Source organism: Cherax quadricarinatus, chromosome 36 (assembly GCF_038502225.1).
Source record: "Cherax quadricarinatus isolate ZL_2023a chromosome 36, ASM3850222v1, whole genome shotgun sequence".
NCBI lineage: Eukaryota > Metazoa > Arthropoda > Malacostraca > Decapoda > Parastacidae > Cherax > Cherax quadricarinatus.
In genome coordinates, this window is record NC_091327.1 from 8409518 (window position 1) to 8553696 (window position 144179).

Sequence of the window (144179 nt, forward strand, 5' to 3'; positions counted from 1 at the left end):
AAAGATGATAAATACACCCCACAATAGAATGAACATAAATATGAGATGTGGTAGCAGACGACTTGCACAAGTGACGCCATATTAGAAATGATAATAATAATAATAATCATCGAGTCTCATTAAATGTTGTATATTACGTTAATATACACATTTTCATTAATCCATTCATGATATTTTTTTCAAAATTATATAATAAACACGATACATAACATAAAAAGATGATAAATACACCCCACAATAGAATAAATAAACATAAATATGAGATGTGGTAGCCAGATAACTTGAACAAGTGATGCCAAGAATAACATTTTCTCTAATCTAACATAAGAGAAAATGTGTTACTGGGGGTAACTGTAGAAAATTATTCCTTTCGTATGTATGTAAGTAAGTTTATTCAGGTATACACAAATACAGTTACATAAATTATCATACATAACAACATATGTATAGAGAACCTAGGATAACCCAAAAAAGTCAGAGTGACTTATTTCCATTGCCTTCACTCAGAGCATCATTTCTTCTCAAAATGATGTTACATGAGAATGGGAGTGTTCTTCTTTATTTATTCTACCGTATCAATGTAGAGACAACCTGTACACAATGTAACTTGTACACAAACCAGACGTGTACACTTTGTTTACAAAACTTACCTTCGCCTGGTTTGTTTACATAACTCTGCGCCTGTACTCTCTCATGCACTCATTCTTTCTCTCTCTCATTTATTCGTTTTATCTCATTTACTTACTCCTGACCCTACATTAAGATTACAAATATTTTAAGGTAAGTAATGAGTGAACTGTATATACATTTTATCGCTCTGGGATGCTTAAATGTAATAGAATATTATGTGTAGGTGGGTTGGCCTGGTATGGTAGCCTGGCTGACTACCATACATACCACACTTGATTTTTTACAATAAATACTACTCATCTCACCCTATATTTTAAGGTAAGTAATGAGTGAACTGTATATACATTTTATCACTCTGGGATGCTTAAATATCATAGAATTGTATGTGTGGGTGGGGTGGCCTGGTATGGTAGCCTGGCTGACTACCATACATACCACACTTGATTTCTTACAATAAATACTACTTGTCTCACCCTAGACTAAGACTATAAATATTTTAAGGTAAGTAATGAGTGCACTATGTGTGTATTGTACTTTTTTATTGTTTTTTGATGCCTGGTTCTATTGCTAACTTAATATATGTTAGTGTAAACTTGTTATCTAGTGTTTGTATGCATTTGTATGTGGAAAAAAAGGGTGTTCCACTTTACGGCCGTAGCCTGGAACCTAACCATCCATATAATTGGGGCCCCTCTGTATATATATATAAATATATATATATTTATATATGTATATATATATATATATTTATATATATATATAAATATATAGTATATATATATATATATATATATATATATATATATATATATATATATATATATGTATATACATATACAGTAGGGCCCCACTTATACGGCTGGTTAGGTTCCAGGCTACTGCCGTAAAATGGAACACCCTTTTTTTTTTTCCTTGTAAATGCATATAAATGCTAGATAACATATTTACACTGACATATATTAAATTAGCAATAGAACTAGGCATTAAAAAACACAATGAAAAGTAAAAATACACACACAGTACATTTATTACATACCTTTAATTACTTAATATGAATGTGTGAGAGGTGAGTGGCAATGTAGTTATTGAATCAAATCATAAGATGGCAGACCATCATCCTCTAATTCTTCAACTAATCTGATTTGTTTTGGAGACTTGTGTGAAGCTTTTGAAGGGGGTGTATGTTGATGTTGAAGGCTGTTGAAGGCTGGCTGTTGATGTTGAAGGTTACCATGATATTTTCTTAAAGTAGGAAAGCATTGAACTTTGCCTCATGGATTTTTTTTCCTTTCCCTTAAAATTTCTTTATAGCATGTAACATCATGGGAAAGGCATGTATTCACTGTTGACCTTCGTTCAAAATTTGGATCAATCTTCTCAAAAATTGTCATTGCTATTTCTATATGGTTGATAGCTTCTTCCAAATCCTGGGTTTTCATTTCTTTAATGGTAACAGGACTATGATCAGGATGGATCTCCTCTTCATGAAATTTCTTTCTTTGCTCTTCAATCAGAAGAAGGTCTTGGTCTGTCAGAGCCTCATCATGAGAGAGAAGCAATTCTTCCACATCCTCAGGCTCCACTTCCAGTTCTAATTCCCTTGCCATATCCACAACATTTACACACACTTCCTCCACTGGATTCTCAAAACCTTCAAAATCATCCATAAGTTCAGGAATCAGATTCTTCCAAACACCTTTGAGTGTAGTTTCTTTAGCTTCATTCCATGCATCTCTAATATTTTTAATACCATCCAAAATTGTGAAACCTTTCCAAATGGTTTTTAATTTATTTTGTTTAGGGCCAGGCACTTTATCACTGTTTAGGAAATTTACAGCCTTAATGAAAGTTCTTCTTAGGTAATAAGATTTAACCCTTTGACTGTCGCAACCCCCAATCCTGAGGTGTCTCCTGGTTTCGCAAAATTTAAAACAAAAAAATTATTTTTTCTTATGAAATAATAGAGAATCTTTTCCCGATTGTAATGACACCAAAAAAACGAAATTTGATGGAAAACTGGCGGAATTATGCTCTCACAAAGTTAGCAACCTCGGCGCTGTTTACAAATGAGCGATTTCGCCCACTTTGAGCCCTATTTTCGGCTAATTCCATTGTTCCAGTCGCCCAAACTCATAGCTATTTCTTTAGAACTCCATTTTTCCTATCGATTGAGTACAAGAAACTTCCCATTTACCTATTTCAACTATCTACTAATGTGGTCAGAAATTTGCAATTTGGCCAATTTCACGAAAACTAAAAAATATGGCAATTTCAAAATAAGGTCCAGAATGAGCAATGCAGACATTCCTGGCTCTAAAATAACATTTTCTTTGCTCATCAGTCATGTCTCCAGGCCCTTCTGATATTACTCTTGCTTTCTATTTTGAATTTTTATTCAAACAAAAAATAGAAGACTTACTATTATGCAGACTACTGCAATACTGTAATAATTGTATAAATAACATCAACCCATTCATGACTGCATATTAGAATGGCTAGTTGGACATTTATTGGACAATCGCATCATTTGTTTACTTTTGAACATTGGCAAAAATCAAACATTTCCCCTACTTTGAGCTCCATTTCTAGGTTCTTTTTATAGTAAAATCAATCAAAATCACCTCTATTTCTGTAATATGTTTTCCATTCTATCAAATGAGACCAAGAAAACGAGAATGCAACCATAAATACTATACAAAAATAGACCACAAAGTCGGCATTTTAATTAAAAAAAAATGGTCGGAGTTTTTTTTTCTCATTATGCACTGCGTGCTCCAGGATTTTTTTTATATGGTGCACACTGACCACACAGACCCATTCTCTCACATGTGGGCCTACCAGCTTTCTCCTGCTTGATTTGAAGCCGCTAGAATTTATGAGTATATATACGTCAAACACGGTACCTCGTAAGACATATATATACGGCCGCGACAGTCAAAGGGTTAAAGGCTGTAATTACACCTTGGTCCATCGGCTGCAGTAATGAAGTTGTGTTTGCAGGTATAAAAGCAACATTTATCTCCCTGTACATACCATGTAGAGCTGTAGGGTGGGCAGGGCATTGTCTAAAACAAGTAAAACATTAAAAGGAATTTTCTTTTCCTTGCAGTAAGCCTCAACTGTAGGCTTAAAATAGTCCGTGAACCAACTTATGAAAAGATTGGCAGTCATCCAAGCTTTCGAATTAGATTTATAATAAACAGGGAGGCTGCCTTTTGCTTAGTTCTTTAGGGCCCTAGGATTCTCTGAGTAATAAATCATCATAGGTTTTAACTTGCAGTCACCAGCTGCATTAGCTCCTAGCAAGAGTGTTAGCCTGTCTTTTGCAGCTTTGAAGCCAGGCATTGACTTCTCTTCCTTAGCAATAAATGTCCTAGATGGCATCTTCTTCCAAAATAATGCAGTCTCATCCACATTAAAAATCTGTTGCTTGGTATATCCACCACATTCTATTATCTCGGCTAGTTCACATGGATAACTTTCTGCAGCTAAATTGTCAGCGCTTGCAGCTTCACCTTGCATTCTGATGTTGTGAAGTTGACTTGTTTCCTTAAAACTATTAAACCAGCCTCTGCTAGCTGAGAATTTATCTTCAGCAGCTTCCTCCCCTCTCTCAGCCTTCATAGAATTGAAGAGACTTAGGGCCTTGGACTGGATAATGGCTCTGCTTAAAGGCACATTGTGACTAGTCTGATCATCAATCCACACCATTAAAAGTTTTTCCATGTCAGCAATAAGGTTATCATGTTTTCTTATAACTTTAGTGGTCACTGGTGTAGCACTTTTAACTTCCTGCAACACTTTCTCTTTATTGTTCACAACTGTACTAACTGTTTGACGAGCCAAACCAAACTTACGTGCTATCTCAGCCATTGACATACCTTGTTCACTAAGTTTAATCATTTCTAACTTGGCACTTAAAGTAAGAGGCTTACGACTCTTCTTTTTATCACAACTAAGCTTAGATGACATCGTCAACGAGAGCCAATTAGTTAACAAAGAGCAAATGAGAGAGAACGAGATACATGGAGCTCAGACAGCGTAAAAACACAAACTGAACGGGTGGTGGACGATCACTCGGTCAGGCAAAATAGACGGTATTAACCCTTTGAGGGTCCATCCCGTAGATCTACGGCTTTACGTTCAGGGTCCAAACCGTAGATCTACGTCATGAGCTCAGCTCACTCTGATAAACTGTGAGTGGTACATTTGGGCCTAGATATGAGAGAATACATCTATGTGGTATGTGTGCACCACATAAAACAGATCCTGCAGCACGCTGTGTATAATGAGAGAAAAAAAACTGAAATCATGATTTTTTGATTAAAACAGCGAATTTGCAGTATTTTTTCGTATGTTTTTTATAGTTCTATTTACGATTTCTTGGTCTCATTTGATAGAATGGAAGACATATTACAGAAATAGAGATGATTTTGATTGGTTTTCGCACAGGAAATGGCTTGAAACTGAGCTCAAAGTAGCAGAAATGTTAAATTTTTGCCGATATTCAAGAGTAAACAAACGACCTCACACGTCTAATACACGCCAGCTGGTGGGTCTAATATGCATTCACAAATATGGTGATGATATTTATACAATTATTACAGTATTGCATAACAGTAAATCTTCTATTTTTTGGTGTGAATAAAAATTCATTATGTAAATAAAAAATAAAAATGGAATTTATTTGTAAAGCCTCAAAACGTAACTAATGAACAGAGGAAATGTTAGTTTAGTTCCAGGAATACCTACATTGTTTATTCTGGACCCTATTTTGAAATTGGAATATTTTGAACTTTGTGTTAAATTGGCCAAATTAACAATTTCCAATCACTTTAATTTGTAGTTGAAACAGTTGACTTGGCGATTTCTTGTGCTCAATCGATAGAATAGAAGTAATACTAGTGAAATAGCTAAGAATTTAGTTGACTGGAATAATGTAATTGGCCTAAAATGGGAGTCAAAGTCGGCAAAATCGCCGATTCGTAAATATCGCTGACACATCAAAATTCGCGAGAGCATAATTTCGTCAATTTTCTATCAAATTTCGTACTTTTTGTTTTATTACCTTCACAAAAAGATTCTCTACCATTTCATAAGAAAAAATAAAAAATTTTTTTTTTTGAAAATTCTTGGAGACTGGGGCACCACTTCAGATTTGGGCCTTGGACCCTGAAGGGGTTAATACGTGTCCAGTTTTAGTTCATTCATGTACATTTGTAAGAGTTTGTGAAACTTTTACCTTATAATATTTTTTTTATTATTGCAATAATTAACCTGTAAACGGCCCAAACGTATATATACTTTTTTCAACATTTGAAAGTATGTAAAAAAAGTAGATCTTCTTTTTGTTTTTTTACATTTGAAAATGTGTAAAAAATCTTTGATCTACTTTTTTTTTGTTATATTTGAAAATATGTAAAAAAAACGTAGATCTACTTTTGTAGCACTACACATGTGAACATAGATCTGCTTGGACCATTTACAGGTTAAATCACAAAACAAATACTCTTACATTGTATACAAGTTGTACAAGTTAGTACAGAATAATAAACAGCAACACTCCTATTCTCATGCAACACACCATTTTTAGAGTGAATAATATTATTATTATTATAATCATAATAAAAAAGAAGTGCTAGACCCACAAGGGTCGTAAATAACTATAAAATGAAGGCAAACGAAAGGAATATTTTTCTACAGTTCTCCCTAGTAACAGGTGACGGACTAGAGAAAACGTAATTCTTCCGACACTTCTACAAACCGTTTGGTAAACATCTCATATTTATATAAATTTTTATACTGTGGGTGCATGTATCAATGTATCATGTTTGTGTGTTACATAATGTGTTTCTTACATAATTTTGAAAAAAATATCATAGATTAAGGGAAATGTCTATATTAACGTAATATGCAACATTAATGCGCCCAAGAGATGATTATTATTATTATTATTATTATTATTATTATTATTATTATTATGGCATCAAGAGTAGAGAGACTCTTAGTGATTTTAATATGTACCTGCATGCCAGCACAGTGTGTAAGTTGATTTAGGTACAGGTGTACACAAGTTTAATTATCAAGTACAGTACATATAAAATATACAATAACCTTAAAACACTTGAATTTTTGGAAAGTTTCCAGACATAATAAGGAGATGTGCTCAGGGAGAATGTAAACAAACTGGGTGGGCCGCTGTGACCGTATTAGAAAAACAGGTGGGGGGAGTCGTATAGCGAGTTTTGGTCATAATTTGAAATGTCCGTATTAGCAGAATGCCATAAAGCGAAACGCCATAAAGCGGGACCCTACTGTATATATATCAATAACAACACTGCACTAGCCAAGGACTCGAACCCATGCTGCTTTGGCCTGCCTCATGGTGGGCGAAAACACATGATGCTCTTATCCACTGGACCGTATGATCCTTAAGAGTAGCGGAACTGATTGTTGTACTCGCTACCCAAGGACACACGATGGTGTGGATGAATCTAGGCTAAGTACAACATTCAGTTCCGCTGGATGCACTACTCTTAAGGATTGTATGGACCAGTGGATAAGGGCGTCATGTGTTTTTGCCCACCATGAGGCAGGCCAAAGCAGCATGGGTTCGAGTACTTGGCTAGTGCATTGTTGTTAATGATCATTACCACTCGTTCGTGGTCACAATAATATATACAGGAGGGCCCCACTTATACGGCAGGTTAGGTTCCAGGCTACCGCCGTAAAGTGGAACACCCTTTTTTTCCACTTATAAATGCATACAAACACTAGATAACAAGTTTACACTAACATATATTAAGTTAGCAATAGAACCAGGCATCAAAAAACAATAAAAAAGTACAATACACACATAGTGCACTCATTACTTACCTTAAAATATTTATAGTCTTAATCTAGGGTGAGACAAGTAGTATTTATTGTAAGAAATCAAGTGTGGTATGTATGGTAATAGCCAGGCTACCTTACCAGGCCACCCCACCCACACATACTATTCTATGATATTTAAGCATCCCAGAGCGATAAAATGTATATACAGTTCACTCATTACTTACCTTAAAATATTTGTAGTCTTAATGTAGGGTCAGGAGTAAGTAAATGAGATAAAACGAATAAATGAGAGAGAGAAAGAATGAGTACATGAGAGGGGACAGGCGCAGAGTTATGTAAACAAACCAGGCGAACGTAAGTTTTGTAAACAAACGAAGTGTACACGTCTGGTTTGTGTACAAGTTACATTGTGTACAGGTTGTCTCTACATTGATATGGTAGAATTAATAAAGAAGAACACTCCCATTCTCATGTAACATCATTTTGAGAAGAAATGAAGCTCTGAGTGAAGGCAATGGAAATAAGTCACACTGACTTTTTTGGGTTATCCTAGGTTCTCTACACGTATGTTGTTATGTATGATAATCTATGTAACTGTATTTGTGTATACCTGAATAAACTTACTTACATACATACGAAAGGAATAATTTTCTACAGTTACCCCCAGTAACACATTTTCTCTTATGTTAGATTAGAGAAAATGTTATTCTTGCCGTCACTTGTACAAGTTATGTGGCTCCCACATCTTATATTTATGTTTATTTATTCTATTGTGGGGTGTATTTATCATCTTTTTATGTTATGTATTGTGTTTATTATATAATTTTGAAAAAAAATATCATGGATGGATTAATGAAAATGTGTATATTAACGTAATATACGACATTTAATGAGACTCGGTGAGTATTGTTATTATTATTATTATTATTTCTAATATGGCGTCACTTGTGCAAGTCGTCTGCTACCACATCTCACATTTATGTTTATTTATTCTACTGTGGGGTGTATTTATCTTATTTATATGTTATGCATCGTGTTTATTATATAATTTTGAAAAAAATATCATAGATGGATTAATGAAAATGTGTATATTAACGTAATACACGACATTTAAATGACTCAATGATTATTATTATCATTACTAATATGACGTCTGGAGACATAAGACACTTACCAATTTTAATGTGTACCTGCATGCCAGCACAGTATGTAAGTTTATTTAGGTACAGGTATACATAAGTATAATTATCAGAGTATATTTAAAATATGAAATAACTTTTAAAAACATTTGAAATTTTGGGGTTTCCAGACAAAATGGAGAGACTTAGTGCTTACTGAGCTCATGGAGAATGTAAACAAACAGGGTGGGGCACGGTGACCGTATTAGAAAGTCAGGTGGGGGGAGCCGTATAGCGAGTTTTGGTCATAATTTGAAATGTCCGTATTAGCGGAACGCCATAAAGTGAAACGCCGTAAAGCGGGGCCTTCCTGTATATATATATATATATATATATATATATATATATATATATATATATATATATATATATATATATATATATATAGTGGACCCCCGCTTAACGATCACCTCCCAATGTGACCAATTATGGAAGTGTATTTATGTAAGTGCGTTTGTAAGTGTATGTTTGGGGGTCTGAAATGGACTAATCTACTTCACAGTATTCTTTATGGGAACAAATTCGGTCAGTACTGGCACCTGAACATACTTCTGGAGTGAAAAAATATCGTTAACCGGGGGTCCACTGTATATATATATATACAGTGGACCCCCGCTTAACGATCACCTCCAAATGCGACCAATTATGTAAGTGTATTTATGTAAGTGCGTTTGTACGTGTATGTTTGGGGGTCTGAAATGGACTAATCTACTTCACAATATTCCTTATGGGAAAAAATTCGGTCAGTACTGGCACCTGAACATACTACTGGAATGAAAAAAGTTCGTTAACCGGGGGTCCACTGTATATGTATATATATATATATATATATATATATATATATATATATATATATATATATATATATATATATATATATATATATATATACACACACCTACCATCCGACTTACGACCGAGTTCAGTTCCGAGAAACCGGTCGTAAGTCGAAATGGTTGTAAGTCGAACTTTACTACTGAATATCAACATAACATTTTTGCAATGACTTTATTTTATTGTTTTATTTTGGTATTTCATGTTTTACTTTACTTTTTATGCTGTTAGTACTGTATTTTATACTGTAAGGTTTAGGATAAACACTGTGTACAACACAAATAGTTGTTTATTTCCCAGAAATTTGGCATAAAAAACACGGTCATAAGTTGAGTCGTCGTAAGTCAGGCAGGTCGTAAGTCGGATGGTAGGTGTACATATATATATATGTATATATATACACACCTACCATCCGACTTACGACTGAGTTCGGTTCCGAGAAACCGATCGTAAGTCGAAATGGTCGTAAGTTGAACTTTACTACTGAATATCAAGAAAACATTTTTGTAATGACTTTATTTTATTGTTTTATTTTGGTATTTCATGTTTTACTTTACTTTTTATGCGTACTGTATTTTATATTGTAAGGTTTAGGATAAACACTATGTACAACACAAATAGTTGTTTATTTCCCAGAAATTTAGCATAAAAAACACGGTCGTAAGTCGAGTGGTCATAAGTCAAGTAGGTCGTAAGTCGGATGGTAGGTGTGTATATATATATATATATATATATATATATATATATATATAGATATATATATATATATATATATATATATATATATATATATACATATATAGATAGATGGGTAGATGGGATACAAGGAGAATAGAAGCATCAGGGAAGAGAGAGGTGAAGGTTTATAAACTAAAAGAGGAGGCAGTTAGGATAAGATATAAACAGCTATTGGAGGATAGATGGGCTAATGAGAGCATAGGCAATGGGGTCGAAGAGGTATGGGGTAGGTTTAAAAATGTAGTGTTAGAGTGTTCAGCAGAAGTTTGTGGTTACAGGAAAGTGGGTGCGGGAGGGAAGAGGAGCGATTGGTGGAATGATGATGTAAAGAGAGTAGTAAGGGAGAAAAAGTTAGCATATGAGAAGTTTTTACAAAGTAGAAGTGATGCAAGGAGGGAAGAGTATATGGAGAAAAAGAGAGAGGTTAAGAAGATAAGATAAGATAAGATTTCGTTCGGATTTTTAACCCCGGAGGGTTAGCCACCCAGGATAACCCAAGAAAGTCAGTGCGTCATCGAGGACTGTCTAACTTATTTCCATTGGGGTCCTTAATCTTGTCCCCCAGGATGCGACCCACACCAGTCGACTAACACCCAGGTACCTATTTGCTGCTAGGTGAACAGGACAACAGGTGTAAGGAAACGTGTCGAATGTTTCCACCCGCCGGGAATCGAACCCGGGCCCTCCGTGTGTGAAGCGGGAGCTTTAGCCACCAGGCCACCGGGCCACAAGCCACCAGGGCACCGGGCCAGTGGTGAAGCAATGTAAAAAGAGAGCAAATGAGAGAGTGGGTGACATGTTATCAACAAATTTTGTTGAAAATAAGAAAAAGTTTTGGAATGAGATTAACAAGTTAAGAAAGCCTAGAGAAGAGATGGATTTGTCAGTTAAAAATAGGAGAGGCGAGTTATTAAATGGAGAGTTAGAGGTATTGGGAAGATGGAGGGAATATTTTGAGGAATTGTTAAATGTTGATGAAGATAGGGAAGCTGTGATTTCGTGTATAGGACAAGGAGGAATAACATCTTGTAGGAGTGAGGAAGAGCCAGTTGTGAGTGTGGGGGAAGTTCGTGAGGCAGTAGGTAAAATGAAAGGGGGTAAGGCAACCGGGATTGATGGGATAAAGATAGAAATGTTAAAAGCAGGTGGGGATAGAGTTTTGGAGTGGTTGGTGCAATTATTTAATAAATGTATGGAAGAGGGTAAGGTACCTAGGGATTGGCAGAGAGCATGCATAGTTCCTTTGTATAAAGGCAAAGGGGATAAAAGAGAGTGCAAAAATTATAGGGGGATAAGTCTGCTGAGTATACCTGGTAAAGTGTATGGTAGAGTTATTATTGAAAGAATTAAGAGTAAGATGGAGAATAGGATAGCAGATGAACAAGGAGGCTTTAGGAAAGGTAGGGGGTGTGTGGACCAGGTGTTTACAGTGAAACATATAAGTGAACAGTATTTAGATAAGGCTAAAGAGGTCTTTGTGGAATTTATGGATTTGGAAAAGGCGTATGACAGGGTGGATAGGGGGGCAATGTGGCAGATGTTGCAAGTGTATGGTGTAGGAGGTAGGTTACTGAAAGCAGTGAAGAGTTTTTACGAGGGTAGTGAGGCTCAAGTTAGAGTATGTAGGAAAGAGGGAAATTATTTCCCAGTAAAAGTAGGCCTTAGATAAGGATGTGTGATGTCACCGTGGTTGTTTAATATATTTATAGATGGGGTTGTAAGAGAAGTAAATGCGAGGGTCTTGGCAAGAGGCGTGGAGTTAACAGATAAAGAATCACACACAAAGTGGGAGTTGTCACAGCTGCTCTTTGCTGATGACACTGTGCTCTTGGGAGATTCTGAAGAGAAGTTGCAGAGATTGGTGGATGAATTTGGTAGGGTGTGCAAAAGAAGAAAATTAAAGGTGAATACAGGAAAGAGTAAGGTTATGAGGATAACAAAAAGATTAGGTGATGAAAGTTTGAATATCAGATTGGAGGGAGAGAGTATGGAGGAGGTGAATGTATTCAGATATTTGGGAGTGGACGTGTCAGCGGATGGGTCTATGAAAGATGAGGTGAATCATAGAATTGACTCAGACCAACTAGAATGTATCACTAATACTTGCACAAGGGATGAACATGGGGAATATATAATAGCTAAATTCAAATCCAAATACCTACAAAAACCTCTCACATTGATAAACATCTACAGAGTTCCACAGTCAAACATTAGCCAATTTAGGGTGTGCATAAGAAGAAAATTAAAGGTGAATACAGGAAAGAGTAAGGTTATGAGGATAACAAAAAGATTAGGTGATGAAAGTTTGAATATCAGATTGGAGGGAGAGAGTATGGAGGAGGTGAATGTATTCAGATATTTGGGAGTGGACGTGTCAGCGGATGGGTCTATGAAAGATGAGGTGAATCATAGAATTGACTCAGACCAACTAGAATGTATCACTAATACTTGCACAAGGGATGAACATGGGGAATATATAATAGCTAAATTCAAATCCAAATACCTACAAAAACCTCTCACATTGATAAACATCTACAGAGTTCCACAGTCAAACATTAGCCAATTTAGTCAAAATCTAGGAAGTATGATAACTGATGCACGCATGAACAAAGATCACTTACTACTCTCAGGTGACTTCAATATAAATCTCCTGCAAGACCAGGACCCACACGTTACTGAATTCACAAACACAATGAGTAACTGTATGTTACTACCAACAGTAACAAAACCTACAAGAGTTACAGAGACTAGTGTTTCCCTACTTGACCACATCTGGACCAACACCATATCCCCTTTAAAATCAGGCATAATTACAGATAATACCACAGACCACTACCCTACTTTCCTCATAACAACTCTTGGTAAACTACCCCAAGACACTACTAAAGTCACCTTCAGACTTCACAATGAGGCAGCCATTAATAACTTCACAACAGCATTAGCAAACATTGATTGGCACACTGAGCTAGAAATCTATACAGATATTGACGAATGTATTAATAATTTTCTAAAAAAGACCCAATACCTCTATAACAAGCACTGCCCTAAAAAAACTAAACAGATGACAGCAAAGAGACTGAACAGTCCCTGGCTAACACCCAGCATTCTCAAATCCATAAATACAAAACACCAATATGAAAAACAGTACAGAATGGGTCACATAACCAGAGACCAAACAAAACGTTACTCGTCAATCCTAACCAGCCTGATAAGAAGGGCAAAAAAATTGTATTATGAGAACAGATTATCCAACTTACGAGGTGATATAAAAAAGACCTGGAAAACCCTATCAGAAATTCTGGGAACAAAAAAGATATCATGAAATAGCAAAATAAAATTAGCAAAATCAGATGAACCCCAACTCCCACCAACAGAAACAGCAAACAGACTCAATGATTTCTTCTCCACTATAGGACAAAACCTTGCCAATAAAATCCCAAGCTCAGATAGCCCACCAAATGACTACCTCACCGGCAACTACCCAAACACACTGTTCCTAGCTCCGACTAACCCATACGAAGTCTCCCTTATTATCAATGCACTAAAAAACAAGGCAGGAGATTTAAGTACCTTACCACCCTTTATATACAAAAAAGTGTCACAAGTGCTATCTCCAATCATTGCAACACTCTTTAACAAATCCATTGAATCCTCCACCTTCCCTACAGTACTCAAAATAGCAAGGGTCACCCCGATCCACAAAGGAGGAGACCAAACAGAGTTGAATAACTATAGGCCAATATCCAACTTACACCCTCTCTCAAAAATCTTCGAAAAATTAATTCATAAACGAATCTACTCCTACCTTATCTCCCAAAACATACTCAACCCCTGCCAATTTGGATTCAGGCCTAATAAAAATACTAATGATGCTATTATACACATGCTAGAACATATATACACTGCAGTAGAGAAAAAAGAAGTCCCACTGGGGATCTTCATTGACTTACGTAAAGCTTTTGATACAGTTGACCATGACTTGCTCCACGTAAAATTGTCACACTATGGTATAAGAGGGCACTCCCTCAACTACCTCAAGTCATACCTCAGCAACAGAAGCCAATATGTGTACGCAAATGGGGCAAACTCTTCCGCGCAACCAATTACAGTTGGTGTCCCACAGGGAAGTGTCCTTGGCCCTCTTCTCTTTCTCCTATACATAAATGACCTTCCAAATGCTTCGCAATTACTCAAACCCACACTATTTGCAGATGACACTACATACGTCTTCTCTCACCCGAGCCCAGTCACACTAGCCAATACTGTAAATACCGAATTACAGAAAATATCTACCTGGATGAGGACTAACAAACTTACACTAAACATTGACAAGACCTACTTCATTCAGTTTGGTAACAGAGCTACAGATGTCCCTCTTAACATAATGATAAACGGATCACCTATCACAAAGCTAACAGAGGGAATATTCTTAGGAATCCACCTTGATAATAGACTCAAATTTCATACACATATACAACAAATTTCTAAGAAAATTTCCAAGACTGTAGGCATACTATCGAAGATACGGTACTATGTTCCACAGTCAGCCCTCCTGGCCTTATATCACTCTCTTATTTACCCCTATCTCACCTATGGAATTTGTGCATGGGGCTCAACAACAATTAACCATCTCAGACCACTAATTACCCAACAAAAGGCTGCAGTTAGAATGATAACAAATTCTCACTACAGGCAGCACACTCCACCAATATTCAATACACTAAACCTACTCACCATACAAAACATCCATACTTATTACTGCACCTATTACATACATAGAACACTTAACTCTGATATTAACCCTCCCCTCAAACATCTCCTTGCCAACCTCAACAGAACACATGACCATAACACAAGGCACAGATCACTCTTTGATGTTCCTCGTGTTCATCTCACACTATGCAAAAACTCAATGCACATAAAAGGCCCTAAAATCTGGAATTCATTACCTGTAAATATAAAAGAAACACTACCTGTTTATAAATTCAAGTCTCTACTCAAAGATCACTTACTCACCCAAAACCAAATAAATACTGAATAACTGAACCTTATAAATTGTATATCTTAAATGTTTCTCACAATTATATCACATAAATGTTAAACCTAAAACCGAATCTAACTTTATTATTTTTTAAATACACTACCTAACAGAATCCTTCATATGACTGAATGCAACCATATGACCTGTCTTTGTAATACTCACTTGTGCTTTATAGTAATCTGTTTACATTAATGTTTTATCGCTGACTTTATCATTGCTTAGTTAATCTTAAGTTAATTTTAAGCCAGCCCGTAATGCTATGCATAGTATAAGTGGCTTTGGCATGCTGCTCTTATCTGTATTTTTTTTTTGTACCTCTGTATGTGTGCTCAAATTTATAATAAATAAATAAATAAATAAATAAAGATGAGGGGAAAAGAGTGAGTGGTGCACTTAGGAGTCTGTGGAGACAAAGAACTTTGTCCTTGGAGGCAAAGAGGGGAATGTATGAGAGTATAGTTTTACCAACGCTCTTATATGGGTGTGAAGCATGGGTGATGAATGTTGCAGCGAGAAGAAGGCTGGAGGCAGTGGAGATGTCATGTCTGAGGGCAATGTGTGGTGTGAATATAATGCAGAGAATTCATAGTTTGGAAGTTAGGAGGAGGTGCGGGATTACCAAAACTGTTGTCCAGAGGGCTGAGGAAGGGTTGTTGAGGTGGTTCGGACATGTAGAGAGAATGGAGCGAAACAGAATGACTTCAAGAGTGTATCAGTCTGTAGTGGAAGGAAGGCGGGGTAGGGGTCGGCCTAGGAAAGGTTGGAGGGAGGGGGTAAAGGAGGTTTTGTGTGCGAGGGGCTTGGACTTCCAGCAGGCATGCGTGAGCGTGTTTGATAGGAGTGAATGGAGACAAATGGTTTTTAATACTTGACGTGCTGTTGGAGTGTGAGCAAAGTAACATTTATGAAGGGGTTCAGGGAAACCGGCAGGCCGGACTTGAGTCCTGGAGATGGGAAGTACAGTGCCTGCACTCTGAAGGAGGGGTGTTAATGTTGCAGTTTAAAAACTGTAGTGTAAAGCACCCTTCTGGCAAGACAGTGATGGAGTGAATGATGGTGAAAGTTTTTCTTTTTCGGGCCACCCTGCCTTGGTGGGAATCGGCCAGTGTGATAAAAAAATAAAAAAAAAATTATAATATATATATATATATATACAGTGGACCCCCGGTTAACGAACTTTTTTCATTCCAATAGTAAGTTCAGGTGCCAGTACTGACCGAATTTTTTCCCATAAGGAATATTGTGAAGTAGATTAGTCCATTTCAGACCCCCAAACATACACGTACAAACGTACTTACATAAATACACTTACATAATTGGTCGCTTTTGGAGGTGATCGTTAAGCGGGGGTCCACTGTATATATATATATATATATATATATATATATATATATATATATATATATATATATATATATATATATATATATATACAGGAAGGCCCCGCTTTACGGCGTTTCACTTTAAGGCGTTCTGCTAATACAGTCATTTCAAATTATGACCAAAACTCGCTATACGGCTCCCCCCACCTGACTTTCTAATACGGTCACCGTGCCCCACCTTGTTTGTTTACATTCTTCGTGAGCTCAGTAAGCACTAAGTCTCTCCATTTTGTCTGGAAACTGCAAAATTTCAAATGTTTTTAAAAGTTATTTCATATTTTATATATACTCTGATAATTATACTTATGTATACCTGTACTTAAATAAACTTACATACTGTGCTGGCATGCAGGTACACATTAAAATCAGTAAGAGTGCCTTATGTCTCCAGACGTCATATTAGTAATGATAATAATAATCATCGAGTCTCATTTAAATGTCGTATATTACGTTAAATACACATTTTCATTAATCCATCTATGATATTTTTTCAAAATTATATAATAAACACGATACATAACATAAAAAGATGTTAAATACACCCCACAGTAGAATAAATAAACATAAATATGAGATGTGGTAGCAGACGACTTGCACAAGTGACGCCATATTAGAAATGCTAATAATAATAATAATAATAATCACCGAGTCTTATTAAATGTTGTATATTACGTTAATATACACATTTTCATTAATCCATCCATTATATTTTTTTCAAAATTATATAATAAACACGATACATAACATAAAAAAATGATAAATACACCCTACAATAGAATAAATAAACATAAATATGAGATGTCGTAGCCAGATAACTTGTACAAGTGATGCCAAGAATAACATTTTCTCCAATCTAACATAAGAGAAAATGTGTTACTGGGGGTAACTGTAGAAAATTATTCCTTTCGTATGTATGTAAGTAAGTTTATTCAGGTATACACAAATACAGTTACATAGATTATCATACATAACAACATATGTGTAGAGAACCTAGGATAACCCAAAAAAGTCAGAGTGACTTATTTCCATTGCCTTCACTCAGAGCATCATTTCTTCTCAAAATGATGTTACATGAGAATGGGAGTGTTCTTCTTTATTTATTCTACCATATCAATGTAGAGACAACCTGTACACAATGTAACTTGTACACAAACCAGACATGTACACTTCGTTTACAAAACTTACCTTCGCCTGGTTTGTTTACATAACTCTGCGCCTGTACTCTCTCATGCACTCATTCTTTCTCTCTCTCATTTATTCGTTTTATCTCATTTCCTTACTCCTGACCCTACATTAAGACTACAAATATTTTAAGGTAAGTAATGAGTGAACTGTATATACATTTTATCGCTCTGGGATGCTTAAATATCATGGAATATATGTGTGGGTGGGTTGGCCTGGTATGGTAGCCCGGCTGACTACCATACATACCACACTTGATTTTTTAAAATAAATACTACTCATCTCACCCTATATTTTAAGGTAAGTAATGAGTGAACTGTATATACATTTTATCGCTCTGGGATGCTTAAATATCATAGAATTGTATGTGTGGGTGGGGTGGCCTGGTATGGTAGCCTGGCTGACTACCATACATACCACACTTGATTTCTTAAAATAAATACTACTTGTCTCACCCTAGATTAAGACTATAAATATTTTAAGGTAAGTAATGAGTGCACTATGTGTGTATTGTACTTTTTATTGTTTTTTGATGCCTGGTTCTATTGCTAACTTAATATATGTTAGTGTAAACTTCTTATCTAGCGTTTGTATGCATTTGTAAGTGGAAAAAAAGGGTGTTCCACTTTATGGCGGTTTCCGCTTTACAGCGGTAGCCTGGAACCTAACCAGCCGTATAAGTGGGGCCTTCCTGTATATATATATGTATACAGTGGACCCCCGCTTAACGATCACCTCCAAATGCGACCAATTATGTAAGTGTATTTATGTAAGTGCGTTTGTACGTGTATGTTTGGGGGTCTGAAATGGACTAATCTACTTCACAATATTCCTTATGGGAAAAAATTCGGTCAGTACTGGCACCTGAACATACTGCTGGAATGAAAAAAGTTCGTTAACCGGGGGTCCACTGTATATATATATATATATATAAATATATATATATATATATATATATATTTTTTTTATTATTATTATCACACCGGCCGATTCCCACCAAGGCAGGGTGGCCCGAAAAAGAAAAACTTTCACCATCATTCACTCCATCACTGTCTTGCCAGAAGGGTGCTTTACACTACAGTTTTTAAACTGCAACATTAACACCCCTCCTTCAGAGTGCAGGCACTGTACTTCCCATCTCCAGGACTCAAGTCCGGCCTGCCGGTTTCCCTGAATCCCTTCATAAATGTTACTTTGCTCACACTCCAACAGCACGTCAAGTATTAAAAACCATTTGTCTCCATTCACTCCTATCAAACACGCTCACGCATGCCTGCTGGAAGTCCAAGCCCCTCGCACACAAAACCTCCTTTACCCCCTCCCTCCAACCCTTCCTAGGCCGACCCCTACCCCGCCTTCCTTCCACTACAGACTGATACACTCTTGAAGTCATTCTGTTTCGCTCCATTCTCTCTACATGTCCGAACCACCTCAACAACCCTTCCTCAGCCCTCTGGACAACAGTTTTGGTAATCCCGCACCTCCTCCTAACTTCCAAACTACGAATTCTCTGCATTATATTCACACCACACATTGCCCTCAGACATGACATCTCCACTGCCTCCAGCCTTCTCCTCGCTGCAACATTCATCACCCACGCTTCACACCCATATAAGAGCGTTGGTAAAACTATACTCTCATACATTCCCCTCTTTGCCTCCAAGGACAAAGTTCTTTGTCTCCACAGACTCCTAAGTGCACCACTCACTCTTTTTCCCTCATCAATTCTATGATTCACCTCATCTTTCATAGACCCATCCGCTGACACGTCCACTCCCAAATATCTGAATACGTTCACCTCCTCCATACTCTCTCCCTCCAATCTGATATTCAATCTTTCATCACCTAATCTTTTTTGTTATCCTCATAACCTTACTCTTTCCTGTATTCACCTTTAATTTTCTTCTTTTGCACACCCTACCAAATTCATCCACCAATCTCTGCAACTTCTCTTCAGAATCTCCCAAGAGCACAGTGTCATCAGCAAAGAGCAGCTGTGACAACTCCCACTTTGTGTGTGATTCTTTATCTTTTAACTCCACGCCTCTTGCCAAGACCCTCGCATTTACTTCTCTTACAACCCCATCTATAAATATATTAAACAACCACGGTGACATCACACATCCTTGTCTAAGGCCTACTTTTACTGGGAAAAAATTTCCCTCTTTCCTACATACTCTAACTTGAGCCTCACTATCCTCGTAAAAACTCTTCACTGCTTTCAGTAACCTACCTCCTACACCATACACTTGCAACATCTGCCACATTGCCCCCCTATCCACCCTGTCATACGCCTTTTCCAAATCCATAAATGCCACAAAGACCTCTTTAGCCTTATCTAAATACTGTTCACTTATATGTTTCACTGTAAACACCTGGTCCACACACCCCCTACCTTTCCTAAAGCCTCCTTGTTCATCTGCTATCCTATTCTCCGTCTTACTCTTAATTCTTTCAATTATAACTCTACCATACACTTTACCAGGTACACTCAACAGACTTATCCCCCTATAATTTTTGCACTCTCTTTTATCCCCTTTGCCTTTATACATATATATATATTTATACATATATACATATATACATATATACATATATACATATTTATATATATATATATATATATATATATATATATATATATATATATATATATATATATATATATATATATATATATATATATATATATATATATATATATATATATATATATATATATATATATATATATATACAGGTCTCCCTCAACATTCGTGTTTTCAACTTTCGCAGGCTTCACACATTCACGAATTCCCAACTGATAAATTCCCAGTTGCCAAATCATATTTAAGTTTACTGCCACGAGTCCTTACTACCCTCCCTCCGACCCCTGCAACTGGCAGCCAGCCCTCCCACCACTGTGTGGTGAGTGCTTTGTTTGTTCATTATTTGCTATTAAACTACAGTATAAATAATGTAAACCCATCCATGACTGCATATTAGAATGGCTATTCGGACAGGTATTGGAACGAAGGTGACATCATGTGTTTACTCTTGAACACAGCAAAGAATCAAACATTTCTGCTACTGCTAATAATAATAATAATAATAATAATAATAATAATATAATAATAATAATAATAATAATAATAATAATATAATAATAATAATAATAATAATAATAATAATAATAATAATAATAATAATAATAATAATAATAATAATAATAATAATAATAATAATAATAATAATAAATACGATAGAATTGAAGAAGGAAATTGTACAAAAATACGAGGGTTGAAGCAGTGGTGGAGGAAGTGGTTGACGCAGCGTCAGTGTGGCTTTGTTTATGCTGGAGTGAGTATTAGTCTCCGTGCTCTTCCAAACATTTCACAATAATTCATTGTATTTGGTGCTTGTAGATTGAGTGTGACTGGAGTGGTTGAGGCAGTGGTAGAGGCAGTTATAGAGGCAGTGGTAGAGGCAGTTATAGAGGCAGTGGGTGAGGCAGCAGTTGAGGCAGTGATAGAGGCAGTGGTAAAGGCAGTGGGTGAGGCAGTGGGTGAGGCAGTGGTAGAGGCAGTGATAGAGGCAGTGGGTGAGGCAGCAGTTGAGGCAGTGGTAGAGGCAGTGGTAGAGGCAGTGGGTGAGGCAGTGGTAGAGGCAGTGATAGAGGCAGTGGGTGAGGCAGCAGTTGAGGCAGTGGTAGAGGCAGCATTTGAGGCAGTGGTAGAGGCAGCGGGTGAGACAGTGGTAGAGGCAGTGATAGAGGCAGTGATATTTACTAACATATATGTTATAAATAATAATAGTACATTATGAATAACATTTATTATTATTATTATAAATGTTATTAATATTAACATGTACTATTATTATTTATAACATATATGTTAGTAAATACCACTGCCTCTACCACTGCCTCACCCACTGCCTCTACCACTGCCTCAATCACTCTAGTCACACTCAATCTACAAGCACCAAATACAATGAATTATTGTGAAATTTTTGGAAGAGCACGGAGACTAATACTCACTCCAGCATAAACAAAGCCACACTGACGCTGCATCAACCACTTCCTCCACCACTGCTTCAACCCTCGTATTTTTGTACAATTTCCTTCTTCAATTCTATCATATTTATTATTATTATTATTATTATTATTATTATTATTATTATTATTATTATTATTATTATTATTATTATTATTATTATTTATATGTATTATTATTTTTATTACATTTATTATTATTATTATTATTATTATTATTATTATTATTATTATTTTTATTATATTATTATTATTATCATTATCATTATTATTATTATTATTATCATTATTATTATTATTATCATTATTTTTATTATTATTAGCAGTAGCAGAAATGTTTGATTCTTTGCTGTGTTCAAGAGTAAACACATGATGTCACCTTCCAATACCTGTCCGAATAGCCATTCCAATATGCAGTCATAAATGGGTTGACATTATTTATACTGTAGTTTAATAGCAAATAATGAACAAACAAAACACTCACCACACAGTGGTGGGAGGGCTGGCTGCCAGTTGTGGGGGCTCGGAGGGAGGGTAGTAGGGACTTGCAGTGGTGGAGGCAGTGGTATTTAATAACATACATGTTGTTAAGGCATAACGTATGTATTTAGTACAATTTACGACGTTTTCATGTATTTTATGATTGTTCATGGTTCAACAAGTTAAGGAAGCAGTATTGTATTATATTTCCCTACAATATATTGGGGCACCAAACATTCACGGTTTTTCAACATTCGCGAGGCTCTTGATCCCCCTAACCCTCGTGAATGTTGAGGGAGACCTGTATATATATATACATACGTGCATATATATATATATATATATATATATATATATATATATATATATATATATATATATATATACACGCACACACACACACACTGGGAAAACAATAATCATAACTATCAAAAAATTTACTTTTTTTAACTGCAGTAATCTCTATACAAGTTGTGGAGATTTCCATTTTGATTTCTTGTACAACCTTTCAGCCAATGTTCTTAACAGAATTAAGAGTAGAAGCAGACAAAGATTCAGATATGTGCTACACTCTTATTAGTGGTGGTTGTGGTGAAGTTAGTGTGATGGCTCCTACAATTCACGAGCGCAATAATTGGCTCAAGAAGATCGCTATCGCACAAAAACACATCAGTGATACTGAAAGATCAATTCTTCACCGACAGCAGTCTAGTAAGTGCAGATTGTGTTTTTCTCTTTTGATGTTACTGTTTGTAACTTTTCTTGTTACCAAATGAAAAATTATGCCATCATTGTTTTATTAAGTGTATGTGTGTGTGTGTGTGTGTGTGTGTGTACTCACCTATTTGTGGTTGCAGGGGTCGAGTCCTAGCTCCTGGCCCCTGTGTGTGTGTGTGTGTGTGTGTGTGTGTGTGTGTGTGTGTGTGTGTATGTGTGTGTGTGTGCATGTGCCTGCATGCGTGCATGTATATGTACATATTTACATATATATATATATATATATATATATATATATATATATATATATATATATATGTATATATATGTATATATATGTATATATATGTATATATGTATATATATATATATATATATACATATACATATATATATATATATATGTATATATATTTATATATATGTATATATATATATATATATGTCGTGCCGAATAGGCAGAATTTGCGATCTTGGCTTAAATAGCAATGCTCATCTTGCCATATAGGACAAACGAAAATTTGTGTATGCAATTATTTCGCCAAAATCATTCTGAACCTAACGAAAAAAATATATTTCATTGTGTTTGTTTAGTTTTAAATTACTGTAAACAAATCTAAAATATATTTAGTTGGGTTAGGCTAAAATAAATTGCTCTTGTTATAATAAGGTTAGGTAAGTTTTCTAAGATTCTTTTGTTGCAAAATTAAAAATTTTTACATTAACATTAATTAAAAAAATATATCTTTAAACGTAAAGGAGAAAATTTTAGAAAGGACTTAATTTTAAATGAGTTCTTGCTAACTGACCAGTTTTACATATTCGGCATGACGTATATATATATATATATATATATATATATATATATACATATACATATATATGTGTGTGTGTGTGTGTATTTATACTTACCTTTAAGTGGTTGCAGGAGTTGAGTCTTAGCTCTTGGCCCTTCCTTTCAGAGTGCAGCTTGGCAGACTTTCTCCTTCCTAGCCTGATGGGTGCTATCATACCTACATTTAGAACTATGTATGGAACATCCCTCCACTACATTTTCCAGGTCATTCCAGCTCGTGCCCTCTCTGAGACTGAAAAATACATTCTGAAATCCCTTTGATTCATCTGTGTCATTTAATTAATGCAAATATAAAACAGTGAAACATGAAGGGGTATCCTATTTGAAAGAAAAATGAAAAATGAAATGAAAAAATGACATTAGAATTCACCGCTAATATATACAAGTAATCTGGGGTGTCTGGTTGATGTTGACACCGTCTTGTAGAAAGTGTAGCCGTTACTGATGATGTGGGGGGGGGGTCACAGGTGTTGGTGACAACCCAACTGCTAGTTCTTCACTGAGTCTATAGCCTTGAATAGTCAGTCCAGATGACAGAAACGCAGGTTCTTTACCACTGCAAAGATGAGGGGTTATGTCCTGCGGTGATGTACATATAAACAGGTAGATAGAGAGTGACGTCTCATGGGCTGTTTCAGCCCGTCTCCTTCAATACTTCTCGTTGGTTGGCAGGTGACCCAATCTGTCATTCCAAGCTGGAAAGAGAGACAGGTTACCCACTGCTTAAGAAATCACTCTCCATCATAAGTACAATACCTAAAAGACGTGATGATTATTAAAACATTTAAAAGAGATCAAGGCTGAAAGGACTAAGTTTATTATTGGTCAAAAGTGAAGCTTTCAACCAATAAGTCCACTAGAATAGGAACAGGCTTGTACTTACAGATGTGCTGGGAGCTGTGAGTCGAGTGATTACTGTTTGGCCGGAGCCCCACACGTCACTTTTCGAGGGGGGAAGGGGGGGGAATAGCGGGAGCTAGACTTACCCTACCTTAACAAGCAGCCGGCAATCAAACTATCATTACCATATACTCGCTCGCTACTCCTATCTGTTGAACTTTTCTCTCACACTCCCCCATACCAAGACTTACAGTCAAGGAGTATAAGAAGAATAGGTGAGGAAAAAGTTCTAACATGTGGAAGTCGTGTAAGGCAACAAATCTTCTACTGACTGTCACGACTTAACCAGTCAGAGAAATAATTGGATGAACCATTGATTTAATTATTATTTATTTATTAACAATTTGAGCACACATACAGAGGTACAAAAAAATACAGATAAGAGCAGCATGCCAAAGCCACTTATACTATGCGGGCTGGCTTAAAATTAACTAAGCAATGATGAAATCAGTGATAAAACATTAATGTAAACAGATTACTATAAAGCACAAGTGAGTATTACAAAGACAGGTCATATGGTTGCATGCATTGTTGTACATTCAGTCGTATGGAGTATTCTGTTAGGTAGTGTATTTAAAAAATAATAAAGTTAGATTGGGTTTTAGGTTTAACATTTATGTGATATAATTGTGAGAAACATTTAAGATATACAATTTATAAGGTTCAGTTATTCAGTATTTATTTGGTTTTGGGTGAGTAAGTGATCTTTGAGAAGAGACTTGAATTTATAAACAGGTAGTGTTTCTTTTATATTTACAAATAATGAATTCCAGATTTTAGGGCCTTTTATGTGCATTGAGTTTTTGCATAGTGTGAGATGGACACGAGGAACATCAAAGAGTGATCTGTGCCTTGTGTTATGGTCATGTGTTCTGTTGAGGTTGGCAAGGAGATGTTTGAGGGGAGGGTTAATATCAGAGTTAAGTGTTCTATGTATGTAATAGGTGCAGTAATAAGTATGGATGTTTTGTATGGTGAGCAGGTTTAGTGTATTGAATATTGGTGGAGTGTGCTGCCTGTAGTGAGAATTTGTTATCATTCTAACTGCAGCCTTTTGTTGGGTAATTAGTGGTCTGAGATGGTTAATTGTTGTTGAGCCCCATGCACAAATTCCATAGTTGAGATAGGGGTAAATAAGAGAGTGATATAGGGCCAGGAGGGCTGATTGTGGAGCATAGTACCGTATCTTCGATAGTATGCCTACAGTCTTGGAAATTTTCTTAGAAATTTGTTGTATATGTGTATGAAATTTGAGTCTATTATCAAGGTGGATTCCTAAGAATTTTCCCTCTGTTAGCTTTGTGATAGGTGATCCGTTTATCATTATGTTAAGAGGGACATCTGTAGCTCTGTTACCAAACTGAATGAAGTAGGTTTTGTCAATGTTTAGTGTAAGTTTGTTAGTCCTCATCCAGGTAGACATTTTCTGTAATTCAGTATTTACAGTATTGGCTAGCGTGACTGGGCTCGGGTGGGAGAAGACGTATGTAGTGTCATCTGCAAATAGTGTGGGTTTGAGTAATTGCGAAGCATTTGGTAGGTCATTTATGTATAGGACAAAGAGAAGAGGGCCAAGGACACTTCCCTGTGGGACACCAACTGTAATTGGTTGTGCAGAAGAGTTTGCCCCTTTTGCGTACACATATTGGCTTCTGTTGCTGAGGTATGACTTGAGGTAGTTGAGGGAGTGCCCTCTTATACCATAGTGTGACAATATTATGTGGAGCAAGTCATGGTCAACTGTATCAAAAGCTTTACGTAAGTCAATGAAGATCCCCAGTGGGACTTCTTTTTTCTCTATTGCAGTGTATATATGTTCTAGCATGTGTATAATAGCATCATTAGTATTTTTATTAGGCCTGAATCCAAATTGGCAGGGGTTGAGTATGTTTTGGGAGATAAGGTAGGAGTAGATTCGTTTATGAATTAATTTTTCGAAGATTTTTGAGAGAGGGTGTAAGTTGGATATTGGCCTATAGTTATTCAACTCTGTTTGGTCTCCTCCTTTGTGGATCGGGGTGACCCTTGCTATTTTGAGTACTGTAGGGAAGGTGGAGGATTCAATGGATTTGTTAAAGAGTGTTGCAATGATTGGTGATAGCACTTGTGACACTTTTTTGTATATAAAGGGTGGTAAGGTATTTAAATCTCCTGCCTTGTTTTTTAGTGCGTTGATAATAAGGGAGACTTCGTATGGGTTAGTCGGAGCTAGGAACAGTGTGTTCGGGTAGTTGCCGGTGAGGTAGTCATTTGGTGGGGTATCTGAGCTTGGGATTTTATTGGCAAGGTTTTGTCCTATAGTGGAGAAGAAATCATTAAGTCTGTTTGCTGTGTCTGTTGGTGGGAGTTGGGGTTCATCTGATTTTGCTAATTTTATTTCGCTATTTCGTGATATCTTTTTTGTTCCCAGAATTTCTGATAGGGTTTTCCAGGTCTTTTTTATATCACCTCGTAAGTTGGATAATCTGTTCTCATAATACAATCTTTTTGCCCTTCTTATCAGGCTGGTTAGGATTGACGAGTAACGTTTTGTTTGGTCTCTCGTTATGTGACCCATTCTGTACTGTTTTTCATATTGGTGTTTTGTATTTATGGATTTGAGAATGCTGGGTGTTAGCCAGGGACTGTTCAGTCTCTTAGCTGTCATCTGTTTAGTTTTTTTAGGGCAGTGCTTGTTATGGAGGTATTGGGTCTTTTTTAGAAAATTATTAATACATTCGTCAATATCTGTATAGATTTCTAGCTCAGTGTGCCAGTCAATGTTTGCTACTGCTGTTGTGAAGTTATTAATGGCTGCCTCATTGTGAAGTCTGAAGGTGACTTTAGTAGTGTCTTGGGGTAGTTTACCAAGAGTTGTTTTGAGGAAAGTAGGGTAGTGGTCTGTGGTATTATCTGTAATTATGCCTGATTTTAAAGGGGATATGGTGTTTGTCCAGATGTGGTCAAGTAGGGAAACACTAGTCTCTGTAACTCTTGTAGGTTTTGTAACTGTTGGTAGCAACATACAGTTGCTCATTGTGTTTGTGAATTCAGTAACGTGATATACACAATATGGAACTTAAAAGCTTGGAGAGCCAATGTCCACCTCAAGAGGCGACTGTTGGTTCCCTTAAAAGTTTCTAGGTATATCAAAGGTTTGTGATCCGTCTCTAAAATGAATTCTTTTCCCAGTACATAAAATTTAAGCTTGGAGATACCCCACACAAGGGCCAAACATTCCTTTTCTATGGTGGAGTATCTCGTTTCTGCAGGAAGGAGTTTCCGGCTTAGGAAGCATACAGGGAAGGGAGTATCATCATGGTATTATAGTAACACTGCACCTAAGCCAGTATTGGAGGCATCAGTTCTTAAATAAAATGTTTTATTAATATCTGGAATCTTAAGTATAGGGTCTTTCGAGAAGATATTTTTAATCTCATTAAACTTTTCCTGAGCTACGTCGGAAAGTTCAAGAGGTTCCTTCACAGACTTTTTTAAGGAAGTCAGATAAGATGCCTGTAAGATCAGTAAGGTTTGGGATAAACCATGCATAAAAATTTACAGAACCAAGAAAGCTATGCATGAGCTTCTTGGTTTTGGGGAATTTAAATTCTAATAAAGCTTTGATCTTACTGGGGAGAGGCTGCAAAGAGTTACTGGAAAGGATCAGTTCAAAATATCTAATCTTGTTATACCCAAGAAAGCATTTCTTCGGCTTGGCAGTGAGGCTATGTGAGTGTAACCTACGCAGAACTGATGTTAATGTTTGGATATGTTCGCCCCACATAAATGTTATCAAAATAAACTGAAACATTTGGCATATTACCCAAGACCTTTCTCATCAGTCTCGCGTAGGTAGCACAGGCAGTTACTAAACCGAAGGGCATGGTTCTATACTGCATCAGTCCTTGGTGTGTAGGAAAAGTGGTGTACTGCTTAGAAGAAGGATCTAACATTACTTGATGATATGCCTGCGCAATATCAATCTCTGAAAAGAAGGAAGAGTCATAAAATTTGTTTAGGTCGCTATCTATTAAGGGCATAGGCTCAGCATCCCACCGAGTTATAGCATTAAGGCCTCTGAAGTCAATAGCAAGTCTATATGAATTATCCTCCTTCTTAACCATGACTACTGGTGAGCAGTATGCAGATACTGAAGGTTCAATGATCTTTAGTTTTAATAATTTGTGTACCTCTTGGTCAAATGCATCCCTAAGGTGAACTGGAACTGGGTATAATTTCCGTTTGATAGGATTGTCCATGACTAAGTCAATCTTATGGACTACCGTGGAGGTAACACCTGGAATATCAGTAAAAACGTCTGAGAAGTTACTCACACATTGAAGTAGTTCATGTTTCTTGTGGTCATCCAAAGACTCATTAATATTAATGTTTGTTGCACCCGAGTGGTCAAGAGTCACCAAGTCATGTAGTTCTCTGTCATAGTCTACGTTAGAGGTGTCAATTACGCACACCTTACATTCTTCAGTTGTCTTATCAAGTTCGAGTGGAAAACTAAGTCAGAGTCATTCAAACAGTTAACCGAATTTCTTCAGTAATATTTCTTAACCCTTTGACTGTCGCAACCCCCAATCCTGAGGTGTCTCCTGGTGTCGCAAAATTTAAAAAAAAAAAAAAAATATTTTTTCTTATGAAATGATAGAGAATCTTTTCCCGATTGTAATGACACCAAAAAAACGAAATTTGATGGAAAACTGATGGAATTATGCTCTTGCGAAGTTAGCGACCTCGGCGCTGTTTGCAAATCGGCGATTTCGCCCACTTTGAGCCCTTTTTTCGGCTAATTCCATTGTTCCAGTTTCCCAAACTCATAGCTATTTCTTTAGAACTCCATTTTTTTCTATCGATTGAGTACAAGAAACTGCCCATTTGCTGATTTCAACTACCTAATAATGTGGTCAGAAATTTGCAATTTGCCAATTTCACGAAAACTAAAAAATATGACAATTTCAAAATAAGGTCCAGAATGAACAATGCAGACATTCCTGGCTCTAAAATAACATTTTCTTTGTTCATCAGTCACGTCTCCAGGCCCCTCTGATATTACTCTTGCTTTCTATTTCAAATTTTTTTCAAACAAAAAATAGAAGACTTACTATTATGCAGACTACTGCAATACTGTAATAATTGTATAAATAACATCAACCCATTCATGACTGCATATTAGAATGGCTAGTTGGACATTTATTGGACAATGGCATCATTTGTTTACTTTTGAACATTGGCAAAAATCAAACATTTCCCCTACTTTGAGCTCCATTTCTAGGTTCTTTTTATAGTAAAATCAATCAAAATCACCTCTATTTCTATAATATGTTTTCCATTCTATCAAATGAAAATAGACCACAAAGTCGGCATTTTAATTAAAAAAAACAGTCAGAGGTTTTTTTTTCTCATTATGCACTGCGTGCTCCAGGATTTTTTTTATATGGTGCACACTGACCACACAGACCCATTTTCTCACATGTGGGCCTACGTCAAACACGGTACCTCGTAAGACGTATATATACGGCCGCGACAGTCAAAGGGTTAAGGATGTTGATATCATAAAGCTTAGGTTTCCCCTTGACTTCTATGAAGTAATCAACCTTCCCACAAACTTTTAACACCTTATATGGACCTTTCCATGCTATTAATAATTTATTTGACTTGATAGGTAAAAATACCAGAACTTCATCCCCTACTTTAAAACTTCTCTGACTTTTGGAATCAAAATAGGTTTTGTACTGGTCCATTGACAAACTTAAGTTTTTCGAAACTATGTCAGAGGTCTCAAGTTTGGATCTAAGGTCAAGGAGAAACTGATAAGAAGACTGAACCTCAGCCTTTATTTATTTATTTATTTATTTATTAATTTGAGCATACATACAGAGGTACAAAAAAATACAGGTAAGAGCAGCATGCCAAAGCCACTTATATGCATAGCATTACGGGCTGGCTTAAAATAAACTTAAGATTAACTAAGCAATGATGAAATCAGTGATAAGACATTATTGCAAACAGATAACTATAAAGCACAAATGAGTATTACAAAGACAGGTCATATGGTTGCATGCATTGTTGTACATTCAGTCGAATGGAGTATTCTGTTAGATTGGGTTTTAGGTTTAACATTTATGTGATATAATTGTGAGAAACATTTAAGATATACAGTATTTATTTGGTTTTGGGTAAGTAAGTGATCTTTGAGAAGAGACTTGAATTTATAAACAGGTAGTGTTTCTTTTATATTTACAGGTAATGAATTCCAGATTTTAGGGTCTTTTATGTGCATTGAGTTTTTGCATAGCGTGAGATGGACATGAGGAACATCAAAGAGTGATCTGTGCCTTGTGTTATGGTCATGTGTTCTGTTGAGGTTGGCAAGGAGATGTTTGAAGGGAGGGTTAATATCAGAGTTAAGTGTTCTATGTATGTAATAGGTGCAATAATAAGTATGGATGTTTTGTATGGTGAGTAGGTTGAGTGTTTTGAATATTGGTGGAGTGTGCTGCCTGTAGTGAGAATTTGTTATCATTCTAACTGCAGCCTTTTGTTGGGTAATTAGTGGTCTTGGATGGTTAATTGTTGTTGAGTCCCATACACAAATTCCATAGGTGAGATAGGGGTAAATAAGAGAGTGATATAGGGCCAGGAGGGCTGACTGTGGAGCATAGTACCGTATCTTCGATAGTATGCCTACAGTCTTGGAAATTTTCTTAGAAATTTGTTGTATATGTGTATGAAATTTGAGTCTATTATCAAGGTGGATTCCTAAGAATTTTCCCACTGTTAGCTTTGTGATAGGTGATTCGTTTATCATTATGTTAAGAGGGACATCTGTAGCTCTGTTACCAAACTGAATGAAGTAGGTTTTGTCAATGTTTAGTGTAAGTTTGTTAGTCCTCATCCAGGTAGATATTTTCTGTAATTCGGTGTTTACAGTATTGGCTAGCGTGACTGGGCTTGGGTGAGAGAAGACGTATGTAGTGTCATCTGCAAATAGTGTGGGTTTGAGTAATTGCGAAGCATTTGGTAGGTCATTTATGTATAGGAGAAAGAGAAGAGGGCTAAGGACACTTCCCTGTGGGACACCAACTTTAATTGGTTGTGCGGAAGAGCTTGCTCCATTTGCGTACACATATTGGCTTCTGTTGCTGAGGTATGACTTGAGGTAGTTGAGGGAGTGCCCTCTTATACCATAGTGTGACAATTTTACGTGGAGCAAGTCATGGTCAACTGTATCAAAAGCTTTACGTAAGTCAATGAAGATCCCCAGTGGGACTTCTTTTTTCTCTATTGCAGTGTATATATGTTCTAGCATGTGTATAATAGCATCATTAGTATTTTTATTAGGCCTGAATCCAAATTGGCAGGGGTTGAGTATGTTTTGGGAGATGAGGTAGGAGTAGATTCGTTTATGAATTAATTTTTCGAAGATTTTTGAGAGAGGGTGTTGCAACCCCTGAATGGGTTACAATGATTATTATGTATATATATAATGTATATTACCTTTTCATATAATTTTATATTGCTTATATTTGCGATAATAGCTAAATCACAAATGTATTGCCTTATATTGTTATTTGACGTAGCTTATGTTGTTAGGATGTACATAATATGTGCTTAGTTCATGTCTTGATTGTCAAACTACTGTAATTATCACTTGTCGCTCATTATACTGCCGGCTTCTGAGCTGTGCTGTCCACGGGGCTATCACGTGATCGAGGGGGGGGGTGTCCTCACCTCTCGTGAAGTATTTAGTCTGCTCTAGACTCGCTTGGTGGTTGGACAGATTGTCTGTCTCATTATTCTTGTTAGTTCTGTAGAACTCTGTTCACAGAACATTGTATAAACTTAGTGATTTTCGACTTTGTACTGAGGTTGTGTCGCTTAGACACTCTGAGCATCTCAGGTCCCGAGCTGTAGCTTCTGACCTAATTTTGTACTGGTTTCTGTGTATTGTCACAGTCAGGGTTTTTCCTATGCTGAACTTAGATTCAGTAGTATGGGAGTTTTGTAACTTTTGTGGAGGATCTGCTGATGGTCCCTACTTAGTGTCGTTATCTCCTTGATCCTGATTGTGTCGCAGTCGCTTGTTATATGGCTATTGGGCTTAGCATTCTTTTCATTGTTCAAGCAGACTGTTCTGGTTGCCAGTCGGTCAAGAAGTTAGTTTATTTGAGGACTTTGTCAGTCACTTGTTTAAGTCTAGTCGAGTCGTGAGACATAGTGAACTACTTAGAGCACTTACACGCATACACAAACTTACTTGTACATATTTGTAATATCTTATTAAATGTTAATGTACCTGACAGTACTTAAGAATTATAAATGTGATATGTGCTTTCAGCACAATAATATTGAACACGAGAGATTGATTTTATTTTGATTGCTGTTTAATTTAATTTGATAATATACCTCTAGACTTAATAAATTTATTAAATTTTAATTTCTCTAGTTAGTAGCCTACCAGTTGTAATCCTGAAGCACTATTGAATCATACTGAATTATAATGGATAATTGGAAAAGGATACTGACTACTTGTTACGAAAACCCAGTAACAGGCTGGATGCTAGAAGGGCAGTCCTCTCTAGTATTCACTGGAGATCTCTAAGCTTTTAGATTCGCGTATTTTGTAACAAATGGGGGCCTGTCCGGGATGCTCTTGATCCAAGGTGTTGGAGAAATTGTCCAGTTTGACATACTAGTAACTCTATGATCAAACACTTTGAGTACTTTCCTTATCTGAAGACTTTGAGTTTAGTCTTGTACAACATACCAGGTGGATGTATGTACCTGACTGAGTCTCTTGATCCAAGGAGATGGAAATACTGTTTATGAGCTCTAGCTCTAAGACAACCAACACTAAAATTCCTATTAGGATTATAGTTTCCCATAATCACTCTCTCGTAGTACAATTATTTTTGTGATGTATGCCAAAGTGAAACAGTTAATTGATACTCTGACTTTGTCTGAGTTAAGTACATTAAAACTTCAGACGTGTTGGCAAGTAGCCAAGTATCTCAGTGTGACGTGTAACAGGAATTACACAGCTGAAACTGTCAGAGCATTAATTAAAGATATATTGTTTCCTGCTCATACAGAGATGTCTGATTATGATTCAGATTCAGAAAGCCTAGTGTCACAATTAGGAAGCATGACTCTATTTGATTACTTTGAAGAAAGAGCAACTAAGGCAGAAGTGAGCCTAGTGTCCGAGCCTAGTGTAGCTCAGTTCTCGCTCACGCCTTCCCTCACTGACACATTAGTACAGAGTATAGTTGGTATGACTAAGCCTCACGCTAGTACAGTGTATGATACACCTGTATCTACTTATCCTAGACCAGATCTAGACTCTCTAGAGACGGCTGGACTAAGTGTCCGACCTAAGGACCGTCCAGACCATGTTAATTTCCCTACTCCTCCATTGCCCACTGGTCCTATCTCTCAGGAACAGTTTAAGAGGTTTGAACGCCTCATTATGTTGCAGACTGCACAAATAGAGGCACAGAGGAAATTGAACGAAGAAGATTTCCAAAGAGAAAATGTTCGTCTGGGAAGACAACAGACTGATAGATCACAGGACACATTTAATGTGCAGAAAGCTGCATCCATGGTTCCTAAGTTTTTTGAAAGTGACTTAGACACATATTTTGATGTGTTTGAGAACCAGGCACGTGCTATGAATTGGCCACGTAAGCACTGGGCAACATTGTTGCATACTGCTTTGACGGGAAGAGCTCAAACCTGTACTGCAGCTTTGCCATTTGCCAAGTACATTAGTTATGACACTGTCAAGCAAACTATTCTAGAGACATATAACTTGTTACCTGTAAGTTATCAAAGAGCATTTCGTACGTTACAACGACGACAAGATCAAACTTGTGTAGAGTTTGCTCGTGAGAAAAAAGTTGCATTTCAGAGGTGGTGTAGGTCTGCCAAGTGTAACAACTATGACAGTCTTGTTCAGTTGTTACTACATGAAGAGTTTAACAACTGTATGTCTGCTGACATACAAGAATATCTGATCGATCATACTACCTCGGATATTCTGGAAACTGCAGCATTAGCAGACAATTACGAGATTTCTCACAACCTTGTACGTACTAAAACACAAAGAAACAAGGTAACTAAAAATTGTCCTAGAAGTTGGCAACCTAAATCAGCTGCTCATTGCCGGCCTGATGTACCTGCTACTGTAACTTCTCGTACCTTTACCAGGAAAACTCACAATCCTGAATCTGTCTCTGTGGCTAGACAGAAATCTGATATCGAGAAGAAGAAAGTTAAATGTACCTATTGTAACAGAAAAGGACATGCTAGAGAGTATTGCTATAAGTTAGAAAGAGATACGAGATACAGTCGTGCGGCTGGCGCCCCCACTCAAGTCGTATCCTCTTCCGAGCAACAAAGGCACCAAAATCCTAGCAATTCCTCTTATCCTACTGTTTTAGATAATGTTACTCAGGATAGATGACTAGCGTCAGAAAGTGTATCTGACGAAAAGATTCGTTCAGCGATGAGTCCTTACTTTTCGAGAGATAAAATAGGATTTGAGGAATCACATCTAACTGAGATAATTTCTTTCAGAGACACTGGCAGTTATCTCACGTTATTAAGAGAAGATGTACTGCCCATAACTGACGATACCTATTGCAAGATAGATGTATTGTTAGAAGCCTATGGAGGGGCTGTTATAAAAGATGTATTGTTAGAAGCCTATGGAGGGGCTGTTATAAAAGTGCCTCTGCACAAAGTTTATATTGAAACAAGCTATTATACTGGTTATATTTCAGTGGGTATATCCAGTGGTGTATTTCCCATCAGGTCAGTGGACTTGTTGATAGGGAACGATATCCTTCATGCTGGTATATGTAAAGAACCACTTGTGATTGATAATAACACTGATGATAATTATGCCATTGAAGCTTGTAGAGAGAAACCTATTTTATTTCCTCTCAGTGCAAATAGTAGAGCTATGTCAAAGATTCAACAACCATCCTTGTCTCCTGTTGAGTTAGTTGATGACAATGATTTGGGGTTGAATATGTTGTTTAGTGATGCTCTGCGCCCAGGATCATTAACACTGACTCCCCCCGGTCATCAACCTAGTCAAGACACAACTGACGTTAAATTTCTTACTCATGATGATTTAATCAAGGATCAGTTTGTTGATCAGTCACTGGAAAGACTGAGAGATATAGCAGTTACTGAGAGTGAAGCAAAGGATCTCGATAATTGTTACTATTATAGTAACAGTGTACTGATGGAGAAAAATACATGTAAGTTGTCAGCTGATAGTGTTTCCACCTCAGTCAAGTATCTCGTTGTGTTACCAGTTACATTTCGTGAACAAGCCATTGATTTTGCTCACAATAGTCCCATAGGAGGACATTTGGGTGTCAAGAAGACACTCGGTAAACTGGCAAAACATTTTACTTGGCCAAAGATGAAGGAAACAGTAGCTGACCATGTGCGACGTTGCCACGTGTGTCAAGTGACAGGCAAGCCAGCACACACACCTCCACCTGCGCCTCTCATTCCTATCACCGTGCATGGTGAACCATTCTCACGTCTTATTATTGATTGTGTTGGTCCTTTGCCTAGAACCAAACTAGGAAACCAATACTTATTTACTATTATGGACGCTGCAACACGCTATCCCGAAGCTATTCCTATGAGAAAAATTAATGCTCGTGCTATTGTGAGAGTGCTGATGAAATTTTTCTCCCAGGTTGGATTGCCACGAGAGATACAATCAGATCAGGGATCTAATTTCACTTCTAAGATCTTTCGAGAAGCATTATCCCACCTAGGAATAAAGTCTGTACTTTCAACCAGTTATCATTCACAGTCACAAGGGGCTCTAGAGAGATTTCATCAGACACTGAAGTCTATGATGAGAGCTTATTGTGAGCATTTTTCTAGAGACTGGGATGAGTGTATACCTTTTCTTCTGTTCGCTATGAGAGAAAGTGAACAAGAAAGTCTCGGATTTAGTCCGTTTGAATTAATATTCGGACACCAAGTGCGTGGTCCTCTCGCAGTGTTAAAAGACGTGTGGACAGGAAAATCAAATCCATCATTGAGTACTTCACCTTCATTAATGCAACAACATTTGACAGCCGCTAGAGAGCTAGCTTCGAAAAACCTAGTTTCAGCCCAAGCTAGAATGAAGCAACATTATGACAAGCGTGCTGTCTCTCGTTCTTTTAAAGCACGAGATAAGGTGATGGCTCGGAAATTAGTACCAGGTCATGCTCTACAAGCCAGGTATGATGGTCCCCTGGAAGTAGTGAAAAAGCTTAGCGACGTAAATTATTTGGTACGTACGCCTGGGAAAAAGAAATCTAATCATGTGTACCATGTTAACCAGCTCAAGGCATACTACGCTAGTCCTCTACCTACTACTTCTATTCTTCCTAGGACAGAGGAAGAAAACGTCAGTCTACCTGACATCTCTAGAGGTATAGAGGTGTGTTTAGAAAATTCTGTGACTCTACAGTCACTAGACGATTTTCTTAGTAACCTTGGGATTGATAAAGCTGGTGATATTAAAAACATGATTTTGCATTTCCCTGAATTGTTCGGTGATGTTCCTAAACGTTGTACTCTGGGTGTACATGACGTTGATGTACAGGGAGCATCACCCATTAAGCAATCACCATATAGAATGAGTCCAACAAAGCATAAAGCATTGAGAGAAGAGGTTGATTTTCTGTTGTCTCACGGACTTATTGAGCGCAGTAAAAGTCCATGGGCATCTCCCTGTATTTTAGTGCCTAAACCTGATGGTAGTTTCAGGATGTGCACTGATTACAGGAAAGTGAACTCTGTCACCTTGCCGGATGGTTATCCTCTACCTCGCATTGACGACCTTATTGATCGTGTGTCAGGAGCCCAGTTTGTCAGCCGTTTAGATCTCTTACGAGGCTATTATCAAGTCCCGCTTACTGAACGTGCTCAAGAAATATCTGCTTTTACTGTTCAAGATGGATTGTTTAACTACCTCGTCACCCCCTTCGGCCTATGTAACGCGGCTTCTTCATTCCAGCGTATAATGAACGAGTTGACCCACAATTTAGAAGGAGTAGAAGCCTACCTTGACGACTTAGTGGTGTACAGTGACGAGTGGGAACAGCACTTGACGCGTCTCAGAGCATTGTTTGAGAGACTGGCGCACTACAACTTCACTGTCAACTTAGCTAAATGTAGTTTTGGTCAAGCCAAGATTACCTATCTAGGCTTTTGTATCGGCCAAGGTGAGGTTGCTCCTATTGAGGCTAAGGTTCGTGCAATTTCTGAATTTCCAGTGCCACAGGATAGGAAGGGAGTACAGAGATTCCTGGGTATGGCAGGATATTATCGCAGGTTCTGTCCAAACTTTTCTCAGATTGCAGCTTCTCTCACTGAGCTTACTAGTAGCAATGTTCAGTTCACCTGGACTAGAGATTGTTCAGACTCGTTCAAAAGGTTGAAGCACTTGCTATCCTCTGCTCCTGTGTTGAAAAGTCCTAATTTTAATCTTCCCTTCTTTTTACATATAGATGCGAGTGGTTATGCAGTGGGTGCTGTGCTGCTCCAACAGTCAACATCCACTGACATTCTCCATCCTATATGTTACTATTCATCTAAGCTTAAATGACACCAGAAAAATTATGCCACTATTGAGAAAGAGGCTCTAGCTCTTGTGGTGTCCTTGGAACATTTTGACGTGTATTTGGGCACTTCCCCATTTAAAATTAACGTTTTTTCAGACCACAATCCACTCACTTATATTAATACTATGAAGAGTAAGAATGCTAGGATCATGAGGTGGGCCCTCAGAATCCAACCTTATTCTATTAGTATAAAACACATAAGTGGTCATTATAATGTAATTGCTGACGCCCTGTCTCGTCCTTAATAATTATCAGTTACATTAAATTAACGTAATTTTATGCCCAAATACCTTTTGTTACTTGCTATGTCAAATTCAGTAAAGTAACTTAATCCCTCCAGCCCATATTAACTATATATACTCATGTCTAATTATTATATTTATGTATTCACAGTATTGTTGTGTGAGGAGGAGACAAGCTTGAGTGTTGAGTGGGTAGTGTGGTGCGGGTGATGTACTGCGTGACGCAACACTGTCCTGTCGCAGACCCCCCCCCTCACTACACACCTTAAGCTGTTTCATACTCAGATGTTCATACTGCCTCACATTCCACAACCACTACTTAAGAGTGGAATGCAGTCTCCTCTACTATGATCGAGCCTCAGTGCCCTGCTCGTCTACACTATCCTGTCTCTACACTGATGTATATAACCACGAGTATGCAGAGATACGATACTGTGTACTGCCCTAGTACTAGGGGCATATCCTAGTGATGGACGCTGTGAAATTGTAGAGGTGCTTGGCACAAGAGAGATTGATTAATATTTATATTAAATTGTACTGATATGAGTAATCAGTAATAAGGTGAAAGACATTAATGCAACTCCTAGTGCGACCGTCTGTCGTGTTGGGGGGGTGTTGCAACCCCTGAATGGGTTACAATGATTATTATGTATATATATAATGTATATTACCTTTTCATATAATTTTATATTGCTTATATTTGCGATAATAGCTAAATCGCAAATGTATTGCCTTATATTGTTATTTGACGTAGCTTATGTTGTTAGGATGTACATAATATGTGCTCAGTTCAAGTCTTGATTGTCAAACTACTGTAATTATCGCTTGTTGCTCGTTATACTGCCGGCTTCTGAGCTGTGCTGTCCACGGGGCTATCACGTGATCGAGGGGGGGAGGGGTCCTCACCTCTCATGAAGTATTTAGTCTGCTCTAGACTCGCTTGGTGGTTGGACAGATTGTCTGTCTCATTATTCTTGTTAGTTCTGTAGAACTCTGTTCACAGAACATTGTATAAACTTAGTGATTTTCGACTTTGTACTGAGGTTGTGTGTCGCTTAGACACTCTGAGCATCTCAGGTCCCGAGCTGTAGCTTCTGACCTAATTTTGTACTGGTTTCTGTGTATTGTCACAGTCAGGGTTTTTCCTATGCTGAACTTAGATTCAGTAGTATGGGAGTTTTGTAACTTTTGTGGAGGATCTGCTGATGGTCCCTACTTAGTGTCGTTATCTCCTTGATCCTGATTGTGTCGCAGTCGCTTGTTATATGGCTATTGGGCTTAGCATTCTTTTCATTGTTCAAGCAGACTGTTCTGGTTGCCAGTCGGTCAAGAAGTTAGTTTATTTGAGGACTTTGTCAGTCACTTGTTTAAGTCTAGTCGAGTCGTGAGACATAGTGAACTACTTAGAGCACTTACACGCATACACAAACTTACTTGTACATATTTGTAATATCTTATTAAATGTTAATGTACCTGACGATACTTAAGAATTATAAATGTGATATGTGCTTTCAGCACAATAATATTGAACTCGAGAGATTGATTTTATTTTGATTGCTGTTTAATTTAATTTGATAATATACCTCTAGACTTAATAAATTTATTAAATTTTAATTTCTCTAGTTAGTAGCCTACCAGTTGTAATCCTGAAGCACTATTGAATCATACTGAATTATAATGGATAATTGGAAAAGGATACTGACTACTTGTTACGAAAACCCAGTAGCAGGCTGGATGCTAGAAGGGCAGTCCTTTCTAGTATTCACTGGAGATCTCTAAGCTTTTAGAATCGAGTTTTTTGTAACAGAGGGTGTAAATTGGATATTGGCCTATAGTTATTCAACTCTGTTTGGTCTCCTCCTTCATGGATCGGGGTGACCCTTGCTATTTTGAGAACTGTAGGGAAGGTGGAGGATTCAATGGATTTGTTAAAGAGTGTTACAATGATTGGTGATAGCATTGTGACACTTTTTTGTATATAAAGGGTGGTAAGGTATTTAAATCTCCTGCCTTGTTTTTTAGTGCGTTGATAATAAGGGAGACTTCGTATGGGTTAGTCGGAGCTAGGAACAGTGTGTTTGGGTAGTTGCCAGTGAGGTAGTCATTTGGTGGGGTATCTGAGCTTGGGATTTTATTGGCAAGGTTTTGTCCTATAGTGGACAAGAAATCATTGAGTCTGTTTGCTGTTTCTGTTGGTGGGAGTTGGGGTTCATCTGATTTTGCTAATTTTATTTCACTATTTCGTGATATCTTTTTTGTTCCCAGAATTTCTGATAGGGTTTTCCAGATCTTTTTTATATCACCTCGTAAGTTGGATAATCTGTTCTCATAATACAATTTTTTTGCCCTTCTTATCAGGCTGGTTAGGATTGACGAGTAACGTTTTGTTTGGTCTCTGGTGATGTGACTCATTCTGTACTGTTTTTCATATCGGTGTTTTGTATTTATGGATTTGAGAATGCTGGGTGTTAGCCAGGGACTGTTCAGTCTCTTAGCTGTCATCTGTTTAGTTTTTTTAGGGCAGTGCTTGTTATAGAGGTATTGGGTCTTTTTTAGAAAATTGTTAAAACATTCGTCAATATCTGTATAGATTTCTAGCTCAGTGTGCCAGTCAATGTTTGTTACTGCTGTTGTGAAGTTATTAATGGCTGCCTCATTGTGAAGTCTGAAGGTGACTTTAGTAGTGCCTTGGGGTAATTTACCAAGAGTTGTTATGAGGAAAGTAGGGTAGTGGTCTGTGGTATTATCTGTAATTATGCCTGATTTTAAAGGGGATATGATGTTGGTCCAGATGTGGTCAAGTAGGGAAACACTAGTCTCTGTAACTCTTGTAGGTTTTGTTACTGTTGGTAGCAACATGCAGTTACTCATTGTGTTTGTGAATTCAGTAACGTGTGGGTCCTGGTCTTCCAGGAGATTTATATTGAAGTCACCTGAGAGGAGTAAGTGATCTTTGTTCATGCGTGCATCAGTTATCATACCTGGAGTTTACCTGGAGAGAGTTCCGATGGTCAACGCCCCCGCGGCCCGGTCTGTGACCAGGCCTCCTGGTGGATCAGAGCCTGATCAACCAGGCTGTTGCTGTTGGCTGCACGCAAACCAACGTACGAGCCACAGCCCGGCTGATCAGGAACTGACTTTAGGTGCTTGTCCAGTGCCAGCTTGAAGACTGCCAGGGGTCTGTTGGTAATCCCCCTTATGTGTGCTGGGAGGCAGTTGAACAGTCTCGGGCCCCTGACACTTATTGTATGGTCTCTTAACGTGCTAGTGACACCCCTGCTTTTCATTGGGGGGATGGTGCATCGTCTGCCAAGTCTTTTGCTTTCGTAGTGAGTTATTTTCGTGTGCAAGTTTGGTACTAGTCCCTCTAGGATTTTCCAGGTGTATATAATCATGTATCTCTCCCTCCTGCGTTCCAGGGAATACAGGTTTAGGAACCTCAAGCGCTCCCAGTAATTGAGGTGTTTTATCTCCGTTATGCGTGCCGTGAAGGTTCTCTGTACATTTTCTAGGTCAGTAATTTCACCTGCCTTGAAAAGTGCTGTTAGTGTGCAGCAATATTCCAGCCTAGATAGAACAAGTCCTGTCATTTTTCTAGCAGATGCGATTGATACAATGTTATGGTCCTTGAAGGTGAGATCCTCCAACATGATCACTGCCAGGTCTTTGACGTTGGTGTTTCACAATGTTTTGTGGCCAGAATTTGTTTTGTACTCTGATGAAGATTTAATTTCCTCATGTTTACCATATCTGAGTAATTGAAATTTCTCATCGTTGAACTTCATATTGTTTTCTGCAGCCCACTGAAAGATTTGGTTGATGTCCGCCTGGAGCCTTGCAGTGTCTGCAATGGAAGACACTGTCATGCAGATTCGGGTGTCATCTGCAAAGGAAGACACGGTGCTGTGGCTGACATCCTTGTCTATGTCGGATATGAGGATGAGGAACAAGATGGGAGCGAGTACTGTGCCTTGTGGAACAAGAGCTTTTCACCGTAGCTGCCTCGGACTTTACTCTGTTGACGACTACTCTCTGTGTTCTGTTAGTGAGGAAATTATAGATCCATCGACTGACTTTTCCTGTTATTCCTTTAGCATGCATTTTGTGCGCTATTACGCCATGGTCACACTTGTCGAAGGCTTTTGCAAAGTCTGTATATATTACATCTGCATTCTTTTTGTCTTCTAGTGCATTTAGGACCTTGTCGTAGTGATCCAATAGTTGAGACAGACAGGAGCGACCTGTTCTAAACCCATGTTGCCCTGGGTTGTCTAACTGATGGGTTTCTAGATGGGTGGTGATCTTGCTTCTTAGGACCCTTTCAAAGATTTTTATGATATGGGATGTTAGTGCTATTGGTCTGTAGTTCTTTGTTGTTGCTTTACTGCCCCCTTTGTGGAGTGGGGCTATGTCTGTTGTTTTTAGTAACTGTGGGACGACCCCCGTGTCCATGCTCCCTCTCCATAGGATGGAAAAGGCTCGTGATAGGGGCTTCTTGCAGTTCTTGATGAACACAGAGTTCCATGAGTCTGGCCCTGGGGCAGAGTGCATGGGCATGTCATTTATCGCCTGTTCGAAGTCATTTGGCATCAGGATAACATCGGATAGGCTTGTGTTAATCAAATTTTGTGGCTCTCTCATAAAAAATTAATTTTGATCTTCGACTCTCAGTCTGGTTAGCGGCTTGCTAAAAACTGAGTCATATTGGGACTTGAGTAGCTCACTCATTTCCTTGCTGTCATCTGTGTAGGACCCATCTTGTTTAAGTAGGGGCCCAATACTGGACGTTGTTCTCGATTTTGATTTGCTATAGGAGAAGAAATACTTTGGGTTTCTTTCGATTTCATTTATGGCTTTTAGTTCTTCCCGCGATTCCTGACTCCTAAAGGATTCTTTTAGCTTAAGTTCGATGCTTGCTATTTCTCTGACCAGTGTCTCCCTACGCATTTCAGATATATTGACCTCTTTTAGCCGCTCTGTTATTCTTTTCCGTCGCCTGTAAAGGGAGCGCCTGTCTCTTTCTATTTTACATCTACTCCTCCTTTTTCTTAGAGGAATAAGCCTTGTGCATACTTCCTAGGTTTTGACTAAATTGGCTAATGTTTGACTGTGGAACTCATTAGTCCATAAGTCATGAAGGATGGACAATGGACCTCTGGCCTGTCTACCATAGAGAAGTTCAAAAGGTGAAAACCCCAAAGAGTCACTGGGGACTTCCCTCATGGCAAACAAAGCACAGGGTAGGTAACGATGCCACTCCTTAGGTTTAAGGGAGCAAAGTTTCCTTAAAATGGACTTGAGAATCGAATGCTGGTGCTCAATCCTCCCATTACAGCTGGGATGATATGTTGTTGTGAAGAGAGGCTTCACTCCCAGAAGTTGGTAGAGATGTTGCATTAAGTCAGATGTGAATTGTGTCCCATGGTCAGACAAAATTTCTCTAGGAATGCCAACTCTTGAGAAGATAGACAAAGGGCTTCAGCCACCTCTGTAGTAGTTATGGTCTTTAAGCATAATCAACTAATGTTAATATATATCTATGTCTCCCAGATGAAAGTGGAGATAAAGGGCCAATGATGTCAATAGCTACTCTTTCAAACGGTACCATAAAGATTGGCATTTTGATTATAGGTACTCGCCTGGTACCTTGGGAGGATGACAGTTGGCAAACTTTACACGATCTACAATAGGTAGTGACATCTGAGGACATTTTGGGCCAAAAATAGGTTTCCCTAATTTTATTTAAGGTTTTACGATGTGAGAAATGTCCGGCCACTGGCAGGTCATGAGCCATTTTAAGAACAGTCTCTCTGCATTGACTTGGAACAACTAAGATGGAATAGTCTATCTCATCTGAATTTAATTTGAATACTGACTTATACGAGATACCTTTTATATATTCAAATTTATATGAAAAGTTTTTCCTTTGAATAACTTGATTTTGTTTAGCTACATTATGGCAATTCTGAAGAGAAGGGCAATTACGTTGTAAATTGATAAAGGAGTCCTTCAATATATCTAAAGGTTTAAAGTCAGGGAGAATCAAAGGATGGACAGTAGGAGAAGCCTGGGCTTTGGTCTGAGCCCTAGTCAAGACATTTATAGTATCGGAGGTGATATCCTCACTTTCATTTAGCAAGTGAGCTGGTGATCCTACTACCTCGCTTTCGAGAGTAGCATCACTGGTTTTTAATCCCACATGAATATTCCGGGACATTGTCTCATCTGAACTTTCGAGGGGCTTCTCTGACTCTACAGGAAGAGGATCTGAAAAGCTTATGTCCATCTTTGGTGATGAAAGGTCAACCTCAGAAGGAAGAATGGCACCTTTTACATTACCTATTAGTACGTAGCAAGAAGTGATGGGAGCTAGTACGGCTTCAGACCAACCTGTGAACCATTTGGACCTAATGTAACAACGGATGGTAGGAAAAGTGTCCGTACGGCCCAAGTAGTCTGAAAGTATAGCAGAGGAATGAGTTTCTTTAAGATTAGGGAACAGCTTATTAGAAATGACTATACATGTGCATCCAGTGTCTCGTAAAATGGTAGATACATTAAGTCCATTAACTGTTCCTGAACAGAAGGGTGCTTGGTCATTACAGTCTTTAAAACATCTTCCAGCTTTTTGGACCTTCTTAGAAGGTCCAAACAGGAATAAAAGAAGTCAGTTTACTTTCCATTATAGGCTTTGATTTCTTAAGATCTGGTGAACCCTTGCCCTTAGGGTTTGATCCCTTTAGGTCTTTATAGGAATTGTGAGCCTCAGCATACAAGTCAGCAGCCTCAGTAACTTCATCAGCTTTAATCAGGTTACGTTCTCTAATGAATGTTCGTATCTGGTGAGGAAGAGCTGTCAGGAACTGGTCAGCAACCATTGAAGTCTCTAAGAGATTCATAACTGTGATCAATTCCTGAACTCTCTATCCAAAAGTCGAACAAACGAAAGAGTGTTACCTGTAACTGCTGAAAGTTTTGGCCATGCTGTAAGGTGGCATACCTGAAATCTTTCCTATAAGAATTTGTGGTTTTTTGATATGCTTTAAGGATTGCCTTCTTCAGTAGGTTATAATTACATATGATATCCTGCGACAAAGTTGCATAGATATTCAGAGCTGTACCAGAAAATAACATTCCTAACCTGGTAGCCCAGGTGTCAGCAGGCCATTCACAGAGGGTAGCGGTATTTTCAAACCTGATAATGTATGAAGTTATGTCTTTCCCCTCGGTGAAGGGAGGTAAATTAGGTGTTGGAATATGTGCACTAGCTGCACATTGTTCTATTACTCCTTCCTCTAATTGCTGTTATGTAAAAGTTAACTTTTTATTCTCTAATTCAAGGCGAGCTTTTTCGAGCTTGCGATCCTTTTCTCTCTCTCTTAACTCATGTTCTCTAGCTATTTCCTCACATTCTCTAGCTCTTTCCTCATGTTCTCTATCCTTTGCTCTTTCCTCAAGTTCTCTTAATTTAACTTGTTCCTCACATACTTTAGCTCTCTCCTCACGATCAAGTCCCTCAAGATCAAGTCTATCACGCTCCTTTTTGTCTTCTCTCTCTCTTTCTAACTGTCTCCAGATGACAGGAATGCAGGTTCTTGACCACTGCAAAGATGAGGGGTTATGTCCTGCGGTGACGTACATATAAACAGGTAGATAGAGAGTGACGTCTCTTGGGCTGTTTCAGCCCGTCTCCTTCAATACTTCTCGTTGGTTGGCAGGTGACCCAATCTGTCATTCCAAGCTGGAAAGAGAGACAGGTTACCCACTGCTTAAGAAACTACTCTCCATGATAAGTACAATACCTAAAAGATGTGGTGATTATTAAAACATTTAACAGAGATCAAGGCTGAAAGGACTAAGTTTATTATTGGTCAAAAGTGAAGCTTTCAACCAATAAGTCCACTAGAATAGGAACAGGCTTGTACTTACAGATGTGCTGGGAGCTGTGAGTCGAGTGATTACTGTTTGGCCGGAGCCCCACACATCACCTTTCGGGGGGGGAAGGGGGGGGGGAATAGCGGGAGCTAGACTTACCCTACCTTAGCAAGCAGCCGGCAATCAAACTATCATTACCATATACTCGCTCGCTACTCCTATCTGTTGAACTTTTCCCTCACAGTTATTTAGAGGAAACCAAACTGTGAGAAATTCGTATAAGCATTGTTCTCTCGGCACCAAGTGTCCAAACAACCTTACATCGTCCCATATAGGGAAAGCAACCTGCCAAAGGGCATTTTCAGTAAATCAGTCCTTTCTCAGTCTTTTCTCAGTTGTTGTATGAGGTATCTTATTGATAAATATTTACAGTAACTAGAGAAAATACTTCATCTTGTGCACCAAAACTGAAGAAAATCAGACGGTAAACAAAAAAGCAACATTTAATTGCCTTGTCGACTCCTCAAGTCCTAATGGAAGGGGATTCCCCTTCTAAACAATAACTTCCACACTCTCCCCTCCTCCCATCCCATCAATCATCACCAGATCTTCAATAAAGGTAAGTGTCATGTATTCTTTTCTTAGTAGAGTAGTAACTGTGCATATTTTCTTCAGTTTGTGTGTATTAAAATTAATGTTTCATGTGGTAAAAATTTTTTTTTTTTCATACTTTGGGGTGTCAGGAACGGATTAATATGATTTCCATTATTTCTTATGGGGAATATTAATTCGACTAACGATAATTTCGGCTTACAATGAGCTCTCAGGAACGGATTACTATCATAAGGCAGGGGTCCACTGTGTATTATTATTATACGTATTATATTATTATTATTTGATTATATTATTATACTATTATTATTATACGTATTATTATTATACATATTATTATTATTATTATTTTTATTATTATTATTACAATATAAATAATTTGTAATTTTTATTCACACAAAAAATATAAGATTTACTGTTATGCCTTATTGCAATAATTGTATAAATAATGTCAACCCATTCTCGACTGCATATTGGAACATAGTCAAGCAAACGAGCATTTCTCCCTTGTTGAGCTCAATTTCAATTTACTTTTCATTGTGAAAGCAATCAAAATCATATCTATTTCTGTAATATATCTTCCATTCTATCAAATGAGACTAAAAAAACGAGAATACAACCATAAAAAACATACAAAAATATGCTGGCTAATTGCTGAGAAGGGGTGGCTAATTGCTAAGAAGTGAACTCCATTATTTATGCTCCAATTTTTCATTTTTGGTGTAAGTTAAGAAGCATCTTTCCATCATACATTGCCCAAGTTTCAATAAGATAGTCCAACAAACAAGTGAGATACAATTCCCTATATCAAGAGCAAGAATCTCTCACCAGCATCAAGGAACTTGCCTTGAGGTCTGCTTGCTTATGGAAATTTTGCTCGCTTATGGCAGCCGGGATTGATGGGATAAAGATAGAAATGTTAAAAGCAGGTGGGGATATAGTTTTGGAGTGGTTGGTGCAATTATTTAATAAATGTATGGAAGAGGGTAAGGTACCTAGGGATTGGCAGAGAGCATGCATAGTTCCTTTGTATAAAGGCAAAGGGGATAAAAGAGAGTGCAAAAATTATAGGGGGATAAGTCTGTTGAGTATACCTGGCAAAGTGTATGGTAGAGTTATTATTGAAAGAATTAAGAGTAAGACGGAGAATAGGATAGCAGATGAACAAGGAGGCTTTAGGAAAGGTAGGGGGTGTGTGGACCAGGTGTTTACAGTGAAACATATAAGTGAACAGTATCTAGATAAGGCTAAAGAGGTCTTTGTGGCATTTATGGATTTGGAAAAGGCGTATGACAGGGTGGATAGGGGGGCAATGTGGCAGATGTTGCAGGTGTATGGTGTAGGAGGTAGGTTACTGAAAGCAGTGAAGAGTTTTTACGAGGATAGTGAGGCTCAAGTTAGAGTATGTAGGAAAGAGGGAAATTATTTCCCAGTAAAAGTAGGCCTTAGACAAGGATGTGTGATGTCACCGTGGTTGTTTAATATATTTATAGATGGGGTTGTAAGAGAAGTAAATGCGAGGGTCTTGACAAGAGGCGTGGAGTTAAAAGATAAAGAATCACACATAAAGTGGGAGTTGTCACAGTTGCTCTTTGCTGATGACACTGTGCTCTTGGGAGATTCTGAAGAGAAGTTGCAGAGATTGGTGGATGAATTTGGTAGGGTGTGCAAAAGAAGAAAATTGAAAGTGAATACAGGAAAGAGTAAGGTTATGAGGATAACAAAAAGATTAGGTGATGAAAGATTGGATATCAGATTGGAGGGAGAGAGTATGGAGGAGGTGAATGTATTCAGATATTTGGGAGTGGACGTGTCAGTGGATGGGTCTATGAAAGATGAGGTGAATCATAGAATTGATGAGGGGAAAAGGGTGAGTGGTGCACTTAGGAGTCTGTGGAAACAAAGAACTTTGTCCATGGAGGCAAAGAGGGGAATGTATGAGAGTATAGTTCTACCAACGCTCTTATATGGGTGTGAAGCATGGGTGATGAATGTTGCAGCGAGGAGAAGGCTGGAGGCAGTGGAGATGTCATGTCTGAGAGCAATGTGTGGTGTGAATATAATGCAGAGAATTCGTAGTTTGGAAGTTAGGAGGAGGTGCGGGATTACCAAAACTGTTGTCCAGAGGGCTGAGGAAGGGTTGTTGAGGTGGTTCGGACATGTGGAAAGAATGGAGCGAAACAGAATAACTTCAAGAGTGTATCAGTCTGTAGTGGAAGGAAGGCGGGGTAGGGGTCGGCCTAGGAAAGGTTGGAGGGAGGGGTTAAAGGAGGTTTTGTGTGCGAGGGGCTTGGACTTCCAGCAGGCATGCGTGAGCGTGTTTGATAGGAGTGAATGGAGACAAATGGTTTTTAATACTTGACGTGCTGTTGGAGTGTGAGCAAAGTAACATTTATGAAGGGGTTCAGGGAAACCGGCAGGCCGGACTTGAGTCCTGGAGATGGGAAGTACAGTGCCTGCACTCTGAAGGAGGGGTGTTAATGTTGCAGTTTAAAAACTGTAGTGTAAAGCACCCTTCTGGCAAGACAGTGATGGAGTGAATGATGGTGAAAGTTTTACTTTTTCGGGCCACCCTGCCTTGGTGGGAATCGGCCAGTGTGATAATAAAAAAAAAAAATTATGGAAGCAAAAAATCAACCCATCGACTGCTTGTATTTGGAAAAACTCGCATGTGGATGCGCTCACAAGTAGAGGTTCCACTGTACATTAAAAAAGTATTATTTTCATGGTTGCCTTTTTTTCCATTGATCTTAACATGATATTCATCTATCTTTTGGTTGCTTCTTTTATGCTGTAAAAGATTTTTGTTGCTCACTTTTACCTAAATTTAACCCTTTGACTCTTTCGGCCGTAGTCTTACGAGATAGTGTTTCTGACTTATTAATACACCTAAATTCTAGTAGCTTCAAATCAAGTGGGAGAAAGCTGGAAGGCCCACATGTGAGATAATGGGTCTGTGTGGTCACTGTGCACAGTATAAAAAAATCCTGCAGCATGCAGTGCATAATGAGAAAAAAAAAATCCAACCGTGTTTTTGGATTAAAATATCGACTTTGAGGTGTATTTTTGTATAGTATTTATGGTTCTATTCTCGTTTTCTTGGTCTCATTTGATAGAATGGAAGATATATTACAGAAATATAGATGATTTTGATTAGTTTCATGAAGAAAAGGACCTTGAAATTGAGCTCAAAGTAGCAGAAATGTTCAATTTTTGCCAATGTTCATGAGTAAACAAGTCACACCACATGTCCAATACACATCAACTGGGGAGTCTAATATTCTTTCACTAGTGCACTGATATTATTTATACCATTTTTACAATAATGCAGTAGTCTGCATAACAGTAAATCTTCTATTTTTTGTGTGAATAAAAATTCAAAGTAGAAAGCAAGAGTAATATAAGAGGGGCCTGGAGACATGACTAATGAACAGAGAAAATGTTATTTTAGTGCCAGGAATGTCTGCATTGTTTATTCTTGGCCCTCTTTTGAAATTGGCATCTTTTTTATTTTTTTTATTTATTTATTAATTTGAACATGATACAGTGAAGTACAAAAGAATACAGTAAAATGCAGCATGCCAAAGCCCCTTGTTAGTAGAGCATTATGGGCAGGCTTAAAATTAACTTATGATTAACTAAGCAATGATATATTCAGTGGTACAAAAATTATTGTAAAGCAGATAACAATTTAGTACAAATGAGTATTACAAAGACATGTCATATGGTCATTACTGTGTTGCTGTGTAATCAGTAGAATGGAGTATTCTGTTAGGTAATGAAGTTAAATAGTAACAAAGTTTGATTAGGTCACAGGTTGACATTTATGAGATACAATAATGAGATACATATATGAGATACAATTTATGAGATACAATTATTCAGTATTTATTTAGTTGTGGGTGAGTAAGTGATTTTTGAGAAGAGCCTTGAATTTATAAACAGACAGTGTTTCTTTTATTTTCACAGGTAATGAATTCCAGATTTTAGGGCCTTTTATGTGCATTGAGTTTTTGCATAGCGTGCGATGGACACGAGGAACATCAAAGAGTGATCTGTGTCTTGTGTTATGGTCATGTGTTCTGTTGAGGTTGGTAAGGAGATGTTTGAGGGGAGGGTTTATGTCAGAGTTAAGTGTTCTATGTATGTAGTAGGTGCAGTAATAAGTATGGATGTTTTGTATTGTGAGTAGGTTTAGAGTTTCGAATATTGGTGGAGTGTGCTGTCTGTAGTGGGAATTTGTTATCATTCTGACTGCAGCCTTTTGTTGGGTGATTAGTGGTCTGAGATGGTTTATTGTTGTTGAGCCCCATGCACAAATTCCATAGGTGAGATAGGGGTAAATAAGTGAGTGATATAGGGCCAGGAGGGCTGACTGTGGAACATAGTACTGTATCTTCGATAGTATGCCTACGGTCTTGGAAATTTGTTGTATATGTGTTTGAAATTTGAGTCTATTATCAAGGTGGATTCCTAGGAATTTTCCCTCTGTGAGTTTTGTGATAGGTGATCCATTTATCATTATGTTAAGAGACACATCTGCAGCTCTGTTACCAAACTGAATATAGTAGGTTTTGTCAGTGTTTAGAGTAAGTTTGTTGGTCCTCATCCAGGTTGATATTTTCTGTAATTCGGTATTTACAGTATTGGCTAGCATGACTGGGCTCGGGTGGGAGTAGATGTATGTAGTGTCATCTGCAAATAGTGTGGGTTTGAGTAGTTGCGATGCATTTGGTAGGTCATTTATGTATATGAGAAAGAGAAGATGGCCTAGGACACTTCCCTGTGGGACACCAACTGTAATTGGCTGTGCTGAAGAATTTGCCCCATTTGTGTACACATATTGGCTTCTGTTGCTGAGGTATGACTTTAGGTAGTTGAGGGAGTGCCCTCTTATAACATAGTGCGACAATTTTATGTGGAGCAAGTCGTGGTCAACTGTATCGAAAGCTTTACGTAAATCAATGAAGATCCCCAGTGGGGCTTCTTTTTTCCTTATTGCTGTATAAATATGTTCTAGCATGTGGATAATAGCATCATTAGTATTTTTATTAGGCCTGAACCCAAATTGACAGGGGTTGAGTATGTTGTGGGAGATGAGGTAGGAATAGATACGCTTATGGATTAATTTTTCAAAGATTTTAGAGAGAGGGTGTAAGTTGGATATTGGCCTATAGTTATTCAAGTCTGTGTGGTCTCCTCCTTTATGGATTGGGGTGACCCTTGCTATTTTGAGAACTGTAGGAAAGGTAGAGGATTCAATGGATTTGTTAAAGAGTGTTGCAATGATTGGTGATAGCACCTGTGACACTTTTTTGTATATAATTTAAAAGGAAAAAAGAGGGTGGTAAGGTATTTAAATCTCCTGTCTTGTTTTTTAGTTTGTTGATAATAAGGGAGACTCAGTTGGGTTAGTCAGAGCTAGGAACAGTGTGTTCGGGTAGTTGCCAGTGAGGTAGTCATTGGGTGGGGTATCTGAGCTTTTGATTGTATTGGCAAGGTTTTTTCCTATAGTGGAGAAGAAATCATTGAGTCTGTTTGCTGTTTCAGTAGCTGGGAATTGGGGTTCATCTGGTTTTGTTAATTCAATTTCGCTATTCCGTGATATCTTTTTTGTTCCTAGTATTTCTGATAGGGTTTTCCAGGTCTTTTTTATGTCACCTCATAAGTTGGATAATCTGTTCTCATAATACAATTTTTTAGCCCTTCTTATTAGGCTGTTTAGGATTGACGAGTAACGTTTTGTTTGGTCTCTGGTTATGTGGCCCATTCTGTACTGTTTTTCGTATAGGTGCTTTGTATTTATGGATTTAAGGATACTGGGTGTTAGCCAGGGACTGTTCAGTCTCTTTGCAGTCATGTTTAGTTTTTTTAGGGCAGTGCTTGTTATAGAGGTATTGGGTCTTTTTTAGAAAATTATTAATACATTCGTCAATATCTGTATAGATTTCTAGCTCAGTGTGCCAGTCAATGTTTGTCACTGCTGCTGTGAAGTTTTTGATAGCTGCCTCATTGTGAAGTCTGAAAGTGACTTTAGTAATGTCTAGGGGTAATTTGCCAAGGTTTGTTATGAGGAAAGTAGGGTAATGATCTGTGGTATTATCTGTGATTATGCCTGATCTTAACGGGGATATGGTGTTGGTCGAGATGTGGTCTAGTAGGGAAACACTAGTCTCTGTGACTCTTGTAGGTTTTGTTACTGTTGGTAGCAACATGCAGCTACTCATTGTGTTTGTGAATTCAGTAACATGTGGGTCCTGGTCTTGTAGGAGATTTATATTGAAGTCACCTGAGAGTAGTAAGTGATCTTTGTTCATGCGTGCATCAGTTATCATACTTCCTAGGTTTTCACTAAAACGGCTAATGTTTGACTGTGGTACTCTGTAGATGTTTATCACTGTGAGAGGTTTTTGTAGGTATTTGGATTTGAATTTAGCTATTATATATTCCCCATGTTCATCCCTTGTGCAAGTATTAGTGATACATTCTAGTTGGTCTGAGTAGTATATAGCTGTGCCACCCCCTTGTTGGTCTGGCCTACAGTTGTGTATGGCTGTGTAACCAGGAATGGCATAGACATCAGTAGTATCAGGCTTTAGCCAGGTTTCGGTGAGAGTAATGATGGACATACTGGCATGCAGGGAATTTAGTAATGCTATGAGGTCATCGTAATGTTTACTTAAAGATCTGATATTGTAGCTAAAGAGAATTATGTTGTTGTTGGCTCTGAGAAGTGCCTTTGTTTGTTCTGCTGTGTAGTAATTACAGTTACTGTTTGATTCATTTAAGTCATTCAATAAGAGGTTGGTATCAGGATCAATGCTAGTTATCATACGATTTATAGTGAATCTATAGTTAGAATTAAGTATAAAACAAAGTAAATATTCTAAAGCTATAAAATAGCACCTGAATTATTTTAACAAATGTAAAAAAAATGAGCTAAGGTAGCTCTTTAAAACTAAAATAAATGAGGCAATATAAAAGGGACTAAAATAATTTGTGGTGAACAAAAAAGTGGTAATCAAATAAATGAATATAATGGCACAATAATGAGCTTATTGCACTTTAGCACCTGAGAATAGCACCTTGATTATTTTAACAATTGTGAATATATGAACTAAGGTAGTTATATAAAGCTAAAATAAAGGAGAAAATATATAAGGGACTAAATTAAGTAATGGTAAACAAAGTTAAAATGACAGATAGTCACTACGATATAATATTGATTTGGGAGTAAGATCTGATTTGTTATATATAATAAGTTAAGCAATATATTGTACTATAAAAAGTAAAAAAAAAATAATGTGAGGTAGTTGGTAATAGTTAGCAAAAGATAGTTAAGGGCCTTGAACAATGATATAATTGAAATATACACTAATTGCACACACAATATAGTCACTAAGATATGAAAATAATCTTAGTGTAGGACTTATAATATAAACTTGTAATGTAAACTTATAATATAAAAATACAAATTAAAATGGTACTTGCAATTGCACTAGGGTCTGATATAGGTTGTTAACAAGATCAAGAGTATAACTAGATTTAAATTCACAAAATAAAATTCACAAATTAAAGTACCAAAAGAATAATAAGTAAAAAATAACAATGGCAATGACTTGGTTATAATATGATAGTAAGATGGTAGACAGGTACAGAGGCACACAAGTGCACAGGTACAAAGGATAATATAAAGGTTGGAGTTGAATATACAAACTTGAAAATTTGGCAACAAAATGTTATGAAAAGTATAAAATAATGATTAATGCACAAAAGTAAAATTGACTGGTAGTAAATATGGTGTTTAATAAAATTTTAGTAAGTAATAATGATTACAAAAAAAGTGAAAAAGTAATGTTTATTTCATTCAATATTGCACTGATAGTTATACTAGAGGTTATTTGGCAGTACAAGGTATTTAAGAGTACTCTAAGATAGTAAATGTGGTATTAAAACAGGTTATGGTAATTAGACAAGTAATGGTAATTAAATGATGTCAAAAATGTTAAGAGTAAATTGTACTGATAGTAAAAATGGTAATAAATTATTAATTTTAGTAAGTAATATCAATTAATAGTATTTAAAAAAATATGAGGTAGTAATATGGATAGAGAAAGTATCAATTCAGCTAATATTTAAGCAAACAATAGTAAATAAGAAAATTACATAAGGTGACTTATGCTTACTAGTAAAATCACAAAATGAGGTAATTGAATTTTTTAATTACTAAGAGATTGTACTATGAAATTTGAACAATAATGGAGCAAAACACACTACACTACGTAGGCTTTTAGGTTGGACATTGTTTAGTTATTCTCTGTAAGATTAGTATCCCTGAGAAATCGTGATAGGTCATTATCATTCGTGATTGTGTACAGTTGACCTACATTCGTTTTCCTAACTAGAATTTTCCCATCCCATGTGAAGCATTGGTGTATTGTGTCATTATTCTCCCGCCTAAGTTTTCTGACTCTATACAGGAGGTTCTGGCGTTTTTTGGTAAGACACTCGTTTATGTATACCTCTTTCTTTACTTTAACCCCTTCAGGGTCCAAGGCCAAAATCTGAAGTGGTGCTCCAGTGTCCAAGAAATTTTGAAAAAAAAAAAAAATTATTTTTTCTTACAGAATTAAAGAGCATATTTTTGTGAAGGTAATAAGACAAAAAAAAAAATTCTGATCAGTACTTACTGAGATACAGTGCCAAGAAGTTTGTCCAAAATGATGTGGTGGCGGCAACATCGACGAATTCCACATACGCGCATTACATTATTTAGCGGTTTTTATAGTTTTTTCTTTTCTTTTCCAATTTTTTTCTTTTCCTACTAACATTTGGGGCCTGAGAGACCAATACTGTATATAATGTATATATATGAACTCACTGTATTGAACACAATAACTGCACTAAAGTTATTATCATATTTTTGTTTGCCACTGTTGTTTATTACAATAAACATGCACAAATCTTGTATAATACTAATGTTCTATCATATATTTACATATTTACAATCACTGGACATGGTTTTAGAACTGCTGGAGCTTGTGGAACTCCTTGAAATAAGGCACCATGCACAGAGGCACCTTACATTCCTCACACATAAACCGAGTGTCTTTGCATCTTTGTTGCCATCGTTTTGTTTGTGTACAGACGATGCATCTCTTCTGAGCAAATTTCTTCTGAGTTGAAGGAAGCTGTATTATGAAATGATCACCTTCCCTCCTCAAACGCTTGGGTGTATCCTAAGTAATTCGAGGACCTTGTTGTATAGCAGGTGTTCTTACCTGGTACTTCATTATGAGTTGTCTGACAACAGACAAACAAAATTCACCATACGGTGGTCTGTTGCCAGTCTTCATTTGGTACATATTATATGCATTGAGCATTGAAATGTCCATGAGATGGAAGAAAAGTTTCATGTACCACTTGTAACTCTTACAAACACAGTCAACAAAACCAATCTGCATGTCACCTTTGTCAACCAAGCGCATGTTTTGTGTGTAATCAATCACTGTCACTGGTTTTCGAATACGTTCATTAGTCACTTGATCAACTTTGCCACTGTCTTGCATTTCATTACGGTGAATGGTTGTCAACAATGTGACATCTTGTTTGTCATTCCACTGTAATGCCATGTCATTGGCAGTAAGCACCTGCAAGTCATCACCACGAGCACCTGCGTTGAGCCTGGGCATATGTTTACGATTAGAACGCACTGTGCCACACACATCTGTCTTGTTCACTCGCATGAAATCACTGAGTAATGGGCTTTTGTACCAGTTATCGGTATATAATGTATGCCCCTTACCAAGATAAGGTGCCATCATGTTTCTCACTACGTCACCTGAGATACCCAATAACATCTTGGTATCTTTCAATGTTTTACCTCCCGTGTATACAACAATATCCAACACCAGGCCACTGTCACAGTCACAGAGTACAAACAGTTTTATACCAAAATGTTTCCTCTTGTTCGGTATATACTGCTTGAATGACAGTCTACCTTTGAACAAAATCAAAGACTCATCAATTACGACATTCTTGAATGGATAAAAGTATATGCTGAACTTTTGTTTGAGATACATGAAAACATTTCTAATCTTGTATAACCTGTCACTTCTGTCAGGCCTGGTTTTGTCAGAGAAGTGCAACATACGTAACAGTAAGATAAACCTGTTCACTGGGATGATTTCACTGAAGACCGGGGTAGAAATTAGCCGATCTGTGGACCAGTATGCTTTTATATTATGCTTATAGACATGAGGCATAAGCATTATTGTTGCAAAAAGCAAATACATTTCTGCAACAGTCGTCTCTTTCCACCTGTGTAGTCTTGACTGTGGTGATATGATCGTATTTGCCATGATGTACTCAAAATACTTATTACTTTCCCTGACAATAGTTTCCATCAATGGCTGGTCAAAGAATAATTCAAAGAATTTCAGTTCATTGGCCGTGGTTCCAAGGGGACAAGTAGGTAGAATTCCACTTTGAGAGTCATCAAAGTGGTGAGGCTTGGGAACAAAATTGGGATTTTGCTGCCAATCCCACATACGGTTTGCTGGTGGATACTGGACATCATAGGCTGGTTGTGCGGGTGGTTGTGGTGGGCTGGTGGCTGATGCTCTGCTTTGTCCTTGAACTGACGAGTCAGCAGCGTGGGTTCCAGCCTGGGCTGGTGAGTCATGCATGGCGGTGCCACTACCATCACCACTACCACCATCCACTGATGCCTGTGGTCTATCCATGCCAAGTGTACCCACATCATCCTCACTATCACTACCTAAAACTGGTGTAGGGCCACGGGATGTACTCCAGGATGTACTCCAGGATGTACTCCGTCCCCTGGGCACAGCATAGGGTACACTACCCTAGAGCATGCGGCGGCGAACATACCAACACTTCACTGGTGAATATGATTCCTCGTTACCACTACTCGAATGATCGTTAAGCGCAATAAAATCACAATCCATGTCACTATCATCATCATTACTGAAGTCAGAGGCCTGGCCACACGAAAATATTAGTTTTCTCTTGCGTTGAGGCACAACCGACCATGAGTCACGAGTGCCCACACCAGAGGTAGAAGGTTGAGGATCGTCAGGGTTTTCTGCACTATTATCGACATCCTGGTCATTCCTTTCGGTTACTAACTGATCTAAGCCATAGAATTCGTCTTCATTTCCACTTCCATCAGTGTCAGAACTATCAGATAGGAAGAGGAGAGTCCCAATTTTCCGGGGAGTGAGAGCTGACTTGCAACGAGGCATGGTGAACAAGGGTAACTGAGCCGGCGTTCCCACAATGCTATGCGGGGGCCTAGATTTTTTGTTTATGGCGCACACCCACCACGCAGACCCGTTCTCTCACATGTAGGCCTATGAGCGCTTTCGCGCTAAATTTGATGGCGCTACAATTTTGGCATATATCTACGGTTTGGACACTCAACGTGAAGCCGTAGATCTACGGGACGGACCCTGAAAGGGTTAATAGATGCAATTATTAAGTCTTTTTTCTTGTCATGTGAGTGGAATCTAAGCATAACACTTTTTCTACCATGAGATCCTAGTAACCTGGCAACCTTTATTTCTGACTCTGGTACTGTAACTTTTGTTTGGTCCTTTATGATCTGGAGAGTAATTTCTTTACTGTTCGTTTGGTTCATATCACTGGGAAAAAGTGGACTGTTAACTATTACTGCATCTGATAGTTTATCTTGTTCAGTTTTATCTTCTTGGAGAGCAAAGTAGTCGCTGAACTGGTTATCTAAGTTGTACTTCCATTCTTTTACTGCTTCTTCAACCTTTGTATTAAGAGATATTATAATAATAATAATAATAATAATAATAATAATAATAATACAGTGGACCCCCGCATAACGATGGCATCGCATAGCGATTTTTCCGCATAACGATTACTTTTATCGCAAAATTTTTGCCCCGCATACCGATTAAAAACCCGCATACCGATTTTCGTCCGAGACGCGTCCAATGTGCCCTCAGCCAGCCTCACATGTGCCGCTCCGTCCCATTGTTTACCAGCCAGCCTCCGCGGTAACATCCAAGCATACACTCGGAATATTTCGTATTATTACAGTATTTTCGGTGCTGTTTCTGGAAAATAAGTGACCATGGGCCCCAAGAAAGCTTCTAGTGCCAACCCTACACCTCAAAGGGTAAGAATTACTATAGAGATGAAGAAAGAGATAATTGATAAGTATGAAAGTGGAGTGCGTATAGCCGACCTAGTCAAGCTGTACAAGAAACCCCAATCAACCATCGCTACTATTGTGGGCACCAGAAAGACAATCAAGGAAGCTGTTCTTGCCAAAGGTTCAACTGTGTTTTCGAAACAAAGATCGCAATTGATGGAAGATGTTGAGAGACTCTTATTGGTGTGGATAAATGAAAAACAGATAGCAGGAGATAGCGTCTCTCAAGCGATCATATGTGAAAAGGCTAGGAAGTTGCATGACGATTTAATTAAAAAAATGCCTGCAACTAGTGATGATGTGAGTGAATTTAAGGCCAGCAAAGGTTGGTTTGAGAGATTTAAGAAGCGTAGTGGCATCCATAGTGTGATAAGGCATGGTGAGGCTGCCAGTTCGGACCACAAAGCGGCTGAAAAATATGTGCAGGAATTCAAGGAGTACATAGAAACTGAAGGACTGAAACCTGAACAAGTGTTTAATTGTGATGAAACAGGCCTGTTCTGGAAGAAAATGCCAAGCAGGACCTACATTACTCAGGAGGAAAAGGCACTCCCAGGACATAAGCCTATGAAAGACAGGCTTACTTTGTTGATGTGTGCCAATGCTACTGGTGATTGCAAAGTGAAGCCTTTATTAGTGTATCACTCTGAAACTCCCAGAGCGTTCAGGCAAAAGAATGTCCTCAAGGATAATTTGTGTGTGCTGTGGAGGGCAAACAGTAAGGCATGGGTCACTAGGGAATTTTTCTATAACTGGTTACACCATGCATTTGCCCCCAATGTGAAAAATTACCTAACTGAAAAGAAATTAGAACTTAAGTGCCTCCTGGTGTTAGACAATGCCCCTGGTCATCCTACAGACGTGTCAGAGCGACTTTATGGGGACATGAGCTTCATTAAGGTGAAGTTTTTGCCTCCTAATACCACTCCTCTCCTGCAGCCCATGGACCAGCAGGTTATTTCCAACTTCAAGAAACTGTACACAAAAGCTCTGTTTGAAAGGTGCTTTGTAATGACCTCAGAAACTCAACTGACTCTAAGAGAGTTTTGGAGAGATCACTTTAATATCCTCAATTGTGTAAACCTTATAGGTAAGGCTTGGGAGGAAGTGACAAAGAGGACCTTGAACTCTGCTTGGAAGAAACTGTGGCCAGAATGTGTAGACAAAAGGGATTTTGAAGGGTTTGAGGCTAACCCTGAGAATCCTGTGCCAGTTGAGGAATCCATTGTGGCATTGGGAAAGTCCTTGGGGTTGGAGGTTAGTGGGGAGGATGTGGAAGAGTTGGTGGAGGAGGACAATGAAGAACTAACCACTGATGAGCTGCTAGATCAACTTCAACAGCAAGAGGCCACACCTGAGGAAATTGCTTCGGAGGAGGGGAGAGAGAAATTGAAGAAGTTGCCTACTTCAAAGATTAAGGAAATCTGTGCAAAGTGGCTTGAAGTGCAAACCTTCATGGATGAAAATCACCCTCACACAGCTATTGCAAGCCGTGCTGGTGATTATTACACTGACAATGTTGTGAAACACTTTAGGCAAGTCATAAAGGAACGAGAGGTACAGGCCACTATGGACAGATATCTTGTGCGAAAGAAGTCCAGTGACTCTGAAGCTGGCCCTAGTGGCATTAAAAGAAGAAGGGAAGTAACCCCAGAAAAGGACTTACTACCTCAAGTCCTAATGGAAGGGGATTCCCCTTCTAAACACTAACACACTCTCTCCCCTCCTCCCATCCCATCAATCATCACCAGATCTTCAATAAAAGTAAGTGTCATTTAATTGTGCATGCCTTTTTCAGTTTGTGTGTATTAAAATTAACATTTCATGTGGTAAAAAAAATTTTTTTTCATACTTTTGGGCGTCTTGCACGGATTAATTTTATTTCCATTATTTCTTATGGGGAAAATTGATTCGCATAACGATTATTTCGCATAACGATGAGCCCTCTTGCCTCTTGCACTGTATTTATAGATGGGGTTGTAAGAGAAGTAAATGCGAGGGTCTTGGCAAGAGGCGTGGAGTTAAAAGATAAAGAATCACACACAAAGTGGGAGTTGTCACAGCTGCTCTTTGCTGATGACACTGTGCTCTTGGGAGATTCTGAAGAGAAGTTGCAGAGATTGGTGGATGAATTTGGTAGGGTGTGCAAAAGAAGAAAATTAAAGGTGAATACAGGAAAGAGTAAGGTTATGAGGATAACAAAAAGATTAGGTGATGAAAGATTGAATATCAGATTGGAGGGAGAGAGTATGGAGGAGGTGAACGTATTCAGATATTTGGGAGTGGACGTGTCAGCGGATGGGTCTATGAAAGATGAGGTGAATCATAGAATTGATGAGGGAAAAAGAGTGAGTGGTGCACTTAGGAGTCTGTGGAGACAAAGAACTTTGTCCTTGGAGGCAAAGAGGGGAATGTATGAGAGTATAGTTTTACCAACGCTCTTATATGGGTGTGAAGCGTGGGTGATGAATGTTGCAGCGAGGAGAAGGCTGGAGGCAGTGGAGATGTCATGTCTGAGGGCAATGTGTGGTGTGAATATAATGCAGAGAATTCGTAGTTTGGAAGTTAGGAGGAGGTGCGGGATTACCAAAACTGTTGTCCAGAGGGCTGAGGAAGGGTTGTTGAGGTGGTTCGGACATGTAGAGAGAATGGAGCGAAACAGAATGACTTCAAGAGTGTATCAGTCTGTAGTGGAAGGAAGGCGGGGTAGGGGTCGGCCTAGGAAGGGTTGGAGGGAGGGGGTAAAGGAGGTTTTGTGTGCGAGGGGCTTGGACTTCCAGCAGGCATGCGTGAGCGTGTTTGATAGGAGTGAATGGAGACAAATGGTTTTTAATACTTGACGTGCTGTTGGAGTGTGAGCAAAGTAACATTTATGAAGGGATTCAGGGAAACCGGCAGGCCGGACTTGAGTCCTGGAGATGGGAAGTACAGTGCCTGCACTCTGAAGGAGGGGTGTTAATGTTGCAGTTTAAAAACTGTAGTGTAAAGCACCCTTCTGGCAAGACAGTGATGGAGTGAATGATGGTGAAAGTTTTTCTTTTTCGGGCCACCCTGCCTTGGTGGGAATCGGCCGGTGTGATAATAAAAAAAAAAATAATAATAATAATAATAATAATAATATCTTTATTTACTACAAGTACATGTACAAGGTATACAGTCCTAGCTGACAACAATGACATACTACTATATAGAAACTCCCTTGTTATGCTCTGCATTTCGGGCAAATTAGGTCAGTGTCCCGGGATGCGACCCACACCAGTCGACTAACACCCAAGTACCCATTTTACTGATGGGGAACATAGACAACAGGTGGAAAGAAACATGTCCAATGTTTCTACTCTGGCTGGGAATTGAACCCAGGCCCTCGCTGTGTGAAGCGAGGGCCTGGGTTCGATTCCCAGCCAGAGTAGAAACATTGGACATGTTTCTTTCCACCTGTTGTCTATGTTCCCCATCAGTAAAATGGGTACCTGGGTGTTAGTCGACTGGTGTGGGTCGCATCCCGGGACACTGACCTAATTTGCCCAAAATGCAGAGCATAACAAGGGAGTTTCTATATAGTAGTATGTCATTGTTGTCAGTTAGGACTATATACCTTGTACATGTACTTGTAGTAAATAAAGATATTATTATTATTATTATTATTATTATTATTATTATTATTATTATTATTATTATTATTATTATTATTATTATTATTATTATAATATCTCTTAATACAAAGGTTGAAGAAGCAGTAAAAGAATGGAAGTACAACTTAGATAACCAGTTCAGTAACTACTTTGCTCTCCAAGAAGATAAAACTGAACAAGATAAACTATCAGATGCATGGCTATCTATGACTGTTTGGATGGTCTTGCCACAGTTTGTCATTCCTGGTGTTGATAACTTTTGTTCAAGACTGAGGATTTTGTTTTCGAGTTGTGTCATCCTGGTGTCTTGTTTTGTTAGCGTCTCTCGAAGATTCATATTTTCAATAACTAAGGTGGAGATGCATGACTTTAGGGTATCTGGATCGTTGGTCATACCTGAGAGACTACTTGGTAGGTTGAATCTGGGGAAGAGAGGGGTGGATGGGCTGGTGGCAGCCATGTTTGTTGTTATTGTTGTGGTGTGGCCTTGAGCGGTGGTGAGTGGGGTGGTTGCTGGGCCGGCGTCCTCCTGGCTACACTTGTTGAATAGTTGATTTTTCAGTGTTTTCTTGCTGGCCTTGGTGCTGTTTCCTCTTAGATTGCGCCTCATAATACTACAGGAATTGTTGTAGTTAAGAAGAAGTTGTAGTTATACAAAGCTTAGGGTTATGTTGCTTGGCTGGCAGTGGGGTGTTGCTTTGGGTTTGAAGGCAGTCTTCCTTTGATCTCTAATATTTTCGGTTTGTAGGTTTCACTGTTGGTAATCTTTGGTCATTCTGGGTGCTACGTTGGGTAGTGCAGTTTTGCTTGTAACTAGGTCATCATAGGAGCATTGGTGGCTCTGATAGTTGGAGAAAAGTACGGAGCTTGGAGGTCGCTGCTGTTGCTACCGCTGCCGCTGAAATTGGCCAAATTGCCAATTTCTGACCACTTTATTGGGTGGTTGAAATCAGTAAATGAATAGTCTCAGTTGATAGAACAAATTGAGTTTTAAAGAAATAGTTATGAGTTTGGTTAACTGGAATGATGGAATTGGCCGAAAATAGGGCTCAAAGTGGGCGAAATCGGCGATGCATATTGCCGAGATCACTAACTTCATGAGAGTGTAATTCCATAAGCTTTCCCTCAAATTTCATACTTTTGGTGTCACTGCCATCGGGAAAAGATTTTCTATCATTTCATAAGAAATTTTTTTTTTTTTTTAACTAATTTTCAACACAGGGAGACAATTTCAGAATTGGGGTCGCGATGGTCAAAGGGTTAACCTCTTAGCAGCGTTTATGAAATCTTTTATTTCTGCCATATCTTCCTTTGAAATATCTGGTCCAGTTTGTGTATCTTCTTAACTGTCCAGTTCCTTGATGTCCTTAGTTTTATTTTGAAGTTTTTTATGTGTAATCTATGTAAATGTTATTTATAGTGGCCCATGAATGCTATTCATAGTGGCCTATAAGTATTGTGGCATATAGGCGTATTTTCCAATATGCCTTTATGCCACAAGATGTTCTTGAAAACTGATATCCACAATGCATTTTATCATCTCATTTATGTGTTCTTCCTCTGTGATTCTTTTTATTTGTGATTATATTTCTTTTTCAGCACAGGAAAAAGCAATAATCATTTTATCTCTGTCAACAGTGTTCCTCATTAGCTTAAAGATATTTGCAATCTCCTTTTCAATTTCTTCACTAATATTGGCTCTAGCAGTGATTTCTTCAGCTAATATCACATGTTGTTTAATCTCTTTATTTTCTCTAGTGAATTTTGCAAAACTATCTTCAGTCTTATATTTATATTCTTCCAGATCTTTCCTCTCCTTTTCTAAGCTTTTGTTGGCACTCAGAAATATACTGTGCTATCTGCACCTGCTGTTCTAATTCTGACTTATGCTTAGTTATTCCTGCTTAACTATCCTCTAATTTAGTTTTTGAAGTCTACTAAACCTTTCATTTCCTTCCCAGTATTATCCTTATTTATAGATAATTCCTGATCTATCACCTCTTCTTTATTACTTACTTAATATCTTTGATATTTGCTGTGGGGAGGCTTTTAAATCTACTATTTCACTATTTAATGTTTTATTATCCTCATGTATTTCTCAGTTATGCTTCTTGCCTTACTTGAAGTTGTGCAATTTCAGTTATTCTATCCATCCTTCTGCTGGTTTGCTTGTCTACAGGTGTATTGTCAACATGTACACCACTCTACTCTTGTGTTACTCTTTCTTCTTAATCTATTAATTACATTATTCTTACCTCAGAAAATGATTCATATTAATTATTTCCTTCCATTTTTGGGGACACTACTCACATAAAACTCTACTACCTATGCTACAAAACAGGCACAGTTCTTTTTACCCAGGATGAGGTGGCTGTGTGTGTGTACTCACTTATATGTGGTTGCAGGGGTCGATTCACAGCTCCTGGCCCCAAGGAAAGGCATGTGTGCACACACACACACACACACACACCAGGAGCTGGGACTCGACCCCTGCACCCTCAACTAGGTGAGTACACACACATATATATATATATATATTCTCCATGGGGAAGTGGAACAGAATTCTTCCTCCGTAAGCCATGCGTGTCGTAAGAGGCGACTAAAATGCTGGGAGCAGGGGGCTAGTAACCCCTTCTCCTGTATACATTACTAGAGTTAAAAAGAGAAACTATTGTTTTTCTTTTTGGGCCACCCTGCTTCGGTGGGATATGGCCAGTTTGTTGAAAGAAGATATATATATATATATATATATATATATATATATATATATATATATATATATATATATATATATATATATATATAAACTGTATATAATAATCTCATGTGTATTTGCTTTAAAGAAGAGAAAGAGCTGAGCATAATGGGTCGAGTGTTAGTAACTGTGATGGCTGGAGTCTCCCTGAGTGAGAGACAGAATGAGGGTAAGGACACTACTCTAGTGCAAGTAACATCACTAGCTACTGCAAGTAACATCACTAGTGCAACTAACACCAATAGCTAGTGCAAATAACACCACTAGCTAGTGCAACTAACACCACTAGGTGGTGCAACTAACACCACTAGCTAGTGCAACTAACACCACTAGCTAGTGCAACTAATATCTTTGCAGCATGCTGATGTATTGAGTGCATGATGTTCCCCAAGCATAGTGCAGTAATTGGTCATTGGACATTTAGGATAACTGTTAACACTATGTACTGTACATGACTGTTAATACTGAGTACTAAACATAACTGTTAACACTATGTACTGTGCATAAATGTTAACACTATGTACTGTACATAACTGTTAAGAAACAGTGTACATGAGAGACAGAGAGAGATTTTGGGAGATGCTAAGTAAGTGTTTAGGGAGTTTTGAATCAAGTGAGAATAATTGTGGTAGGGGACCTTAATGGTTTCTATACAAATGAACTTTGTATGGAAAGAGGTTTGGTAATAGCTAATACACATTTTAATAATAAGAGGATAAGTACGTGAAGTATGACATTGGGCATAATGACAGTTGTCTGTTGGACTGGGTATTGATGGATACTTCTGGATGTGCATGTTTATCAAGGGGCCACAGGTATATCAGATCATTATTTAGTTGTAGCTACAGTGACAGCAAAAGTTTAATGGAGTACAAGGAGAATGGCATCAGCAAGTAAGAGAGAAAGAGAAAGAAAGAGAGGTGAAATTTTATACACTGGGAAGTACAGTGCCAGCACTGTGAAGGAAGGGTGGAAATATTGACAATGTTGAACTGTAGCATTGGTGTGCATCTGGCAAGACAGTGATGGAGTAAGTGATGGTGAAAGTGTTTCTTCTTTTTGGGTCACCATACCTATGTGGGAGACAGCTGGTGTGTTAAAAAAAATTGTTAACACCACGTAGTGTACATCACCACCTCCACAAACAACACTACCATCACCAACACTATAATCACCCCCACCAATGCTATAATCACTACCATCACCAACACTATAATCACCCCCACCAACACTATAATCACTACCATCACCAACACTGTCACCACTATCACCACCACTATCACCATCTTCACCACCACCTCCACCGCCACCACCACCACTATTATCACTACCATGACCATTATCACTACCATGACCATTATCACTACCATGACCATTATCAAAAACACCATTATCACCACCACCATTACCACCATCACCATTATCACCATCACCCCCACCATCACCACCCTCACCATCACCACCCCCACCATCACCACCCCTACCATCACCACAGCCACCACCACCCCACCATCACCACCCCACCATCACCCCCCACCATCACCACCCCACCATCACCACCCAACCATCACCCCCTACAATCACCACCCCCTACAATCACCACCCCACCATCACCACCCCCACCATCACCACCCCCATCATCACCACCCCACCACCACCACTACCCCACCATCACCACCACCCCACCATCACCACCACCCAATCATCACCACCACCCAATCATCACCACCCCCACCATCACCACCCCCACCATCACCACCCCCACCATCACCACCCCCACCATCACCACCCCACCATCACCACCCCCAACATCACCACCCCCATCCTCACCACCCCCATCATCACAACCCCACCATCACCACCACCACCATCAAGATCACCACCCCCACCATCACCACCCCAACCATCACCACCCCAACCATCACCACACCCACCATCACTACCCCACCATCACCACCCCCACCATCACCACCCTCACCATCACCAAACCACCATCACCACCCCACCATCACCACCCCACCAACACCACCCCTACCATCACCACCCCCTACCGTCACCACCCCGACCATCATCACCTCCTGTACCATCACCACCTCCACCATCACCACCCCCACCATCACCACCCCCACCATCACCACCTCCACCATCACTACCTCCACCATCAGCACCCCCACCATCAACACCCCCACCATCAACACCTCCCCAACACTACACCCCCACCATCAACACCTCCCCAACACTACACCCCCACCATCAACACCCCCACCATCACCACTCCCACCATCACCACCCCCACCATCACCACCCCCAATGTCACCACCCACACCATCACCACCCACACCATCACCATCACCCACATCACCACCCACACCATCACCACCCCCACCACCACCCACACCATCACCACCCCCATCCTCACCATCTCCATCATCACCACCCCACCATCACCCCAACATCACCACCCTCCCACCATCACCACCACCTAACACCATCACCACCCCCACCATCACCACCCCTCACCATCACCACCCCCACCATCACCACCCCCACCATCACCACCCCGACTGTCACCACCCCCACCATCACCACCCCCACCCCCACCATCACCACCCCCACCATCACCACCCCCACCATCACCACCCCCACCATCACCACCCCGACTGTCACCACCCTCACCATCACCACCCCCACCATCACCACCCCCATCATCACCACCGCCCACCATCACCACCACCACCATCACCACCCCCATAATCACCATCCCCATCATCACCACCCCCATCATCGCCACCCCACCATCACCACCCCACCATCACCACCACCCCCACTACCATCCCACCATCACCACCCCTACCATCACCACCCCACCATCACCACCCCACCATCACAACCCCCCACCATCACAACCCGCTCCATCACCACCCCCACCATCACCATCCCACCATCATCACCCCACCATCACCACCCTTACCATCACCACCATCACCACCCCCACCATCGCCACCCCCACCATCACCACCACCACCATCACCACCCCCAACATCACCACCCCCACCATCACCACCCCCCACCATCACCACCCCCCACCATCACCACCCCCACCACCACCACTACCACCATCACCACCCCCACCATCACCACCCCCACCATCACCACCACCACCACCACCATCACCACCCCCACCACCACCACCACCACCACCACCACCACCACCACCACCACCACCACCACCACCACCACCACCACCACCACCACCACCACCACCACCACCACCACCACCACCACCATCACCACCACCACCACCACCACCACCACCATCACCACCCCCACCACCACCCCACCCCCACCCCACCAACACCACCCCAACTGTCACCACCCCAACCATCACCACCCAACCATCAGCACCCCCACCATCACCACCCCACCATCACCACCCCACCATCACCACCACCTTCACTGCCCCTGCCACCACCCCACCATCACCACTACCACCACCCCATCACCACCACCACCCTATCACCACCACCACCCTATCACCACCACCACCACCACCACCACCACCACTACCACCACCACCACCACCCCATCACCACCATCATCTCCACCCCACCATCACCACACCTACCATCACCACCCCACCATCACCACCCCTACCATCACCACCCCACCATCACCACCCCACCATCACCACCCCACCATCACCACCCCCACCATCACCACCCCCCACCATCACCACCCCACCATCACCACCCCCACCATCACCACCCCCACCATCACCACCCCCACCATCACCACCCCCACCATCTCCACTCCCACCATCACCACCCCCACCATCACCACCCCCACCATCACCACCCCCACCATCACCACCCCACCATCACCACCCCCTCCATCACCACCCCACCATCACCACCCCACCATCACCACCCCACCATCACCACCCCACCATCACCACCCCCATCATCAACACCCCCACAATAACCACCCCACCATCACAACCCCCCAACATCACCACCCCCACCATCACCACCCCACCATCACCCCACCATCACCACCACCCCACCATCATCACCCCTACCATCACCACCCCACCATCACCACCCCCACCATCACCACCCCCACCATCACCACCCCCAACATCACCACCCCCACCACCATCACCACCCCCACCAACACCCCACCATCCCCCCACCATCACCACACCAACTGTCACCACCCCAACCATCACCACCACCACCATCACCACCACCATCACCACCCCACCATCACCACTACCACCACCCCATCACCACCATCACCCCATCACCACCACCACCACTGCCGCCACCACCACCACCCCATCACCACCATCATCTCCACCATCACCACCCCACCATCACCACCCCACCATCACCACCCCACCATCACCACCCCCATCATCACCACCCCCACCATAACCACCCCACCATCACAACCCCCCACCATCACCACCCCCACCATCACCACCCCACCATCACCCCACCATCACCACCACCCCACCATCATCACCCCTACCATCACCACCCCCACCATCACCACCCCCACCATCACCACCCCCACCCCCACCGTCACCACCCCCAACATCACCACCCCCACCACCATCACCACCCCCACCAACACCCCACCATCCCCCCACCATCACCACACCAACTGTCACCACCCCAACCATCACCACCCCACCATCAGCACCCCCACCATCACCACCCCACCATCACCACTACCACCACCCCATCACCACCATCACCCCATCACCACCACCACCCCATCACCACCACCACCCCATCACCACCACCACCCCATCACCACCACCACCACTGCCGCCACCACCACCACCACCCCATCACCACCATCATCTCCACCATCACCACCCCACCATCACCACCCCTACTATCACCACCCCAGCATCACCACCCCTACTATCACCACCCCACCATCAGCACCCCCACCATCACCACCCCACCATCACCACCCCCACTATCACCACCCCCACCATCACCACCCCCACCATCACCACCCCCACCATCACCACCCCACCACCCCCACCATCACCACCCCACCATCACCACCCCACCATCACCACCCCCACCATCACCACCACAATCACCACCCCACCATCACTACCCCCACCATCACCACCTCACCATCACCACCCCCACCATCACCACCCCCACCATCACCACCCCCACCATCACCCCCCCCCCACCACCACCCCATCACCACCCCCATCACCACCCACACCATCACCACCCCCACCATCACCACCCCCATCATCACCACCCCACCACCACCACTCCTACCATCACCACCCCACCATCAGCACCCCCACCATCACCACCCCACCATCACCACTCCACCATCACCCCCACCCCACCATCACCCCCACCCCACCATCACCACCTCCATCACCACCACCCCCACCATCACCACCACCACCATCACCACCATCACCACCCCCCACACCCCCCACCATCACCACCCTCACCATCACCACCCCACCATCACCACCACCATCACTGCCCCCACCACTACCCCACCATAACCACTGCCACCACCCCATCACCACCACCACCCCATTACCACCATCACCCTATCACCAGCACCACCCCATCACCACCACCACCACCACCATCACTACCAGCACCATTACTACCACCTCCCATCACCACCACCACCACCAGCACCACCATCACCACCACCACCACCACCACCACCACCACCACCACCATCACCACTACCACCACCTACCATCACCACCCCACCATCACAACCCCCCACCATCACCACCCCACTATCACCACCCCACCATCACCACCACCCCACCATCACCACCACCCCACCATCACCACCACCCTACCATCACCACCACCCCACCATCACCACCACCCCACCATCACCACCACCACCATCACCACCACCACCATCACCACCACCACCACCACCACCACCATCACCACAACCACCACCACCCCACCATCCCCCCACCATCACCACCCCCACCATCACTATCCCCACCATCACCACCCCACCATCACCACCCCACCATCACCACCACCATCACTGCCCCCACCACCACCCCACCATCACCACTACCACCACCCCATCACCACCACCACCACCACCACCACACCATTACCACCACCACCCCATCACCACCACCACCACCACTACCACCACCATCATCTCCACCATCACTACCAGCACCATTACTACAACCTACCATCACCACCACCACCATCACCACTAACACCACCATCACCACTAACACCACCATCACCACTAACACCACCATCACCACTATCACCACCTACCATCACCACCACCACGTTAGTTATGGTAAAGACAATGCCACCATTGTCATCATTGTCACCATCACCACCACCACCATGATAGTGGTTGTGATGACAATGACAGTGCCACTGACATTGTCACTGTCATCATTACCATTGTCATCACCATTATCATCATTGTCATCACCATCATCTCTCACTTCACTTGTAATATTCATTATTTTACTTGTGTTCACACTAATGGTTTCTTGAAAATTTCCCATTATTATTACCCAAGATTATCAAAATACAGTTTGCATACTTTTTTTTTTTTTGCTGGATTGTGTTTTTATTCATGCATTATATTACAAAGGTAAAGATGAGTAAATTATTGCATGATTGCTAGCAGTGCATGATACACTCTGTCTGTATTTTCATGTAACCCTTCAAGTTTGTTATTATATTTATTCTATATTTTCTGCTAAGAAAGAATATTAAATTTTTTTAAAATTTTTTCTTTTGGATGTTTATTAACCTTTTTCCTTTTATCCTCAGAGCTGTAGCTTAATTAATTATGATGTTGCACTGCTTATTGATGGTACCAGTAACTTGAAGTGCTCTGTCTTACTCTACCAATAAACTAACCTGCATGCTGTTCCATAGTTCGTGCTAGACGACCCCAGGGACTCCTCCGTACACACATACTCAGCGGAACTAAGCTTGATTCTTGGGGCAAAGGTATCTTGTAACCTAGACACCATCTACTCTATTTTATAAGCCACTTTTGCTAATTAGTTACTTGGGGACTCTCATTTGTTCATGGTGCATTAGTAGGCTTTGCTAAATACCCATATTTATGAAAATGTCAGATTTTGCTGACATATATCTAGACAATAAACCAGAATTGAATATATGATTTCTAATTTGCCCATTTGCAAGTTTTCAAAAATGCAGTGATTATCAAAACATTATCAGACAGTCATTATTTTGAAGGTGCACTGAAGGCTTCAGAGTTACCACTGAACATAAAGTGTGCAATATAGGTGGTGGTTTCTGTGTAGGTTACATTTTGTGAGAGGCATGGCAGTCATGCAGACACTGCTACTGTGAGAGGCATGGCAGTCATGCAGACACTGCTACTGTGAGAGGCATGGCAGCCATGCAGACACTGCTACTGTGAGAGGCATGGCAGCCATGCAGACACTGCTACTGTGAGAGGCATGGCAGCCATGCAGACACTGCTACTGTGAGAGGCATGGCAGCCATGCAGACACTGCTACTGTGAGAGGTGTGGCAGCCATGCAGACACTACTACTGTGAGAGGTGTGGCAGCCATGCTGACACTGCTACTGTGTACCTTGAGGCAGGTGTTTGATACTGACTGTCATATCTCACTTATTGTGCAGACATGTAGTACAGAAGAAAAGAACAGATAAGAAAGGTGAGCCTATCACTTTAATGTAGACACTTGACTCGGGAAATCGTAATGAGATGATTGCAAACAAACCATACCACAGGTGGGGCTTCAACCTGCAGTTAGAGAGTCACAAAACTCCAGACCGACACATTAGCTACTGGGCTACCTGCAGTGTCAACACAGTGGTCTAAGCCTCTACAACATGCTACCTGCAGATAAAAATATTGCCAGAGCACAGGTATATGTTTTCAAGAAGAAACTGGACCACTGCTTGTTGAAAGTGCCTAATTCAGCAAAGTTGTGATGAATATGTATGCCTGCAGAATACTAACAACTAAAGTCTGGTCAGTCAAGAAGTCAGGAAATCCAGCCTTAGTGCTGGCTGTGAGAATAGAAAAGTCATCATAAATGGTCACTGGTATGTTTCATGAATTACTAACCAGAATACAGTATTGGAAATACTTTTTCTGGGTGAAAGTCCCACCTTCAATGTAGACTGAATTATTTTTACAGAAACTAATCTACTGTATCAAGTATGACTTTGAACTTTTACATTTAAAGCAGATAGATGTCTGGTGGAAGTACTGAATTTACCTATTGGTTGAGAATTTTTTATTATAAAAATATTACAGTAATAGTCTGCAAAAAAGACACTGTTGCTTGGTACTCTAACATGAGGAATGTTGGAGATCATTCCTACATAACATTAATCAGTCTTGTTTGGTACCTTAGTATGAGAAATGTTGGAGATCATTCCTACATAACATTAATCAGTCTTGTTTGATACTCTAGCATGAGGAATGTTGGAGATCATTCCTACATAACATTAATCAGTCTTGTTTGGTACCTTAGTATGAGAAATGTTGGAGATCATTCCTACATAACATTAATCAGTCTTGTTTGATACTCTAGCATGAGGAATGTTGGAGATCATTCCTACATAACATTAATCAGTCTTGCTTGGTACTCTAGCATGAGTAATGTTCAAGATCATTCCTACATAACATTAGTTAATCTTGCTTGGTACTCTAGCATGAGGAATGTTGGAGATCATTCCTACATAACATTAATCAGACAGTCATGCTTAGTGCTTTGGCATAAGGAATGAAGATCATTCCTCAGTAACAGTCATTCTTCAATTTTGGTGTTTGTCTACACATTTTGATGGTCAAAAGTCATTTATTATATAATAAATTTTATCTGCAAGAATTAGTTTAAAAATATCTAGTGTTTTACCAATGCACTGCATACTATATGTTTTTTACATGCTTGCTTTCTTGTATTTTTATCACAGTAAAATGTTGATTTACCAGACCCTCGTATAACAGATTTCAGATTTAATAAACAACTTTGTTAAATCCAGAATTGTCTATACACTGGGTAAATTATTTTTGGATTTAACAAACAATTTTACCACCTGTCAACTTTACATCAGTTGTATCCCCTTGCTCCATTCTCTTCCCATTCATCCTGTTAATAGATTACATCAATGTTTTACTGTCCTCTTAGTTTGGGTCTCTGTTATTGTGCAAGTTAACATGTAAAATACATTTCAGAACATATTATAAACAACGTATAAACAAATAACCCACACATAGGAGAATGAAACTTATGACAGCATAATAACTTTCATCTCACTATGTGTGGGTCATTTGTGTATTGTTCCAGGCAGGGTATTGTGCCTTTTTATTCATAATAAACAATGTATCTAACACCGACTGTATTTATAATAAGCTAATGTTTACAAAATTTCAGAGTCTGAGGTAAGTACTTTTATACCATACTCATCATGTGTACTAGTAACCATAACTAGCATAATACAGTTGGCTCTCTTATAAAGCTATATACACCTACCATCCGACTTACGACTGAGTTCGGTTCCGAGAAACCGGTTGTAAGTCGAAATGGACGTAAGTCGAACTTTACTACTGAATATCAACATCACATTTTTGTAATGACTTTATTTTATTGTTTTATTTTGGTATTTCATGTTTTACTTAACTTTTTATGCTGTTAGTACTGTATTTTATACTGTAAGGTTTAGGATAAACAATGTGTACAACACAAATAGTTGTTTATTTCCCAGAAATTTGGCATAAAAAACACGGTCGTAAGTCGAGTGGTCGTAAGTCGAGCAGGTTGTAAGTCGAGCAGGTTGTAAGTCGGATGGTAGGTGTATACTGCAGTCTTTTGTAAATGCAATAGAAAGGCCACATTAAAAACTGAATTGAATCAGCATACACACAGTATGAATGAATTTGCATTATGAATGAGCATACATTATGAATGAGTATACATTATGAATGAACATACACACATTGTGAATGAGAATACACATATTATGAATGAGCATACACATGTTATAAACGAACATACACTATAAATGAGCATACACATGTTATAAACGAACATACACTATAAATGAGCATCCACATGTTATTAATGAACATAAAGACAGTACAGTGGTACCTTGACTTACAAGTGCCCCAACTTACAAGTTTTCCAAGTTACTAGCAGTTGCTTGGTTGACTTTGTTTTGAGTTGCAAGCCAAAATCTGAGTTACAAGCGAGCTTCAGATACACCACTAATTGGCGGTGTACCTGAAGTCAAATGTAACTCTGTACCCAGAGGAATGTAAGGTACTTCACCCCATCCCACGTGTGCTTCCACATTACGCATTTATACACGTATTTATACATGTAAATTCTAGCGGCTTCATATCAAGCGGGAGAAAGCTGGTAGGCCCACATGTGAGAGAATGGGTCTGTGTGGTCATTGTGCACCACATAAAAAAAATTCTGCAGCACGCAGTGCGTAATGAGAAAAAAAAAACTCTGACTGTTTTCATGGTCTCAGGTGATAAAATGGAAAACATATTAAAGAAATAGAGATGATTTTGATTACTTTCACAATGAAAACAACCTTGAAATTAAGCTCAAAGTAGCAGAAATGTTCGATTTTTACCAATGTTCAGGAGTAAACAAATCACACCACACTTCCAATACACTTCAACTGGGGAGCCATAACAGTAAATTTTGTATTTTTTTGTATGAATAAAAAATCAAAATAGAAAGCAATAGTAATATAAGAAGGGCCTAGAGACATGACTAATGAACAGAGGATATGTTATTTTAGTGCCAAGAATGTCTACATTGTTTATTCTGGACTCTATTTTGAAATTGGCATCTTTTTTAATTTGCATGAAATTGGCCAAATTGCCAATTTCTGACCACTTAATTGGGTAGTTCAAATCAGTAAATGGGCGGTTTCTTGTACTCAGCAGATAGAAAAAATGGAGTTCTAAAGAAATGGCTATGAGCTGGGTCAACTGGAGCAACAGAATTGGCCAAAAACAGGGCTCAAAGTCGGCGAAATTGCGGATGCGTACATGTTGCTGAGACCGCTAAATTCGCGGGAGCGTAATTCCGTGAGTTTTCGACCAAATTTCGTATTTTTGGTGTCATTACCATCAGGAAAAGATTCTCTATCATTTCATAAGAAAAACAAATTTTTTTTTCCAAAAAATTATCGACATAGAATGACAGTTTCAGAAAGGGGCCTGTGACAGTCAAAGGATTAAGACCCATTCTATGCTGACCAGGCATCTCAGGGCAATTGTGCCAAATTTGGAGGCAGGAAAATTTAAACGTATATATACGTTTGGGGCACTACGCGTAAGAAAGTATATGTATGCTTGCACCATTTAGGGGTTAAGGTGGGTGGAGTACTGATAGTGATGGGTGTAGTCATGGTGGTGGGTGGAGTAGTCATGGTGGTCAGTGGAGTAGTGATGGTGGTGGGTGGAGTAGTGATAGTGGTGGGTGGAGTAGTCATGGTGGTGGCTGGAGTAGTCAAGGTGGTCAGTGGAGTAGTGATGGTGGTGGGTATAGTAGTGAATGTGGTGGTTGGAGTAGATATGGTGGTGGCTGGAGTAGTGAGGGTCGTGGGTGGAGTACTGAAGGTGGTGGGTGGAGTGGAGATGGTGGTGGGTGGAGTAGTGAGGGTCGTGGGTGGAGTAGCGAAGGTGGTAGGCAGAGTGGTGGGTGTAGTGGAGATGGTGGTGGGTGGAGTAGTGAAGGTGGTGGGTGAACTAGTGAAGGTGGTGGATGGAGTAGTGAGGGTAGTGGGTATAGTAGACATGGTGGTGGGTGGAGTAGTGAAGGTGGTGGGTATGGTAGAGATGGTGGTGGGTGGAGTAGTGAAGGTGGTGGGTGGAGTAGTGAAGGTGGTGGGTGGAGTGGATATGGTGGTGGGTGGAGTAGTGAAGGTGGTGGGTGGAGTAGTGAAGGTGGTGAGTGGAGTAGTGAGGATGGTGGGTATAGTAGAGATGGTGGTGGGTGGAGTAGTGAAGGTGATGGGTGGAGTAGATATGGTGATGGGTGGGGTAATGAGTGTGGTGGGTGTAGTAGAAATGGTGGTTGGGGTAGTAGTGAAGGTGGTGGAGAGAGTAGTGAAGGTGGTGGATGGCATAGTGAAGGTGATGGGTGGGGCAGTGAAGGTGGTGGGTGGAGTAGTGAAGGTGGTGGGTGGAGTAATGAAGGTGGTTGGTGTAGTAGAGATGGTGGTGGGTGGAGTAGTGAGGTGGTTGGTGGAGTAGTGAGGGTGGTGGGTGGAGTAGTGAGGTGGTTGGTGGAGTAGTGAGGGTGGTGGGTGGAGTAGTGAGGTGGTTGGTAGAGTAGTGAGGGTGGTGGGTGGAGTAGTGAGGTGGTTGGTGGAGTAGTGAGGGTGGTGGGTGTAATAGAGATGGTGGTGGGTGTAGTAGAGATCATGGTGGGTGTAGTAGGGATTGTGGTTGATGGAGTAGTGAGGGTGGTAGGTGTAGTAGAGATGGTGGTGGGTGGAGTATACAATATTTCTTATTTTTAAATGCATTTTTCTTATTTAAAAATGCATAACAAAAAAAACTGGGGTGGTTTTTGGGGAGGCTGGAACGGACTAATGCCATTTCTGTTAATATCAGTGAGGAGAATTGATTTGAACAAATTGAGTTAAGAGCTTTGTCACAGGATGAATTATACTTGTGAGTCGAAGTACCACTGTATTAATAAGCATACATACACTGTGAATGAACATACACACACTGTGAATGAACATACACACACTGTGAATGAACATACACACACTGTGAATGAACATACACACACTGTGAATGAACATATATACACTGTGAATGAACATACACACACTGTGAATGAACATACACTGTGAATGAACATACACATCAACCAAATCTTTCAGTGGGCTGCAGAAAACAATATGAAGTTCAACGATGAGAAATTTCAATTACTCACATATGGTAAACACGAGGAAATTAAATCTTCATCAGAGTACAAAACAAATTCTGGCCACAAAATAGAGCAAAACACCAACGTCAAAGACCTGGGAGTGATCATGTCGGAGGATCTCACCTTCAAGGACCATAACATTGTATCAATCGCATCTGCTAGAAAAATGACAGGATGGATAATGAGAACCTTCAAAACTAGGGAGGCCAAGCCCATGATGACACTCTTCAGGTCACTTGTTCTATCTAGGCTGGAATATTGCTGCACACAAACAGCACCTTTCAAGGCAGGTGAAATTGCTGACCTAGAAAATGTACAGAGAACCTTCACGGCACGCATAACGGAGATAAAACACCTCAATTACTGGGAGCGCTTGAGGTTCCTAAACCTGTATTCCCTGGAACGCAGGCGGGAGAGATACATGATTATATACACCTGGAAAATCTTAGAGGGACTAGTACCGAACTTGCACACGAAAATCACTCACTACGAAAGCAAAAGACTTGGCAGACGATGCAACATCCCCTCAATGAAAAGCAGGGGCGTCACTAGCACGTTAAGAGACCATACAATAAGTGTCAGGGGCCCAAGACTGTTCAACTGCCTCCCAGCATACATAAGGGGGATTACCAACAGACCCCTGGCAGTCTTCAAGCTGGCACTGGACAAGCACCTAAAGTTGGTTCCTGAACAGCCGGGCTGTGGCTCATACGTTGGTTTGCGTGCAGCCAACAGTAACAACCTGGTTGATCAGGCTCTGATCCACCAGGAGGCCTGGTCACAGACCGGGCCGCGGGGGCGTTGACCCCCGGAACTCTCCAGGTAAACTCAAGGTAAACACACACTGTGAATGAACATACACACACTATGAATGAACATACACTGTGAATGAACATACACACACTATGAATGAACATACACTGTGAATGAACATACACTATGAATGAACATACACACAGTGTGAATGAACATACACACACTATGAATGAACATACACACACTGTGAATGAACATACACACACTGTGAATGAACATACACACACTATGGATGAACATACACTATGAATGAACATACACTATGAATGAACATACACTATGAATGAACATACACACACTGTGAATGAACATACACTATGAATGAACATACACTATGAATGAACATACACACACTGTGAATGAGCATACACACACTATGGATGAACATACACTATGGATGAACATACACTATGGATGAACATACACTGTGAATGAACATACACACACTATGAATGAACATACACACACTATGAATGAACATACACACACTATAAATGAACACACGCTATGAATGAACATACACTATGAATGAACATACACACACTATGAATGAACATACACACACTATGAATGAACATACACTATGAATGAACACACACTATGAATGAACATACACTATGAATGAACATACACTATGAATGAACATACACACACTATGAATGAACATACACACACTATGAATGAACATACACTATGAATGAACACACACTATGAATGAACATACACTATGAATGAACATACACTATGAATGAACATACACTATGAATGAACATACACACACTATGAATGAACATACACTATGAATGAACATACACACACTATGAATGAACATACACTATGAATGAACATACACACACTATGAATGAACATACACTATGAATGAACATACACACACTGTGAACGAACATACACTATGAATGAACATACACTATGAATGAACATACACACACTATGAATGAACATACACTATGAATGAACATACACACACTATGAATGAACATACACTATGAATGAACATACACACACTATGAACGACCATGGCGTAATAGCGCACAAAATGCGTGCTAAAGGAATAACAGGAAAAGTCGGTCGATGGATCTATAATTTCCTCACTAACAGAACACAGAGAGTAGTCGTCAACAGAGTAAAGTCCGAGGCAGCTACGGTGAAAAGCTCTGTTCCACAAGGCACAGTACTAGCTCCCATCTTGTTCCTCATCCTCATATCCGACATAGACAAGGATGTCAGCCACAGCACCGTGTCTTCCTTTGCAGATGACACCCGAATCTGCATGACAGTGTCTTCCATTGTAGACACTGCAAGGCTCCAGGCGGACATCAGCCAAATCTTTCAGTGGGCTGCAGAAAACAATATGAAGTTCAACGATGAGAAATTTCAATTACTCAGATATGGTAAACATGAGGAAATTAAATCTTCATCAGAGTACAAAACAAATTCTGGCCACAAAATAGAGCGAAACACCAACGTCAAAGACCTGGGAGTGATTATGTCGGAGGATCTCACCTTCAAGGACCATAACATTGTATCAATCACATCTGCTAGAAAAATGACAGGATGGATAATGAGAACCTTCAAAACTAGGGAGGCCAAGCCCATGATGACACTCTTCAGGTCACTTGTTCTATCTAGGCTGGAATATTGCTGCACTCTAACAGCACCTTTCAAGGCAGGTGAAATTGCCGACCTCGAAAATGTACAGAGAACTTTCATGGCACGCATAACGGAGATAAAACACCTCAATTACTGGGAGCGCTTGAGGTTCCTAAACCTGTATTCCCTGGAACGCAGGAGGGAGAGATACATGATTATATACACCTGGAAAATTCTAGAGGAACTAGTACCGAACTTGCACACGAAAATCACTCACTACGAAAGCAAAAGACTTGGCAGACAATGCACCATCCCCCCAATGAAAAGCAGGGGTGTCACTAGCACGTTAAGAGAACATACAATAAGTGTCAGGGGCCCAAGACTGTTCAACTGCCTCCCAGCACACATAAGGGGGATTACCAACAGACCCCTGGCAGTCTTCAAGCTGGCACTGGACAAGCACCTAAAGTCAGTTCCTGATCAGCCGGGCTGTGGCTCGTACGTTGGTGTGCGTGCAGCCAGCAGCAACAGCCTGGTTGATCAGGCTCTGATCCACCAGGAGGCCTGGTCACAGACCGGGCCGTGGGGGCGTTGACCCCCGGAACTCTCTCCAGGTAAACTCCAGGAATGAACATACACACACTATGAATGAACATACACTATGAATGAACATACACTATGAATAAACATACACTATTAATGAACATACACACACTATGAATGAACATACACTTTGAATGAACATACACTATGAATGAACATACACTATGAATGAACATACACTATTAATGAACATACACTATTAATGAACATACACACACTATGAATGAACATACACTATGAATGAACATACACTATGAATGAACATACACTATTAATGAACATACACTATTAATGAACATACACACACTATGAATGAACATACACTGTGAATGAACATACAATATGAATGAACATACACACACTATGAATGAACATACACTGTGAATGAACATACACTATGAATGAACATACACTATGAATGAACATACACACACTATGAATGAACATACACACACTATGGATGAACATACACTATGAATGAACATACACTATGAATGAACATACACACACTATGGATGAACATACACTGTGAATGAACATACACTATGAATGAACATACATTATGAATGAACATACACACACTGTGAATGAACATACACACACTATGAATGAACATACACACACTGTGAATGAACATACACTATGAATGAACATACACACACTGTGAATGAACATACACAAACTGTGAATGAACATACACACACTATGAATGAACATACACTATGAATGAACACACACTATGAATGAACATACACACACTATGAATGAACATACACACACTATGAATGAACATACACACACTATGAATGAACATACACACACTATGAATGAACATACACACACTATGAATGAACATACACTATGAATGAACATACACTATGAATGAACACACACTATGAATGAACATACACACACTATGAATGAACATACACTATGAATGAACATACACTATGAATGAACATACACTATGAATGAACATACACTATGAATGAACATACACTATGAATGAACATACACTATGAATGAACATACACACACTATGAATGAACATACACTATGAATGAACATACACTATGAATGAACATACACTATGAATGAACATACACTATGAATGAACATACACACACTATGAATGAACATACACTATGAATGAACATACACTATGAATGAACATACACTATGAATGAACATACACTATGAATGAACATACACACACTATGAATGAACATACACTATGAATGAACATACACACACTATGAATGAACATACACTATGAATGAACATACACACACTATGAATGAACATACACTATGAATGAACATACACACACTATGAATGAACATACACTATGAATGAACATACACACACTATGAATGAACATACACTATGAATGAACATACACACACTATGAATGAACATACACACACTATGAATGAACATACACTATGAATGAACATACACTATGAATGAACATACACTATGAATGAACATACACACACTATGAATGAACATACACTATGAATGAACATACACTATGAATGAACATACACTATGAATGAACATACACACACTATGAATGAACATACACTATGAATGAACATACACACACTATGAATGAACATACACACACTATGAATGAACATACACTATGAATGAACATACACTATGAATGAACATACACTATGAATGAACATACACTATGAATGAACATACACTATGAATGAACATACACTATGAATGAACATACACTATGAATGAACATACACTATGAATGAACATACACTATGAATGAACATACACTATGAATGAACATACACTATGAATGAACATACACTATGAGTGAACATACACACACTATGAATGAACACACACTATGAATGAACATACACAAACTATGAATGAACATACACTATGAATGAACATACACTATGAATGAACATACACTATGAATGAACATACACACACTATGAATGAACATACACTATGAATGAACATACACTATGAATGAACATACACACACTATGAATGAACATACACTATGAATGAACATACACACACTATGAATGAACATACACACACTATGAATGAACATACACACCCTGTGAATGAACATACACACACTGTGAATGAACATACGCACACTGTGAATGAACATACACACACTATGAATGAACATACACACACTATGAATGAACATACACTGTGAATGAACATACACACACTATGAATGAACATACACACACTATGAATGAACGTACACACACTATGAATGAACATACACTATGAATGAACATACACACACTATGAATGAACATACACTATGAATGAACATACACACACTATGAATGAACATACACTATGAATGAACATACACACACTATGAATGAACATACACACACTATGAATGAACATACACACCCTGTGAATGAACATACGCACACTGTGAATGAACATACACACACTATGAATGAACATACACACACTGTGAATGAACATACACACACTGTGAATGAACATACGCACACTGTGAATGAACATACACACACTATGAATGAACATACACACACTATGAATGAACATACACTATGAATGAACGTACACACACTATGAATGAACATACACACACTATGAATGAACATACACTATGAATGAACATACACACACTATGAATGAACATACACTATGAATGAACATACACACACTATGAATGAACATACACTATGAATGAACATACACTATGAGTGAACATACACTGTGAATGAACATACACTATGAATGAACATACACACACTATGAATGAACATACACTATGAATGAACATACACACACTATGAATGAACATACACTATGAATGAACATACACTATGAGTGAACATACACTGTGAATGAACATACACTATGAATGAACATACACACACTGTGAATGAACATACACTATGAATGAACATACACTGTGAATGAACATACACTATGAATGAACATACACTATGAATGAGCATACACACACTGTGAATGAACATACACTATGAATGAACATACACTATGAATGAACATACACTATGAATGAACATACACACACTGTGAATGAACATACACTATGAATGAACATACACTATGAATGAGCATACACTATGAATGAACATACACACACTGTGAATGAACATACACTATGAATGAACATACACTATGAATGAGCATACACACACTGTGAATGAACATACACTATGAATGAACATACACTATGAATGAACATACACTATGAATGAACATACACACACTGTGAATGAACATACACTATGAATGAACATACACTATGAATGAACATACACACACTGTGAATGAACATACACTATGAATGAACATACACTGTGAATGAACATACACTATGAATGAACATACACTGTGAATGAACATACACTATGAATGAACATACACACACTATGAATGAGCATACACAAACTGTGAATGAACATACACACACTGTGAATGAACATACACACACTATGAATGAACATACACAAACTGTGAATGAACATACACACACTATGAATGAACATACACTGTGAATGAACATACACTATGAATGAACATACACTGTGAATGAACATACACTATGAATGAACATACACTGTGAATGAACATACACACACTATGAATGAGCATACACAAACTGTGAATGAACATACACACACTGTGAATGAACATACACACACTGTGAATGAACATACACAAACTGTGAATGAACATACACACACTATGAATGAACATACACAAACTGTGAATGAACATACACACACTGTGAATGAACATACACACACTGTGAATGAACATACACACACTGTGAATGAACATACACACACTATGAATGAACATACACAAACTGTGAATGAACATACACACACTGTGAATGAACATACACACACTATGAATGAACATACACACACTATGAATGAACATACACTATGAATGAACATACACACAGTATGAATGAACATACACACACTATGAATGAACATACACACACTATGAATGAACATACACACACTATGACTGAACATACACACACTATGAATGAACATACACACACTATGAATGAACATACACACACTATGAATGAACATACACACACTATGAATGAACATACACACACTGTGAATGAACATACACACACTGTGAATGAACATACACACACTATGAATAAACATACACAAACTGTGAATGAACATACACACACTGTGAATGAACATACACACACTATGAATGAACATACACACACTATGAATGAACATACACTATGAATGAACATACACACAGTATGAATGAACATACACACACTATGAATGAAGATACACACACTATGAATGAACATACACACACTATGACTGAACATACACACACTATGACTGAACATACACACACTATGAATGAACATACACACACTATGAATGAACATACACACACTATGAATGAACATACACTATGACTGAACATACACACACTATGAATGAACATACACACAGTATGAATGAACATACACTATGACTGAACATACACACACTATGAATGAACATACACTATGACTGAACATACACACACTATGACTGAACATACACACACTATGAATGAACATACACTATGAATGAACATACACACAGTATGAATGAACATACACACACTATGAATGAACATACACACACTATGAATGAACATACACACACTATGAATGAACATACACACACTATGAATGAACATACACACACTATGAATGAACATACACACACTATGAATGAACATACACACACTATGAATGAACATACACTATGACTGAACATACACACACTATGAATGAACATACACTATGAATGAACATACACTATGAATGAACATACACACACTATGAATGAACATACACACCCTGTGAATGAACATACACTATGAATGAACATACACACCCTGTGAATGAACATACACACACTATGAATGAACATACACACCCTGTGAATGAACATACACACACTATGAATGAACATACACACACTGTGAATGAACATACGCACAGTATGAATGAACATACACACACTATGAATGAACATACACACACTGTGAATGAACATACGCACAGTATGAATGAACATACACACACTATGAATGAACATACACATAGTATGAATGAACATACACACACTATGAATGAACATACACACACTGTGAATGAACATACACACACTATGAATGAACATACGCACAGTATGAATGAACATACACACACTATGAATGAACATACACATAGTATGAATGAACATACACACACTATGAATGAACATACACACACTATGAATGAACATACACACACTATGAATGAACATACACACACTGTGAATGAACATACACACACTATGAATGAACATACACACACTGTGAATGAACATACACACACTGTGAATGAACATACACACACTATGAATGAACATACACACACTGTGAATGAACATACACACACTGTGAATGAACATACACACACTGTGAATGAACATACACTATGAATGAACATACACACACTACGAATGAACATACACACACTATGAATGAACATACACACACTATGAATGAACATACACACACTATGAATGAACATACACACACTATGAATGAACATACACACACTATGAATGAACATACACACACTGTGAATGAACATACACACACTGTGAATGAACATACACACACTGTGAATGAACATACACTATGAATGAACATACACACACTATGAATGAACATGCACACACTGTGAATGAACATACACACACTATGAATGAACATACACACACTGTGAATGAACATGCACACACTGTGAATGAACATACACACACTATGAATGAACATACACACACTGTGAATGAACATGCACACACTGTGAATGAACATACACACACTATGAATGAACATACACACACTGTGAATGAACATGCACACACTGTGAATGAACATGCACACACTGTGAATGAACATACACACACTATGAATGAACATACACACACTGTGAATGAACATACACACACTATGAATGAACATACACACACTGTGAATGAACATACACACACTATGAATGAACATACACACACTGTGAATGAACATGCACACACTGTGAATGAACATACGCACAGTATGAATGAACATACACACACTATGAATGAACATACACTATGAATGAACATGCACACACTGTGAATGAACATACACACACTGTGAATGAACATACACTATGAATGAACATACACACACTATGAATGAACATGCACACACTATGAATGAACATGCACACACTATGAATGAACATGCACACACTGTGAATGAACATACGCACAGTATGAATGAACATACACACACTATGAATGAACATACACTATGAATGAACATACACACACTACGAATGAACATACACACACTGTGAATGAACATACACTATGAATGAACATACACACACTACGAATGAACATACACACACTATGAATGAACATGCACACACTGTGAATGAACATACACACACTGTGAATGAACATACACACACTATGAATGAACATACACACACTGTGAATGAACATGCACACACTGTGAATGAACATACACACACTGTGAATGAACATGCACACACTATGAATGAACATACACACACTATGAATGAACATACACACACTATGAATGAACATGCACACACTATGAATGAACATGCACACACTATGAATGAACATGCACACACTATGAATGAACATGCACACACTATGAATGAACATACACACACTATCAATGAACATACACACACTATGAATGAACATACACACTCTATGAATGAACATACACACACTGACCGTTACTGCTGACCTAGTATGATTTGACTGCTGCTCACCCTCTGAGGCACTCAGCAAGCCAGTTCAAGTAGAGATATTATGGAGACAGCGGTTTGGGCTTGGCGCTCCCCATACATTCCATCTAACACACATACTAGAACATCCAACGTGAGTGTTTATTACCCAATCCATGTTCGAATCCCAGACGACAACTTTACCATTACTGATTCAGTGCCTCCTACGTGAATCACTGACTGTTATATCATTGACTGTTACTGCTGACCTAGTATGATTTGAATGCTACTTGCCACTGCCCTCCGAGGCACTCAGGTCTTGAACACAAGGTGTGAAGGTCTTGAACACAAGGTGTGGAGGTATTGAACACAAGGTGTGGAGGTGTTGAACACAGTGTGTGGAGGTGTTGAACACAAGGTGTGGAGGTATTGAACACAAGGTGTGGAGGTCTTGAACCCAAGGTGTGGAGGTGTTAAACACAAGGTGTGGAGGTCTTGAGCACAAGGTGTGAAGGTCTTGAACACAAGGTGTGAAAGTCTTGAATACAAGGTGTGAAGGCCTTGAACACAAGGTGTGGAGGTATTGAACACAAGGTGTGGAGGTCTTGAATGCAAGGTGTGAAGGTCTTGAACACAAGGCATGAAGGTCTTGAACACGAGGTGTAGAGGTCTTGAACACAGGGTGTGAAGGTCTTGATCACAAAGTGTGAAGGTCTTGAACACAAGGTGTGAAGGTCTTGAACACAAGGTGTGGAGGTATTGAACACACAGTGTGGAGGTAGTGAACACAAGGTGTGAATGTCTTGAACACAAGGAATGAAGGTCTTGAACATAAGGAGCGAGTTTCTTGAACACAAGGTGTGGATGTCTTGAACACAAGGAGTGAGGGTTTTGAACACAAGTGGGGGTACTCCTTGCTGTGTTAAAGAGGCTTTTGGTCTGAGGAATTTGACCTTCCAGTCCCCTTCCTCCAACTGAACCTAACTGCCCCACATTCCTCTCTTCCCTAACCCCATCCTTCCCATACCACTGTTTCTCATCTCACCTCATTTCCCCATCCCTCTCCTTCCTTTCCTTTGGGGTCCTTCCCACTGAAATTATAGTTCTTAGGTTGGGGAAAGGGTGTCATTGTTCATTCCATTCTGTTGAGGCCCTTAGTGGTGGTGGTGTTTGCCTTGGAATCTGTATCATCTGGGGATGCTCTGATCCACCCTTTGAAGTCCCAGAGGCTTACATTGTCCTTTAAGTGATGGATGTGTCTCTGGAGGCTACCAGTCAGTTCCAGGAGGTGGTGGCCGAAGGAGGCATGCCTTCGTGGCTGGCTTCTGACTGCCCTCTCTTTTGTCCACTGAGGTGGCTCAGTGGATGTGAGATTGCTATCCTGGTTTACCAGCGTTTAGGGTAGCGTGTGGCATGGGTTCCACACTGCATCTGCACTACCCGCTGCACTGAGGGCCTTCTTGGGCAAAGAGGGGGGGGGGATATACGATCTCTTTCATTCCTCCTAGGAGCTAACCCTCCACATACCCCCCCCTTCCCCATGGATTCCCATGCCTATGAAATTCCTCCTGGACCCCTTTCTCCTGTGATGCCTCCCCTCACAACCCTGCCTTGTTATTAGATGATGCTTTGGACCCTTTTAATACCCTGGTACCTTCTTCAAGGAACATTTCATTGCCCACTTCTGTTACCAAGGTTCTGCCTGACTCATTTGATATATCCAACCTTTGAGTATCTTTGACCATGCTTCCGGCTTCTCCCCCTACAGTGCAATGATTTTCAGATTTCCTACCCATCTCAGGGTAGACCACCTTTGTATTGTAGTAGGTTCGCCGGTCTTGTCCCAGCCCAGGTTTTTTCCAGATGGTGACCTGGCATCAGCCTCCCGGGTGGGGGGACTGGACCACCTCTAGTCTCTCACCTAAACAACCATAACCTTTAATGGATGACATTATCTCAGTTACCTTTTGCTTTTCCCAGAAACGACTTGCACAACACTTGCTTCCCTTACACTATATCTCAAGGTACACAATGGACTAAGTTCTTCACTCTACAGCCAACATCTCCCACTGACAATATTTCAGATCACAATATCAACAGGGCACTCCTATGGCATATTGGTCAAAATATTTCATGTTCTTAAGAGTGGTGTACACATCATAACTGTGCAGAATGCTGGACAAGCTCACACTCTCTCCTTTCCTACTTCCATTGAGAACAGTGGAACCTCTACTTACGAGTGCCCAAACATGCAAGTTTTTCAAGATATGAGCAGTCGCTTGGTAAATTTTTTGCTTGCAGATGCAAGCAAAATTTCAAGATGCGAGCGAGCCTCAAAAGAGGTTCCTTGATGCTGGTGAGGGGCTCTTCCTCTTGATCTAGGGAATTGGATCTCAGTTGCTTGTTAGACTATCTTATTGAAACTTGGGTAATGTATGATGGAAAGATGCTTCTTAATGTACACCAAAATTGAAAGAGATTGGGCCATAAATAACAGAGTTCACTTCTCAGCCATTAGCCACCTCTTAGCGGTGTACAGTGGACCCTCGACTAACGATATTAATTGGTACCTGAGAACGAATATCGTTAGTCAAGTTTTTTTAGTGTTAGCCGAGGCAAAATGTTAGCGTTAAAATGTATCGCTAGTCGGATTTAACATTATACTATGCCATTGTTGGTCGAGGGTCCACTGTATTTTCATATAGTTTTTATAGTTGTATTCTCACGTCTTTGGTCTTATTTGATATAATGAAAGAAATATTATAGAAATAGACATGATTTTGATTGGTTTCACAGCGAAAAGTACCTTGAAATTGAGCTCAAAGTAGCAGAAATATTTGATTCTTTGGTGATGCTGAAGAGTAAACAAATGACATCACCATCCAATACCTGTCCAACTAGCCATTCCAATATGCAGTCATGAATGGGTTGACATTATTTATACAATTATTACAATAATGCAGTAGTCTGAATAACAGTAAATCTTCTATTTTTTGTGTGAATAAAAATTCCAAATGGTAAGCAAGAGTATTATTATAAGAATACCTACATATTAATAAATAATAATAATAATGCATATAATAATTATATAATATACATAATATAAATTAGTATAAGAATACGTATGTACTAATAAATAATAATAATATGTATAATAGTAATAGTATAATATAATAATAATAATATAATGTGTATAATAATAATACATGTATAATAATAATGTACTATAAAAATAATTATAATAATAGGTAGCTTCAAAAGACTGTCACTAGATGGCAGTGAATACCACAACAATGCGAGAGCAGTTATGGCCACCTCCACCTGTCACATAATGACATATTTTATTCATTATATCAGGTTTCTATGTTATTTATATTGTTTATTATGTCATATTAGATGAATTTTCATAGATAAATAAGCTGTAGAGTTGATATTAGCAAAACATTGAAGGAGTATTTTGTCCTGTCTCCAGACAAACTCTCGTCGGCGCCACTATGTAGTCACATACATAATGACATATTTTATTCATTCAAGAGTATATATCAGGTTTCTGTGTTATTTATATTGTTTATTATATCACACTAGATGAATTTTGATAGATAAATAAGTCGTAGAGTAGATATTTGGAAAATATTTAAGTATTTTGTCGTACCTGGAATGGATTAATTCCATTTCAATTAATTTAAATGAGGAAAATTAACTCAACAAACGAGCAAATCAAGATGCGAGCAAGGCCATGGAATGGATTAAACTTGTAAGTAGAGGTTCCACTGTATTACTGTTACGATTCATACACACACTTACCTTAATTCTTGCGGTGGAACCATAGTTCTTCCACGTACCATTGTTCAGCATGATTTCTTGACATGTGATGCAGATATTATGGAGCAACTTGAGCTCCAAGACTTCCCAATTCTTAAAGTGGGCACTTAATGTACTACCTGTCCGTGGGAGGAGATGATTTCCCTGCAATATAGCTCAGTTAACCTTTGACTGCTGTGAACTTTTATCCTTTGTTTATATTGTGGGACACAGTTTACAAATACAGGAATTGATCCCTACATCACAACAGTGTAAAAATTGCTGACGCTTCAGCCACCCAGCAAAATATTGCAAGTCTGTGGCAGAATGCCCAGTCTGTGATGCTGCTGACTACAGAAGTACATCTTACAGTCAATGTCCCTCTTGCCTTAATTGTGTTGAGGCTCACTCGGCTTATTCTCGCTGTTGCCATGTTTTCTTAAAGGAATGAATCCACTGTCTCAAAGAGAAAGGTAGTTTCTCTTATGCCACAGCAGTCTCCCATTTTTGCCTCCAAGGGAGACTTCCACGGTTTTCTTATTCTAGAGTTCTTAGGCAGCCTCCAACCTCAGTGGTACCTATTTCCACAATCTCCATGTAGTAACAACTTCCAGTCACCTCTGTATCTAACTCTGTTGCAGCCTGGACTCCAAGGTCCCTACCTCATCGACTCCTACTGCCCTTGCATTTTCATCTTCTAACTAGCATGTATCTATGTCTACACAGCCTCCTATAACTACACCCATCACCATGCATCCCTGCTTCTCCAAAGTCTAAAACATCGCCAAAGTTCAAATCTCTAATCTTTACTCACCTTCCTTTGATATCATACTACCTGCAGGTTTCTTGTCACTTGAAATGCTTGAAGCCATCTCTAAATATATCAAGGAGACAAAATCATTGACGAACATCGATCCACCTCCCATCACCTCCTTCACACCTTACTAAACCTTTAACTATGTTACCCATTGAGCACCACATTACTCTTACTAGATGTTCTGTTGTCTCTAATACTGTTATACCTGTATGGCTCCCAGATTCTTGAATTTGTTATGGTCAGATTTCTCGGTCTCCTGTTTGAAAACCCCCCATTACCTCCCTGTAAGCAACTTGCTATAGCCATCTGAACCTCCTTAAAACTCTCCCTGTTTAAAACTCTCGCAGAGCATCAAATTCTCCTTCAACTTCATTCAGCCCTAATTTTATTGAAACTTGATTATGGCGACCAGATATATTCTGCATCCTCTCCCGCAACTCTTTCAAAACTTGATCCCATCCATCTTCAGGGATCACTTTTGTGTCTAGGTGCTTTTTGTTCCTCCCCTGTCAAGAGCCTATATGCAGAGGTGAATGCTCCATCTTTGAACAATTGGCATGATGCCCATTGCCTTCGATATTTTACATGCTCTCATGACCTTCACAATCCTTCTACACACAGGATGGTAACGAACATTAGTAGGGGTCCATTATTTGTTTGTTGCCCCTGTTTAATCCATCCATTTTCTCTTGATCTTTATTTGTTCTTAGCTTCTCTTCAATTGCCCCCTTTATATATTCATCTAGCATCTAACTTTTCTCTTTCCCCCTTGGAAGGTTCCGACAGTTCAAGTCTGTTCTTCCCCACTGCCATGCACAGAAGCTCAAATACCTACAGGTGATTCTCGCTCCTTCTTCTTAACCACTTCTGGTCTCATTCTCGTGTTGTTGCAGTTTACACTGATGGTTCTAAATCCTGTGGCAGTGTTGGGTTTGCAGCAGTGTTCCTTGACAGTGTTATTATTATTTTTATTATTATCACACTGGCCGATTCCCACCAAGGCAGGGTGGCCCGAAAAAAAAAACTTTCACCATCATTCACTCCATCACTGTCTTGCCAGAAGGGTGCTTTACACTACAGTTTTTAAACTGCAACATTTACACCCCTCCTTCAGAGTGCAGGCACTGTATTTCCCATCTCCAGGACTCAAGTCCGGCCTGCCGGTTTCCCTGAACCCCTTCATAAATGTTACTTTGCTCACACTCTAACAGCACGTCAAGTATTAAAAACCATTTGTCTCCATTCACTCCTATCAAACACGCTCACGCATGCCTGCTGGAAGTCCAAGCCCCCTCGCACACAAAACCTCCTTTACCCCCTCCCTCCAACCTTTCCTAGGCCGACCCCTACCCCGCCTTCCTTCCACTACAGACTGATACACTCTTGAAGTCATTCTGTTTCGCTCCATTCTCTCTACATGTCCGAACCATCTCAACAACCCTTCCTCAGCCCTCTGGACAACAGTTTTGGTAATCCCGCACCTCCTCCTAACTTCCAAACTATGAATTCTCTGCATTATATTCACACCACACATTGCCCTCAGACATGACATCTCCACTGCCTCCAGCCTTCTCCTCGCTGCAACATTCATCACCCATGCTTCACACCCATATAAGAGCATTGGTAAAACTATACTCTCATACATTCCCCTCTTTGCCTCCAAGGACAAAGTTCTTTGTCTCCACAGACTCCTAAGTGCACCACTCGCCCTTTTCCCCTCATCAATTCTATGATTCACTTCATCTTTCATAGACCCATCCACTGACACGTCCACTCCCAAATATCTGAATACATTCACCTCCTCCATACTCTCTCCCTCCAATCTGATATCCAATCTTTCATCACCTAATCTTTTTGTTATCCTCATAACCTTACTCTTTCCTGTATTCACCTTTAATTTTCTTCTTTTGCACACCTTACCAAATTCATCCACCAATCTCTGCAACTTCTCTTCAGAATCTCCCAAGAGCACAGTGTCATCAGCAAAGAGCAACTGTGACACCTCCCACTTTGTGTGTGATTCTTTATCTTTTAACTCCACGCCTCTTGCCAAGACTCTCGCATTCACTTCTCTTACAACCCCATCTATTGACAGTGTTGTGTGTGGTTATTTATTAGACTCGGCTAGCGTTTTCACAGTTCAGCTGCAAAAAAGCTAGCTGATTATATGTATTGCATCCACTCCTACTTCAGCATTTGTGGTAGTCTCAGACTCCTTTAGTGCTTTGAAAGCTATCCAAAAATTTAATTCAGCTCATTTCCTAGTTCAAATCAAATCAAATCAAGTTTATTCTCTATAAAGATTAAAATTTTTGCTGTGCAGCTTTTCTAGCAAAATCAAAGAAATCATTTTCTCCTGGGTCCTTAGGCATGTTGATGTTCATGGTAATGAGCAGGCAGACTTTGCTACATGGTCAGGGGTACGTGACTGTCACATTTCATATAGGGATATTCCATTCTCAGGCTTATTTTGATGTAACCTCTAACCACCTTTGCAGTTGCTGGCCTGAATTGATTCTTAACAAATTATGTTCTATCAAGCCATGTTTAGGATTCTGGTCTTATTTTTATTGATGTTGTGGTTGGGAGACTACACTCTCCAGGCCTCGCATCAGGGACACACAGAAGTAGACTGCGTCTTAAAACTGGCCCAGGCATCTGTCACTTATCAGCTCAGCTCATTAACTGCTGAGGGCCAGAGGCGTGTTTTCACTTCTCACCTCAGGCATGTTCCATTTTCATTTCAATCTTAGTGCAGTGGCTATGACTTCCATTTTTTGTGACTTTATTTTAGTTCTTTTACCCAGCCCAGTGGCCCACTGGGCATTGCCCAAATGCCCTTATGGCCAGTCCCTACCTCTGGGTGCACACGTCTCACTCATGGGTATCTCATGGACAGGTGCTTAGTTCCTCTCTGTGCAAATTGTCAGGTTCCATTTTCAGTTTGCCATATTCTATTGGACTGTTCTGTCTACCAGGAAGCACACAGAATTAACCTCCAACATCGTCACCTCTGTAACACCCTTACTTTATCTTCCCTTCTTGCTGATGGCCCCACCTTCCACTCAAACTCCCTCTTTGATTTTTGTAACAGCAACAGATTTATTACATATCCTTTGATTATACAGTGGACCCCCGGTATACGATATTAATCTGTTCCTGAGAGCTCATCGTATGCCAAAATTATCGGAAGGTGAATTAATTTTCCCCATAAGAAATAATGGAAATCAAATTAATCCGTGCAAGACACCCAAAAGTACTATGAAAAAAAAAGTTTTACCATATGAAATATTAAGTTTAATGCACACAAACTGAAGAAGACATGCACAGTTAGTAGTACTCTACTAACAATAGAATACATGACACTTACCTATAATGAAGATCTGGTGATGATTGATGGGATGGGAGGAGGGGAGAGTGTCAAAGTTGTTAATGTTTAGAAGGGGAATCCCCTTCCATTAGGACTTGAGGTAGCAAGTCCTTTTCCGGGGTTACTTCCCTTCTTCTTTTAATGCCACTAGGACCAGCTTGAGAGCCACTGGACCTCTGTCGCACAACAAATCTGTCCATAGAGCTCTGTACCTCCCATTCCTTTAAGATTTGTCTAAAATGGGCCACAACATTGTCATTGTAATAGTCACCAGCACGGCTTGCAATAGCTGTGTTAGGGTGATTTTCATCCATAAAGGTTTGCAGTTCAACCCACTTTGCACACATTTCCTTAATTTTTGAAGTAGGCACAATGGATTCCACAACTGGCATAGGCTTCTCAGGGTTAGCCCCAAACCCTTCAAAATCTTTCTTAATTTCCATACTAATTCTCACCCTTTTTACCACAGGGTTGGCACTAGAAGCTTTCTTGGGGCCCATGGTGACTTATTTTGCAGAAAGAAGCACCAAAAACACTATGATAATATGGAATGTACCGAATGTATGCTTAGATGCGAGCACACTGGCTGGCTTGTAAACACTGGCACTCACGTGGATGCATCCCGGACGAATCGCGTGTGGCGGATTTTTTAACGAGTGGCGAGGGAAAATTTTTGCATTAAAATGTACCGAATACCGGATTTAACATATACCGATGCCATCGAATGCTGGGGGCCCACTGTACTTCCTTTAGCACTCCTCATCTCCCTTACTAACTCTGCCTCTGCTATACTCTCTACCCTTGCTAGTTTCAGATCAAGCATATTATACAGTTAGCACACCTTACCCTGCAGTGCTGTATGACCCTTGTAAGTGCAGTGCTTAGTCTTGATTATAATAAACACAAGGTGTGAAGATCCTGAACACAAAGAATGAAGGTCTTGAACACAAGGTGTGAGGATCTTGAGCACAAGGAATAAAGATCTTGAACACAAGTTGTAAAAATCTTGAACACAAGGTGTGAAGATCTTGAACACATTGTGGAGGACTTGGACACAAGGTACAGAGGTTTTATACACAAGGTACAAAGGTCTTATGTACAAGGCACAGAGGTCTTATACACACAGTACAGAGGTCTTATACTCAAGGTACAGAGGTCTTGGAGACTGGCATTGATGGTATTTAAAGTGTGAAGTGTAGCAAGGAGGCTGCATTATCTTGCATCTGGACAGTCAGTATTATCATCTATATTAAAAGTTACATGATAATAACACATTATGCTAGCCTTAGGCTGTTGCTGACATTTAGTAAAAAAAAAAAAAAGAAATTATACATAATTTTATGAAAAAATTACAAAGTACAGTGGAACCTCAAAAATCGAACTTCTCCCAACACGACCAATTATGTAAGTGTATTTTTGTAAGTGCTTTTATAAGTATATTTTTGAGGGTCTGAAATGGACTAATCTAATTTACATTATTCCTGATGGGAATAAATTCATTCGGTAAAGGCACTTGAACAGCCTTCTGGACCGAAGAAAGTTCGATATTTGAGGTTCCACTGTAACTCACTTTTTGACTCCTGTTGCTTAAAATTATTTTGAAAATTGTGTAAACATGAATTTTCTAAATAAACTAGTTTATTGATTTATAAATGCTTCAAGAAATTAATTGATATTTTTTTCATATGCAGTACGTATTAAAAAATGTGGTGAATTCATGTTTTCAGGAATGCTGCAATCATTCTGTGAGGTGAGCTTAGGGTCACAGGCTCACCGCACTAGTATAGCAACATCTCCTCATCCTAAATGGGACTCCACCATGCAGTTCCTGGTCAAGTCACTCTCCGAGGATGTTCTCTGTATCACTGTCTATGAGAAGGGATATTTCAAGCCTAATGGTAAACTTTTATTTCTTACCTTCACTACAGTAAACCTCCTGTTTATCCAGACTGTTTGAATAGGATAACATATGTTTCTACATGTACTGTGTTATAATATCAAAATTACTTACAAAACTTTAAAATTTAATATATATAAATACAATTTTTAAGAAAAGAATGTTCTTCAGTTATTGGAAATACAGTGGTACCTTGAGTTTTGAACAGCTCCCAACTCGAACAATTACGTAAGTGTATTTTTGTAAGTGCTCTTGTATGTGTATTTTTGGGGGCCTGAAACAGACTAATCTAATTTACATTTTTCCTTATGGGAAGAAATTCATTCGGTATCGGCACTTGAACAGCCTTCTGGAACAAATTAAGTTCGTAACTCGAGATACCACTGTATAAGATAAATATACGTAAACTAATACTGTGGTATGGCAACACAGCAGTACAGTACTGGACGTAATGTAAGTTACATTTATCTAAGTGATTATTTTTTATAAATATTAAACGTAACATATGAAAGGAGGAACACTGCAGCAGACATACTAACCTACACATGACAGGTCCTTCCCAAACCTAAATCCACTAACAGAAATACAGGAGGGCCCTGCTTTACAGCACTTCGCTTTACAGCATTTCACTAATTCAGTGGTTTTCAATTATACCCATTTTTCATTTAATCAGACTTCCTTCAATAAATACAGTAGGGCCCCACTTATACGGCAGGTTAGGTTCCAGGCTACCACCGTAAAATGGAACACCCTTTTTTTCCACTTATAAATGCATATAAATGCTAGATAACACGTTTACACTAACATATATTAAGTTAGCAAAGTGGAATGAGTTGCAAAGTTTTGTTGAAAAGTATCACCCTGACCAAGCTGAAACAAGCCATATCTGCAACATGTTCAGTGACAAAACTTTGTCCCACTATAGGCAAATCATAAAGAAATGCCAGAAACAGACCTCTCTGGACAGATATTTTGTGCGACAGGGGTCCATTGACTCTCAAGTTGTTCCCAGTGGCATTAAAAGAAGAAGGGAAGTAACACAAGAAAAGGACTTGCTACCTGAAGTCCTAATGGAAGGAGATTCTCCTTCCAAACAATAGTGTACACCTTCCTCCTATCCTCTCCTCCCGTCTTCCATCCACCCAGAAGTCTTCAGTAAAGGTAAATGTAATGTTATTATTATTTTTTATATTCATGTACTTGATTTCTGATTGTTTTCAGTATGTAAATCTTTATTTAATTTGAAAAAAAAAAAATTATTTTAATATTTTTGGGTGTTTGGAACAGATTAATTTTATTTACATTATTTCTTATGGGGAAAATGGTTTCGAGTTTCTTGAATTTTGACTTTCGGCAGGCTCTCTGGAATAGATTAATCACAAAACTTGGGGGTCCACTGTAAATAATATCAAATTCTTTATCGTGATCAACAGCCTCTAAAGCTTTACTTAAGAAAGTTAATAAATTAGTTAGACAAGAACGGCCTCTTGTGAATCCATGCTGAGTATCATTAACCCTTTCAGGGTCCAAGGCCAAAATCTGAAGTCACGCACCAGTGTCCAAGAATTTAAAAAAAAAAAAAATTTTATTTTTTCTTATGAAATCATAGAGAATCTTTTTGTGAAGGTAATAAAACAAAAAGTACGAAATTTGGTGGAAAATTGACGAAATTATGCTCTCGCGAATTTTGATGTGTCAGCGATATTTACGAATTGGCGATTTTGCCGACTTTGACTCCCATTTTAGGCCAATTACATTATTCCAATCAACCAAATTCTTAGCTATTTCACTAGTATTACTTCTATTCTATCGATTGAGCACAAGAAATCGCCAAGTCAACTGTTTCAACTACAAAATAAAGTGATCGGAAATTGTTAATTTGGCCAATTTAACACAAAGTTCAAAATATTCCAATTTCAAAATAGGCTCCAGAATAAACAATGTAGGTATTCCTGGAACTAAACTAACATTTCCTCTGTTCATTAATTACATTTTGAGGCTTTACAAATAAATTCCATTTTGATTTTTTATTCACATAATGAATTTTTATTCACACCAAAAAATAGAAGATTTACTGTTATGCAATACTGTAATAATTGTATAAATATCATCACCATATTTGTGAATATATATTAGACCCACCAGCTGACGTGTATTAGATGTGTGAGGTCGTTTGTTTACTCTTGAATATCGGCAAAAATTTAACATTTCCGCTATTTTGAGCTCAGTTTCAAGCCATTTCCAGTGCTAAAACCAATCAAAATCATCTCTATTTCTGTAATATGTCTTCCATTCTATCAAATGAGACCAAGAAATTGCAAATACAACTATAAAAAACATACGAAAAAACACTGCAAAGTCGCTGTTTTAATCGAAAAATCATGATTTCAGTTTTTTCTCTCATTATACACAGTGTGCTGCAGGATCTGTTTTATGTGGTGCACACATACCACATAGATGTATTCTCTCATATCTAGGCCCAAATGTACCACTCACAGTTTATCAGAGTGAGCTGAGCTCATGGCGTAGATCTACGGTTTGGACACTCACCGTAAAGCCGTAGATCTACGGGACGGACCCTGAAAGGGTTAATCAAGCTATGCTTATCGAGATGGGTTCTTATAATCTCAGCTACGATTGACTCTAGTAATTTGCCTACAATTGAGGTCAGGCTTATTGGGCAGTAATTTGACGGTAACGACTTGTCCCCTGCTTTAAAAATAGGAATTACATTGGCCATCTTCCACATATCAGACACTACACCTGTGTGAAGAGATAAATTAAAAATATTAGTTAATAGTTCACAGAGTTTCATTTTGCATTCCTTAAGAACCCTTGAAAAAAGCTCATCAGGACCCGGCAACTTATTTTGCTTCAGTCGGTCTATTTGTTTCATAATTATTTCACTAGTGACTGTGATGTTACATAATTTATCTTCTTCAGGCCCACTATAAAAGCTAATTACTGGAATATTGTTAGTGTCTTCCTGTGTAAAAACCGAGAGAAAATAATTATTTAAAATCGAGCACATTTCGTTCTCTTTGTTAGTAAGATGCCAAAAGTTAATTTTAGGGGACCTATCTTATCTCTAACTTTCGTTCTATAGACCTGGAAAAAACTTTTTGGGTTAGTTTTCGAATCCCTAGCAACTTTAATTTCATAGTCTCTTTTAGCTTTTCTTGTCCCCTTTTTAACCCTTTCAGGGTCCACAGGCCCTCTCAGAGACTTGTTCTCAGGGTCCCCCAAATTTCAAACAAAGAAAAAAATTATTTTTTCTTGTGAAAAGACAGAGAATCTTTTCCCGATCATAATGACACCAAAAGTATGAGATTTGATGGAAAACTTAGGGAAATGTGCCCTTGCGAAGTTAGCGGTCTCGGCGATGTTTACGCATCTGCAATTTTGCCCACTTTGAGCCCTATTTTTGGCCAATTCCACTGTACTAGTCGACAAAAATCATAACTATTTCGCTAGAACTCCATTTTTTCTATCGAATGAGTACAAGAAACCACCCATTTACCAATTACAACTATCCAATACAGTGATCAGAATTTTGCAATTTTGCCAATTTCACACAAATTTCAAAAGATGCCAATTTCCAAATAGGGTCCAGAATAAACAAGAAAGACATTCCTGGCACTAAAATAACATTTCCTCTGTTCATTAGTCATGACCCCACGCCCCTTTTACATTCTTTTGCTTTCCACTTTGAAATTTTATTCTCACAAAAAATAGAAGATTTACTGTTATGTAGACTACTGCATTGGTGTAGAAATGGTATAAATAATATCGGTGCACTTGTAAAAGAATATTAGACTCACCAGTTGATGTGTATTGGATGCTTAGCATGATTTGTTTACTTTTGAACTTTGGTAAAAATCGAACATTTCTGCTACTTTGAGCTCAATTTCAAGGTACTTTTCATTGGAAAACCAGTCAAACTCATCTCAATTTCTGTAATATGTCTTCCATTCTATAAAATGAGGCCAGGAAAACTAGAATACAACAATAAATACCATACGAAAATACAGTGCAAACTCACTGTTTTATTCCAAAAACACAGTCAAAGTTTTTTTTCTCATTATGCACTGTGTGCTGCAGGATTTTTTTTTATACTGCGCACACTGACCATATAGACCCATTCTTTCATATGTAGGCCTACCAGCTTTCTCTCACTAGATTTGAGGGCGCTAGAATTTAGGCGTACTAGCACGTCAAAAACCCTGGTGCATGAGCCATACTAGTATGTCCGAAACCCTGAAAGGGTTAATACATAGCTGAATGCTTTGTAACGAATTTATATCCATTCTGTAATATGGAGACCTGAACTGAGCTGCATAATCTAGGTGAGGCCTCACTAATGATGTATAAAGCTGCAGTATAACCTCTGGACTTCTATTACTTACACTTCTTGATATAAATCCCAATAATCTATTTGCCTTATTACATACGCTTAGGCATTGCTGTCTTGGTTTAAGGTTGCTGCTTACCATAACCCCTAAGTCCTTTTTCGCAATCTGTATGGCTAAGTTCTACATTATTTAACTTATAATTGCTAGGGTTATGGACACTCCCGAGCTTCAGAACCTTGCATTTATCTACACTGAACTGCATCTGCCACTTTTCTGACCAAGAATAGAGTTTGTCTAAATCCTCCTGGAGTTCCCTGACATCTACCTTTGAATCAATTATCCTACCTATCTTTGTGTCATCAGCAAATTTGCTCATATCACTAGTAATACCCTCATCAAGGTCATTGATATATATTATAACAGTGGGCCTAAGGTTGATCCCTGTGGTATGCCACTTACTAGAGATCCCCACTCAGATTTAACCCCATTTAAGCATACTCTTTGCTTTCTATTAGTGAGCCATGACTCGATCCATGACAGCACCTTTCCCCCAATGCCATGAGCTGCCACTTTCTTTAACAGTCTCTGGTGCGGTACTTTATCAAAAGCCTTACTAAAATCTAAATAAACAATATCGAATTCTTGATTATGATCAACGGCCTCAAAAGTTTTACTGAAGAAGGTTAATAAATTAGTTAGGCAGGAACGGCCCCTCATGAATCCATGCTGAGTATCATTAATCAGGCTATGCTTATCCAGATGGCTTCTTATAATATCAGCTATAATTGACTCTAGTAATTTGCCTACAATTGAGGTCTGGCTTATCGGGCGGTAATTTGACGGTAACGACATGTCCCCTGCTTTAACCCCTAAATGGTTCAAATGTATATATGCGTTCACGTGCGTAGTGCCCCAAACGTGTATATACATTTTTCTTTGTCATTCATTCATCATTGCCACGATAAGCCTGAGTCGCCTAGACATGAGAGAATGGGTGTGTGCACTCACTGTGTGCCATATTAAAATAATTGGGGATACCTGGGTACCATATGCTCTTTTTTCCTATTAAAAAAAACTATTTTTTTTTTCTCAAAAAATTTGGGGCGCTATGTGAGTGGACGTATATATAAGTTTGGACCATTTAGAGGTTAAAAATAGGAATTACATTAGCCATCTTCCACATATCAGACAGTACACCTGTTTGAAGAGAAATATTAAAAATATTAGTCAATGGTTCACAAAGTTCCATTTTACACTCTTTAAGAACCCTTGAAAAAAGTTCATCAGGGCCCAGGGATTTATTTAGCTTCAGTCAGTCTATCTGTTTGATAACCATTTCGCTAGTGCCTATGATATTGCATAATTTATCGTCTTCAACCCCACTATAAAAATTTATTACCGGGATATTGTTAGTGTTCTCCTCAGTGAAAACTGAGAGAAAATAATTATTAAGAATAGAGCACATTTCATTCTCCTTGTCAGTAAGATGACCAGAGTAATTTTTAAGGGGACCTATCTTATCTCAAACTTTTGTTCTATAAACCTGGAAAAAACTTTTTGGGTTAATTTTCGAATCCCTAGCAACTTTAATTTCATAGTCCCATTTAGCTTTTCCTATCCTCTTTTTAATGTCCCTCTTAAGGTCAATATACTGATTCATAAGATGACCCTCACCTCTTTTGATACACCTATAAATTCTTATTTTTCTGTCCTAAAAGATATTTGAGTCTATTATTCATCCATTATGGCTCATTTCTATTCAGTCTAATTTCTTTATATGGGATAAAAGTTCTTTGGGCAGCATGTATAGTGTTTAGAAAACTCTCATATTGATAGCTCTCTTTGTTACCCCAGTCAACAGATGATAAGTGTTCGCTAAGCCCATTGTAATCTGCTAAGCGAAAATCTGGGACTGTTACTGAGTTATCCCTAATATCATACTTTCATTCAATGCTAGAGGTAATTGATTTGTGGTCACTTGTGCCAAGTTCCTCTGAAATTTCTAAATTATTAACAAGCAATTCCTTGTTTGCCAGAACCAAGTCAAACAGGTTATTACCCCTTGTAGGTTCTATCACAAACTGCTTCAAAAAACAATCCTGAACTACTTCTAAAAAGTCGTTAGATTCTAAATTCCCAGTTAGAAAATTCCAATCAATATTACTAAAGTTAAAGTCCCCTAGAATTACAATGTTATTGTGCCTTGTGGCCTTAACAATTTCCTCCCAGAGGTGTCTTCCTCGGTCTCTGTCCAAGTAAATAAATTTTTCATGCCCCTCTGAAAATTCTACCTAAACAGACTCAGTATGTGTTTCGGGCTTTGTACCAGTTTTTATGCAACAATTTAAACGATCCCAGACATAGAGTGCCACCCTACCCCCCTTTCTGATATTTCTGTCTACTTGGAACAATTTAAAACCCTGAATGTGACATTCAGCAGGCATGTCCCTATTTTTCATATTAAACCATGTCTCAGTTATGGCAAAAACATCAATGTTACCTGCACCTTCAATTAATCTCAATTCATCCATCTTATTTTTCACACTTCGACTATTAATACAGTGGACCCCAGGTTTACGATATTGTTTCATTCCAGAAGTATGTTCAGGTGCCAGTACTGACCGAATTTGTTTCCATAAGGAATATTGTGAATTAGATTAGTCCATTTCAGACCCCCAAACATACACATACAAATGCACTTACGTAAATACACTTACATAATTGGTCGCATTGGGAGCTGATCATAAACCAGGGGTCCACTGTATAATACATTTTCAGAAACTCGCCCTTCTCTTTTCTCTTCCTGCTGATTTCTGTTCCTCCACTATGCCTGTTACTCTCCTGATCACCTAATGCCATTGGCTTTCATATATTCACCAATAACTCTACCTCATTCTGCCTATAACTGGTTTCCTTATAACTCACACTATCGCTACACTCAGATTTCATTAATTTTCCACAGAAACCCATACCACTATCTATTTCTAGTTTAAAGACCTAAGAGCTCCCTCCACTGCATTGGCCAGTGCCCCCACCCTAAACCTAGATAAGTGAATCCCATTCCTGGCATACATGTCATTTCTGCCATAGAAGAGGTCCCAGTTGTCTATGAATGTTACTGCATTTTCCTTACAGTGTTTGTCCAGCCAGCAATTGACACCGATTGCCCTGGACAATCATTCATTTCCAACTCCTTTCCTGGGCAAAATACCACATATGACAGGGTTCCCACCCTTCTTCCTAATTATCTCTATTGCTGTCCTATACCTGCTAAACAGGTCTTCACTCCTACGTCTGCCAACATCGTTGCCTCCTGCACTGAGGCAGATAATAGGATTGCTCCCATTACCTTTCATGATGTTGTCCAGATGGCTAACAATATCCCCCATCCCAGCCCCAGGAAAACATACCCTGTGCCTCCTCTTCCTGTCCCTAAGACAAAAGGCCCTATCCATAAACTTAACCTGACTGTCTCCAACTAAAACAATGTTCTTACCTTCACTTGTGGAATTCGTCCAATATCTTTTTAAAGCTGCCCAATGTCCTAGCCTCAATCATCCTACTGGGAAGATTGTTCCACGCATCCACAACTCTGTTACAAAACTAGTACTTACCGATGTCGTTTCTAAATCTAAATTTATCCAACTTAAATCCATTATTTCTGGTTCTTACCTGGTTTGACACCCTCAGTACTTTATTAATGTCTCCTTTGTTTATGCCCATCATCTACTTATACACTTCAGTGATATCTCCCCTCATTCTTTGTCTCTCCAGAGAGTGGAGATTCAAGGCTTTAAGTCTATCTTCGTACGGGAGATTCCTTACACAGTAAATCATTTTAGTCATTCTTCTCTGTATGTTCTCCAATGAGTCTATATCCATTCTTTAGTAAGGAGACCAAAACTGAACAGCATAATCTAAAAGAGGCTTTACTAGTGAAGTATAGAGCTGTAAAATAACTTTTGGACTTCTGTTACTTAGGCACTGCTGTCTTGGCTTTAGATTTCTGCTTACCATGACTCCCAAGTCTTTTTCACATTCTGTATGATGAAGCTCTACTTCACCTAGTTTATAGCTTCAAGGGTTAATATTAAAATGGTATAAAATACCGACAGGTTGTTAGGTAAGACACATATGCAACAGTTAGGTATCTTTATTTTGAAACATTTTGCCTACACAGTAGGCTTCTTCAGTCGAGTACAGAAAAGTTGATAGAAGCAGAAGAGACGTGAAGACGATGTAATCAGTCCATCACCCTTGAAGTTTTGAGGTGGTCAGTCCCTCAGTCTGGAGAAGAGTATTGTTCCATAGTCTGAAACAATATGGAGTTGAAGTGATGGTATATAAGGCTCCATCCTGTCACTTGAACTCCATATTGTTTCAGACTATGGAACAATACTCTTCTCCAGACTGAGGGACAGACCACCTCAAAACCTCAAGGGTGATGGACTGATTACATTGTCTTCATGTCTCTTCTGCTTGTATCAACTTTTCTGTACTCGACTGAAGAAGCCTACTGTGTAGGTAAAACTTTTCAAAATAAATATACCTAACTGTTGCATATGTGTCTTACCTAACAGCTTCGAGGGTTATTTTCATTACCAAGGACTAGTACCTTACACTTATCCGCATTGAGCTTCATCTGCCATTTTTCAGACCAAGACATTAATTTGTCCAAATCCTCCTGGAGTTCATTGCTATCCTCCTCAGAATGAATCATATGGCCTATCTTTGTATCATCAGCAAATTTGCCCATGTCACTTATAATCCCTTCATCAAGGTCATTAATATAAATTATGAACAAGTGAGGGCCTAAAACTGATCCTTGTGGAACACTTTAATAATTCAATTTGCTCACATGCAAGTCCCACTCAAATCCAACCCCCTCTCACTCATGCATTTATCCAACCTAAATTTGAAACTACCCAAGGTTTTAGCTTTGATAGGACCTTGGGTAGCTTTAAAAAGAGATTGGACAAATATATGAGTGAGAGGGGCTGGGTATGATTGGTGTCATGGGTACATAATAACATAAGAAAGGAGGAACGCTATATTAGGCCTGTTGGTCCATACAAGGCAGGTCGTTCACAAGTCCAACCCACTAACAGAATAAACGTACCCAAGCAATAAGCGTTGACAATTTAATTTGATAAATTAGACACATGTGCAACTCTTGGGTATCTTTATTGAGGAAACGTTTCACCACACAGTGGCTTCATCAGTCCATACAAAGGAGAATGGTGTCGGTTCTCTGAACCATTCATCTACGATCCTGTCTGACACTGCAAATTCTTGGGATCTTAATACTTGGAAATTCTTCGCTTGCCTAACCCTTGGGCACGACCTACTTCCACATTGGTCAAATGTGATACCACCTACGACTGCTGCACCTCTCCTGCCTACGGTATATAAGCTACTTCTCCGCAGATATGCTGTATTCTTTTCAAGACTGATGGACTGACCACATCAACTCAAGGCTAAGGGACTGATTTCCTCAAACTCCTCCTGTTCTTCACCATTCTCCTTTGTATGGACTGATAAAGCCACTGTGTGGTGAAACATTTCCTCGATAAAGATACCCAAGAGTTGCACATGTGTCTAATTTATCAACGTGTCGGTTCTCTGAACCATTCATCGACAATTCTGTTTACTTATCTTGAGTGTGTGCTAATGGAGTTACAGGAAGTTGACATTGAAGAAATTGACAATGAAGCGCCTGTTGTGCATTCCTTGAGTGATGGTGAATTAAGATGAATTGTGATAGATAAATAAACCATAGAGTTGATATTAGCATCATATTAAAGTATTTTATCCTGTCTCCTGAGAGCAGGAATTCTGCTGGAACAGATTAATGCCATTTCAATTAATTTAAATGAGGAAAATTGACTCAGCATACGATCAAATTGGGATACGAACAAGGTCATGGAACAGATTAAATTCGTAAGCAGAGGTTCCACTGTATATCCATTGTTCGTAGTGACTGTGGGGTGACTCCTGTGTCTGTGCTACCTCTCCATAGAATATTTATGGCACATGAAATGGGTTTCTTGCAGTTCTTGATGAACAAAGTTCCATGAGTTTGGGCTTGGGGCAGAGTGCATTGGCATGTCATTTATTGCTTTTTTAATGTCCTGTGGTGTTAGGATCACATCAGAAATTCTTGAATTAGCCAAATTTTGAGTGTTGGTCATAAAGAATTTATTTCATTGTATTCCTTTATCTTGAATATGCTTATTTTTTTTCCTCCCCTCCCCCTCTTTTCAGCCATTAATGTCATGTCTGAGAGGTTCATCAAGATTGCTAGGCTGGGAGAGTAAAATATATTGTTGTACATACTCTAACACTTTCACAAATTCTTAATAAGTTATAATAGTATTAGCCTTTATCAGCATTGCTAGTTTCTAGCCTCAGTGTGATCAATCCTGAAGACAAACTTACTGCTCAAGTGCATCATTTCAGTACTCATGTTCAAATTGCTAACACATACAGTATAACTTATGTAATGTTTTACATAAGCAGTAAATAAATTATGCAAATTATATTAATACTAGTGGTTGATGCCACTTGTATTAACATAGTCATGTGCTTGCCTCACACTAGGTCACCCAGCTAACAACAGCTATAGAAGGTGATCTTCATGTAACATTGCTCACATTATATTTGCTTCAGGGAAAAAATATACAGCATCCCTTTTATTTTGTTACCTAAATAATGCATTTCTAACTGCAGTACAATATTTTTTTTGAAAGGAATAAGTCCTTATTTTATTATTTAAAATTTATAAATAAAAAACTAGCATTTTAATCTAGTGGTATCCAGATAAATAAATGATCATGACTAGACTGAATTACATTCCTTGTGCCTGGATTTATGGTCCAACTGAATCCAAACAAGACGTTGTTCAGTGTATAATAGACAAAACTGAAAACTGTAACTTTTTTTTTTTTTTTAGAGATATTGTTGAAGACTTTAATCTTTTCAGAATTCCTTGGACGAACAGAGATAAAGATCCATCAAATTTATGAGGAGTCTAGAAGTGAGCCAGGAGCACAACCACAACTTCACAAGCTCAGACTTCACGAAGTCAAGTCTGGGGAAGTCATCTTAAAAATATCTCTTCAGCTTTTTGATCGGTGTTAGTAATAACACTTTTATTCATATACAGTATTTCACCCAAAGAATTGCTGCAGTTACCTGTGGAGACTGAGATATACATATACAGGTGTTCCTTGCTCTATGCTGGCTTATTTTATGAGAATTCTTGAGGATAATTTGCTGTTAAATAAAATATAAAAAAAATCACTGATATGTGGTGTAACATTATTATCAATTCTGTATGTGAGATACACATTCATCATGTGTGGCAGGTGAGGTTTGCAAAATGCATTGACAATTCTTATTGTACTGAATTAAGTGTTATTGACCTTACTGAGCTCAGCACAGCTGCCATGCTCCTGGAATACATCTGCTTCATAAAGTCAGGGATATCTGTGTATATATGAACTTTATTTTCTTGTGAGAGATTATGTAAGTTATGGAGCATTGTGTATTACTTCACTCATAATTATTTATTAAACATCAGTTATAGCACCTATTACATTATTCCATAAAGTTAATAAATTCAATTTAATGTGGTTGAAGAACAGTTTTGTAACTATCACAAGTTACAATGGTTGAAGAACAGTTTTATAACTATTACAAGTTACCATGGTTGAAGAACAGTTTTATAACTATTACAAGTTACTATGGTTGAAGAACAGTTTTATAACTATCACAAGTTACCATGGTTGAAGAACAGTTTTATAACTATTACAAGTTACCATGGTTGAAGAACAGTTTTATAACTATTACAAGTTACCATGGTTGAAGAACAGTTTTATAACTATTACAAGTTACCATGGTTGAAGAACAGTTTTATAACTATTACAAGTTACTATGGTTGAAGAACAGTTTTATAACTATTACAAGTTACCATGTTTGAAAAACAGTTTTATAACTATTACAAGTTACCATGGTTGAAGAACAGTTTTATAACTATTACAAGTTACCATGGTTGAAGAACAGTTTTATAACTATCACAAGTTACCATGGTTGAAGAACAGTTTTATAACTATTACAAGTTACTATGGTTGAAGAACAGTTTTATAACTATTACAAGTTACCATGGTTGAAGAACAGTTTTATAACTATTACAAGTTACTATGGTTGAAGAACAGTTTTATAACTATTACAAGTTACCGTGTTTGAAAAACAGTTTTATAACTATTACAAGTTACCATGGTTGAAGAACAGTTTTATAACTATCACAAGTTACCATGGTTGAAGAACAGTTTTATAACTATTACAAGTTACCATGGTTGAAGAACAGTTTTATAACTATCACAAGTTACCATGGTTGAAGAACAGTTTTATAACTATTACAAGTTACCATGGTTGAAGAACAGTTTTATAACTATTACAAGTTACCATGGTTGAAGAACAGTTTTATAACTATCACAAGTTACCATGGTTGAAGAACAGTTTTATAACTATCACAAGTTACCATGGTTGAAGAACAGTTTTATGACTATTACAAGTTACCATGATTGAAGAACAGTTTGATATATTGTTATAGCCACTGCATATAACATATCTAGTACTGTATTGTATTACTTGTTCTAATTTTACATGTATTCAGATAAGTAATAAATATTTTAAGTACTATAGTAAGTTTATTATTTACTTTCATTATTAGCCAGTCTCTCCCCCACAGGTAGAATGTCCAAACATCACAGTTAAAAAATGACCATCTGAATTGCTCATCCTTCAGGATCCATCTACCTCAAGGCTGTGGTATTTTGCTGCTGTTATCTACATTGTTACTTTATCAACCTCATCCTTCTCTTCTGTTGGAGTAAATTGGAAACAGTTCAGATGATTGATTCTTAGCATTATCTTTTTGTTTGTATTCAGTATTGGCTGTACATATGTTAAAAGAGACAGAAGAAAGCTGTCTTGAGTACGTGAACATGAACTCATATAAGGTAGAAGATCTTGAAGATGTTGCAGGAGTCTGGGACTGCTAATAGGAGCAAGAAGACAAGAATTGAGGAGTACTGCAGCAAGCCTACTGGCCCATGCTAAGCAGGTCCTTTTTCAAGGTCTTCCATGCCTCACCTTCACCAATATGTGTATAAGACACCATTCTCATGCTTCAGCTTCATATTGTTCTAGACTATGGAGCTAACCTCTTCTCCATCTTAAGGCTGATGAACTGACCACCTCAAAAACTATTTTTCCAAGGCTGATAGACTGATTACATCTTTACCTTACCACTATTTCTCTTGCCTTATTCTCTGCTATATTTATTTGATTAAAGAAGCCTACCACATAGGTGAAACGTTTCAATAAAGATACACAACTGTTGCACGTGTCTTACTCGCACCTGGAGTATACCTGGAGAGGGTTTTGGAGGTCAATGCGCCCACTGCTCAGTCTATGACCAGGCCTCATGGTGGATCAAGATCTGATCAACCAGGCTGTTACTGCTGGCAATGTGTAAACTGATGTATGAGCCACAGCCCGGCTGGTCAGGTACTGACTTTAGGTGCCTGTCCAGTGCCTTCTTGAAAACAGCCAGGGGTCTTTGAATTGAACAGTCTTGAGCCCATGACACTGTGTTCTCACTTAGAATACTCTTGGCACCCCTGCTTTTTACTGGGGGGATGTTGCATCTCCTGCCAAGTCTTTTGCTTTTGTAAGGAGTGATTTTCATGGGCAGATTTTGGACAAGCCCTTCTAGGATTTTCCAAGTGTATATTATCATTTATTTTCTCAAATGCATTCCAGGGAATTCAAATCAAGGGACTTTAACCATTTCCAGTAATTTAGGTGCTTTATCATACTTACATGTGCCATGAAGTTCTCTCTCTATTCTTCAGGTCTGCAATATCGCCCACCTTGAAAGGGGCCATTAATGTGCAACAATATTCCAGCCTAGAGAGAACAAGTGATTTGAAGAGAATCATCATGGGCTTGGCACCCCTAGTTTTGAGAGTCCACATTATCCATCCTATCATTTTCCTAGCAGATGTGGTAGATACATTGGTGTGATCTTAGAAAGTGAGATCCTCTGACATTATTGCTCCCAGGTCCTTCACATTAGTTTTTCACTCTGTTGTGTGGTTGGAATTTGTTTTATACTCTGATACAGTTTTAATTTCCTTGAGTTTTCCATAGCAGTGTAATTAAAATTTGTCTTCATTGAACTTCATATTGTTTTCTGTGGTCCATGTAAAGACTTACACAAATAACCCGCACATAAAAGACAGAAGCTTACGACGACGTTTCGGTCCGACTTGGACCATTGACAAAGTCACACTGTGACTTTGTCAATGGTCCAAGTCGGACCGAAACGTCGTCGTAAGCTTCTGTCTTTTATGTGCGGGTTATTTGTGTATCGTTCCAGTCACGGTATTGTGCCTTTTTGTTATTTATGTAAAGACTTGGTTGATATCCACCTGAAGACATGCAGTGTCTTCGATGAATGACACAGTCATGCAAATTCAGGTGTCTTCTGCAAAGGAGGACATGGTACTGTGGCTTTCATTTCTGTCTGTATCAGATATGAGGATGAGGAGCAGGGTGGGGCGAGTACTGTGCCTTGTGGAACAGAGCTTTTCACTGTAACTGCCTCTGGCTTTACTCTGTTTACTATTACTCTTTGTGTTCTATTTGTTAGGAAGTTATAGATCCATCTACCAACTTTTCTGTTATTCCTTTATCACGTATTTTGTGCGCCATTACACCATGATCACACTTGTCAAAGGCTTTCGCAGTCTGTAGATACTACATCTAGATTTTGTTTATCCTCCAGAGCATCCAGGACCATGTCATAGTCATCCAGTAGTTGGGAGAGGCAGGAGCGACCTGCTCTAAACCCATGCTGCCCTGGGTTGTGCAACTGATGGGTGGCGACCCTGCTTCTTAGAACCCTTTTAAAGATTTTTATGATATGGGACGTTAGTGCTATCAGTCTGTAATTCTTTGCAGTTCCTTTACTGCCACCTTTGTGGAGTGGGGCTATGTCTGTTTTTTTTAGTGGCTGTGGGATGACCCCTATGTCTATGCTCTTTCTCCATAGAATGCCTAAGGCACATGAAAAGGGCTTCTTGCAGTTCTTGATGAACACAGAATTCCATGAATCTGGGCCTAGGACAGAGTGCATGGGTATGTCATTCATTGCTTTTTTGACGTCTTGTGGTGTTATGATAATATCAGTGATTTTTTAATTAGCCAAGGAGAGTTTGTTGCCTCACTGTCCAGCCATGGAAAAAAGAATGAAGCAGTGACTGCAGATACCCTCCTGGCTTACCTTAAATTCCAGAAGGCACACAAGCAAACAAGCAAATTAGCAGTGCGAGCAGCCAGTCAAAACATGAATATGACAGCACAGACAGTGTAATTTGTGTTACATCCTACCTATCATTGTAGCTAAATATATAAAACAAAACTATAAAGCATGATATTTTCACTTTAGCTATTAACAAAAAATAACATTAGCAATATAATATTAAGTAATATCTTTCTTCTTCTTTCAACAAACCGGCCGTATCCCACTGAGGCGGGGTAGCCCAAAAGGAAAAACGAAAGTTTCTCCTTTTAATTTTAGTAATATATACAGGAGAAGGGGTTACTAGCCCCTTGCTCCCGGCATTTTAGTCACCTCTTACGACACACATGGCTTATGGAGGAAGAATTCTGTTCCACTTCCCCATGGAGGTAAGAGGAAATAAACAAGAACAAGAGCTAGTAAGAAAAATAGAAGAAAACCCAGAGGGGTGTGTATATATATGCTTGTACATGTATGTGTAGTGTGACCTAAATGTAAGTAGAAGTAGCAAGACGTACCTGAAACCTTGCATGTTTACGAGACAGAAAAATGGACACCAGCAATCCTACCATCATGTAAAACAATTACAGGTTTCCGTTTTATACTCACTTGGCAGGACGGTAGTACCTCCCTGGGCGGTTGCTGTCTACCAACCTACTACCTAGGATTAAGTAATCTTCTTTCTTTCAACAAACTAGCCGTATCCCACCGAAGCAGGGTGGCCCAAAAAGAAAAACAAAAGTTTCTCTTTTTAAATTTAGTAATTTATACAGGAGAAGGGGTTACTAGCCCCTTGCTCCCGGCATTTTAGTCGCCTCTTACAACACGCATGGCTTATGGAGGAAGAATTCTGTTCCACTTCCCCATGGAGGTAAGAGGAAATAAACAAGAACAAGAACTAGAAAGAAATTAGCAGAAAACCCAGAGGGGTGTGTATATATATTTGCTTGTACATGTATGTGTAGTGTGACCTAAGTGTAAGTAGAAGTAGCAAGACGTACCTGAAATCTTGCATGTTTATGAGACAGAAAAAAGGACACCAGCAATCCTACCATCATGTAAAACAATTACAGGCTTTCGTTTTACACTCACTTGGCAGGACGGTAGTACCTCCCTGGGTGGTTGCTGTCTACCAACCTACTACCTAGGATTAAGTAATATATGATAATATATAACAAGAGTGTCAATTTTTTCTGAGGACCTGACACTTCCTCACAATTGTTCCTCAATCCAATTCACAAGACCCTATGTTCGCCTTCACCCCAATCCACAAGACCCCTCTCATTTTTCCCTATCTACATCCAGGATACTGCCCCCTTGCCAGGGAAATAAAAATCAAATCAATCCTTGTATCCAACCCATGCCAACTCCTCCCACTCCCCTGACCCATTTGCAAGGACTAAAAATTCAGGAACTCTTGAACCAGAACACAGTAATGAAAAAGAAGCTGAAAATATGGTACACCAATGTAGATAGAATAACAAGAGTGATGAATGAATAATGGATGCATCCCCAGACATTATAGCAATCACAAAATGAACCTCACAGAGATAACAGACATGATTTTCCTTATTGGATATCAGATTTTGAGGAAAGACTGAGGGAGCAAAGGAGGTACTCACCTATTTGTGGTTGCAGGGGTCGAGTCCTAGCTCCTGGCCCTGCCTCTTCACCAGTTGCTACTGGGTCCTCTCTCTCCCTGCTCCATGAGCTTTATCAAACTTCGTCTTAAAACTATGTATGGTTCTCGCCTCCACTACATCACTTTCTAGGCTATTCCACTGCCTGACAACTCTATGACTGAAGAAATACTTCCTAACATCCCTTTGACTCATCTGAGTATTCAAATTCTAATTGTGACCTCTTGATTCTGTGTACCCTCCCTGGAACATCCTGTCTTTGCCCACCTTGACTATTCTGCGCAGTATTTTATATGTCGTTATCATGTCTCCCCTGACCCTTCTGTCCTCCAGTATCGTCAGGCTGATTTCCCTTAACCTTTCCTCATAGGACATTCCCCTTAGCTCTGGAACTAACCTTGTCGCAAACCTTTGCACTTTCTTTAATTTCTTGACATGCTTGATCAAGTGCGGGTTCCAAACAGGTGCTGCATGCTCCAGTATGGGCCTGACGTACACGGTGTACAGTGTCTTGAATGATTCCTTGCTAAGGTATCGGAACGCTGTTCTCAGGTTTGCCAGGTGCCCATATGCTGCAGCATATAGGCACTCTGTCCTAGGCCCAGACTCCTGGAATTCTGTGTTCATCAAGAACTGCATATGGGTGCATCCTTTTAGGAAGGACCTACTTCCACTGGGGAATCCCGCCTACCAGTGACTATGCCCTTGTCTGCTACATGTCCTTAAACACTGACGCCTATATAACCACCAGTCTTCTTGCCTTTGCTCCAGATTCTCCTCCACCACGATGCTGTGAACACTAACTCCAAGGCTGAGGGACTGATTACCTCATCTTTTGTATGTAGTTCTACTGTCTTCTATTATGTCCTAGAATCTGTATTGATAAAGCCACTGGATGGCAAAACGTCTACAATAAAGATATCCAGATGTTGCACATGTATCTTAACTTTCATATTGTCGATATTTTATACCTTGCACAACATGTACATTATATACAGTACCTGGAGTTTACCTTTAGAGGGTTTTGGAGGTCAACGCCCCTGCGGCCCAATCTGAGACCAGGCCTTATGGTGGATCAGGGTGTGATAAACCAAGCTGTTACTGCTGGCCACACACAAACTGATGTATGAGCCACAGCATGGTTGGTCAGGTACTGACTTTAGGCGCCTGTCCAGTGACTTCTTAAAGATAGCCAGGGGTCTATTGGTAATCCACCTTATGTATGCTGGGAGGCAGTTGAACAGTCTTGGGCCCTAGACACTTATTGTGTTGTCTCCCATTGTACTCATGGCGCCCCAGCTTTTCATGGGGAGGAATGTTGCATCTCCTACTGAGTCTTTTGCTTTCATAGGGAGTGATTTTCGTGTGCAGATTTGGTACCAATCCCTCCAGGACCTTCCAAATGTGTATTATCATGTATCTCTCTTGCCTGCATTCCAGGGAATACAGATCAAGGCCTTTCAACTGTTCCCAGTAATTTAGGTGCCTTATCATACTTATGTGTGGGATGAAAGTTCTTTGTACACTCTCCAGGTCAGCAATGTCGCCAGCCTTGAAGGGGCCCGTTAGTGTACAGCATTGAAAAAATACAAATTTTAGAGATGCTAGTTAATGCTTTACTTAATACTATGCCTAGCCAGCCCCATTATTATATGATTAGTTTTGCTGATGATATAATGATTCACACCGCCACATTTTCCAACACCCAAAACATTCTTTATCATGTACTAGCCTCGTTTGAGGACCTGGGGTTGATTATCTCTACTGATAAAACAAAGATACTCAACAGGCGTCCTCCTCGACAGAGAGGCACAGTTCGTCAGATCCAGTTGCATGATGGGTCTCTTCTAGAATATGTAAGTAGATACAGGCTTTGAGGTCCCACTACTTGGACCTGTTGTAACGAGACTTGGTCGCCAATACAAAGAAAGACTGAGAGCACTTAGAGTTGTGGCAGGTTTTCATCCCAGGTATGGAGCTAATGTTAAAATTTTGAAAATGATGTAGCTTGCTTATACTAGATCATTGGTTGATTATGATGCGCCATTACTTGCTCTCATGTCTGACTGGAAGTTTAGAGAGCTGGGAAAACTGCAGAACGAAGCAATGAAGATTATTTTAGGATGCCCTCGTACTACCAAAATTTTAAATATGCGGAAAGAACTTGATATTCCATGCATCAGAGATCGTGTTACTGAAAGAAATATCCTCATTGGGGTCAATATGCTTAGGCTAGCCCATTCAAACCCCTGCACAGAAACCCTCCAAACTTTCCTCAGCACTGGTGAACATCCTTCCAGATGGATTGAAAAAACTGGAAACGACCTCCGCATGAACCAGCTACTTATCTATGTCAAGTAAGGCAACAGAGGCACTTCCCCACTTCATGGGATATTACCCCATTCCAAACTACCATTCCTCCATTTCCCTCCCAAACTCTTCTTAAATCACAACCAAAGCTTCGTCTTGGAGCCAAACATGATGCCTTAAGCTGTACTGTTAACTTAGCCACACGGAACACTCTTTCACAAATTATTTATGTTGATGGTTCTGTTCATCAGCCCACTGGTGCAGCTGGTAGTGCTGCTGTCATACAGAGTGATGGCTCTCCTAAAGAAATTGGAGCACGCATCAATAACTGGGCCTCTACCCTTCAAACAGAACTGTTTGCCATACTCCTTGCACTCAAATGCGTCCATGTATCTAAGGTTGACACTTTAATTGTAACTGATTCTCTGTCATCCATAAATGCTCTCAACTCATTAAGTGTAAATTGTGGCATGCTTGTGATAGAAGCCAGAAACAGGTATGGTAAGATTGTGGACAGTGGAGTCAGAGTGCACAAGCTGTGGATTCCAGATGCATGATAGAACTGATGAATTGGCGTACCCTCATCCCTTACATAGGGCGAATGAGTTAGTCAGTGCTTGGGCTGCTACATCTAGCTTTGACAATCTTCCCAGTACCACACAGGCAAAATTAAATGACAAATATGATGCGAGGGAGAGACTTGTTTGCTTTATGCTCAGCAAGGGAGATGACTGCAACATTCCCTTCACTAATTATGAACTTGATGCAGCACTAACTAGGGGCAACTCCATGTCGCCTGGTGAGGATGGTATTACTTACAACATACTCAGATTGCTGTGTCGAGTACCAGGTAATCCTTTACTTGAATTATATAACATGAGCTATGTAACTGGGGAGCTCCCTCAATCTTAGACCAACAGACTCATTTCAAATTTCATATCTATTTATTTCTTAGCAAGTAGAACATTGAGATTATGTATTTACAATAATGGGTTGCAGTACAAAGAGAGCCTCTATTATGCCTAGGCATTATGGGCCGAATTAATTTATTGGCTTACTGACTACTTAACACTAAAGAAATTTATCATAGTTGTACAGCAGTTCTATTAATTATAAGTGAATCTAATTTATAAAAATCAAAGGATATATTCATATATTCAAAAAAACTTTTTGTGAAACATGATTCAATTACATGTATATTCCTGTTGACAATGGACAATAGGTTAGTTAGTTTAATATGTTTATTATGCACCCCATACCCATCCTGTGGGCGGTAGTCAAAAGATTACAGAGGTACATAATGGGTCCAGGGACTGGGCCTCAAAGTTTTGATAGCTGAGCAAGTTCCAGAGGTAATGAATTCACAATTTACAAAGGTAATGAACTCACAATTTACAAAGGTAATGAACTCCAGGTAGGTCTAGTCACAATCATGACAAGTTACAAAGGTATTTACAGATTACAGAGGTACACAATGGGTCCAGGGACTGGGCTCCAAAGTTTTGATGGCTGAACTAGGTACAAGGTAATGAACTCACAAGTTACAAAGGTAATGAACTCACAAGTTACAAAGGTAATGAATACTGTAAGAATGGTTACTTACGTGTATACATGGCTGCAATCATGAACAAATTTTAGAGTAATGAGCAATTCACACTTCCACACCCGGTCACAACTGTAGTGAGTTATTGGTGCAAATGTTGACTGCTGAGTCTCTCTCTCTCTCACACACACACACACACACACATACAAATTCATACACACACACACATAATCACACACACACACACACACACACACGTACACAAACTCATACACACATGCACACACACTCATACACACACACACACACACACTCATACACACACACACACTCATACTCACACACACACACACACACACACTCATACTCACACACACACACACACACACACACACACACACACACACACACACACACACACACACACACACACACACACACACACACACACTCACACACTCATACACATACACACAAACACACACACACACACACACACACACACACACACACACACACACACACACACACACACACACACACACACACACACACACACACACACACACACACGCAAGGAGGCAGAGGAGAGGTTTGTTCCCAAGGGAAACAGAAATAATGGGAAGAACAGAACGAGTCCTTGGTTCACCCAAAGGTGTAGGGAGGCAAAAACTAGGTGTACTAGAGAATGGAAAAGGTACAGAAGACAGAGAACTCAGGAAAATAAAGAAATCAGCCAAAGAGCCAGAAACGAATATGCACAGATAAGAAGGGAGGCTCAGAGACAATATGAAAATGACATAGCATCAAAAGTAAAGACTGACCCAAAGCTGTTGTACAGCCACATCAGGAGGAAAACAACAGTCAAGGACCAGGTAATCAGACTGAGGAAGGGTGATGGGGAATTCACAAGAAACGACCGAGAGGTATGTCAGGAGCTCAACACAAGATTTAAAGAGGTATTTACAGTGGAAACCAGTAGGACTCCAAGAAATCAGAACAGGGGGGCACACCAGCAAGTGCTGGATGAGGTACATATAACCAAGGAGGAGGTGAAGAAGCTGCTATGCGAACTTGACACCTCAAAGGCGGTGGGACCAGACAACATCTCTCCATGGGTCCTTAAAGAGGGAGCAGAGATATTGTGTGAGCCATTAACAAAGATCTTCAACACATCATTTGAAACTGGGCAACTCCCTGAGGTATGGAAAATGGCAAATGTAGTCCCAATTTTTAAAAAGGGAGACAGACATGAGGCACTAAACTACAGACCTGTATCTCTAACGTGTATAGTATGCAAGGTCATGGAGAAGATCATCAGGAGGAGAGTGGTGGGGCACCTGGAAAGAAACAAGTGTATAATTGACAACCAGCACGGTTTCAGGGAAGGAAAATCCTGTGTCACAAACCTACTAGAGTTTTATGACAAGGTGACAGAAGTAAGACAAGAGAGAGAGGGGTGGATCGACTGCGTATTTTTGGACTGCAAGAAGGCTTTCGACACAGTTCCTCACAAGAGGTTACTGCAAAAGCTAGAGGATCAGGCACACATAACCGGAAAGGCACTGCAATGGATCAGAGAATATCTGACAGGGAGGAAACAATGAGTCATGGTACGCGACGAGGTGTCAGAGTGGGCGCCTGTGACAAGCGGGGTTCCACAGGGGTCAGTCCTAGGACCTGTGCTGTTCTTGGTATACGTGAACGACATAACGGAAGGGATAGACTCAGAAGTGTCCTTGTTTGCAGACGATGTGAAGTTAATGAGAAGAATCGAATCGGACGAGGATCAGGCAGGACTACAAAGAGATCTGGACAGGCTACAAGCCTGGTCCAGCAACTGGCTCCTTGAATTTAACCCTGCCAAATGCAAAGTCATGAAGATTGGGGAAGGGCAAAGAAGACCGCAGACACAATATAGTTTAGATGGCCAAAGACTGCAAACCTCACTCAAGGAAAAAGATCTGGGGGTGAGTATAACACCGAGCATATCTCCTGAGGCGCACATCAATCAGATAACTGCTGCAGCATACGGGCGCCTGGCAAACCTACGGATAGCGTTCCGATACCTCAGTAAGGATTCGTTTAAGACTCTGTACACCATCTACGTCAGGCCCATACTGGAGTATGCAGCACCAGTTTGGAATCCACACCTAGTCAAGCACGTCAAGAAATTAGAGAAAGTGCAAAGGTTTGCGACAAGACTAGTCCCAGAGCTACGGGGATTGTCCTATGAAGAAAGGTTGAGGGAAATCGGCCTGACGACACTGGAGGCCAGGAGGGTCAGGGGAGACATGATAACGACATATAAAATACTGCGCGGAATAGACGAGGTGGACAAAGACGGGATGTTCCAGAGATGGGACACAGACACAAGAGGTCACAATTGGAAGTTGAAGACTCAGATGAATCAAAGGGATGTTAGGAAGTATTTCTTCAGTCATAGAGTAGTCAGGCCATGGAATAGCCTAGAAAGTGATGTGGTGGAGGCAGGAACCATACATAGTTTTAAGGCGAGGTATGATAGAGCTCATGGGGCAGGGAGAGAGAGGACCTAGTAGCAATCAGCGAAGAGGCGGGGCCAGGAGCTGTGACTCGACCCCTGCAACCACAAATAGGTGAGTACACACACACACACACACACACACACACACATTAGTAGAAGAGCCAGAAACGAGTATGTGCAGATAAGGAGGGAGGCCCAGCGACAGTATGAAAACGACATAGCATCGAAAGTCAAATCTGACCCGAAACTGCTGTATAGCCACATTAGGAGGAAGACAACAGTCAAGGACCAGGTGATAAGGCTGAGGAAAGAAGGTGGAGAACTCACAAGAAACGATCAAGAGGTATGTGAGGAGCTCAACATGAGATTTAAGGAAGTATTTACAGTAGAGACAGGAAGGACTCTGGGGGGACAGACCAGATGGGGACATCAACAAGGAATACACCAACAAGTGTTGGACGACATACATACAGATGAGGAGGAGGTGAAGAAACTGCTAAGGGACATCGATACCTCAAAGGCAATGGGACCGGACAACATCTCTCCATGGGTCCTTAGAGAGGGAGCAGATATGTTGTGCGTACCACTTACCACAATCTTCAACACATCCCTGGAAACTGGGCAACTACCTGAGGTATGGAAGACGGCAAATGTAGTTCCCATTTTCAAAAAAGGAGACAGAAAAGAGGCACTAAACTATAGACCTGTGTCATTGACGTGTATAGTATGCAAAATTATGGAGAAGATTATCAGGAGGAGAGTGGTGGAGCACCTGGAACGGAACAGGAGTATAAATGCCAACCAGCACGGATTCACGGAAGGCAAATCCTGTGTCACAAACCTTCTGGGGTTTTATGATAAAATAACAGAAGTAAGACAAGAGAGAGAGGGGTGGGTTGATTGCATCTTCTTGGACTGCAAGAAGGCCTTTGACACAGTTCCTCACAAGAGATTAGTGCAGAAGCTAGAGCATCAGGCGCATATAACAGGAAGGGCACTGCAATGGATCAGAGAATACCTGACAGGGAGGCAACAACGAGTCATGGTACGTAATGATGTATCACAGTGGGCACCTGTGACGAGCGGGGTCCCACAGGGGTCGGTCCTAGGACCAGTGCTATTTTTGGTATATGTGAACGACATGACGGAAGGGTTAGACTCAGAAGTGTCCCTGTTTGCAGATGATGTGAAGTTAATGAGGAGAATTAAATCTGATGAGGACCAGGCAGGACTCCAAAGAGACCTGGACAGACTGGACACCTGGTCCAGCAAATGGCTTCTCGAATTTAATCCTGCCAAATGCAAAGTCATGAAGATAGGGGAAGGGCACAGAAGACCACAGACAGAGTATAGGCTAGGTGGCCAAAGACTGCAAACCTCACTCAAGGAGAAAGATCTTGGGGTGAGTATAACACCGAGCATGTCTCCGGAAGCACACATCAATCAGATAACTGCTGCAGCATATGGGCGCCTGGCAAACCTGAGAACAGCATTCCGATACCTTAGTAAGGAATCATTCAAGACACTGTACACCGTGTATGTCAGGCCCATACTGGAGTATGCAGCACCTGTTTGGAACCCGCACTTGATAAAGCACGTCAAGAAACTAGAGAAAGTACAAAGGTTTGCAACAAGGTTAGTTCCAGAGCTAAGGGGAATGTCCTATGAGGAAAGATTAAGGGAAATCGGCCTGACGACACTGGAGGACAGGAGGGTCAGGGGAGACATGATAACGACATATAAAATACTGCGTGGAATAGACAAGGTGGACAAAGACAGGATGTTCCAGGGAGGGGACACAGAAACAAGAGGCCACAATTGGAAGTTGAAGACACAAATGAGTCAGAGAGATAGTAGGAAGTATTTCTTCAGTCATAGAGTTGTAAGGCAGTGGAATAGCCTAGAAAATGACGTAGTGGAGGCAGGAACCATACACAGTTTTAAGACGAGGTTTGATAAAGCTCATGGAGCGGGGAGAGAGAGGGCCTAGTAGCAACCGGTGAAGAGGCGGGGCCAGGAGCTAGGACTCGACCCCTGCAACCACAAATAGGTGAGTACAAATAGGTGAGTAGGTGAGTACAAATAGGTGAGTACATGCACATATGTGGTAATGCTTTATTTACAGCTAGCAAAGTCAGGGTATTTCTCCAGAATGGTCTGTAATATACCACTGTGGATAAAATACTTAGCCATTTCTTGAACACTTCTGAGTGAGTTGTTTCTAAATTCATTAATTTTATCGCACTCCAGTACATAATGACGCAGGGTGTGACAATAATCCATCTGGCAAAGTTTACATTTCGTTTGGTCTACATCTGGTGGTGGTGATTTAACCTGCCAAAGATACTTGTAACCCAGCCGGAGCCGGGCGGTAGTGACATCCAAGAGTCTGCTTATTTTGTTGGATGCACCATAGACATGTGGCTCCTCCTGCATGATAGAATGATGATAGATGGACTCACTGGTGTCAATCTCCCTGAGCCTTAAGTCCATAAAATTCAGCTGAAGTTCTTTTCGTATTATTGTTCTCAAACTACTACCTGACAAGCCAAGATTGTAATCTACTCCCTCTTTGAAAGCATACAGCTTAGCCAATTTATCAGTTCTATCATGCATCTGAAGACCAATGTGAGATGGAATCCACAGCATGTGCACTCTGACTCCACTGTCCACAATCCTACCATACCTGTGTCTGGCTTCTGACACAAGCATGCCACAATTTATGCTTAATGAGTTGAGAGCATTTATGGATGACAGAGAATCAGTTACAATTAAACTGTCAATCTTTGATACATAGATGCATTTCAGTGCAAGGAGTATGGCAAACAGTTCTGTCTGAAGGGTAGAGGCCCAATTATTGATGCGTGCTCCAATTTCTTTAAGAGAGCCATCACTCTGTACGACAACAGCAGCACTACCAGCTGCACCAGTGGATTGGTGAACAGAACCATCAACGTAAATAATTTGCGAGAGTGTGTGCTGTGTGACTAAGTTATCAATACAGCTTAAGGCCTCATGTTTGGCTTCAAGGCGAAGTTTTGGTTGTGATTTAAGAAGTAGTTTGGGGGGAAATGGAGGAATGGTAGTTTGGAATAGGGTAATATTCCATGGAGCGGAGAAGTGCCGCTGTTGCCTTACTTGACATAGATCATGTATCTGATTCATGCGGAGGTGGGTTCCAGGTTTTCGATCCATCTGGAGGAGTGTTCACCAGTGCTGAGGAAAGTTTGGAGGGCTTCTGTGCAGGGGTTTGAATGAGCTTGCCTGAGCATATTAACCCCAATTAGGATATTTCTTTCAGTAACACGATCTCTGATGCTTGGAATATCAAGTTCTTTTTGCATATTTAAAATTTTGGCAGTACGAGGGCATCCTAGGATGATCCTCATTGCTTCGTTCTGCAGTTTTTCCAGCCCTCCAAGCTTCCAGTCAGACACAAGAGCAAGTAGTGGCGCAGCATAATCAACCAATGATCTAATATAAGCAAGATACATCATTTTCACAATTTTAACATTAGCACCATACCTGGGGTGAAGCCCTGCCACAACTCTAAGTGCTCTTAGTCGTTCTTTGTATTGGCGACAAAGTCTTGTTACAACAGGTCCAAGTAGTGGAACCTCAAAGCCTAGATACCTGTATCTGCTTACATATTCTAGAAGAGACCCATCATGCAATTGGATCTGACGAACTGTGCCTCTCTGTCGAGGAGGACGCCTATTGAGTATCTTTGTTTTATCAGTAGAGATTATCAACCCCAGGTCCTGACACGAGGCTAGTACATGATTAAGAATGTTTTGGGTGTTGGAGAATCCGGTGGTGTGAATCATTATATCATCAGCAAAACTAATCACATAATTATGGGGCTGACTAGGCATAGCATTAAGTAATGCATTAATTAGAATATTGAACAGTGTGGGACTGAGCACACCTCCCTGTGGGGTTCCTAATTCAAAGTCTTTAGTTACACTTCTATGTCCCTGGAACAACACAGACGATTTTCTGTTGGACAGGTAGCCTGTAATCCAGCGGAGAAGCCATCCTCCAACATCCATTCTGGCAAGTTCACTAATTATTACATGTCGGTTGGCTACATCGAAAGCGGATTTAAGGTCAAGGAAGGTAGTGTAGGAGCTGTCAGTGTGCAGGGTGAGAAAGGTGGCTATGCAATGATGCACGCTCCTTCCATGCATGAAACCATGTAACCGGGGAGACAAAAATTGTTTGATTCTGTACATGAGACGATTAAGAATCATTCTCTCAAATGTTTTACACAAGCAGCTAGTAAGAGATATTGGGCGAAATGCATTTTGTTGATTGGGCTTAGGAATTGGAATGATGAGGCTGTTGGTACAAGATTGAGGGAGCTCCCCAGTTACATAGCTCATGTTATATAATTCAAGTAATGGATTACCTGGTACTCGACACAGCAATCTGAGTATGTTGTAAGTAATACCATCCTCACCAGGCGACGTGGAGTTGCCCTTAGTTAGCGCTGCATCAAGTTCATAATTAGTGAAAGGAATGTTGCAATCATCTGCCTTGCTGAGCATAAAGCAAACAAGTCTCTCCCTTGCATCATATTTGTCATTTAATTTTGCCTGTGTGGTACTGGGAAGATTGTCATAGCTAGATGTAGCAGCCCAAGCACTGACTAACTCATTCGCCCTATGCAAGGGATGAGGGTGCGCGATCTGCCCAGTTCGGTTACCCTTAATTCTATTTATGTCCCTCCATGCCCGGCTAAGTGGGGTGTGAGCATTAAGACCGTTGACAAATTTTTCCCAGTCGGTTTGCCGCAGCTCTGTCATACGCTCTCTGGCAGCAGCAAGGGCAGTTTGGAAGAGCCTCAGCATTCCAGGGGTACGATGTTTTCTATAGGCTAGGCCTGGTCTGCGAGCAGTACGTTTCAGTGTACGAAGTTTAGAATCATTGTAATAAGTATGGTTTTTGAAGGAGGTATGATTATTATGGAAGTTTGTTGGGTTTAGAGTACCAAGAGGTTGCAGTGGCGGCTCTAAGTAGTTCTGAATACTGCTCACAAGGTCATCGTTGAAGGTCTCTACAGAGGAACACTCATAGGAATTATACCAGTCAGTCACATGTGCAACAAAGTCATCATGCTGATCTGTGGGAACATTAAAACGTTTCCGTTTGAATATCCCACCAGGAAGGATAGTATTACCAATATCTAGAGAGGTTAGCCTAGGGAAATGATCAGACGCTATATCTGTTACAATGGAAGACTCACAGCTGGCAGAAGTAATGTTGAAGCCCAGGCACAGATCAAGGACGCCTCCATAGATATGTGTGGGTTCAAGGTCACCTACAATTTGGACGTTATCATGACTGTTTGAGTGACAACAGTTGATTGCCATTACGATTACCAAACTGTGGGTTTCCAATGCTTTCGTGTCTCGCATTGTAATCGCCAATAATAAGAGTAGGCTCAGAATGAGCACAAGTTGGGAGCTCCAAGTAATTAAACTTATCAGCAGGAGCATACAAGTTAAATATGTTGAGAGCAGAGTTCCCAATATAAATCCTAACACCGTGGTATTGTAGCCCCTCTGTTTTCTTATGTGCAAGAAGTTGATGGGGAAGAGATTTTTTAATATATAGAACACAAGAGTTAGTAGATTTGAGGTTATATGCAACAAATGATGGTAATTTAGGGGGTTGGGATTTTTCAGGGACTCTGCACTCTTGTAGACACACAACATCAATGGGTTCGGTGGTTACTTATCTTATCTTATCTTATCTTACTTTATGATGAAGTTCAGGAAGTCTTTTTCTAAGTGATGCAATGTTCCAGCTTAATATAGAAAGTTTATACGAGTTTTGATCCATTATAGTAGTCCTGGGATCATCTTGAGTTTCTCAGCATAATGAAAAAATTGTTCATATAAATAGCAAACCTTATCAATGTCAACAGTGCTACCCTTGTCCATGAGTTGGATAAGTGCACCTCCAGTTGTAAGGCCTCGTGGGAGTCTTCGTAAACCCAGAGCATGACGCTGTTTATGTGTGAATGTATGATAGGTGACACCACCACTCACATTCCCTCCTCCACTAACATTACACGCAACACTACAACTGTCATCACCAGCGCCACTATCAACATTGTGTTCATTACATTTGTCAACAGTATTGTATTCAACATTAATGTCTATGTGACTAACCTCATCACACTCTGCACCACCACTTATATTATGCTCATCACTATTACTAACATTATAGACACCACCGCTCTCATCACACTCTTCACCACCACTTAAATTGCACTCATCACTATTACTAACATTATAGACACCACCGCTCTCATCACACTCTTCACCACCACTTAAATTACGCTCATCACTATTACTAACATTATAGACACCATTGCCCTCATCACACTCTTCACCACCACTTATATTACGGTCATCACTATTACTAACATCATTGACACCATAGCCTTCGTTATGATGCTCACTACAGTTATCAACACAAGTATTATAATCGTCATTACTGTGATTAAGAACACCACCACCACCTTGTTCAGCAGCCTTACACTTGCTTTCACAAATTGTGACAATCTTGTTATTGGTACACTCTACACATCTTTCCTTGTGTTGTTCAAGTTGTTGTTTCAGGAGAAATTGTTGTTTCCAGTACTTTTATGCGCGACATCAGGTTGTATACCACAGGAGCAAGACTTGGAACATCTGGAGACATGAAGTCCCAGTCAGCTGAGCTATTTGGCTGACTGTCAGCTGACTCAGCTAGGCTGGTATTGACAGCCGACGTGATGGAGGTCTGTTGACGTGCTCCCCAGGTGAGGTGCTCAACCCCATTGTCTGAGGGCAGGCATGAGCCAGTATTCAGACCCGAGGTACCTGGTAGTCCTGGGGGGCCCTTATGAGGGGTACAGGGTGAAGTGCGGTTGGCTGCGATGCGATCAGCCCTCACACTGCAGTCAGCATGAGCTGCTGTGACTCCTGAGGTCTTACAATTGATACATTGTTTAGCAACAGTCTGTTGCTGTTTGATCATAGCATAACACCGTTCAGAAGGATGAGCATTGGCACACACTGCACACCAGTGTGACTTAGATGGGCATTTCCTGGCGATGTGGCCCCAGCGTTGACACTTATAACATCGACGTTGAGGAGGTCTGTACAATGCAATGTAATAGCGTCTGTTGAGGGCTGCACGGGAGTGAATATAGCGTGGCAGAGTCCCCTGGCCAGTCCACTCAGCTAATATCAGACCGTTGGAAAGGCGACGAGGGCTTGCAACTTGCTCTGACGCCAGATATTGAGGATTCAAGTGCTTGTTGACGTTGTAGATGACAATAAGCACTTTAGGTGCCCTTGGTGGGGCAGCTCGGAGTTTGATGTTGGCATATTCGTGAGTGAGAAGTTTGTCTATAAATGCTGAATCATTAGGCACAAAGACGTAGTTATCCTCATCGCGGACAAACTTGATCGTTTTCTCATGATTGTTTACACTAGCTTCGAAAAACCAGTTAAACTTGGTCTCTTGATCAGTGTTGTCAGGGAAATCTAACCTGACAGCTTTGGGAGGGTGTGCGCCCACTGTATTGCTTTCAGCAAGCTTTCTCTGGAAGCCTCGTTCTTTTTTCTGAGCCTGTTTACTAAAATATGTTTCAAATCTACCTTCACCATCATCTACGTCAACACCATCAACTATACTCATAGCTGACAGGAGTTTCACACTGGCGATGGGCTAAAGGATACCGGTGAATAGAAGGGACAAGGAAGGGATATTCACCTCGCTAGACACAGGCAATATGGGTGTAGTGGCCTACGGGTCGCAGTGCGATTTTCAAGGTCATTCACGGGGCCACAGTCGTCTCGAGAGTTACCAATATTGCACTACTCGTTAATTACTCCAAACCCGCAGCACTTAACACAGCTAGCACACGTGTCTAGGAATGACAGACAAATTTTCACTCTGTGGACAAATAAATCAGCACAAACTTAATATGTTTATAGATGAACCTCTGGCTTGTTACAGTTAAAAAGCCGTCTCCGAAGGAGTTACCAGGTACTAGCCTTTCAAAACGGAAAACTAATTCCAGTGTTTCACTAGGTATGTCACAACTCACACACAAGAGTTCTAACAACACCGAAGGTACGGCCGGAACACTGTAGAATGTTCACAAAGGCATTCTGGGATTCAGAAGAGATGTAACTGCAGTGTAACTTGACCTTGGCAAGCTGGTTTGGAGTGCTGTTTAGCCTGGATCGGTTAAACTCGCCCTTATCCCATATGTAGATAATGGCGACGAGCTAGGGGATACCGGTGAATAGGAAAGTCGAGGAAAGGACATTCACCTCACTGGACACACGCAGTATGGGTGTAAGTGGCATGCGAGTCTTATAGTGCCATTTTCAAGGTCACCCAGCAGGCCAGACATTCCTCACTCATTTTAAGCCTACGTAGGTACTGATGGTAGCACAATGTCCTAAGTCAGCGTAATCCACTCATGCAAATAGTTACAACAAATCTGCGGCACTTGCGGAACTCAGAGAGTCGAGTACCATTGGGGCAGCAAAATACACCTCTACACTGCACGTCGTTGATAGAGGCGAACGGCTGAGTTTAAAGGAGGAGAGTTGGGGATACAGGAGAACAGCAGGGGTAACTGAGCACGCACATTCGCCTTTCTTCACATAGTCAATATGGGCGAAAGTCTCAGGCAGGTGATGCAGTGCCTCACTCAAGGTCACAGGCTGAGGCAGACTTCTCAAGAGTTACCAAACACTGCAATACTCGTACAGATTGTTACTCACTCCCAAACTTGCAGAACTTCTAGCACACGTGTCTTGGAGTGAAAGACGAATTTTCAGTGTGTGCACACCTGGGTTACCAACTCACGTAGGACTGCACACTCGTCGTTATTCCTCAGGTTGGTAAAGCGATGAGTTGTGAGCGTTTTGAGAGGCACGAGTAGCAGTGGACTAGCAAAATTCGCCTCTACACTGTATGTTGATAGAGGCGAAAGGCTGAGGTCAAATAAAAGGCAGAGGGGAAGCAGAGGCCTGTGAGGGCCTTTGCTTTTTTTTTTTATATTTTATTTAAAACCAATACAGTTTAACATAAAAATAAAGAAACAGTATGGAACCTAATCAAATTAACTGACAAACGGATTGTACCTACATGCTCGCAAGATATTACAACAAAAACTTACATCAAGAACATAACTAAAAACAAAATTACATGTCACAGGGTCATGAATTGACATATATACAAAACCTTGCATATATATAAATTGTACATATAAATGACATCTGACAAAGGTTCAATACACTTGAACATAAAATATACAAAGAAGTTATATCAGTTAAATCCCATCCTTCACATTAATCAAAAAACCAAAACCTAACATCATAATCTGACTAGATAATCTACATACTTATCCCTAACAATACAGCTGAACATATCCCAACATACAAATAAACAGAAAAAGAATACAGCTTAGAACACAATAACAAGCTCTATACTGTTACAATACACCCATATACAAATTTCAGACAAATGGACTACGTCACTAAACTGTCTAGATATGTCTGTATACCATACAGACTAAAACTTAACATCAAGAACTTGCATGAACACCAAACCGGTATCAGGGTACAGACCATAATTATAAACTTTAAAAAGAATCAATCATGCATATATAAAGTATTACATAACGTCTGACCCATGACAAAGGCTCAATACAATAGAAAGAGATATATATTTATATATATACACATACACACCCACACACCCACACCCACATCCACACACACACCCACACGTACACACAAAAATTTTCACAAAATCACATTAATCAGATGCACTGTATGCACAATGCAAAACAGTATATAAGTATATCTCATCGTGCAAAAACCCAGCACGTAACATAAATACAAACTAAAACACACTTCATGTCGCAAATAACTTATTTCTCAAGAATCATGTTATACAAGACTGATACACATCATAATTATACATAAAAAATCTACTATATTATACCTACATTCTGAAAAGTGTTATATCTACCATAACGAGACCTTGAGCTCTACATCCACACTTGGATGCCATAAAGTCCCAATGAAAACCAGGAAACCATTCCAAACCCACATTCACAACACTCTCACGACCCCCCCCCCCCAGGGAGGCGAGCCCGCTGTTGCCCCCTGACTCCCTCCAACCTATGAAAACCCCTTCACTCACTCATTTCCAATCACAGATTTACGAGAATCCCTAACGTTAGCATTCTATACCCCTCTGAGAAAGCCTGATCCCACCTCCTCCCATACAAATCTCTGTTACGACACCTCGTACTATAGAACGTTACCGCAAGAACCTTTCTTCTCTCCTCACTATCCCCTCTCCCCCTCATCACCCACGACATATATATATAATCTACCATGATATAATCTAAAGCTCTTATGACACCCTCGTCTAACCCACCCATATCTAGACTTAGAGCACGCAAAACCGACACCCCACGGCCCCCCACCCTCTGTACCAACCTACTTAACCAGCACCTAACCTCCTCTAGCCCTTCACAAAAGTAAACTACATGGAACGCTGTCTCATCCCCTCCACAGATACCACACCCCCCACCCTCTACAACCTGTCTGTTTCGTAATATCTCACCAGACGGAAGGATCCCATGCAGAAAACGAAACATCACCTCACGCGCCCGAGGTTTTAACTTCAATTTACTAAATCTAAACCAAATACTCTTCCACGCATACATGGGGAACAAACCCTCAACTGGGACAACGCACCTACCTACAAGTAACCTACACAAAACCCTTATACGAACCTTTCTCAGTTCCCTAACCAACATCACAGCCCTCAAAACTATTTCACATTCCCTCAACTCCATTCCTCGATACCACATACCCAGCCTGTCGTGTATCCTTCCCAAACGCCCCGCGTTCACACCCTCACGCAACACTTCCCATTTAATAAACACACATTTAGCCCTCCGTCTCAAATCCAACAACCCCAACCCACCCTGACTTACAGGTAACATTACAACCTCCCTCCGTAACCAATCACAACGTGAACCCCATAAAAATTTGTACACCCGTCTTAGTATCCCCGCAATCGCTGTCCCTGTAATTGGGAACACAGCTGCAACATACCAAACCTTACTATACAATAAAATGTTCACGACTATCACTCGCTGTATCAGAGTTAGGTGCTGGGGTCTCAGAACACCTAGACGCCCCACGATCCTTTCCAATAACCTATCCGAATTTTCCTCCCGCGCCGCAACCATGTCATCCCTATAAATAATACCACAAATCTTTAAAGACACCGCCCATTCTTTAACAACATTACATCTCCCCCCCACACCCCCCACCCAAGAACCCAACCCCATGCACCTTGACTTCGCACTATTTACCTGCATACCCGTGGCACTTCCAAATAATTGCACCACCTCGTCCAACACTCTCATTGACATCCCTGCACGAATGAGAACAGTGGTGTCGTCAACATATCCAATTAACCCCGGCCAGGCCCTCCCACCCCCCACACTTCCCTCACATGGCGTACATAAGCTACGGTCAACCATTCTATAAAAGGGGTCCTGGAAACACGCAAACAATATTTGGGACATGGGGCATCCCTGTCTAAGGCCTCTTCCCATTGCAATTTCCCTCCCCATACACCCATTAATCTGTATCCTCATTTTCGCCCCCTTGTACAACGTATTTACCCACTCGACTATTTCCTCCCCAAAACCCTGTCTCCTAAGTATAACCTGCAAAGCTCCCCTTTCCACTCTATCATATGCTCCCTGCCAGTCTAGAGCCAACAAAGCCGCCCCTCCACCCCCACCCTTAGCTTCCACAAAACTTCTCAGTATCCCATGTCCTTCAATCATCGACCTTCCCGGCAACCCGAACTGAGATTTTGACACCACCCTCTCCACTACACATTTGAACCTATTACCTAAAATTTTTGCAAACACCTTATAGTCTGCACACATCAGTGATATGGCTCGGTACTCCCGAAGGGTGGGCTGCCCCTTGACCTTCGGGACCAACACTACTACTGCTGTTTCCTGCTTCTCCCCCAACTTACCCTTCTCCTTCATACTATTAAATAACCTAACTATAAATTCCTTTATCAACGCCCAATGTTGTAAATAAAATTCTACCGGGAGACCATCAATACCGGGAGCTTTCCCCTTCCTCATTCCCCTTAACGCATTCTCTATTTCCTCTGCCGTAATCGTCCCACCTAAAGCCTTTCGATCACTATTTCCTAAATTACACGTCACATACGTACACACCTTGTCCAATGCCCCGTCACCCACCCCCCCCACTGTTCCAGTACTTCTCGTACCAAGCCTCCGCATACGCACACATCCCCTTCGTGGTTCGTATCTCCTGCCCTACTCTATAATTCCCAACCATCTCCGTTACCTCTAAACATGGTATAGCCGTCAGCGCCTGCCTTTGCTTTTGATGCCGCAAAACACACGCTGACGGCTTGTCGCCCCAAAGCACTTCCTCCACCCCTGCCTGCATCCTTACAGCTTGAAACCTTTCATTTTGCAACACCCTCAACCTCCCCTTTATTTCAGCTATTTCATCCATAGGAAAATTATTCCCACCCACCCCCCTCCCATAGCAACCTCTTAACCTATCCTCTAAATAGTTAGCCAGTCCATATTTTAAATTATTAATACGTTTTCCTTCTCTCACATAAAACTTTCTAATCCTTTCCTTTGCGACACTATCCCACCATGTCACAATGTCATCCACTCCCTGTTCTTCCACACTAAGCTCCCTCCATAGGACTGAAAACCCCTCCAACCCCTCCTCATCACCTAACACACTTATATTTAATTTCCAATAACTTCTATATATGTCCGCGAGCGTCCCCCACCCAACCTCCACCACCACTGCCCTATGATCTGACATTGTAGCCTCAACAGTACTGAAAGATTTCACGTCCACTCCCTGAGAAAGGTACACTCTATCTAGTCTCGCAGCATAACCACTCCTAACAAACGTATATTCAGTCTCCCACACCGCTCCCCCAAAGGCATCACGTAACCTAACATCCCTTAATAAATCCCTAAGAGCCACAGACATATATCCAGCCCCTCTTGGGTCCACATCAGCCACCCTGATTACACTATTCCAGTCCCCACCAACTATCGCCACCTCTGGCAGTGCACTTAAGAAAAACACAAGATCCTCACACACAAAATCATTCTTTACCTTTATGTTATTTTCTGCCGGCGCATACACACTCACAAAAGACACACGCTTACCCATCCACCACCCATCCACACGCAACACCCTCCCTCCCCCTCCTCCCTCGCTTCTCTGCAAAACAAACGGGCTCGTCTCCCTTATTAAAATTCCCACACCACCTTTTAGACGGGGAGATGGCAGGGTAACTACCCGAAATCCTGCCACCTCCAACACCCTACCCTCTTTGAAATTGTGCTCCTGCAGGAACACAACATCCACTCTAGATTTATTCAGAAAATTACGAAACCAATCTCTCTTCATACCGCTACATAACCCATTAACATTTACAGACATACACCTAAGGCCTATTAAAGTTTCCACCCCTGCTTCCTCTCATCACTCTTTACAACTCCAGAGCTTGAATTTACGTTCAACACCTTCAGAGTGCTCTCTTTCCCTCCCCCCTTCTTCCGGTGCCTCCTATCATGGCTACCACCACCTACACCACTACCTTCACACTTCACCTCAGTCTGTTTCCCAGGCCTTTGTGCAGGCGTAAGGACGTCATCAGAATCTGATGTAGCCGCCCTCTTTCTCGTGACAGTCATGTTACACATATCTTGGTCAGATGTTACCTCTCGATGAACCTCCACCTCCACCTGAGAATGGTTTAATGAGTCAATGGACGACTCCAAACCACCATCACGTCCCAAATTATCATGTCTCAGACTTTCTGGAAGCGACGATTCTCCAATGACACCACGCTCAGATGTAACATCCCTCTCTGGTGGTGACAACGTCTTCAACACCTCCACCAATTCCTCCTCAATCTCAAGAACCTTCTCTTGTACTTGCTGCTCCTCCTTATCCACAGGAGACGACACCTGATCAGGCAGTTGGGGGCGGGACTCCAACTCACCACCAGTCCTGTGTGCCCGATCCACTATCTCGCTCCACAAAACACCACGCCCTCCATCCGATGTTTGTTCCTCACCTGCCACCTTTGAAGCAGGGGCTGCGACGTCCACCACAGGTCCAGGCACATGTCTTCGCTTGTCACAGGTCGCCGCTATGTGATCATACTCACCACATAGGCGGCACGTACGTCGTTGTCCTGGGTACATTACCATTACCTGCGTCCTGAAATCTTGTAGGTACACATAGGATGGTATTGGGTGCCTCAAAGTCATTTTGAGGTTGAAAGAACCCTCTGGAAAACCAGCATAGGCTCCTGCCGCCCACGTACCATGTTGAGCATAATGCACCGTCCCATACTTCTCAAAAACTTTCCTTATATCCGCCTCGTCCGCCTCAAAGGGAACGTTGCGTAACTTGATCCACGTATAATACCGTGAAACATCTATCATTCTTACAGTGACAGCTGGTGTGACGTTAAGACTCACGTCCTGAAACCTGGTGACTAACGATTCATAAACCGTTGCTGATAGCAGTTTGACGAAAATTCGTTGTCCTCCGTTCAATGCTACACCATACAAGTCACTATCTTGTACTCCATAAGTCTCCCGTATGATCTTTGGCAATAAGACTTGCGCAGAACTGGGCGTTATCGTTCCTTTAAGTAGCTCGATGCCTACAGTATTTATCCTTCGTCTCAGACTAACCGCCATCTTGACGATCACAGTGCACCTAAGTTGTCAGCCGAGGTGTGACAGCACCACTTCACACCACTGCAGCCAGGTAACTGACAAGGGCGCTCGCCTACAAACAGCAGAGGGGTGCAGAGCACTACCGCACACTACCGTGGTCAGGCAGCGAATAGTGGTGGAGTATGCTTTTGGGAGTGAGAATTTGTTATTCTGACTGCTGCCTTTTGCTGGGTTATTAGTGGTCTTAGGTGATTTAATGTTGTCAATCCCCATTCACAAATTCCACATGTGAGATAAGGGTATATGAGTGAATGATACAGTGCCAGGAGAGCTGAATGTGGAACATAGTACTGTATGCCTACAGTCTTAGAGATTTTCTTGGTGATTTGTTGTATATGTGTCTGGAACTTGAGGCTACTGTCAAGGTGGATTCCTAGGAATTTTCCCTCTGTGAGTCTTGTGATGGGTGATCCGTTTAGCGTTATGCTAAGTGGAACATTTGCAGCTTTGTTTCCTGTGAGGGAAAAGTTCAATAGATAGGAGTAGAGATATAGTAACGATAGTTTCATTACCGGCTACTAGTTAAGGTAGGGTAAGTCAAGCTCCCGCCTTTCTTCCCCCTCCCTGAAAGTGATAGTTTCATTGCCGGCTACTAGTTAAGGTAGGGTAAGTCACGCTCCCGTTTTTCCCGCCTTTTCTCCCCCACCCCTAAAGTGATAGTTTGATTGCCAGCTGCTTGTTAAGGTAGGGTCAGTCTAGCTCCCGCTATCCCTTCCCCTCCCTCTTCCCCCCCCCCGAAAGGTGACGTGTGGGGCTCTGGTCAAACAGTAAATCACTCGACTCACAGCTCTCAACACTACTCTTGGATGACAGAGGATCACCTGTCAATCAACGAGAAGAACAGGAGAAGGACTAACGTCCTGGAGATGTCCCATTTTGTATTGAACTACCTGTGCACCTGTATGAAATTGCAGGACTTAACCCCACATCATTGCAGCGGTAAAGAACCTGCTTTCCTGTCATCGGGATAATAATCACGGCGATTCTCTGTGAAGAACTAGCCAGTGGTGGTCACCAACACCTGCGACCCCCCCCCCCACACACATCAGCAACGGCTACGATTTCAACAAGCAGTGTCACCAACACCAGACACCCAAGTTTTAAATTAGCGTTGAATTCAGTTATCATTTATATTTTTCATTTTTCATTTTCTTTAATGTAGGATTAATATTTCATATTTAAGTGTTTTACATTTTATATTTTCTACATAATAAAGTGTTTATGTTTGTCTGTTATTATTTCTTTTTCTATTCACTAATTTTCCTGAGGAGGAGCCAGCCTGAGTAATACTGACTGAAGTTGTTACAGGGCTGAGTAATGCTTCACATTTCCAAACTGAATGAAATAGGTTTTATCAGTATTCAGGGTAAGTTTATTAGTCATCATCCAGGCAGATATTTTCTGCAATTCGGCATTGACAGTGTTGGCGAGTATGACTGGGTTAGGGTGGGAGAAGACGTACATAGTGTCATCTGCAAATAATATGGGTTTGAGTAGCTGTGATGCATTCGGTAGGTCATTGATGTAGATGAGAAAGAGGAGTGGTCCCAGGACGCTTCCTTGTGGGACTCCTACTGTGATTGGTTGGGTGGAAAAGTTTGCACCATTCGTGTACACATATTGGCATCTGTTACTAGGGTATGACTTTAGGTAGTTGAGGGAGTGGCCTCGTATACCATAGTGTGTTAATTTAGTGTACAGCAGTTCATAGTCGACAGTATCAAATGCTTTACATAAATCAATGAAAATTTCCAGCGGGACTTCTTTCTTTTCGAGAGCGGTATATATTAGCTCTAGGATGTGTATGATAGCATCATTTGTGCTTTTATTATTCCTGAATCCAAACTGACAGGGGTTTAGTATGTTGTGCGAGACGAGGTAGGAAAAGATCCATCTGTGGATTAACTTTTCCAAGATTTTAGAGAGCAATGGTAAGTTAGATATTGGTCTATAATTATTCAAGTCAGCATGGCCTCCACTCCAAACCAACAGATACAGATACTAATGCCGGAAAAAAATCCCCCCCCAGTACCAACAATACCACCAGTCCGATAACATTCTTCTTTGCAAATATACAGGGTCTAAAGCCAGCAACAAACAACAAAATACCTTTCATCCGTGGACTGCTTGCAGAGGCAAAGGCAATGTTCGCGGCTTTCACTGAGACCCACATAAAGGATCACTTGGACAATGAAATATGGATCCCAGGTTACAACCTATACAGATGTGACAGAGTGAACAGGCAAAAGGGGGGGGTTGGCCTGTACATTGCAGAGTCACTTGTTTGCACAGAACTGCTTAATGCCTCAAATGACGTAGTGGAAGTTTTAGCAGTAAAGGTCGAGAACCAAAACCTAGTCATTGTGGTAGTCTACAAGCCTCCGGATGCAACATCCCAGCAATTCCAGGAACAGCTGTTAAAAATTGACCACTGTCTGGAAAATCTTCCAGCTCCTGCACCCAACATCTTGCTCCTGGGGGATTTCAACTTAAGGCACCTAAAATGGAGGAATATAGCAAATAATATTGTTGCAGTAATAACACCAGGAGGCAGCTCTGATGAAAACTCACACTCACACGAGCTTTTAAATCTCTGCACAAAATTCAATTTAAACCAGCAAATAATAGAGCCTACTAGACTGGAGAATACACTAGACCTCATATTCACTAACAATGATGATCTGATAAGAAATGTCACCATATCAAAAACAATATACTCAGATCACAACATAATTGAGGTTCAGACATGTATGCGAGGAGCCCCAGACCGACAAAATGAGACTAGTCACGAGGGAGCATTCACCAAATTCAACTTCAATAACAAAAACATAAAGTGGGACCAAGTAAACCAAGTCCTAACCGATATAAGCTGGGAAGATATACTAAGCAACACAGACCCAAACTTATGCCTAGAACAGATTAACTCGGTGGCACTCGATGTATGCACAAGGCTTATTCCTCTAAGAAAAAGGAGTAGATGTAAAATAGAAAGAGACAGGCGCTCCCTTTACAGGCGACGGAAAAGAATAACAGAGCGGCTAAAAGAGGTCAATATATCTGAAATGCGCAGGGAGACACTGGTCAGAGAAATAGCAAGCATCGAACTTAAGCTAAAAGAATCCTTTAGGAGTCAGGAATCGCGGGAAGAACTAAAAGCTATAAATGAAATCGAAAGAAACCCAAAGTATTTCTTCTCCTATGCCAAATCAAAATCGAGAACAACGCCCAGTATTGGGCCCCTACTTAAACAAGATGGGTCCTACACAGATGACAGCAAGGAAATGAGTGAGCTACTCAAGTCCCAATATGACTCAGTTTTTAGCAAGCCGCTAACCAGACTGAGAGTCGAAGATCAAAATGAATTTTTTATGAGAGAGCCACAAAATTTGATTAACACAAGCCTATCCGATGTTATCCTGACGCCAAATGACTTCGAACAGGCGATAAATGACATGCCCATGCACTCTGCCCCAGGGCCAGACTCATGGAACTCTGTGTTCATCAAGAACTGCAAGAAGCCCCTATCACGAGCCTTTTCCATCCTATGGAGAGGGAGCATGGACACGGGGGTCGTCCCTCAGTTACTAAAAACAACAGACATAACCCCACTCCACAAAGGGGGCAGTAAAGCAACAGCAAAGAACTACAGACCAATAGCACTAACATCCCATATCATAAAAATCTTTGAAAGGGTCCTAAGAAGCAAGATCACCACCCATCTAGAAACCCATCAGTTACACAACCCAGGGCAACATGGGTTTAGAACAGGTCGCTCCTGTCTGTCTCAACTACTGGATCACTACGACAAGGTCCTAAATGCACTAGAAGACAAAAAGAATGCAGATGTAATATATACAGACTTTGCAAAAGCCTTCGACAAGTGTGACCATGGCGTAATAGCGCACAAAATGCGCGCTAAAGGAATAACAGGAAAAGTCGGTCGATGGATCTATAATTTCCTAACTAACAGAACACAGAGAGTAGTCGTCAACAGAGTAAAGTCCGAGGCAGCTACGGTGAAAAGCTCTGTTCCACAAGGCACAGTACTAGCTCCCATCTTGTTCCTCATCCTCATATCCGACATAGACAAGGATGTCAGCCACAGCACCGTGTCTTCCTTTGCAGATGACACCCGAATCTGCATGACAGTGTCTTCCATTGCAGACACTGCAAGGCTCCAGGCGGACATCAACCAAATCTTTCAGTGGGCTGCAGAAAACAATATGAAGTTCAACGATGCGAAATTTCAATTACTCAGATATGGTAAACATGAGGAAATTAAATCTTCATCAGAGTACAAAACAAATTCTGGCCACAAAATAGAGCGAAACACCAACGTCAAAGACCTGGGAGTGATTATGTCGGAGGATCTCACCTTCAAGGACCATAACATTGTATCAATCGCATCTGCTAGAAAAATGACAGGATGGATAATGAGAACCTTCAAAACTAGGGATGTCAAGCCCATGATGACACTCTTCAGGTCACTTGTTCTATCTAGGCTGGAATATTGCTGCACTCTAACAGCACCTTTCAAGGCAGGTGAAATTGCCGACCTAGAAAATGTACAGAGAACTTTCACGGCGCGCATAACGGAGATAAAACACCTCAATTACTGGGAGCGCTTGAGGTTTCTAAACCTGTATTCCCTGGAACGCAGGAGGGAGAGATACATGATTATATACACCTGGAAAATCCTAGAGGGACTAGTACCGAACTTGCACACGAAAATCACTCACTACGAAAGCAAAAGACTTGGCAGACGATGCACCATCCCCCCAATGAAAAGCAGGGGTGTCACTAGCACGTTAAGAGACCATACAATAAGTGTCAGGGGCCCGAGACTGTTCAACTGCCTCCCAGCACACATAAGGGGGATTACCAACAGACCCCTGGCAGTCTTCAAGCTGGCACTGGACAAGCACCTAAAGTCAGTTCCTGATGAGCCGGGCTGTGGCTCGTACGTTGGTTTGCGTGCAGCCATCAGCAACAGCCTGGTTGATCAGGCGCTGATCCACCAGGAGGCCTGGTCACAGACCGGGCCGCGGGGGCATTGACCCCCGAAACTCTCTCCAGGTAAACTCTCTCCAGAGGTACAATACAGTGGTTAAGTGTATACCTTGTATGCAGAGCATTATGGGCAGGCTTAAAATTTACTTAAGATTAACTAAGCAATGATATATTCAGTGGTAAACATTGTTGTAAACAGTTAACAATTAAGCACAAATGAGTATTTCAAATTTGACCCATTCTATACTGTTTTTCATATTGGTGCTTTGTGTTAATGGATTTAAGGATGCTGGGTGTTAGCCAGGGACTATTCAGTCTCTTAGCTGTGATCTGTTTAGTTTTTTTAGGGCAGTGTTCGTTATAGAGGTAATGGGCTTTTTTTTTTTAGAAAGTTATTTATTAATTCATTCATATCTGTATATGTTTTAGCTCATTATGCCAGTCGATGTTATTCATAGCTGCTATAAAGTTGTTAACTGCTGTCTCGTTATGTAGTCTGAAGGTAACTTTAGTAATGTCTTGTGGCAATTTACCTAGATTGCTTATAAGAAAGGTTGGGTAGTGGTCTGTCGTGTTGTCTATGATTATGCCTGATTTTAAAGGGGATATGGTGTTATTCCACATGTGGTCTATTAGAGAGATACTAGTCTCGGAGATTTTTGTAGTTTTAGATGTTGTTGGTAACAACAAGCAGTTGCTCATAGTGTTTGTGAATTCGGTTACTTGTGGGTCCTGGTTATGTTGTAAATATATGTTGAAATCTCCTGTTAGCAGGATGTGTGCATCAGTTATCATGTTTCCTAATTTTTCACTAAAGTGGTAAATGTTTAACTGTGCTACCCTGTAGATGTTTATAACTGTGAGGGGTTTTTCCAGGTCTTTTGATTTAAATTTGGCTATGATATATTCACCATGCTCATCCCTTGTGCAAGATTTTTTGATACATTCGAGATGATTTGAGTAGTATATAGCCGTTCCTCCCCCTTGCTGGTCTGTTGTACAGTTGTGTATGGCCATGTAACCAGGAATGGCATAAACATCTGTAATATCAGGCTTAAGCCAGGTTTCTGTGAGTGTGATGATTGACAAACTGGAATGAAGGGAAGTGAGTAATCCTAAGCCCAATGTGGAAAATTGCATTTACTTGGACGTATAATTATATACATAACAGTAAATGAACAATGATAACTATTATTTATCAGTTAGACAAGTAGGAATTTGGGACACTTAGGTCGCAAAAAATGTCCCCCTTCGATACCTACCACTGTCATATCCACAAGTTGCTTTGGACCTATTAATTAAATGAAATATACATACACCAGGAATGCTGGTAAATATATAAATTTGTGGACTGTATATTAAAAATAATAAATGGTTATATATATACACAATTACATAACAGAAGGAAAATATATCTTAATATCACTCACCAATTTGACTGGAGATTAATGAGTCATGTACAGGAGATCCCCTTTTGCCTACATTTATGAAAATTTTTCTGGCCAGAAATTGAATATAAATTAGACAGCTTATCTGAGGTTCCTGGAGTTGTCCTGTCCTGTAGCCTGATATCTCAAGTTATGCAGGAATGCACATCCAACAATTTCGCCTCCTATTTGAGAGGTGTCAACCCAATTTTAACCTCTAGAGCATGAAAAATTCTTCCCATTACACTAACGTTCTATTCAATTCAAAACCAAGATGGCGAGTCTCATCTGCGCAGACGCAGGCTTTCCGTTTTCTATGACATAAATATTATTAAATACAGTATGGCCATCTATTTACATATAAATACTGAATTTCTGGAAAATATATACAGTATTTTCCACACTGCGGCCGGCCGGAGTTCGTTGCTAAATGATTCAAATTACTCCTTCCTTTAGGAGACGATTCCAGCCAGTTCTGGCTTGAGTGGCTGTTCTCGTAGTAGGTCTTACTACGATTTCATCTTCCGGCATCACTTGGTCTGCGTTATCTTCCATATCACTCGTTTCACTTTCCCTCAGATTTTCATTTACGTTTGA

General features: G+C 40.1%; 1 protein-coding gene and 1 pseudogene across 3 annotated transcripts; one reads left to right on the top strand and one right to left on the bottom strand.

Moving 5' to 3' along the window:
- Nucleotides 1–1857: 1857 nt before the first annotated feature.
- On the bottom strand, nucleotides 1858–4624 carry LOC128691296 (tigger transposable element-derived protein 1-like; annotated as a pseudogene).
- An 18219-nt stretch (nucleotides 4625–22843) lies between these two features.
- Nucleotides 22844–112281, top strand: LOC128698463 (intersectin-1). Of its 3 annotated transcripts, XM_070091696.1 has the most exons (6): nucleotides 22844–23043; nucleotides 65861–65941; nucleotides 72720–72794; nucleotides 98364–98534; nucleotides 109868–110020; nucleotides 111638–112280. In XM_070091696.1, exons 1-6 carry the CDS (start codon nucleotides 22848–22850, stop codon nucleotides 111661–111663), a joined length of 702 nt encoding a protein of 233 aa, XP_069947797.1. In that variant the 5' UTR covers nucleotides 22844–22847; the 3' UTR covers nucleotides 111664–112280. The 3 variants fall into 3 exon arrangements, with proteins under 3 accessions (XP_069947797.1, XP_069947799.1, XP_069947798.1); XM_070091698.1 differs by lacking the exon at nucleotides 65861–65941 and having other exon boundaries at nucleotides 111638–112281; XM_070091697.1 differs by lacking the exon at nucleotides 72720–72794 and having other exon boundaries at nucleotides 111638–112277.
- The last annotated feature ends 31898 nt before the right edge of the window (nucleotides 112282–144179 follow it).

Excerpts from the sequence above, each read along its gene's own strand:
- LOC128698463 (XM_070091696.1), top strand. The coding sequence starts at position 22,848 with ATGTTCTTAACAGAATTAAGAGTAGAAGCAGACAAAGATTCAGATATG. Across the intron at positions 65,942-72,719 it reads GAGTGAGAGACAGAATGAGG|TTCGTGCTAGACGACCCCAG; the intron begins GTAAGGACACTA and ends GCTGTTCCATAG. Across the intron at positions 98,535-109,867 it reads GGGATATTTCAAGCCTAATG|AATTCCTTGGACGAACAGAG; the intron begins GTAAACTTTTAT and ends TAATCTTTTCAG.